The sequence below is a fragment of the Natator depressus genome, chromosome 19, assembly GCF_965152275.1.
Source record: "Natator depressus isolate rNatDep1 chromosome 19, rNatDep2.hap1, whole genome shotgun sequence".
Taxonomy (NCBI): domain Eukaryota; kingdom Metazoa; phylum Chordata; order Testudines; family Cheloniidae; genus Natator; species Natator depressus.
Window position 1 is genome coordinate 5922943 of NC_134252.1, and position 141072 is coordinate 6064014.

At 58.5% G+C, this 141072-nt stretch overlaps 1 protein-coding gene across 9 annotated transcripts; it reads right to left on the reverse strand.

Moving 5' to 3' along the window:
- Nucleotides 1-5471: 5471 nt before the first annotated feature.
- ADGRB2 (adhesion G protein-coupled receptor B2) lies at nucleotides 5472-117785 on the reverse strand. 9 transcript variants are annotated; one of them, XM_074934508.1, is made up of 32 exons: nucleotides 117635-117783; nucleotides 89566-90370; nucleotides 68281-68364; nucleotides 64379-64543; nucleotides 59141-59305; nucleotides 55449-55613; nucleotides 45180-45344; nucleotides 44502-44603; nucleotides 43716-43822; nucleotides 41746-41940; nucleotides 41114-41182; nucleotides 40086-40194; nucleotides 39707-39853; nucleotides 38922-38997; nucleotides 37203-37305; nucleotides 36547-36590; nucleotides 31755-31881; nucleotides 29234-29337; nucleotides 26826-26928; nucleotides 23523-23673; nucleotides 22775-22844; nucleotides 22470-22536; nucleotides 22023-22108; nucleotides 21009-21107; nucleotides 14915-15086; nucleotides 13226-13321; nucleotides 12207-12246; nucleotides 11212-11864; nucleotides 9341-9376; nucleotides 8437-8541; nucleotides 7806-7859; nucleotides 5477-6321 (listed from the first exon to the last, which is right to left on the reverse strand). In XM_074934508.1, the coding sequence occupies exons 2-32, from the start codon at nucleotides 90353-90355 to the stop codon at nucleotides 6151-6153; spliced, it is 4620 nt and encodes a 1539-aa protein (XP_074790609.1). In that variant the 5' UTR covers nucleotides 90356-90370; nucleotides 117635-117783; the 3' UTR covers nucleotides 5477-6150. The 9 variants fall into 9 exon arrangements, with proteins under 9 accessions (XP_074790611.1, XP_074790609.1, XP_074790610.1 ...); XM_074934509.1 differs by lacking the exon at nucleotides 117635-117783 and adding an exon at nucleotides 117077-117180; XM_074934510.1 differs by lacking the exon at nucleotides 9341-9376 and having other exon boundaries at nucleotides 5472-6321; nucleotides 117635-117785.
- Nucleotides 117786-141072: the final 23287 nt, after the last annotated feature.

Sequence of the window (141072 nt, forward strand, 5' to 3'; positions counted from 1 at the left end):
AGCTCCAGCCATGGGGGACCCATGAATGGGGGCACAGCACACAGAACCCCTGGTATCAGAGAGGAAGGGGGGCTATGGTGGTGGGGACACTCTGGTGTGGGGGAGATTTGGGGACATGGGTGTGAGGCTAGCAAGGCATGGGGGTGCACCAAAGCTCCAGCCATTGTGGACCCATGAATGGGGGCACAGCACACAGAACCCCTGGTATCAGAGAGGAAGGGGGGCTATGGTGGTGGGGACACTCTGGTGTGGGGGAGATTTGGGGACATGGGTGTGAGGCTAGCAAGGCATGGGGGTGCACCAAAGCTCCAGCCATGGGGGACCCATGAACAGGGGCACAGCACACAGAACCCCTGAAGAGGGAGAAATGGGGGAAACAGACAACAGGGGGAACTAGGGGAGCTGCAGGGAATAGAGGGAACCAGGAGGGTGAACACAGGGAGCTCATGGGAGGAACAGAGCGGGCAAGGAGCCCAGGCATGTTCAACCAGCTTAGCCAAGAGAAGCTACAAACCCTGCAGCCCTCAAGTGTCACTCCACTCTCCTCCTTGTAATTCATCACACGGGACATTTCACCTGCTTTTCCAGCCCAGCCCCTCGCTTACCTGCAGCTTCCGCCCAGGGCTGTCTGCTCTGCTGGGCCGGCTGCATTTCTCCCACAGTTCAGAGGTCAAGGCTCTTTCAAGAGACAATTCACTCAGCACAGACAGGCAGGACTCTTAGGGACAGGGGGCGCCTTAAACGCTCTCCTTTTATACAGGCTGCCTAGCAAAAGCTCCGCCTATTGGGGGTGGAGCTTGGAGCAGTGCATCCAATAGAAAACGAAAACAGGTGGATTCTTTGATCCTATTGGCTAGAAGAGGCAGGGACGGCTACCCACCATATTTAAAAGACACAGGTTGGGAGAGACTGGGGTATTGACCAGCTGCAATGTCATAGTAAGCCCATGGGAGGCCAGCATGGCTGGAAAAATTAGGCCCAGGATTCCTAGCTGCATAGAGCGCTTGCCCAGCAAGGCCTGCGTCTCCTCTTGTGTGCCCCAGCTGGCTTTGAGGTAGTTCGTTCTGATTTACACCAGTGCCAGTAAGATCAGAATCGGGACCACAGTCTTTAAAGGGACAACAGACTATCAATGCTGCTGGGACCAGGGTGTCTCCCTTGTGGATGTATCATGGGGGGAGGGATTAGTTATTTAGGGGTCTCTGTTCTATTTTGGGGGGGTTCTATATAAAAAGAGATCTCATCTCCGTTTGGGGAGTGGGTTTCCCATTTCCCCCACTGAAACTATTGTTCTGCCCTGTGTCACTGCTAAGCATCTGTCTGTCCAGCCTAGATAGTGGGAGCAGGCCCATCACTATGGTATTAGACCAAGGCCTGTATAGTTTGTCAGGCCAACAGAATATCGTTGACTTGAGCTGATTCCTTAGGCATTTGTCTGTCTGAGATGCTTATACAGCCTTCATGCGCTGAGCCTCTCACATTTACCCTCACTACGCCCCTGGGAGGCAGGGCAGTGCTGTTATTCCCACTGTACAGATGGGGCAACTGAGGCACGGAGAAGGGAAGTGATTTGGCCAAGATCACACAGGACATGTGGGGTAGCATAGGGACTTGAACCAGAGCCTTAACCACTGGGCCAGTCTTCCTCCACTCAACCTCTGCGTTGGGAGCCGGGGTCTGGGATGGCAAACAAGGGATGTGTTTTGTACACTAGCCCCCAGCCCTTGGCCGAGTGCTCTTGCATTTGCATTCCTCTCCCATGTTGAGCAGCCTCCTCCTACCCCGTTTCCCGCCCCCCCCCCCCCCCGCCCCACTGCAGCAAAGCCAGAACCGGAGCCGGAACGCCGGTTACATCGGAAAGGGCACGTGCAGCTTCTCAGCTGACATGGGACGGGGTGGGAGAGGAGCCGGAGTCCTTCTTAACAAGTTAAACGGGAAGCGATAAGTCACAGGGCTGCCTGGCTGGGCCCAATGGGCCCCCATCCCTCAGCCCCACAGGTGGGCCAGGGACCCCAGCCGCCTTGGCCCCGCAGGCTGCAATGCCGAGACAAGCTTGGGGGCAGCACAGGCCCTTGCTGAGCCACTCCCGGCTCCATGACGGTGCGCACCCCCACCCCTGTGTTCAGCAGGGCAGAGCTCCCCCGCACTAGCTAAGGATGGGCTGGGTTTGGCGAGCACGCACGGGACAGTCCCCTTGGGGTCAGAGTGCCCGGTGAGCCGGCAGACCCCCACCCCCCCCCAGCTCTGCTGGGGGCGCTGGCAGGGTGTGGGCCTGGAGCAATCACATGGGGGAACCACAAGGAACATAAATCCCTGGGTCCCAGTGCAAATATCCCACCAGCTGCAGGGAACCACGGAAAGGACCAAGTCGTTTTAAGGGGTCGTCCGGGGCTTGGCTTGCAGATTTGCCCCCGTTCTGACAGCAGTGGTGCTGGAGGCGTGCAGCAAAGTGATCAGCTCACAGCTTGGGGCTTGCTGCTGGCTACAAACGAGCCCTCAGCCCTGCCAGGACCTAGGGACCACCACCCAGCCCCAGCCCTGCCAGCCCACACGTACCCCAGGCCATGACCCAGCCACAACCCTTCCAGGACCAGCCCACATGTACCCCGGGCCATGGCCCTCACCTCTCTCTCAGATTACGCCTTCCTCCGCTTGCACCCCTCACACGTACCTACACTGCAGTGTTGAGCCCCTTGGCCTCAGCCCCAAATCCTGCGCCCTGGCTGAGCCCAGCCTCTTCCATTTCACACCCTGCCCCGCCTGCGGGCCTGTCCCCACCCGCCTGCGCTCGGCGGGGTGAACGTGCCCCCAGCAGGGGCAGCGAGCCGCACGGCCCTGGGGACAGAGGGCTCACCCTGTGCTGGGACGGTGGCTTGAGGCAAGCAAATGAATTGGAAGCAGCCGCAGCCTCCAGCCACGTTCCTCCGGCCGGTGACTGCAGAGGCCTTGCGGCAGAGCTGGGGCCCGGCGAGAAAAGCAACAGCAGGGTTCCAGGGTAGCTGCCCGCTTTCTACCTGCTCTGCCCCTGCTGAGCAAGCACTTTCCTGGGCCTCCAACCACCGAACAAAATGCAAACTGTCCTGGAGACTCCCAGCTGTGGGGAGGGACCAAAAAGAAGGGTCCAGCCAGTCCCGCTGCGAAGGAGCCAGGCAATTCTGTGGGCATGAAATTGCCAGAGGTAGCAGAGCGGGGCTCAGCGAGGCACGTGTGTGTGTCACTGTGAAGCAGGTTGCATCCCCCTGCCGTGGACGGGCGCTGAGCTCCTTGCGCAGGAACCCATGCGCCAGCTCCAGGGAGCAGGAACCCCGTTCAGCTTGTCAGGAGGTTGGCCATGTGGTTAAGGCACAGGTCAGGGCGCAGTGCCCCGCTAGGCCACTGACTCCATGTGACCCCAGGCCAGTCACTGATCGCTGCCTCAGTTTCCCCACCTATAAAATAGCAGCCTGGCTTCCCGCGTGACCATGAGGGCTCGTTAACATGCGCCAAGGCTTTGAAGCTGAAATACGCTAGTGAGGTGCTCCAGCTTGATTCCCCAGCTCCCAGGAGCAGGAAGGATCTGCAGCCCTAGATCTAGGGCAGACCATGGATCCCTGCTTTCAGCCGCCATGTGATGGTCCATCTCTCCCCCACAATGCACAGGGGCACTTCACAGCAGGAGAGAGAGAGAAACAGGCTGCTCAGTGGGGTTTTAGGAACAGTTTTTTGGCTGCCCAGGGGCCTGTGCTGAATCCTGCCTTCCCCAGCCCCATGTATGCCATTGGCACTGGCTTTGGCTCCCTCTGCCAGCAGCCCCGCCCGCTCCAGCTGCTGCGCCCTGCCTGGAAACCAGCAAAGGGGCATATGGATGGTGCATAGCCTCCGGGTACCAGAGGGATGGAGGGAGCAGGGCAGGGAAGGTGCAGCCCCCTGATCCCATCCCTGCACAGCACCAGCGCTGCAGGACGATGGCGATGCTCCTCGCATGATAATCCGGACACGTCAGCCCACCGGCTTTTGAGCATCTTCTCTGGGCTGCACCCACCTGCAGGCCCAGTGAGAGCCGGCGGCGGGAGTGAGCAGATGGGGGGAGCATTCACCGCACAACATGCACGTCTGTACCGTGGGGAAAGCAGGTGGTGAGGACATGGGACAAGGTACCTTTGCCTGGGTTTGAACCCAAGGGCTCGGTGCTACAGGGAGCAGGGCGGGGCTCAGTGCAGGGGGCTCTTCCCCCGCACGGTCAGGACTGACCCCAATTCCCCAGTGCAGTGCTGGAGTGCTGGGGGAGGGGGCTCAGTGGGGGCGGGGCTCTCCCGTCAGTCCATGCTGACCCCAATTCCCCAGTGCAGTGCTAGCCGGCACTGTGGCGATGGCGTGACTGATGATACAGCAGGGGGCGCCCTCCCCCAAGTCAGTACCGGACCCACTGCCCCAGCATGGCACCGGACATGCCAGCCTGCCGGAAGAGCCGCCTGTTCCGGGAGGCCCTGCCCGCTCATGGCTATCCTCGGGGCATAGGGCATTTCTCCAAAGGAAGCAAAGCGCCCACGGGGCGTGTTGGTGGAATGCTTGGCAGCTCACCAGTGGTGCAATGGGCATCCCCACGATCGGGCTCGGGGAGGGGCACTATCAGAGTGGCAGCACCACCAGGCGGGGGGCCGATGACAGCATCTCTCTGACCCCCCACATCCTGTGTCTCCGCTGCAACCTCCCCCGTCTCCCACCCATCACAGCTCCGTGCCCCAAGAAGCTGGGGGTTCCCTCGCTCTCCCCTTGGGCAAGATGCCCTTTGGCTCTGCAGGCAGGCGGGGTGTGTCCAGCGCGAGCCCTGCGCCCACCCTCTCCAGCTGGGTGTGGAGCTGGATGCGCCTGAGCCCGTCTGCTCCTGGGCAGCCTGGAATTGGCCCCAGCAGAGGCAGCTGGAAATGGGCAATGGCTGCAAGGGGACACGTGGCAGGAGCTGTTTCCTGCCAGGCTAGGGCTGTAGAAAGCAGCCCCGCCCTCTCACGCGAGCACCAGGGGGCATCTCCTCCTCCCACCCCAGCCTTGTGCCTTTACAAGGGGAGAGCCGCGGGGTGGGGGGGGATGCAAAGCGGCCCGAGGAAGCAAAGGACGCAGATGGCAGGGGCAGCAGCAGGGCACGTGCCCCATGAAGCGCCCGCAGCTGGAGCGCAGGCCGGGAGCACATGCAGGTCACCCTCCTCCACCCATGCAGCGGGAGCCGGCTGGCAGGGGCTCCCTAAGCAGGCAACCAGGGCTCTGCTTCCCCCGAGGCTGGCGTGTTGCAGGAGGGAAATCAGCCCCGCCACCAGCACCCGCTTCACCCCGGCGCAGTGCCCAAGGCAGCCGTGCTGGCGCCTGCCCCCTCCCCACCCCAGCGCAGCACACGACGCCCCACACCACGCAAAGGAGGCCAGCGCCCCCGGCCGCAGAGATCCACAGAGAGTGAACTTTTATTTTCAACAAAGACAGCGCCTGCCCCATGAGATAGAAAGGGGGGGTGCGGGGAGGGGCCCCTCCCAAGGTGGGCTCTGGGGTCGAGGGGATGGAGAGAGCCCCCTCCTGCCTGGGGGGAGCAGGCAGAGCGGAGGTGGGAAGAGGAAGAACAATGGCGGGAGCAGCGAGCGGCAGGGTGGGCGCCCCCCGCGGCGGGCAGGGGGCAGGGCTGCTTCCATGGGGCGTCGGTCCCAGGTGCACACGGTGCACTGCGTGAAGAGATGCCCAGGTACAAAAGAGTTCGGAGCCGGCTCCCCTGCCAGGACACACCGCACAGAAGTCGGGTCCTGCCAGCGCCCGCAGAGAGCGGGGCTGGCGGCACTGGCGAGGCCGTAGCGGGCGGGAGGCCGGTTGGCGTGCGCGTGTCCGGGTGTGCGTGGCCCTGTGTGCGTGACCCTACAGCCGTGAGCGTGTGTCTCCAGGGTGCGCGGGTCCCGTCGGTGACGACGTCAGAAGGGAAGAGAAGAAAAGAAAGCCCACAACAAAAGGCGAGAGGAGGATGGTGTGCCGGGGGGGAGGGAAGGAGCACGGCCCCCCCCAGGCAGGGGGAGCAGAGTCCAATGGCCGAACGAGGAAAACAAAAACCCCCACAAAAAGGGAAATAAAATCCGATTGTCCTTTTGTTTGCTTTTCCCTTCTGCAGCGCAGCGTGGGGCTGCCCGGGCTCCCCCCGGCTCACACCTCCGTCTGGAAATCCCCTTCTGACACGTCCAGGTTCATGCACGGGGGCTCCCAGCTGGCGCATTGCAGCTCCAGCTTCTCCCGCTGCTTGGGGGGCAGGGAGCTGAGCGTCATGGCCTTGAAGGTGCTCCAGCTCGTCTGCTGCTCCTCCGGACTGGTCACTTCCTGCGCAGGGCGGAGGAAAGAGATGCGTCGGGGATGTAACGGAGCAAGAGCACCGGTCCCGCTGGGGCTCAGCTCCCCCCTGGGCCTGGGGAGAAAGAGAGCTCCGTTCTCCCACCCTTGGCCTGCTCTCCGCAGGCTGTGATCGCTGGGGCTGTCTGTCTCCCTGGGGCTGGGCAGCTGGGTCCCTGCGACTCGCTGTGATACGGTCATTATTAGGAACAGTTTGACTACTCAGCCTGGCAGCGTCTGCAGTGGAGAACTGGGGGGCAGGCCCCCTATGCCAGCCTGGCAGGGTAAAGGGGCCTTAGACTGGGTAGGAACCCAGAAAGCTACCCGGGGCTGGCGTAAGGGCTCTGCAGTGACCCAGGCCCCCGTGCAGGGTTGCCGTGAGAGTGCACCGCACCACGGCCAGAGGGGGCCCCGAGCAGCAGCACGGCCCTGGGCAGAGAGGGAGCAAAATGCGGCCAGCAGGATGTTTTGCACCCATTTTGCGCAGTTTCAAGAGGACACCTGAGGGGCAGGGCAGCGGGGACCCAGGGCCGGGCAAGGGGAGGATGGAAAGTCCCCCGCTCCCCTCTGTGTTCCTTTTCCCTGCGCAGGGACCAGCTAGCAGGCAAAGGGCCAGAGAGCAGATGCTTTGGAAGCCACCTGGAGAGAAGGACAGGCCAGGGTGCACAGCCAGAGGACAGGTGGGTGGAAGGCCTGGGCGTAGCCAGAGGTCAGGAGGGCGGGAAGCCGGGACACACAGAACAGCCAGATACTGGGCAGGATGGATGGGGCGCGTGCCCGAGGGTGGGCGGGCAGGACAGGGTGCACGAGGGCGTGCGGATGGGCAGGACGGATGGGGCGCGTGCCCGAGGGCGGGCGGGCAGGACAGGGCGCACGAGGGCATGCGAATGGGCAGGATGGATGGGGCGCGTGCCCGAGGGCAGGCGGGCAGGACAGGGTGCACCAGGGCGTGCGGATGGGCAGGATGGATGGGGCGCGTGCCCGAGGGCGGGTGGCCAGCATGGGAGCGAAGCCTGGGACAACGTGCATCTGAGCCCCAGGTGCCTTTGCCTGAGATGAAGATGGAGCCTGGGGAGGGGCCCCTGGACGAGAGCCAGGAGGCTGTGGGGACAGTATGCGGGGGGGGGGGGGGGACACACGACACTTATGAGGGGGTGGAGATGGGGTGGGGGGGTGAGGAAGATGGACAGACAAGCTGGGAGGCTTTGTATGAACTACAGGGTCACGCCGGGCAGCACCGCGGGAGGCCTTCGTCCTGCAAGGGACAGAGCGAGGATGAGGATGGGGTGAAAACGCTGACGTGCCAGGATCCCTGCGAGCAGATGTGACGAGGACTCGACGGGGGAGGAGGGGATCTGCGGGGGCACAGGGCTCCCGAGGGGCAGCAGCTCTGCCCTAGGCCCCCGCCCAGGGAGCCCCCCCTCTCCAGGGGCTGGTGCTGCCAGACCCGCGGCTGGGGGTGTCCAGGCACTTACGCTGGATGTGCTCTTCTCCGCCCCGGCCGAAGAGACGCTCCACCGCTTCTCTCTCTGGGGGGAAGCACAGGAAAGGCAGCTGGCGTCAGACACTAAGGCACAGGCCCCCCCTCCCCGCGGCTGAGCCCTATGGCACCGGCTACTGGACGTCACCCACCTCAGGTGCCTTATGGGTGGTGTGGGCGCCCAGGCAGCCCCCCGGCTTTGGGGGGAGGGGTGGGCTGTGACGCGCAACGATATCGACCTCTCGATTCGACCATCTGCCTAAGCAGGTGCCCAGGGGTCCCTCCCAGCAGGGGGAGATGAAGGGAACGGGGTGAGGCCCCCCAGCCTCTGTGGTCCCAGCCTTTCCAGAAGGGAACGGCCTGGCAGTGCTGGCTGCGGCGAAGCGACTCAGGCCAGCAGGAGGCGCTGTGCAGCACAGCTAACCGTGCGCGAGCGAGGTACGGATGGTCACGGTGCCGTCCGTGCGAGACAGCCGACGCCGGCCGGGGAGCGACAGCGAAGGGCTTCCACAAAGGCCAGCGACCGGCAGCTGCCTAGATCAGTAATGCAGCCCTGCGCCCATCCCGCCCGCTGCTGCGCGGGGACGTAGGAACAGACCAGCCCTGCCCCATGCCGACAGCCGTACCTTGGCAGCATTGGTAGCAGGTGCCCGGTACCGATCCATCGTGTGGAATTTCTGGTTCAGCTCACGGTAGAGTTCGGAGTGGCGCTTCCTCGTGTGCATGACTTTCTGCAAAGGGATTGGGAGGGCCGGGAACGTACATACGTCGAGTCAGTGCCTTTTCCACGGACACACAGCATCATCCCCCTCGCCCCCCCACCCCTGCTCCTGGCCTATGGGAATAATGGTTGTTACTTTACTCGCTACAGCAGGGGGAGCTCACACACTGGATTTCTGTAGGACCCACGAGAAACAGTCGCTATCGTTGGTTTGTGTCTGATATTTTTTGGCAACAGAGTGGCAGGAGGGACTCCAGCCCCCCTTCAGGACTCCCCCCGTCACCCGCCCCAGCAGACTGAAACAGTCACACACGTGCAGCAGGTCAAAATTTAGGTGCTTAAATTCCTCGGCGGTTCCTCCTTCCCACCAGCTGAAATGACCCTGCCTGATTGGGAGCATCAGCTCCCTCCATGAACCTAGCGAAAATATTCCCAGCACCCCTCCGGCGTTTTCATCAACTGTGAGCGCTCTTTATTGCCTGGTATAAAACTCCCCGGAGCGCAGCTCCTATTTAACTGGATTCTGCTTCAATTGGGCCAGGGATGCGGTTGCAGGAGGGAAATAAATAAAGGAGATTTTATTTCCCAAACCCAGCCGAGCTCCTTGCAGGGCTCCTCCCCAGCCCCCACCTCTCTGCAGAGACCAAGCACCAGCCACCCTCGATCCCCCTCGGCTTCGGGCAGGACGGCGCTCACCGTGCCGCGGGTCCCCCGAAGCCCAGAAGGGAGCTCCCTCACCACGCCGGTGCCAAGGCACCAGGAACAGCCGCACCAGCAGCAGAAGTGGGGCGGGTCTCAGCGGCGCTTACCTCGAAATCCAGATCTGAGTATCGTAACCGCTTCCTCTGGGGGTGAAATATACGCGCCGGCCAAACCAAACCGAAAAGGGGGAGGGGGAAAAAAGAAAGATCTTTATTGGTCTATCCGGCAAAGGGGGGAAGAGCATGCGCTGGGGCGAGGGGCTGGGAGAAGGACGCCCGTTTACACCTGACTGAAGTGACTGCTATTCTCACTGACTTCAGCAGGAGACACCCCAGTCTGCAAAAACTCGGTCCCAGGACCGGAGGGCAGCAAAGCTCCCCCTTTTGGCTGGATTTCCCATCGCGGCTCCCTCTGCCAGGATGGCCCCTCCCCACTGTGCTGTCTAGGCTCCTCCCCTGCCCTCATCTGCATATGTTAATTAGCCACAGACCCCTGACAGACTAGCAGCTGATACCTGGGCTGCCCAAAGTGTTAGAGGGGTGGGTACCACCGCTATGGCAACCGTTACTATAGCGTCTGCCCATCTTTTCATGCCGTTAGCCTCCCAGCCCCACTCTGATGTGGAATGTGGGTAACAGCTACGACCTCATTTTAGAGCTGGGGACTGAGTGACTCGCCCCACGTCACACACCCGGTCTGCGGCAGAGCCAGGAATTAAACCCAGGTCTCCCACGACCCAGCCTGGCGCCCGAAGCACTGGGCCATAGCAGCAGACGCTTGCCCCGTGCTGGGATGAGGATCACTCCAGCCCTGGGGGCTTTGTGATTTCTTGTTGCTACCTGGGAGGGACGCTAGGTACCTGGGCAGGCCCCAAATCGGACCTGCTTTAAAAGAGCATCCAGCAGGGAAATGTCCTCTAGCCGTGTGGCTTCTGTCTCTCTTTGGCAGCAGTCACTCTGTCACCAAGAAGTTGAAAGCGATACTAACCCGTTACTCACACAGTGCGGGCGCCTTTCATCGGAGGAGGTGAAAGCACCAGCCAGGTATTAATTTAACCTCCCCAGCCAGGCCAGTAGCATTATCCCCACTTGGCAGTTGGGTAAACAGCACGGTGAAGTGGCTCGCACAGGAAAATTAGTGGCAGAGCCAGGACGAGAAGCCAGGAGCCCCGACTCCCGCAGACCCCACTTCCAACCGCAGACAATAGCCACCATTTTGACGTGTCACACAGAAAAGGGATGTGCAAGCGCCCCCTGGTGCTTTGCAGCCAGCAGTTAATTAACACACACTATTCCCAGAGCGGGCCTTTGTTCGAGGGGGGACACTGGCCATGGGGATGGGGCTCAGCCAGGCGAACGCACCGGCTCCTTCTCCTGTTCAGATGGACGTTGGGGAAAAGGGAAGATAAATGCAACAAGAGACAAGTGCTGCCTCCGGGCTCCTCCTCCTAAGGGTGAGACACACCCCAGAGCTGGCAAGGAACTGCTCAAAGCCGGGTCACCGCACAGATGTGCGCTGGGCGGGACAGTCCTGGGTACAAACGAATCCCAGCAAGAGCAGGAACGAGAGCCCCCTGTGTGTCACAGCACTATCAGCCCCCGAGACGCAGCTTCGCACACCCTGCTGTGCACACGCTCGCTCTCGCACACACCTTTGCACGTGGCCTCGCACACGCTCATGCATGCGGTCGGTCACACATGCTCAATAACGTTCACTGTCTCTCTCATATACTTGTTGCTGTTTTGCACATGCAGTTACCACTTGTGCACTCTCGCACACCCACACCTGTGCATTCTCTTGCACAAACACAAGTACTCACACACACACACACACTTTCTCAAACACACACACTTGTGCAGCCCCTTGCATGCACACACCTCACTACAGATGTGCACACTTTCGCCCGGTCCTGAGCCCACCCGCACCCCCTCAGCCACCCGGGGCAGCGGGCTCTGGGCCCGGGAGCGGGCGAGCTCACCTCGAGCGACCCCACTTTCATGGCGGAGCCCGGCACCGTGCGCGGCATGGTGCGGCTGCGCTCCGTGAGCTCCGAGGCCAGGATCTGCCGGACCGTGGGGTGCTGCTTGAACTGAAGGCTGTATGGGTGCTTCACCGTCCCGTAGGGCTGGTTCAAGTTCACATTGATGTGGTCCACCGAGACAAAGCCGGGGTAGACCTCCGACTCGGCGGCACGGTGCCCCTTGCCCACGTGTGGCACCTCATCCACCTTGATGTTGAGCTTGCCCTCCTCCCTGCCGAAGGGCTTGAGGCTCACAGTCCGGCGGGGCAGCACCATGTAGTCGCTCTCTAGCACCGGGTCCGGCGCCCGCATCCAGCCGTAGTCGGCCTGCCGCAGGTTGCTGTCCGCGCACAGGTAGACGGGCCCCCGGCTGTCCAGGTTGACGTCCTTCTTGGCGGGCAGGTCGCTGAGTTCGTTCAGGCCCTTGTGCGTCAGCTTGGGCACCTGCACCAGGATGCCGGTGGGCGGGATGTTCCCCGGGAGGCTGGAGAAGCCCAGGCTTCCCTCGGAGCTGGGGTGGAGCTTGGGATCCTCATCGCCATCCAGGGAGATGCGCGACAAGGTGCCCGTGATGGTGGCGGGGTTACACGCGTTCACCTCCTTGAAGAGGACTGGCCGGGGCAGGGAGAAGAGGAGACATGGGTCAGACGTGGACAGGCAACGTGAGGGTGTCTCCCAACCTCCAGGGACATTGGGATGGGGTCAGACTGGCCCTGACCTAAGTGGTGTTAATACCAGGCTGTTAGCCCCATACGGGGGGGTACCCACCCCCATGGTGCCTGGCTGGCGCTGCTCCTCTTAGCTCCTCCTCCTTGATGCTAAGCCCCTCCCCTTCTCTTTTAAAGGGATGGCATGGATCTGTGGCGATTCACGTCCCTGGCTTGGGGGTGGGGAGGGGACACAGCACTGACCTCCCTCCCAAAACACCCCGCGGGAGCAGGACCAGGCCTCACCTGTCTGACACGCCAGGTTAACGTCCTTTTCAAAGTCTGTCTATAAGAACAGAAAAAGAGGGGGAGAGAGACAGAGCGGGGAGAGAGAGGGAGACCCGGACGGATGAATGCATCACAGGCGGCAAGCAGGGCCAAAGGAGCCTGGCAGCAGGGTCCCCGGGGGTCCGGCTACACTGCAGCCGGGAGGGGTGATGCCCAGCGTGGGCAGCCAGACGCATGCGAGCTCAGTGCGAGTAGTGTGAATGTTACGGCCCTGGCGGTGGCACGGGCTAGCCACCGAGTCCAAGCCCTCCCGACCCGCTGGGTACGAGCTGGGGTGGCTAGTCTGAGCTACCGCCAGGGCCACAGGGTCCATGCTGCTCGCGCATAGCCCAATCTGCACGGGCCCCGTGCTGCCCAGTCACCTCTGACCAGGGCCGCATGCCGTCTGCTCACTCGGTCCTGCCCCAGCCCAGGCCCTGAGCTGTCTGCTTGCCCTGTGCCGCCCCAGCCCGAGCCCCGTGCCGTCTGCTCCCCTGTGCGCCCCAGCCCGGGCCCCCTGCCGTCTGCTTGCCCCGTGCCGTCTGCTCGCCCGGTCCTGCCCCAGCCCAGGCCCTGAGCTGTCTGCTTGCCCTGTGCCGCCCCAGCCCGAGCCCCGTGCCGTCTGCTTGCCCCGTGCCGTCTGCTCCCCTGTGCGCCCCAGTCTGGGCCCCATGCCGTCTGCTCGCCCGGTCCTGCCACAGCCCAGGCCCTGAGCCGTCTGCTCCCCTGTGCCGCCCCAGCCCGGGCCCCGTGCCGTCTGCTTGTCCCCTTTCCGCCCCAGCCTGAGCCCCGTGCCGTCTGCTTGTCCCCTTTCCGCCCCAGCCTGAGCCCCGTGCCGTCTGCTTGTCCCCTTTCCGCCCCAGCCCGAGCCCCGGGCCGTCTGCTTGTCCCCTTTCCGCCCCAGCCCGGGCCCCGTGCCGTCTGCTCGCCCGGTGCCGCTCCAGTCCAGGCCCTGAGCGGCCTGCTCGCCCGGCGCCGCCTGGCTGACGCTCACTCACCATGATCTGCACCTGTCCGTTCTTGCAGGAGTCGGGCGAGTTCTCGTTCTCGTCGCTCTTGCACATGCCGATCTGGCACTTCACTACGTCCTGCACCTGGGCGAAGCAGAGGCCGCGGTTACTGCCCTGGGGGTTGGCAGTGAAAGAGGGCCCCTGCTGCCCTGCCCCACTCACAAATGATTACTAGGGTCTGCAAGCCAACTGGCTCTACCCCAGCCAATCCTCACGCCCCGCCCAGATCTGCCCCTCTGATCCCCAGCCCCCCCCCAGCATCCCCTAGCCTGCTGCTGGGCAGTAACCAGGGGCAAGGGGAGGTCAGTCTCCATCTGCTCTTTGAGGCCTTGGACCATGGACTGGGGCTGACAGCTGGAGATCCAGGGGCATGGATACTTGCCTGCTTAGAGCTGGACTGAGCCCCAACCCCTGCAGAGGAGCCAGCATGAGGGCAGGGCCCCCTTAGCCCCTCCATGCAGGGGGAATTTCACCACAGGCCACCGCGGTGCCCTCGCAGCCACCTCTCGCTCTCCTGCATCTTGTGGGACCTCTGCCCTGGCATTGCCATGAGCATCTTTCCTACGCCCTCCTGGCACCTGGGCAGTGACAGCCGCTGGGCCCCTGCCCTGATGGGAACCTTCCGCCAGCAGCCGGCCACAATCTCTCCCTCCCTGAGCTCCATGCCCATCTGTAATGCTCTGACCAGCTCCTGCTGCCATTTGAGCTGTTACCTTGGAGATATTTATAGTCTCTCCAGAGACTCCTCTTTACTAGACTCTATAAATCCTACGGCCCTCGGCTCGTTCTCCTGACCCTCCGCTCCGGCCGCCCTGCTTGGCATTCCAAGGCGAGGCTGCTGTTGCTAACTTCCCCAGGTGGTTACAGGGACGGGGCCATTAGGCGATCCCTGGTTTGCGACAGGACAGGCCAGACACATGTAACGATAGATCTTGCATGCGCACTCTCTCGCTGGCCACATTTTGTGTTTATAGAGCTGCCTTCACAGTGCATCATGCTAAGATAAATGGGCAACCCAAGGCAGCTCCGGAATGCAGAGGGACGGGCTCGGAAGGACGCGGTTCTCTCCAGGCGGATGATGGACAGAAATCCACCCCCTCCCACCCTCGGGAGCTGGGCGACTCCATTAAGATTTAGTGTTCCATTTGGAGCAGAAAGCCGTATTTTGGTCTGGTCTGGGATAGCTGCCTCCAGCCAGGACCGTGGGCTTCGATTACGCTTTGCCGACTGTCTCCACAACAGCGCGTCGTGCTCTACACGCAAAGGGCCCCCTTTCCACAGTGGGACCCCGCCCCGCCCCTGCATTCCCACACGCTGTTTTGCACAGTCAGCGAAGTGGGCGTGCAAACCCTCAATCATGGGCAACGGGGTGTGCACAGAGCGCAGGGCTACTTGTTCCACCAGGGGTGTGGGGGCAGACTCACTGAGACCCCTTTTTCTGCAGAAGGAGTGGAAACCATTGTGCAGCCACTGGCGTGTGCAAGGCCAGGGGTTTGCACGTGCAAATCTGCGTGTGCAAACCCAGGGGCAGGCCGAGCCACAGACAGCCGGAGGAAGGGAAGGACAGATGGAACCTCAGCCCCCGGATCGGACCAGCAGCGGAGTTAGAATGGCCCCTGCCAGGGCTGTGGGCGTGAGCGCTGATGGCGGGGCCGGGCAGGCAGCGCGGGGCCCCACCTCTCGGCGTAGGAAGCAGTGCACCGTGATGATGACGAAGCCCTGCACCGAGTTGAAGACGGCGAAGAGGACCTGGAAGAGGATGGAGCGCCGGTCGGTCATGGCGAGCACGGCCGACATCCAGGTGAGCGCGAGCAGAGGCAGGACCACGCAGGAGCTCCACAGCGACGCCCTGGGCGGGGAGAGGGAGGGACGAGGGTGAGACAGACAAGCCCCGGCGCCAATCGGGGGGGGGAGGCTGCTGTTTAAGAGGAACGGCGGCCGTTCCCGAGGGAGCTGCGGGAGCCCAGCAGCCAGCGCTGTGGGGGGCTGAGCCAGTGTCCCAAGGGCTAGGAAAACCAGGGAGTGCTTTCCGCCTGCCCTCACTGCAGTCTCGCTGGTGAGAGCTGAGAGATCCCGCCTGTCACCCAGGCTGCAGGTTACAGTGCGGGCACCGTCCGACAAATCTCCCGCTCGCAGCCCCCCTGGCACTGTCCCTCCAGGCACAGCCCAGCCGGTTCGTGGCCTCTCTGCCAAGTCTGCCAGACTGCATGCCAGCTTCTCTGATGGGGGCATGGAAGAGAGACCCAGCAAACGCATTTCAGGTAGGCCAACACCACCGTTCTCAGATTGACCTGGATTTGACCCAGGCTCTGAATCCCATTCCCCTGAGCTGTTCAGCGCTGCCTTCCCAAACTGCATTAAGGCCCAGAGTTTTAAAGGTATTTAGGTCTAAATCCTATTGACCATCAAATGGATTCTGGCTCCTAAGTGCCTAAATCCCTTCTGAAAAGGAGCCGGAGGCTCCTAAATCAATTAGGCATTGCAATGCTGAGTGCAGCAATGCTTGAACACCTTTAAAAATCTGGGCCTAAGAGCCCCATCACCTCCTGGGGTGAGAAAGACCTGCATCTGCTGAGGAAGCTTGTAGCTTTGCCTGCAACGCCAGAGCCCACGCCCCAGCTTGTGTGGATGAAGCATGCAAACTCCTGCAGAAGTGAGCCAGGCTCTGCATGCAGAGGACAGAGCGGCAGGGGGAACGGCTCATGCACTCAGCTCGTTAGATTTAACTATCTTCTCATTCTAACCTCTCCTCTTGCTGCTCTGTTCAGCTGTTGAAAGCTCATTAAGTGACAGGCAGAAGGCAAAGCCTCCCGGAGATTTAAGGGAGGGAAGCTGCAAAGTTGGGAACAGAGAGCCTGGCCTTCCTTGCCATGATACGGGTCTCAGCTAGCCCCGGGGCTGCATACGGCCCAAGGCACTCAGATCCTGGGCTTGGATTACAGCTAAAAGGTCCTTCCCCACCCAGCTTTAGGGGGAAGCTGAGATAGCAGGAGGCAGGGATTTCCCTACACCCCCGCATGGGGTGTTTACCCCCCCGAATTTCCCCAACACTCCCCCCCCCCCCCGAGTTTTGTGAACTAGTTACATGCAGTGTTGCCAATTTAGTGATTGTTTGGAAATCTGATTTGAAATTGAAACGTTAATACACACTTTAAAAGCATATACAGTGTATGATAAAATACATGTATCTGAAAAAGTAAAATAGATTTGAAAAGTATGAACATAGACTAGCTTCCTTGTACAGCTGTTTATGACAATGTCAGTGCATTCATTTCGGTGATGTTGGCCAACCTAATAATTTCAAATTATGATTTGTAAGCAAAGTCTAAATGAGCTCTCCCTGACAGCCAGTGATGAGCTGGGGGGGAAAGGCTTCAGGATCGGATTGTATTTACATTCACACCTAATCTACCTAGGTATCCAGCAAACAGAGTGGTGTTGCCCAAGTGATAGATTTTGGCTGGGGTTGGGTTATAAATCACTTGAATGCGGGGGACGGGGGGTGGAATGAAATGTTGTTATTCTTATTGTAGGAGTAAAGGCCAGTAGAACTGTCCTTAGCCTGTGCTGATTGAGGGCATCAAGAGAGAGGGTGGGGACAGGTGTTTTGCTTGATGGTCTGCCTGAGTCCCAAGTACTGTTTGACCTGCCCCTCTCCACTGGTTAAAGACAGAGCTGATTAGGCTCCCTAGATAGTCTTTGTTTTGTTAAGTGACCACTACAGCTGAAATCACTGAGAATCAGGTCTAAGTGCTTAGGCCAGCTGTGGGACAGTGTTTCTGTGGAAGAGACGGCCCAGTCTGCACTCGCAGCGCTGAGAGCTCAGCTGAGATCACTGAGAGCTGGTGGAACCTCAAGAGACGAACTCGCAGAGGTCACAGCGGCAGGTGGCAGCCGAAGGTGACGGCGCAGGGCCATTGGCAACAGAGCGATGGAGTGAACGGTGGCACAATGAACAACAGTGGCCAGAGCGAACAGTGAGCAGCTGGAGGAACGAGCGAGGTGCCTTCTTGCCCCCCACCTGGGAGGTGAACTCATGTGAAAGCATCTCTGAACGCTGAGTCTCCGCTGACCAAGGACAACACCGGTGAGTGTTAATGAGGCTGTTAAGAATGCTGGAGACACAACACAGTTCATGCAAACAAACATGGCCGTGGCATCCTACTTTCTATTTAAGCAAGAGACACCACACACTGCAAACTGGAGGCCAATGTTAAGTGCATTGTCACGTGTTCATCCTGAAGTTGAACGCTGGTTCCGAACACGACCAGCAAATGCTCACCGTCTTTCTGCAAGAAACTCAACTGACTGGCTAGACGCATGTGGTTCAACAGTGAAAGACTCAACAGTTGAAAAAGTGAAGAACTCTCTCACCACGTTCAAAAAATTTGCATACATGGCTGATGAATGCACCAGTGCAAATGGTCATCAAGTATTAAATCATTGTGTATGTTGATGTCAGGGGTAGGCCAGGAGATGCATTTCTAGATGTTCAAGTGATAGAAGACAGATTGGCTGCATCTGTGACAATCCACATCTTAGAAGAGTTAAATGCTTGTCAACGGGACCCCAAACAGATGGCTGCTTGTGCATTTGATGGAGCTGCAAACTTCTCTGGAAGACAGGGTGGAGCACAAGCTTTGTTCAGAGAAAGGTGTAACCCTGGTCTCTCCTATACACACTGCAGAGGCCATTTACTCCAACTAGCGCTACTATGAGCTGCAGACTCTTCAAAAGACATTAAAAAAGCTATAAATTTAATGTCTTCATTATATTCTTTTTTCAGCAAGAATCCAAAAAGACTGAATATCTTGGAAGATATAGAAGATACACTGGGACTGAAGTTCAAATTAGTCCAACATGGGAAAACCCTCTGGCTTTCTTAAGAGCGATCCTTCGCTGTTGTCTTAAAATTACTCCAGCCATTATTACTGGCTTTGGAAAGTATCTACCAAGATGGAACTAAGTAGTGAGGCCGGTGGATTACTTTTGCTACTACGTTCAGAGAAGACTATTGCCATTCTCTCTCTTGTAAGTCTACTGTTGAAACCACTGGGGTCACTAAACAATGCCATCCAGGCATCTGCTACAACAGTAGGAGATCTTTGTCCAGCAACAGAAGCTACATTTGGATAGAATTTTGTGTTTTGAAAGAAGTCGCCTTCTGCTTGATCATGTGAATGAACTGACGAGCATATCAATGGAAGGAATGGAAGTACCGGACACATGAGAAGCCACCAAAGATGAGAACGCATTCAATTCAAGAAGTTCATTAACAGAGTTGTGCAAAATTATAACAAGAAACCAAGAAGGATGTAGACGGAGTGCTCCACAGAAGGCTTGAGTAGATAACTTTAATTTGTGTGATGATTTTAAAATCTAATAAAATGGTCATGAAACATTTTTTCAGTTTTTACTCTGGTGCCACACAGCCCACCTTCACCCTCACGGTCTCACCCCTCATCGGCCCTGACCCCCCTGCCCTGTAAATTTGACCCCCCCCCCGCCCAATTTCAATTCCTGGGGAAAACACTTCCGGGAGGAGAATGAAACCTGAGGGCAGGGTCTGATCTCGAATGCGCTGGGCTCCAGTTCCAAACTGCTCCACACCTTGGGTCAGATGTGCAAGGAAGCGCTTGGTGCCCTTCAGTGAGCTGAGTCATCATTTATACCAGTGCAAAATGGGCACAAAAAGGCCTGTTGGGCCAATGCAAAAACACGGACAAGGTGCAGGGCAGGGCTGGATGAGACCCACTGCATTTACACTGGTGTGGCTACTGGCTGGAGCCACTCCTGATTTGCACCAGCATGCGAGAGAATCGGGCCTGCTGGGGAAACCAGCAGGAGGGCCTCCCTCCTCATTTCTGGTGGCTATTGGCCTTTCTTCCACTGAGCCCTGTATTCCTGAGACAACATTCCAGGCGGAAAGCTGATGCCAGATGCCATTAGCAGTGATGCAAGATAAGCCAGGGGACGGCACAGAGTGTGCGCGCACGTGCCTCTCTCTCTCGCCATGAATAGCAGCAGAATAATGAGAAAGGATTCGGGGGAGGACGTGGGGGAACGAGATGATAGAGCACAGACAGATTAACCATGAGAGCAGCCTCTGACATGGAGATAGCCGGCTAGCAGCTCCCCTGCACCCCAGCCATGCACACGGACTGACGATGGTGGAGCACGCCCCCACGCGGGGAGTCTCCAGGGGTTCACTCCAGGCCTCTGGGGCTGGGCTGGGACCCCACAAGCATTGTGAGGATTTTGGATCAGGGGGTGCAGAGCAGTGCCTAATGTGGGAGGGAGACGCATGGGTTAGAACAACGTGTGTGCGCGGGAGCGAGATCTGGGGGAGTGTGTGGGGGCTGCAGGGTGCATGATGCATGCGGGAGTGCGAGGGGGCTATGGGAGGTGTATGGGGGCGCATGTGGGTGCAATGTAGGTTTGAGAGCCTGAACTTCCCCATTCCTGCATTCTCTGCCCAAGCACAAGGACTTCCTTTTTTTAAAGACCGATTTTTTAAATTGTGCTTTTGGGGAATTTCCCCAACAACGTAAGGCCCGTTCCGCGTGGCCGTGCCGCTCCCCAGGGTCTCTGGCTGCTGTCAGCAACACCACCACCAGCGTCCCAGTGTAAGGGGTTCTGGCACCGGCAGCCCTGCCCCGGGGCCTGGCTGGGAACATTCTCATCAGCTGCTGGGTTCGGCCTCCGGTCATGGGGAGCGAGGGTCTCCTCCCGCTGGGGTGGCCGGAACCAGCCTGCATCCCAGCACAGCCCAGACAGCGCCGGAGACTGGACTCAGCTTCCCTGGTTTCCCCACATGCTGCCCTCCCTCAGAGGGCAGCCAGGCCCCCACGGGACATGTCCTCAGCCACCTCTCTGCTGTGATTGCCCTGGGGATTCTGGTGGCAGGAACCACTTGGCCTCTGGACTGTGACCCACCAACCCCCAGAAACAGACCGTCTTTTCATCACTGCTGCCATGGGCAGGATTCAAACCAGTGGTGGAGAGGGGAACGGCTCTGTAAGGCACTGCCAGTCCCCCTGAGCCATGGAAAAGGAACTTGACCTAGCCCCCCACTCCTGAGCCCCATGTCTCATCACCACATGGGGTACAGGCTCCCTGCAGCAAGGATGGGGGACGTATCAGTCCCCCTGGAGCTTTTTAGCTCTTTGCTACCTTCCCACACTGGCTCCCCTCTTCCACTCACCCCCAGCTGGTCCCGGCTCCCCTCCCCTGCTCAGCTCCTCATCCCCTCTTCCCCCTCACTGATCCCCTTTCCCCCACAATCCGCGCCCTCCCCTGGGTCTGGGACCCCACCCCCTTAGAAGCCCTGCAAGGTCCCAACATACAGAACACAAAACAACCCAGCCTGGAGATCTGGCTGGTCATGGCTGCAAAGCCCCCGTTCCCCCATTCCCACCCCTGCCCAGGGAGGGGGGGGGGGCGAGCCCTGCCCCACGAGGGACCTGCCCCAGGCGCTGTGTTATTTGATGAGCGGCAGCGAACGTGCAGGAGTGACGGGTCTCACACACACACACACACACACAGGGCCCCAGGCCAGCCGACGCAGGCCCCGGAGCAGCCCCGAGCACACGGCATTCTCCAGCCCTGGGGCGGGAGCGGAACGGCTGAGCGCCCATCAGGCAACGCCCCCTCCCTGCCGTCCCCCCGCGCCCCGGCCGGCGGGAGAATGCTGCGCTCCCAGGTCACGGGCAGCGCGGCCACGCACACGGCAGCGCGAGCGAGCACAGAGAGGAGCCAGCGAGAGACTAACATGGCGCTGCTGGCCGTGGCGGAGGTCAGGGCGGTGCTGGACACCACGCCGCATTTGGTGCATTTCAGCAGCAGGCGGCCGCAGGCGGGCTGCTTCCAGCTGAGCGCCCCACCCCCCATGGGAGCCACGCGCCGGCCAGGGGGCGGGGAGGGGCGGGAAGCGAGGGCACGAGGCAGGTGGGAGGGGACGGACGGACACATACACCAAGCAAATGGGAAAAACAGAGAGAGAAAGAGAGAGAGAGAGAGAGAAATTGTTAGTTGCAGGCCGGCACGCTGGATGGTTAGCGACAAGCACGGGGCTGGCAGCGCTCGCTGGGGGGCTCTGCAGTAGGATCCCCCCTTTCCCTGTACGACGGGCATGCCCCCGCCCAAGCGCTCCCCGCCCCCCGTGGGGGAGAGGTTCGGCAGCCTGGCTACCCGCTGGTAACGGGTGCAGGGCCTGGGCAGGAGCCGTGGGCGCGTCTGGGTAACAGACAACGGGGCAAACACTGCCCACTTGCTGCAGCAGTCAGCTCAGTGCCAGCCCCCCATTCTGTCTCCCCAGGCCTCCAGCTAAGCCTCCTGGGTGGGGCTGGGGGACAGGGTGCTGATGGATGGCTTGCGTGTCTCTCTTAGATCGGAGGAGGGCTCATCTGTAGGGTGGGGATGGCATGTCGCTGGAGCTGGGGGTGAGGGGCAGCTCCTGGAAATCCACACTCCACCCACCCACCCCCGCTTAGCTATGTGAGCTGGGAGCCTGCTGAGGACTGGGCAGACTTCACTTCACTTGTGAATGGCTGGAGTCGAGCCCAGGTGCAGCCAGGGGGTGCACTGACACAGCCAGGGTGAGGAGGGGGGGCTCTTAACACCCTGAGCCTCCAGCCTCCTAGAGCAAACGGGACATGGACTGCCTGCCACTGCCCCCGCTCCTCCTGACTGCACCTGGGCCTCCAAGGGGCAGAGGGTATTACCTGCCTGTGTGTGCCCTCCCGCTCGCCCGCCCCACCCGGGGGCAGCCCTGGGGGGCACTTACCCGGCCCGCTGCTTTTTGGACTTATCTGAAATGCCGTCCCGAGACATGAGCTTGTTGAAGACAATGATCCCAATGAGCATGTTCACCTGGATGCGGAGGGAGAGACAGAGACAGAGCCCAGGTGAGGGGCAGGGTGGTGACCCCACACAAGGGACCCAGCACTGGGCAGCGCCCTCCCCTCCTGCTCTGCCCCCACCCCAGGGGAAGGGAGGGACTGGGCTTTGTGGGGATCATAGGAGAGTTCAGAGAGATTGTGGGGAGAGCTCAGCGGCAGGGTCTGGGCTGGGAACAGGCTGGGGTCAGGGGAGGAGAAACAGGGTTGTGGGGTGCGAAGGGGAGGGGCTCCCTGGGGCTGGGGGGCGCCAGGGCCCGAGGGGGAGACGGCAAGAGACAGGGGTTGGCTCTTTTCTTCAGCCAAAGACGTGCTCCCAAAGGGCAAACACCTACCAGCACGATGACAGCAGCGGGGCCGACGAAGGCATAGAGCAACCCGCCTTCCAGGGAGAGCCAGCAGCTACAGCGGGAACACAGCGCCATTAGGGGAGATGGAATCCCCTCCCTATGCCGCCCCGTCCACTCCCTGCCTCCCCACACTGACCATGGCCCGTCTCCTACCGGGGAGCCTGGCTCCTCGCCCCGCCCCGCAGCCCCCAGCTCCTGCCAAGTCTGGTGTCCCTCGCAGCGCAGAGCCGGGGAGCCCCTGCGGCCCCAGCCCGCCGTGCACCCCCAGCCGGGCTCATTCCAACACTCACTAGCTTGCTGTTCCGTAGCCTTTGGTCCGAGTGAAGCCGACAGAGACTGCAACCACCAGGGCTGGCAAACCTGGGGAGGGAGAGGAGACAATGGCCAAGATCTGCAGAGGGGCTCAGCACCCACCTGCCCCACTGACACCACTCCCTCCATTTCCTCCCCACTGACACCAGTGCAGCATCCCGCCCCCGTGGTGAACAACTGCCCTACTGCCCCCCTGAACAGTAAGAGCTGCTGGGAGCGGAGCCGGGGGAAGATCTGCCCCTGCCCCTGCCTGTGTCTATAGACCCAGGGCAGCAGCTGGAGAGCAGACAGAGCATGCAGTGACTGATGCACCAACAGGGGACCCCAAGCCACCCAGCAGCGATGGGGGGCTGGGATGTCCAGCACCAGCACATCTAGACGTGAAACAGCACAGCGACCCACGGCGCCTCTGGGTTCAGTCTGCCCTGATGAGAGCGGGGCTCGTCGCCCAGCTCAGGGGCTGGGGTGAGGGTCAGAGCAGGGACTCCTGGCTTCTATTCCCAGCTCTGCCACTGGATTTGCTGCGTGACCTTGGGCAAGTCACTGCCCTGCTCCGTGCCTCAGTTTCCCCACCTGTGAAATGGGAGTGATCATCCTTAGCTCACCCCAAGGCGGGGTCTGAGTGTGACCACCATTAACTCATGCGTGCAAGTTCTGACCACTAGACCCCGCCCCTTCCTTAAGCAGGACCCGCTGCTCGTGGGGAAAGCGAGCGAGGCCCCTTACCCCATCCCAGGCATAGGAAGCGCTTCCTGACCAGGCGTGTACGGATCCTGCCGATCACAGCCAGGTAGGACTGCCAGGCCTCGGTCAGCACCCAGCAGAAGGACGAGAGGAAGAAGAAATGCAGAAATGCGGCTGTCATGGTGCAGACACCCTGCAAGGAGAAAGAGATGGCAATCAACACAGGCGCACCGCATGGAGGTGTGGGGTGCTTGGCGCCTCTCAGGATCTGGCCCAAGTAGAGCGCTCGGGCTCCCCACACTCCCTGGCATTGTTAATAATGGGCTGGATTCCCCCTGAATTAGATGGCGTAAATCAGGAACAACTCCACTGAACCCAATGGGTAGGAGCGGTGTAAGCCAGAGGGGAGCCTAGCCCGGTGCTCTCATGGCTTGGATGCATCGCGCACTCAAATCTCTGGTAACAGGTGTGACGCTGGCAGACCAGGTGCCAGCTCCTGGCAAGGTTCCCACGTCGAACACTGACAGCTACAGAGCTGGACTCCGTCTGGCTCACCTGTGTGTTAGCACGGCTCCACCAGGTATGAGATTGTAAGAAAGCTTGTGAGTCGCTGCCTGAATTAACCCCACTTATAACATCCGTATCCCATACTGTACGGTAATATCTCAGTGGTTGTATTCTGAGACTCTGAGACTGTGTAAATCACCAGACAGGAGAGAGACATTAATTAATGTGACATTAATTAGGCCGGTCTTCCCAAAAGGAGAGGTCCATGGATACCAGACGGACCACTGGGGGATGGTGCACCTGGAATTTCCCTGCCTACCCTCCACAAGAGAACAAACGAGATTTCAGAGTAGCAGCTGTGTTAATCTGTATCCACAAAAAGAACAGGAGTACTAGTGGCACCTTAGAGACTAACCAATTTATTTGAGCATAAGCTTTCGTGAGCTACAGCTCACTTCATCGGATGCATAGAATGGAACATATCGTAAGATATATATAGATATACATACAGATAAGTTAGAGGTTACCATACAAACTGTGAGAGGCTAATTAGTTAAGATGAGCTATTATCAGCAGGAGGCAAAAAAAAACCTTTTGTAGTGATAATCAAGATGGCCCATTTAGACAGTTGACAAGAAGGTGTGAGGATACTTAGCTTAAGGAAATAGACTCAATATGTGAAATGACCCATTTCAGAGTAGCAGCCGTGTTAGTCTGTATCCGTAAAAAGAAAAGGAGGACTTGTGGCACCTTAGAGACTAACAAATTTGTTAGTCACCTTATAGACTAACAGACGCATTGGAGCATGAGCTTTCGTGGGTGAATCCCCACTTCAAGTGGGGATTCACCCACGAAAGCTCATGCTCCAGTACGTCTGTTAGTGTGTAAGGTGCCACAGGACTCTTTGCCGCTTTTACAGATCCAGACTAACACGGCTACCCCTCTGAAGCTTGAATAAATACGTGGACATATTGAATCTATTTCCTTAAGTAATGACAGGTTTCAGAATAGCGGCCATGTTAGTCTGTATTCGCAAAAAGGAGGACTTGTGGCACCTTAGAGACTAAGCGAGCTGAGGCTCACGAAAGCTCATGCTCAAATAAATTGGTTAGTCTCTAAGGTGCCACAAGTCCTCCTGTTCTCATTTCCTTAAGCTAAGTATCCTCACACCTTCTTGTCAACTGTCTAAATGGGACATCTTGATTATCACTACAAAAGTTTTTTTTTCCTCCTGCTGATAATAGCTCATCTTAACTAATTAGCCTCTCACAGTTTGTATGGTAACTTCCAACTTATTTATATATCTATATATCTTATTATATGTTCCATTCTATGCATCCGATGCAGTGGGCTGTAGCTCACGAAAGCTTATGCTCTAATAAATTTGTTCGTCTCTAAGGTGCCACAAGTCCTCCTGTTCTTTTCGCAAAAGAGATTTGTTGCCCTGCTCTCCTTCTCCTCCCCAGGAAGATGAGTCACGTGATTCCTCCCATCAGCTGAGTCTGCAGCTCAGGGCACATGGCAGGAGGGGGATAAAAACCCCAGACAAAAGGAACTTGGTCTCTCTGTGCTGCTTGGAATCTGGGGGCCAAATGTTTCTAGGCACACGCAAGAGGTCCCCAGGGACTCAGCCTGGGTTAGCCCTAAGGGACGTGTAGAACATGCTCATGATAGAAGCTTTTATTGCCTTTTGAAACTTAAGATTGTAACTCATTTGTGTGTCTGTTTAACCTTGTCACTGCATCTCTGGTTTCCTTTTCCTAGCTCATAAATCTTTAGCTAGTTTATTACAGAACTGGCTACAAGCGTCTCTTTGGTGTGAGATCTGGGGTGCAACAGGGGTCCTGCTGCAGCTAGATCCCAGTCCTGGATGGGCATTGTGTTTACGGGGGGAGTGGATGGTGCATTCCTAATCCCTGTGGGCCACCTCTTTGGTGATATACCTGTAAACACATACCCGAGCATTCGGCAATAAGGGAGCACTGTGCCCCATCACTGTGGCAGTCCACCCTTTGAGTAGAGACCAGGGGCTGCTCTCTGGTCCCCATCGCTGCAGTGTCTGAGACCCTCATGGATTTATCCTCACACCCCTTGTGCAGGGAAGGATTATCCCCGTTTGGGGAAACTGCGGCACAAAGAAGGGCAGAGATTCAGCCAAGATCCCACAGCAAACCAATGGCAGAACTGGGGACAAAAACCAGTTCCTCTGAGTCCCAAACCAGGGAATCATCCACAAGACCAGAAAATCCAACCCTCTCTGAGAGACAGCACAAGTTCAGCATTTGAGGGGTTAATCCCCTGGCACCTAGGCTGGGTTTGCCCAGTGTGAAATCCACTGGACGTGACAAAGCCACCATGAGATATCAATCCCACACTGACTTAATCCAAATCCCATCTGCCTCTCCAGCCAGCGAGGGAATCCGGGGAGAGAACGCGCGGTCCTGGGGCCCAAGCCACGCCACAGAGATGGTATCTTGCTGTGACCATCAGCACACAAATGTTTCAGCACACAGTCCTTCCTTACTGCAGGCAGGGCCAACACACAGTGCTGGGACACACACTAGGACGCAGGTGCACGCTGCAAAGCAATTCAGAACAGGGGACTGTTCAGCAGGATGCATCGATTTAAAGGCCACATCCTGCCATTCCAGGCTGCTCTGCCCACAGCTCTCTGGCTGCAAGGCCACAGGGAAACGTCCACCAGGTGCCTGTCTCTCTCCCGCTCCCCTTGCCCTCTGCAAGGAACACGGCATGCCCTCACCAGGTGCCCAGCTGGGCAATGCCCCTTGGCAGCTGTAATGGGGCAGAAGCCAAGGAAGCCCTAGGCCAGACTCTCACCTTGCTGAGCATATGGGACTGGCCCACCAGGATCAGCACATTGGAAGCCAGGATGGAGACGCAGAAATTCAGCAGGATGATGGAGCGCTCCGATTTGATGAACCTGCAGGGAGGGCAGAGGGAGGCAGGTTGAAGGGGTCCTGGGGCTGGGCCCCTTGCAAACATTCTGGCCTGGTTTCTCTCTAGACCTAAGGTGGAGAATGCAGGAGATGCTATGACGCAACAGACTAATGGCCTAATCAGTCTGGTAGCCCGTCTCCAACAGTGGCCAATGGGGATACGTTAGAGGGCAGCACAGACCTTCACATAGTGCGTGGAGTGTGTTGGCAGGCAGGGGACTCCGTCCTGACCACCCCACCCCCACTGGGGATCAGTTTATGCCCTGAAGCATGAGGATGGAGAGTTTATTTTATCCTAGGGAGTGTGACTCCAGGGGCTACCCCAATCATATAACAAATACCCACGCTGGGATGAAACACCTGCACTTCCACAGCACCTGGGGAACACACCATGCTACACAAACGTGAACCAATTAGGCTTTCCCACATCCCTGCGAGGTATGTGAGGGTAGGTCTCTGCTGCAAAGCGAAGGTATGACTCCAGCCCAGGTAGGCATACCTGTGCCAGCTTTAATCTAGCTGGTACCTAGGGTCCCTGGCGGGCTTGTGCTCTAGTTTACCAGCCTGTGCCACCACATCTACACTGCTACTGATATCCATGCTAGGTAGATTAAAGCAAACATGGGTATGCCTACCCTCGCTACCATCACAACTTCACTTTGCAGTGTAGACGTACCCTTAGGGACACAGGGACGGCTTCACCTCTGGCGGAACTATAGCCCCTTCTGAAGCGGAGCGTGGCAGCCATGTGAGGGTGCCCACCAACACAGCTCAGAGGCGATTTAGGGAAGCAGCTGATAAAATTTCCCTGAACTGAGATGTAAAAACGTTAAATACTAATTTCAGCTCTTTGACTTAATAGCATCCAACAGCAGAGAGTCCCACAGGTGAACGATCCATCACAAGGGGAAAAAACCAATTCCTCTCCCCATCCCCCCCCCCAATTCAGATGTGTCTGAGCCCTTTTACTTTCAATTCCACGACAGAGCAGCGAGCCCCACAGATCTTCTCTGTGCCGGGCGTCGTTTGTTGATAAACCTCCACCCTAACCGTCTCTTCCTTTCCTCCTTTGCAGACCGAGGTGCTCCTCCTGCAGACACTTCCGTGCATGCTTCCTTGTGCACCCAGGTGGCCCCATCGCATTCTCTAGCAGGGGTGTGTGTGTGTGGAAGGGACTGCAGGATTGGGAGCTAACCTGCCCTAGGTGGAGCTTGCAAAGCTGACAAAGGGATTTGGACTCCTGGTTCCCGTTGCAGTGAACAGCATCAGCACTGAAAGCCTCATGCCTGTACAGCTCCTAGCACAACGGGGCCCCGAACCCTGCCCGAGGTTGTTAGGTGCCACTGTACATTAACAGCCCTCTGACTCTCTCCTCGGGTGGACCCTCCCCCCGCATCTCCGATGCGTCCAGCCTGGGGATCTCAGACCTTTTCATGCCTCGGCAGCAAGGGAGGGCCTGATTCTGCTGTCCCTCTTGCTGGTGTAAATCGGAGTGACTCCGCTGAGCGGCACTGATGCAAGTGAGGCAGGATCAGGCCTTGCAGAGCCCTCCTGTCTGTGCCTCGTGCTTGTGACAGAATAGCAGCTCCAGCAGGGCACTACCATGCCCACCATTGTCTTTCATGTGCTAAGAGCTTTGTTCTTTTCCTGGAACAATACATTCAATCACGCAGTGGCTAAGCTAGTGCTCTTTCCCTCCCCACCCCCTACTCCTGACGTCTCTTCCTCCCTCTGCTCTCTTGGCACACGCTTCCCGGCTGCCCAACCCTCACCTCTTCCCCTCCCGTTGCATCCTTCCTGCCAACGTGGCCTCTCCCCCACTGCGCCCGCTGCACAGGGCCCTGCTCGAGGAGCACTGCCCTGGTCCTTGCTGGCACCCATCTCTGGGCCTTGTTCTGTTTCTGTTCAGTCCCTTGTGAGCCAACAGGGCAAGGACGGGCCCCCCGTTCATAGGGCACCATGACGTTCTCTCTATCATCACCCATCTCCTTTCCACTTGATCTGGCCCCTCGGCCGATTTGACCGTCTCCCCCAGGATGCCCGGGGCGATGCTCGGCTCCACGTCCCGGCAGGTTATAGCTGACTCGGCTACTGTAGAAAACCTTGACGCAAGCTCAGAGACTGACACTGCTTCAGTGCCCCCAGCCCAGCCGGCTTCCACCAAACAAAAAGCTGTCAACCGTTCCCCCCAGCCACCCAGTGGCTGTCCCCTCCTGCTGGCAATGCCCCGGCCTCTGGGCTGGTGCGGAAGAGCAGAGGGAGAAGGGTCCGGGGATGGGGCCGACCTACCTCCAGAAGGTGGCATAGATCACCAGCAGGGTCAGCAGGGCCATACAGGAGACAGCGCAGCCGATCATGAGCGGGACAGAGGGAGTGCCTGAGGGGTCCATGGCCTGCCCGGGAGGAGAGAGGGAGAGAGGTGCTGAAAACGGGGAGGGGGGAGGCGTCCCGCCGGAGCCAGGCTCAGAGGCTGGAAGGAGGGAGCGCCCCTGAGCAACAGGGGGTGGAGCTGCCCAGCGTGGGGGGGAAGGATGGGTTCGTTGCTGCCACACAGTCTCAGCGCTGCCCCAGGGCTGTATCACTCGCACGCAGCCAGTGTCCCTGGGGTCCCGGAGGCTGCTCCCTCCCCACCCCAATCCCGGAAAAGCCCAATGTGCCCATCACACACCTGCAAAGCTCCTCCCCCACTGAGTGGGGCAGAGCCCAAGGCCCACAGCACCAGGCCTCTCTGCCCACCACCCCCCAGCCCCAGGGGCCCACCGGCCTCCCGCACGCTGGGGCTTCGGGGAGGGGGGCTTGACCGCAGCCTGTGGGCTGCCCAGGCGCGTTCCTGGGGGCACCTCTCCATCGCCCTGCCAACCGGGCACGCTCCCAGAATACCAATGGCCCGGCGCGGCCGCAGGGAGCTGGGTGGCGCTCGGCTTCGGGGGGGAGGGAGACTGCCCCGTCTGTGAGCGCTGGAGAGGGGAGCGGGCCTCCCAGACATGAGGCAAGATGGCTCAGTTCACATCCCCTCCCGCCCCTCCCCTCCTCACACGTTACCGCCTGGAAGACCTGCTAATGAGCCTTATAAATCCCACCAGGCAGCCTGCCTGTGACTGCTGCAGAGCTCCGATCTCACCACACGCTGCAGTGCGGGGGGGCTCCGAGGGGAGACCGGGGGGGGGGAGGGAAGAGTGGGGCACTTCCCCACTCGCTGCACAGCTGCCCCTGTGCCAAGGGGGTCTATTCATGGGGGGTGGGGGGAGGCTGGGCTTTGCATGACGGGAAACCTCCACGCAGCTGGGCATGGGACCCCTTCACCATAGCTGGCCCCCTCTCGCTACGGCCCTCACCAGCGCCGGCCTCTCCGCAGCGACAGGGCAATGCCCCTTTGTGTGAATTCCAGTGCCCCGGTGTCCTGTCCCGCCCCTGGGCTCGCACCTCTGTGCCAGGGCTCACGCTCAGCCGGCAAGGCAAAGGAGAGAGTCCAACGTTCGGGGCCTCAGACTGAGAGACAGCACCTGGCTCTAGGGCTAGCAAAGCCATCGGAGCAGAAGCACGGCCCAACAGTGGTGGGCTGATCCAGACCCACCACTGCCACAGGACCGGGACCCATAAAGCATCCCCCACCCTGTACCCACAGCCCCAGGGGAGGACAGGGACACAATGCCCTGTCTCCCCACCCTGTACCCATAACCCCAGAGGAGTTCAGGGCCAAAATGCCCCCCACCTCCCACACTCCCATAATCCTGGGGGAGGACAGAGACACAATGCTCTGCCCCCACCCCCGTACCCATAACCCCAGGGAAGACAGGGACACAATGCCCTTCCCTCTACCCTTTATCCACAACCCTAGGGGAGTTCAAGGCCAAAATGCCCTGCTCTGCCCTCCCGCCCCCCATACCCATAACCCCAGGGGACGACAGGGCCAAAATGCCCTGCCCCCACTACCATTTGCCCATTACCCTAGGAGAAGACAGGGACAGAATGCACCCCTCTCCCAGCCCCTGCACCCACAATCCTGGGGGGAGGCTGAGCCGCAGCAGGTGCCCTTTGTTGGTGCCACCCCCACCCGCCCCCAGTGGGTTCCTGGGTGCCACCCAGCTTGGGCCCATCGCTCTCAGCGCGGGATAAAGCGGCGCAAGCTGGGGACAGGCAGGGGCCTCCGAGGAGCACCGAGCCCGGGCCCAGATTCTCCGCCAGCTCCTGGCGCAGGGAGAGAGCCAGAGCCGGGGAATGTGAGAACAGCAGCGGGAGAGAAGGGAACAGGAAAGCTTCAGCGGAGGAGAGGCAGGGGATGGATGGCACAGGGGGTATCCCGGGGGGCCCAGCACAAGCAGCAGCTGTCCCCTTCCCAAGCTCTTCCCTCACGCACGATTCCAGCCTGTCACGAGCAACGGGGGACCCCCCATCTTATCCCATCTCCAGCGAGAGCATCAGCTCTCCCCAGAGCCTCCTGCAGGCCCTGGCAGACAGCACCGCCCCCTCCTCCCCACTCCAGCATCAAAAAGCCACCACCATCCTCCCACTGGGGTGGGGATGGCTGGTGGAGTTTGTGCACGTCCCAGCCGCACTCTCCAAGCAGGGAGGGGTTATTGTTACAGAGCCCCAGAGATCCGCGCTGGGCCCCACCTCCCAGCATGGCACTGTCCCTGCGACGCTTCGGGACCACCCCCTACGATCAGACCCCCCTCCGCACACAACCCAGCTGGTGTTCCCGACCCTGCAATCCCACCCGGCTCCGGCTGCCGGTTCCCGTTCAGCCCAGGCCCCGCGCCAGCCGAAGACAAGAAGGGAAATTTGAGGGCGCTGGGCTGGCGTCACCTACCAGGTCCTTGGGCAGCTGGGCAAGCACGGCGTAGGTGGACAGGTGGCTACACAGGCATTTGGTGTGAGCCGGGAGAGTCTCCAGCGTTTGGCAGCTCTCAGTGTCCCAGTTTCCAGAGCCAGCATCCCTGATTAATGGAATGGGAGAGCAGGAGAGAGAGTGATTTAAAATGATCAAACACACAGAGCGCCCCCAGTCCCTCGGCTCCTGTGCCGACTTAACCCTTCGCTGGCGCTGCCCACCCGACGGCCGCATTGGGTCCTGCGGGGGGGGGGTGTCTGAGCGGCACCAGGGCACTGTCTGGGCGGCTGCTTTCGCTCGTGACCCAGATGCTGGGGCAAAACCCTGCCCTTCCCCCCTCCTTGCCCTGGGCTGCGCTGACGAAAGCCAGCTCAGCTCCATCCCCCTCCCGTTCTTCCCCGCCCCCCCAGATGCTGATCCCTGGGGGGGGGCTGAACACAGCACACAGGTCTGATTTAATCTGAAAGCTCAGGTTGCTGGCTGGGGTCGGGGGTTAAACTCCAGCGAGGAAGGGAGGGGAGCCCGGTCCCAGGAAGGGTGGATGGAGGCCAGCCAGGTGTCAGAGCCAGCTCTCACCCCTGGGCTCTTCCATACCCCACCTGGCTTTGGGCTTTTTTTTTGTTCAACCCACACGTATTGAAAGTTAACGAGAACAGAGGGGAATTAAATGAGCCAGGCCAGGATCCAGGCAGCTGAGCCCTGAGTGACACCGCCCAGGAGGGGGAGCACCCGTGCAACAAGGCATTACAGCGTGTGTGTGGGCAACTGCACACGGAAGAGCACACTTGCGAGGCTGCGCACGCGTGTGATACAGGGCACGATTCCCTGTACGCTCACGGACACGTGGCTGACTGCATGTAAGGTCAGAGGTGTGCGCACCAAGGTATGCAAAGCTGCCACTCCCAGCCAGCTGGGGACACCCCTCTGCCCCCGATCAGCCTGGAGTTCACCCCTGAAAATCCCAACTGTGGCCTGAGCAACGCTCGCCCGTTCTGGTTACTTTAACCAACGGCAGAGCTGGCCCTGCCCCCCCCCCCCCCCCCGGGCTAGGGGCTCCCAGCATTAACTGAAGCGGGTGGGGCACCCTGTGCTGAGTCAGCCAGCCACCGATGCAGCCAGCTGGGAGATGCCTCTTCACCCCCACTTCGGCTCCCTCTCTCCCCCGCCCCCTGCACTTGCTCTGCTGTTTGGAAAGGAAATGGGAGGGAATGGAGCCAGCTGTACCAGGCCCTTTCCCCGCTGTCTGGGTCTAGGAGCCTGCCCGCCCTACCCACGTTCCTGCCCTGTGTGTGTTGCCGGTGCCAGTCACGGGCTCAGGAGCGCTGGCGCGATTGCGGGGGAGGCTGTTTCTGGCGGATACATTTTGAACGTACCCACCTTCCTGCAAACCCTACTCTGCCGGGAGGGGCCATTCCACAGGGTCTCCTGCTGACCAGGACACGCCTTGGTGCCCTGGCAGAAATGTGCGATAGCATCAACTTTGAAACACAGGACACCAAGGGCCCGCGGGCCCATGTTTCGGGCGGGTGTGCGAAGCCCTGCATCTGGGCGTGCAAAACCAGCAGTGAGGGGCCCCATGAGCCCAACGCTACCGGTGCCCAGGGCTGGAGCCCCCAGGCTCACCCTGTCCCATTGGCTGCACCCCATTCCCTAACAGGGATGAGCATTTACAGCCCAGAAGCCACGGCTGGCGTTTGCGGAGGTGCCAGGTGCCTGCAGTGCCCATTCGCTTCTGCTGGCATGCCAGGTGCCCAGCTCCTCTGGGGACCAGCCTCTGTGGCAGCAGCAGGCACCATGGACAGGCCCTGGGCCCCACTGCCCCTCACGTTGCAGAGTACACAGCACTGCCACGCGGTAACGGGGGGTTCAGGGCTGGGGGAGCTGAATTCAGAGCTACCCAGGGCTGCTGGTTTAAGAGGCACCCGGGTGCCAAGCGCTACCATGGCAATGGCTGGGGAAGATTTTACCCTCCTCCAGGCAGGCATCCCCGCCTGGAAGCCTGCAGCAATGGGCCCCTCATTACTGCTACCGGAAGAGACTGCAGGCAGCCGGAGCTGTGGGATCTCCCTGCAGCTAGGGCAGGTTCTGGACCTTGGTGCCCCTTCTGAGCTGGTGTCAAGGCTCCTGCCCCACTGACTGCCCAGCCCCCCGCTACATCAAGGGGTTGGCAACTACCCACTCCGGGCATTAGAGAGCCCTTCCTGGGTGTTCACTAGCGAAGGTGCCGGCCCATCACTTCAGAGATGCCAGCGATACCTGCTCCTTGCGATGGAGCGCGAGCCGTGGCTGCTGCGACTTGCCAAGGCTGACAGCGTTGCAGCGAGGTCGCTCTGGCAACCCGAAGGGAGGCTGCAGGGCCGGGAGGCTGCGCTTGGCTAGATCCAGAGTTAGCGAGGGCCAGAAGGGACCCCCGGGATCATCCCGCCCGACCCCCTGCCACGCAGGCCACCGAACTCCCCTCAGGCACAGAAAGGGGCAGACAATAACGAGGTGATAAGGCCAGGAGCAACTGCCTCCACCTTGGCACGGCCCCACTGGCCCCCAGCCCAGGCAGCACTGCCATCAGAGTGCACGGCCAGGACCAATGGAGGCCACTGGCTCCCCCACCCCGTCTCCCCCATGCCACGGCGATCTGCCCCACTTTATCGCTCTCCCTCCCGAGCGCCGCCCGGCCCTGGCTCTCTGCTCCAGCCCATCGCTAACAAACTGCGTCTGGCAAGCTGCAGGCACCAATCTCCGGCTGCAAGCGGGCGCTAATCAATACTGGTGTTAGCAAAATTAACCCATGGCCACAGGGGGCTTGGCCTCGTTCCAGTCTCCTCGCCCTTTAAATGTGGACGTGACTGCCCGGCCAGGACAGGGAGAGGAGCCTGTTTGATCTCGCCTTGCTGTATAATAACCCGGGCGCCAAGGATAACAAGATGGGGAGCTTTGCTCGGGGCTCTGCCCGGGATAACAGGGGATGTTTCAGCTCGGGGGAGCGGACAGCACCACACAGGGCCCCCCACATCTGGCTCGCTGGCTCCCTCCTGCCAATGGCCAGTCCCCTCCTGTCATAAACCTACAGCTAAGGGTAGCATAAAATCCCTCCTTTACCTGTAAAGGGTGAAGAAGCTCAGATAACCTGGTTGGCACCTGACCAAAAGGACCAATAAGGGGAGAAGATACTTTCAAATTTGTGGGGGAAGGTTCTTCTTTGAGTTCTCTCCACAGACAAAGAGAAAGACCAAGCAAGTAATCTAACTCCTACTGAATGATACATCTAAACTTATAGAAATAGTAAGTAATAGAAGGAAATGCGTTAGAGTATCTTTTGTTTTAGCTTGTGAATTTTCCCTGTGCTAGAGGGAGGATTATCACTGTTTTTTGTAACTTTAAAGTTTTGCCTAGAGGGGAATCCTCTGTGTTTTGAATCTGATTGCCCTGTAAAGGTACCTTCCATCCTGATTTTACAGAGGTGCTTCTTTTACTTTTTTTCTTTATAATAAAGTTCTCTTTTTAAGAATCTGATTGGGGTTTTTAGTGTCCTAAAAACCCAAGGGTCTGGTCTGTGCTCACCTGGTTTACGTATTTGGTTGGTAGATTATTTTCAAGCTTCCCCAGGAAAGGGGGTGAAGGGGTTTGGGGGGATATTTTAGGGAAACAGGAATTCCAAGTGGTCCTTTTCCTGAATCTTTGTCTAACTTACTTGGTGGTGGTGGCAGTACCCATCCAAGGACAAGACAGGATTTGTGCCTTGGGGAAGTTTTTAACCTAAGCTGGTAGAAATAAGCTTAGAGGGTCTTTCATGCGGGTCCCCATATCTGTACCCCAGAGTTCAGAGTGGGGAGGGAACCCTGACATCCCCAAACGCCAATGAGGTTGGGGTGGGGAAGGCACCAGAGCAGCGGAGGGATTTACACCCCGTTAACCCTCCAAGCGTGGGGGTCCCCTTCTCATCCTCCTCTCCTCCTGCCAAGAAACCACAGGCTCGCCTGGCTCACCCACGACCCCCCTCACACAGTCCCTGGTCCTGTCCAGTCAACCTGCCTCTCTGTACGTGGCTCGGCTGCCAAGGTGGGTGGGCAGTGCCTGTGGGGCGCCTGGGGGCCCTGGCAGCGTGTGGCGCAGGGGGGTCGGGGAAGGTTTGCAGGAGCAGGGGGGCTGGGAGCCTGCCCTCTCCACGTCACCCGCCGTTTCCTGTCGATTGCGCGCGGCCCGGCTGACACTGCAGGGAGTGGAGGCGGCTGGCTCTCACCACTCCGGACATGCGTCCATCTCCCGCGTTCTGCGGCGGGAGGACGGTGTGTAGTGAACCCCCTGCAGAGAGCCCGGCCTCCAGCACCGAGCCCTCAGCTACCCAGGAAAGGCAGGTGGGTGCCAGCTCCTGACCCTGCAGGGGACCAGGCTCAGGTCCTGGTGCAAGGGCCTGCCAGGGGCTGGAGAGCAGAGGGGCTGCACCATGGGCAGCAAGGGGCCAGCAAACCACAGGGGCCACGCTGACACAGCCCAGGGCAGGCTGGCATACAGCCTGTGCCACTGCTCTCCGTCCCCTGCTGGCTGCAAGGGTGGGCAGGCTCCTGTCTCCAGGCAAAGGGTGCTGCCATGGGGCAGCCCAGGGACAGGGAGGGCAGCACACGGGGCCCAGTGCACCTGTTCCATAGGGCCCAGCTCTGGCTCCAGCGAGCAGCAGGCTCTCCTCCACGGCACAGAGCCAGCCCTCCCCCTTTGAGACCCCACCGCCATCCAGGGAGCCCCCCGAGAGACAGGCCAGGCCCAGAGCTGCACTCACGCTTTGGAGTAGTCCCAGGTGACGCACTGTGGGTGCGAGGTGCCCTGCAGACAGACAGAGCTGGGTTAGCGGAGAGCCAGGGCTGGGACAGGGATGCCTCTTCTCTCCCCGCCCCCACTCTCACCTGCCCCTCTCTGGCTCCGGCCATGGCGGGCGGGAGGCGCTCTCCGATCTGAGCAGGGCCTGCTGCCCCCGCTAGCCTCATGACTACCTGCCCGCCACGGCACGGGCCCCTAGAGAGTGGCACAAGGGAGGGCACCAGCAGGGGCCGCGGCGTCTGGTGTCACAGCAGCACTGAAGCCAGGCAGACTGGTAACACGTGGCCATGGAGACGTCCTCCGCAGACCCCGGCTAGGGCAAGCGGCAGCCGCTCCGGCCTGCACCCCACTCGCCCAAGGTCAAGCCAGCCTCTGTGGGTGGGGACTGAGGGGCACTGAGGACTGGAATAGCCGGTGGTACGGGTCTGGATGGCAGAGCTCTTGCACGGCTGTGAGGAGGGGTGGGCACACAGGACTGGGACAGCAGGAAGGCTGTGGGTGGAGCAGGTGCCCACAATAGCAGCGCATGCAGAGGTGGGCGAGGGGTGAACATTTCTCTCCCCTCACGATGGGGCCTGGCGGACGGCTGAGACCCCCCTCGGAATGCACAGCACTTACATTGAGCATGTGGGACAGCTCCACTGAGATCAGGGGCTCCGTGGGCTTGGTCAGCGGGCGGACGGTCACGGTGAGCACTCGGGACGTGACGGCCAAGGGGCTCCTGTGGAGACGAGGGAACAGGCTGGAGCCAGGACACAGTGCAGGGCGGTACAGGTGTCAGGACAGGGCTCGCTGGGGGCTGGCACGTCCTGCTGTTGGTCACATGCGTGTGTGTGTGAGCGTGTGTGCACACAGCGTTACAGGACTGTCTTTGTCCAAACACCACGTTGTATGATCTGAGTGTGCATCTCATAGATTCATAGATATTTAGGTCAGAAGGGACCATTATGATCATCTAGTCTGACCTCCTGCACAACGCAGGCCACAGAATTTCACCCACCACTCCTACAAAAAAACCTCACACCTATATCTGTGCTATTGAAGTCGTCTCCTTACACACGGGATGTATAAATGGTAAGTAGTGAAGGGACCTGACCTCTGGCATAACCCAGGCCATGGGACTACCCTGACTTTAATTGCTGTTTGATCTAGACCGTACGTTTTAGAAAAACTTCCCAGCTTGATTTAAAAATTGCCAAGGATGGAGAATCCACCACCAGCCTGGGTAAGTCGTTAATTACCCTCACAGCTTTCCAGCCGGAATTTGTCTCGCTTCAGCTTCCAGCCATTGGACCTTGTTGGATCTTTGTCTGCTAGACTGAAGGGCCCATTATCAAATTTCGGCTCCCCGTGGAGGTACTTCCAGACTGCGACTGAGTCGCCCATTCCCATTCTCGGGTTAGGCTAAACAGGTCAAGCTCCGGGACCCCAGCCCTCTAAAGCACGTTTCCCAATCCGCTCACCATGCCGCCGCATACACACCACTGGGTTTGGTTTTCCTTGTAGCTGGGCATTGTGTATGAATGTACGACTCCTTGATCGTGCACCTGTGTGTGTGTGTGTGGATACACACACCCCTTCTGTATGTAGGGGTGGAGGGTGTGCACAGGTGCAGTTTTGTTTGTGCACGGGTGAAGTGCGTGTGTATATACACACACGCACGTGCCCATGAGCGCATACAGCCCTCTCGGCTGCCCCACATTTCAGTCCTGAATTTTCCCCTTCCCACACAAACTGCTGCTTCTCTCTCTTTCTCCTTCCTGTTTTCGGCTACTGACAGCAGACGCAGGTTGGAGGAACCCTTGTTTGAGTGGCACTGGCTCCACACCTTGCATCTCTTGTACAGAAGCCGGCTAAGACATGGGCTGCGGGAAGGCACTGCCTGGGGATGCTGAGTTACAGAAACCCAGACAGGTGCCTGCTCTCATCTGCTGCCCCCTCGCACCTCCAGCACCCCCCTCCTCTAGGAACCAAAGCCTCTGCCCACATATGGTGCCATCTGTGCTGTCTTGTACCCTCCCCCAGCCGATTCCCCCAGCCCCAATAGGGTCCACCCTCTCCCTTACCTGCACTTGATCCTGAATCCAGGAACTAGATCTGCCCAGGGCTCGATTCTTCCCCCAGCCCCTCTCCCCACACACTCTCAGGACATGCAGCAATAATTCCACCGGGGTCACAGATCAGGGCCCACAGCTGTGGATCGCCCCCCTGCAGGGCCCAGCCTTATCTCACCCACCATGGCTCCATTTCAAGGTAACGAGTGACTCAGGGCCCCACCATCCCCTGCCCCATTTGGAAGCCCTGGTTACTGTCCCTACGCCCCAGCCACCCACCCACCTGGGAGGAGGTAAGATGAGCCCCAGCGTGCGGTACAGGATGGCCCCGATCACGAAGTACGACGACTCGTCCATTTCTGCAGAGAGACGGGAAGGGGACAGAGCCACGGTGAACAGGGGTCAGCACCCATCCCTGGGGTCCGGCTCCTCCCATGCCCCCAGCCTGGGGATGGGGACCCAGCTGGCCCTCCTGGAAAGGGCTGCAAGTCGTTACGTGCTCCCCTCTTCCAATGCGCACCCTTCCTCATAGCCTGGGAATGCAGACAGGCCCCTTCCCCTGCCCTCCGGCAGTTGGAGGTGGCTCCATCCAGAGGAAGAAGTTACAGTGGGGGAATGGAAGCCAGGACTCCTGGGTTCTACTCCCTCCCTGCTGTGACTTGCTAGGGTACGTTGCTGAACGGCTCCATGCCTCTCTTTCTTCACCTGTAAAAGGGGGTTAACGGTGCCGACCTGCAGCAGTGAAGTGCTGGTAAGGGGAAGGACTTTTAGCAGCTGTCCCCAGCTCCCGCCCCAGCACATGCCAGTCCAGCCATGTCTGTGTCCCAGGGTGCACTTGGCTACCCAGCCTGCCTCTCTTCCAGGGCCCAGACATGAACAAGGACACCTGCATCATGGACATGGGGCTGCAGACAAACATATGCATTTGCAAACCTGCATGCAAACACAGACCTCACCCCTGTGCACACACAAACCTACACCCACGTAATCACATGGGAACAAACACACAGACACGCACACACAGCAGCCCCTGCTGCTCTCCTCCCGGGGGCCCCAGCCCCGCCTTACCAGAGGAGGAGAGGCTCAGCACCGACTTGGGGATGAAGAGCTTGTCCTCCGAGTGGCGGGCCCAGTCCTTCATGCCCCGGCGCCCCTTCATGGGGAAGTTGATGTCGCTGGAGACGGCCGAGACGGGCTCTCTCTGGATGCTGATCACTGCCAGGGTGGGGACAGGGAGAAAGGGTCACCTCCAGCTCACGCCTGCCTGGGCACATTGGCCAAGCTCAGGATGCCCCAGCGCCCCTGCCCACGGGCCTCCTGACACCTCCACGCCCCCAGGCTCCCAGCCTCTCTGCTGCTGCACTGCCCAGCGCTGCACTGGCCTGGACCCCTCATGCCCCCCTCAGAATAAAGTAGCCCCAGGCCCCGCCCCAGCCTGGCCACTCACCCAGGTTGTCAGTAACCACGAGGGAGCTCTGGAAGGCCTTCAGCGCGTCCCCCACCAGGTGGATGAAATCTTCCACCACCTTCATGAGGTGCACGGAGCCGGGGGACACCTGCGGGCACAGAGAGGGGGAGAGGCTACCGCAGGGGCCCGGGTATGGCAGGGAGGGAGGGTAGCTCCTTGCCACTTGCCCACTGACAGGGAATGGGACCTGGACGGTTCCAAAGGGTCCCCCCAAATCATCCCCCCCAAATCATCCAAAGGGTCCCCCCAAATCATCTGCAGGGGACACCCCAACTTCCCAGAGCATGGGGTAGGGGGGAGAACAGGAGCCAGCGCTGATCCAGGCCATGCTTAGCTTTAGAGGAAGGGGGGGTGCTGTGGGGAGGGGGTTCCCTGCCCAGGCAACGGCCCCAGCGCTTTCATCCAGAGCCACCTCCCCCTCAGCCGTGCCAGAAACTGCCCCCCACAGCTCCAGCGCGCCCCGGTCACTCCGACCGCCCAGGAGGCTCCAGCCACCCACAGGCAGGGAGCTGGGCTCCCCCAATTCCACGGGGCCACCAAGTTGATACTGGCAGAGCCAACCTACTCCCCCACCCCGTACAGCTATTCAGAGACCCCGGCCCATGGGCTTCCCCTCCCCACCAAAGCCTGGACCCCCTGCATAGATATGCCCACAGCTCCCCCTCAGCCTGCCCCACCTCCCCAGGGCACCTCAAGCCAGAGACCCCTCCCCACAGGCAGCCGCCAGCCCAATGCCTCCCACAGCCGTAGACGAGGCCCCAGAAAAGCTCCCAGACCAGGTGCCCCGTAGACGGGGCTGAAGCCATCTGCTGACGGGGGCTCCTCCTCGCCCCTCTAGCCTGGGCAGGGCACTGGAAGGGCAGCCCCACAAGCTAGGCTGGCAGCATTGGCACCATGCCGCCCCCCGCTCTGTCGAGAGCCTGTCACAGCCACAGTCGCGCTGCGCCGGCCAAGCGCCTGCCTCCCTGGCCGGCTGGCGCCCGTCCCTGAGCACCTGCTGGGCTCACCTGCTGGGCGTCCTCCCACTTGTCTCTGTTCTCCGAGTCCACCATGTAGCTGACCACCTGGAAGAAGCGCTGCAGGGAGTGGAGGAGAGGAGAGGGGGCGTGAGGGGGTGGCTCTGCGAAGCACGGGGGCATGGGACAGGGGGCTTCCCCTGGGCATGTCCGGGAGCCTCGAAATTCCACTGCCCTGAGAGTACCCGCACCTGCACGTCCAGGCAGCCCTGTCACCCACACCCCCAGACAGGACCCCCCAGCTCCAGCTGGGATTCTTCCTGGCCCACCTTGGTTGCTCCCAGCCGAGGGTCACCAACTCCCCCCACCCTCCCGGTGGATGCCGAGCATCTACACCAGCTCCCCCCTCACCAGCTCGGATCCAGGCCACCTTTGGCTGCTGCTTGTCAGCCAGGCAGCGCCAGCCTGGGAACGGGGGACCCCAATGCACAGAAACCACAGAGCCAGACACAAAAGGGGTCATGCCAAGACACTAGGGGTGAGCCCCCCACAACAATGCCAGACAGAGGGCAGGGAAAGGCAGCCAGCAAAGAGCCCACGTTGGCCTTTCCACGGTGGCCCGGCCTCCCGCATGGGACCTGGGCCGGGCCCCCGGCTCTTCGCAGGGGCTGGCCGGGCGGTACCTGCACGTCGTCGGAGGAGGGGATGTAGGTGGCCCTCTTGAAGGTGTCGGTGACGTTGCGCAGGATCTCCACCGAGAAGAGCAGGTCCCCGCTGTAGTACGTCCTGCGGGCCATCAGCTCAAGCAGGCTGCGCACCACCTGCGACATGCCCTCGCCCGCCAGCATGCGCTGCCCCTTGGCCAGGTGCTCCCGCAGCTTTCCATGCAGAGGGACAGAGATGGGGGAGGGGGAGATTACCCAGCAGCAGGGGGTTCCCCAGGTCCCTCTCCCAACCCACGCTGAGGCAGCAGCCGGACAGGATTTCTGTCTGGGAATAGCACAGACATCCACAGGAGCCACCAGGGTGGTTACCCATGCCCCACCCCCTCACACACATGGCCCCTCCCGGGGAAGTTCCCCGTGTCCCACCCCATCCCAGGAGCCACCATTGCAGGGCCCGGGAAGGAAGGTGCCATACCCAAGCCAACCCCTCTCCAGGCCCCACACCGCAGCCCCTGAGCCCCTGTGGCCCCCCAAAGGTGGGCATGGGGCCAGTGGATTAGAGTAGGGGTCAAGGAAATCAGGAACACTGGGTCCTAGTCCAGCTTCTCCATTGAGTCACTGTTCAGGGTGAGTCACACCCCTAACCTGTGCCTCAGTTTCCCCATATGTCAAATGGGGATAACGCTAATCAAGGCAGCTCCTTGATCTACCTCATCAGAGCGCTTGGCCTTGCCAGGGAACGGGACAGACAGCGAGAAAGGAGAAGATGGCAACACAGAGGGATAATTAGCATCAGCCCCCTCCTCCAACCTGGGGTGGGCGGGGGAGGGAGCCAGGGGCAAGGACATTAATTAGGTTCCATTGCAATGAAATATTCATGCAAAGCAGCAATTTGGCTTGCGGGAGTCAGGGGCTGCTTGGCTGCTCTGTACTGGGGGAGCTTTTGTCTGCCAATCCCGAGGGCTAGCCGGTTTCTGAGCGCACCCTCTTTGGGAAAGGGGAGCGGGAGGGATTGGACGTGGGGGCAGGCTGGCTTTGCAGGGGCTCCCTCTCTCCCTTTAACAAGGCATACGGTGAGGGCGAAACGGGCATGGGTGGGTCCAATGTGCGTGGCAAAGCCACGCAAGGCCAGGAGATCAGAGCCCACTGCGACGGGCATGCCTGCGAGGTCTGCCTGGCGAGCCCGGTGTCCTGCCCAACCAGCCGGATCGCGGCCAGACTGGAGTCGTGGGTCAGTCCCCGTGGCCTTGAGCTGCAATGGCTCCTTGGGCAGCTTGTGGGGCTGGGGAGGGAAGGGGGCAGACAGCAGCAATCCGGGGGCTGCAGGGACTGATGAGGAGGGTCGGGTCACAGGGGATGGAGACGGCTGGGGCACGGGGCTCCCAAGGATGGAGTGGGGCTCAAGGGCTGGGAGAACTGGAAGCCAAGGGAGAAAGGACAGATCCGACGGCGCATCAGCGGCCCCAGCCCAGGGACCTATCGGCCCAGCGGGAGCCCCGTGGCCAAGGACGCTGGCCCGGGGGGATCGACCGAGGGGACGGGGCTGACCCCGGGGAGGAGGAATGAGGCACCTTCTCCTGCAGCAACGACTGCAGCAATCCCCACCTTTGGAGAACGCCAGATCAAAGCGGCCCCCCAACCAGCCACTTCAAACCACGGCCCAGGCACCCAAACCCACTGCAAGCTCTGGGAGCCCCCAACCGGCCAAGAAACAAGAGCCCCCGCAAGGAAATGGCCCCTGCAGTCAGGTGGCTGCCGGCACAGGGCACACAGGGCAACGCGGGGGGCGCTCAGCAGAGGTGCCGGGGCCGGCACTGGGCCCAGAGCGGGCAGGGCGGGGGGGAGGGGGCTGGCTGGGCGGCTCGCTCTGTCCCTGTGCAAGGGAGGCTCAAAGCAACGCCGCCGGCAGTGCCAAGGCCGTCCCGGCATGGCGCCGGCGAGAGAAGAGCGGGGAGAGAGCGCATGGGCCCACCGGAGCGTGCACCTACTGAGAGATGGAGGTATCTGTACTCGTGGGAGATGCAGCGGGCAAAGCTGGGCACGCCCCAGTACGCCACCCCATGGGCATTCAGCAGGCACCGGCGGCTGGCGGATCCTAGATAAGAGGGGAAAAGAAGCATGGAGCACCCAGCCTGTGCAGCCCGAGCGCCCCCAGCCCCTGCCCCCACGCCGCCCCCCAGCCCCAGTGCCCATAGCCCCTGCCCCCCAGCTCCAGAGCCCACAGCCCCAGGCTCAGCTCCAGCCCTCAGCCCCTGCCCCTCAACCCCAGTGCCCACAGCCTTCCAGGCCGAGCTGCAGCCCCAGCAACCACCTGCAGCCCCTGCCCCCCAGTGCCCACAGCTCCCCAGTGCGCCAGCAGCCCCTGCCTTCCAGCCTCAGTGTCCACAGCCCCCAGGCCCAGATCCAGCCCCAGTGCCCACAGCGCCCCCCCCAGAGCCAATGCCCACAGATTCCCCCAAGTCCCAGCACCTGCCCCCAGGCTCCCAGCCCTAGCAGCAGCCTGCAGCCACCCAAACCCCACCCAACAAGGTGCCATGGGGAAGCCAGGCCGGGGAATCAGCTCTTCTAGGAAGGCAGCAGAATTACTCGGGGGCCAGCAGCCTTAGCTCAGCTTGTTCTGGGGAGTGCAAGGGGGTCCCGGGGAGCAGGCAGGGTCATGAGAGAAAAGAGCCTGCTGGCAAGTGAATCCCGTAGCCCACATGCCTGGCCCCCCTCCCCATTCGGCTCTCAGCCCAGGTGGGAGCTGGGGCAGAGACGGTGCCGCAGCCGCTCACCGGTGGCGTTGGGTGGGCATTTGTTGTAGATGATCTCGCCAGCGGCCGTCTTCTTCCAGGTCATCAGCATGACGTACTCGTCCTTGCACATTTCATGGTAGGCTGCCAAGGGAATGCGAGGGTGAGATGGGCCCCCGGACGGCTGCTCTGCATGGATGGGCCACTAGACTGGTGCGGGGGGGGAGGGGGGGCTGCTGGGCGGGACTAGCAGGTATGTGGCTGGTCAGCTGGTGGGGTGGAGGGAGGACAGGCTTGAGAGAGAGAGCTGGACGGACAGCGGGCGGCTGGAAGGACGGATGCAGAGACAGCGGGTGGGTGGAAGGACAGACGGACAGATGGAGAGATAGCGGGTGGGTGGAAGGACGGACAGACGGATGGAGGGACAGCGTGCGAGTGGAAGGACAGACAGACAGATGGAGGGACAGAGGGCGGGTGCAAGGATGGACAGAAGGTGGGTAGGTAGAAGGACAGATGGCTACAGGGAGAGCAGGCAGGTGGAAGGACAGACGGATGGGCTGGCTGGGTGTCAGGGCAGGACAGGAGGAGGATGAGCTGGCTGGACGGAAGGCATCACACCAGCTGGCCAGAGAGAGGCAGAGTCCTTGGGTCCCGAGGCAGGGGGAGCCCGCGTGCTGGGCTGGAGGCTGAGCAGGGGTCGGCAGACTCTCCACCACGTACCTGGGCACTTCTTCTCGTTGCACGTCTTGACCTCCTCTCCAGAGCCCTCGCACGGGTAACCTTGCATGCCCGTGCCCTGGCACATCCGGAAACGTCTCTGCCAGCCCGTGTCGCACGTCTTGGAGCACAAGCTCCAGTGGTTCCATGGGCCCCACTTGCCGTCGGCTGCGAGGGGAGCAAGAGACGCATGTTAGGGCCCTGATGCAGGCAGGGCAGGGACCAGATAGACAGACAAGCGAGAGGGACTGCCAGAGACTGGGACACGGCCGCGCCAGCCCATAATGACTTTAATCAAATATTCTACAGATTATTAAACCCATTAATCTATCGTTTCAGCTTCATTTCAACCAAACGAGACAAATGTCCCCTCGTGTCCCAGGGTGTCCTCGGCTAATTAGCACCACCCCCACCCCCGGCATTCCTGTCCTTTCAGTCCCAACACCCCCGCCCCCCAAGACCCACGCTCCCACCCTCTGCCTGCCAATCCAGGGGAGCCCAGACAGAGCCCGCCTGCTCTCCCCAGGACCCCCTCTGCCCTCTGAGGGCCCGGCTCCAGCCACCTATGCAGCTCCCCATTCCCCCTGCCTCCCCTCCTGATGCTCCCTTGTTCAGTCCATTGGTTGTTCCCCCGCAGGGCTGGGGGGACCTCCACCCCCAATGGGTCAGGGTCCGGTGCCACAGCAGAGTCCAAGGAGACACCGCTGAGGTTCGAGGCATCGGCCTCCTGGCACTGCACAATGGTGGGTCAGTATCGCTGCCAACCTTGCATAGATGGGGAAACCAAGGCGCGGAGCAGGGAAGCAATGCACCCTGGGACTCTCAGCGAGGGGGGGTGGGTTTTGAAGCCAGGCTTCCTGCCTCCTAGCCCAGCGCCCCAGCCTTTGGGTCACGCCGCCCGGCCTCACCACTCGCACCCAGATCCAGGGGGCGGAGCGTGCGCCCTTCGAGCGGCCCAGAGAGCGGCAGGTTTGCAGCGCCGCCCGCCGATCTCGGAGCCTTGTGGGGCTCAGCAGCCTGGCTCTGGTCTCCCTCCCCGGATTTTCTCTCCCCCCTCCGAGGAGGTGGCACAGCAGCCTGGATGTGCCACGTGACCTGCCAGGAGCCAGCGCCCCCGACCTTTCCATGCAGCTCCCGGCAGCCAAGTGACATTTAAAGGTCAGCAGGCACGTGACAGCGGCTGCCCTTGCTTTGCACTGGGCCGAACACCTGCCCTCCCTCCAGGGCTGGGTGCACAAGGCCTGTCTGGACCCACCCAAGGGCCGGGACTGACTGGGAATAGGGGGAAGGATCAAGGCCAAGCCAAGAGCATCATCAGGAGACCTGCCGGCCCCCGTCCCGGGGCCGACTCTCGCAGACCGGCTCACCCCGCGCTGGCTGTCGGGTGCAGGCCGGCAGGAAAGGACCATCCTCCGCACTGAAGGGCCACCAAGGTCCGGGAAAGGTCCTTGGCTCCGCTCGGGGTGCACGTGAGCCTATGAGACAGCTCCACCCTGCGCTAGTGCCCGCTTGTGCACACTTGCCCAGGCTGCATTTGCACGTACCGACTGCACTGAAGCACACGCAGGCAGACCGCGAGCGTGGCAGCAGGAGAGAACCCTGGGTCTTTAGGGCCGCCTGCTGGACTGACAGCAAACCTCCCCTGGCTAGCGGCACGGCTAAGGGTTAAACCTCTCAGCGTGGGAGCCTGGAGGCTCCCGCTGAGCCAGGCCAGCATCTCCTTGGATGTGTCCTTGGTCCTGGCAGCAACTGACCAGCCACGGGGCCCTTCGTCAGGGCATCTGCTGCTGCGTGTGACGAAGTGGGATTGTTCTTAATGTTTCCTCTGAATAGTGTGGGGGTGCCTCAGTTTCCCCTATTCAGTTCTTAAGTATCTAGGTGGTGGGGTAAGGGTGTATGATCATTGCAGAGCCCTAGAGGGCAGGTGTGTGCAGGGGTCTGGACACAGAGAATGGCCGACACCCTGTTTCCTGGCAACTGATGGCCTGGGCCTTCCCCCCTGCAAGGTGAGAGCTAAAGGGTTGGAGAACAAAGGAATCAGGTGACCTCCTGGCCCAGGAAAGGAACAAAGCTTAGAGGAGGAGGGGCTGGAGGGAGTTTCAGTTTGCGGCTGGCTGGAGACATGGAGTGAAGGGCAGACGTGGTTGTCTGGCTCACCGCCCCCCAAAATGGACCCAGCTGAGGGGTCTGGTTCTCTGCACCTACAAGCTCTGTGTTAGACCATGTTCCTGTTGTCTAATATATCTTCTGTTTTACTGGCTGGCTGAGAGTCACGTCTGACTGCGGAGTTGGGGGGCAGGACCCTCTGGCTTCCCCAGGACCCCGCCTGGGCGGACTCGATGTGGGAAGCGCACGGAGGGGCAGAGGATGCTGAGTGCTCCGAGGTCAGGCCCAGGAAGGTGGAAGCTGTGTGAGCTGTGTGTCCTGCAGACAGGCTGCTCACAGAAAGGCGACTGCCCCAGATCCTGCCTGGATTCATGGGGAGCAGTTCCAGAGCATCGCCCGGGGACGCCGGGACACTGCACGCGCGCACGAGTGGCTCTGGGCGGTTGTGAAGGTTCACACCTGCATGCTCAGCTCCCCGACGCTACCGGGCGTGCTCGTGCATGGGCGCATTCCCAGAGTGATGTGCCGAGTCTGTGCACCTGGGCCAGTGGGCTCCTAGTGCCATCGCGAGCGCTCGCACAGACGCTTGTCGTCCCCCCCCCCCCCCGTGGGAGCCATGGACCCCTGGCAGGCCCACGATGCTGCCAGGCCACGGGGCTAGCACTCGAGCCCAGTGGGGAGCCACAACTATCTCCAAGCGAGCAGGAGCCCCCAGGAGACAGAGCCGGTGCCCCCCGGCTCTGGACGTACCCTGTCCCCCAGCTCCTCTGCTTGAGCTCTCATAAAAGCTGACAGACTAGCTCTGTGGCGGGGAGAGGCAGCCAGGGCCCATCTGTCACCGTCGCTTGCTGACGGGCAGCTCCATCCCCGCTACTTGGGGATTAGCGTTCCTATGGAGCGCAGCTGGCGCCGCAGACGGGTCCACAGGCCCTGTCTGTGGCTCAGTTTAAATGTGTTTCCGCCGAGTCTGGGACCCAGCCCAGGGCCTGCCATGGGGCAGAGATGCCAGCTGCTGCGGTGGCCACAGGCTCGGAGGGACAGCCGGAGCTCCTGGATGCAGAGATCCCGAAAGAACAGCTGAGACCGGGATCAGAGATCCAGGACAGCAACGGGCTCGGGGAGCAGGACAGAGCCCACTCTACAGCGAGCACCGCACAAACCTGGATCTGGGAGACAAGGCACCCTGCACAGAGGGTCAGGCAGCTCCTCCCACTGCACATCAGCAGTGGGGCGGCTCAGCTGTGAACAAACCCCCACTCACTGGGCAAACCATGCCAAGCGTGAGGACACATGGACCACCCCACCCCTGCATAGCACCGCCGCTCACACACATTGCGATGCCCGGGGATCCTCCAACATGGCTGTGACGATGTGACGCAGCAGGGAGGGGGGAGTGTTGACCTGGGAATGTGCCCTGGGGACGGGAGACCTGAGAGCCTGTCACCTGAGCCAGGAGGGGGAGGGGGAGGTAACACCTCTGCCCAGGAATGTGGATGGAGGCTGCAGCAGGGAACCTGCTCGGTGGGTTTAGTTTCAGTTTGGGGCTGGGTGGAGGAACACAGGGAACCCCAGGGCTGGGGTCTAAGCTCCCTGCTCCCCCAGAAGGACTTCACTGAGGGGTCCTGGGTGTACCCACAAGCTCTGTTTTGGACTGTGTTCCTGTTGTCCAATAAACCTTCGGTTTTACTGGCTGGCTGAGAGTCTCAGTGAATCCCAGGAAGAGGGGTGCAGGGCCTGGACTCCCCCACACTCCGTGACAACTGGTGGCAGCGGTGGGATCTACTGCACCCCGTGAACGGCGCTTCCTGCAGTAAGTGACTGGGGAACAGTAAAACGAAGGGGGATTGACGGGGACCAGGCGTGCTGAAGATTCAGAGAGAGAGACGGTTTCAGGGGGCGGTTAACCCCTGGGAGTGTGTGACCAGAGAGAAGGACTTTTGCAGTAACAGGGTCCCCCGGGGGATTGCAGCGAGCGGTCCCAGGGGCGGAGGAGTCTGCAACTCGACCCTGGCAAAGAGGTGGTGACCTCAAGAAGGACTGGCACACTAGGGGCTTTTCCTGGAAACCGTGGACAGCTGCCCGGCCTGCGAGTGGCCAGCCGGGAGATGTACGCTAAACGCCTTAAGAGCGACCTGGTGGAGCTGTGCAGGCAGAGGGGGCTGCGCGTCGGGAGGTCCACCAAGGAACAGCTGATTGCCCAGCTGGAGGAGAGGGATCGCTTGGATGACCCGATCCCTGTCCCTGAGGGAAGCCGCCCGGCGGACGCAGCGTGGGCCCTGGGGCCTGACCAGGCTGGGAGGGGTCAGACTGCTGCCCAGGACACCCCGAGACCCTTCCTACCTATGCCTGGGGGAGGGGTTGTGGGAAGCCCAGCGAATACCGAGGGCCCCCTGACCCCAGCAGCCAGCAGGGGATCCTCCCAGCGGAGCTCCCCATCCCTGGAGCGGATGCGGCTGGAATGGGAGAGGGAGAGGAAAATGAGGGAGCTGGAGGATCATGAAAAACAACGTCAACATGAGGAGAAACAACGTCAACATGAGCAGGAGGAGAAGGAGAAACAACGTCAACATGAGCAGGAGGAGAAGGAGAAACAACGTCAACATGAGCAGGAGGAGAAGGAGAGGGAGCGTCAGGAGAAGGAGAGGGAGCGTCAGGAGAAGGAGAGGGAACGTCAGGAGAAGGAGAGGGAGCGTCAGGAGAAGGAGAGGGAACGTCAACATGAGCAGCAGGAGAAGGAGAAACAAAGACAGCATGAACTGGAGCTGGCCAGGCTGAGGAGCAGTGGGGCCCCGGCTGCGGTGAGTAAGGGGGGACCCAAGACTGCAAGGAGCTTTGATAAGTGCTTCCTGGCCCAGCGGAAGGAGGGGGAGGACATAGATAGCTTCCTGACGGCCTTTGAGAATGCCTGCGAGCTGCACAGGGTTGACCCTGCAGACAGGCTCCAGTTCCTCACCCCCTTACTGGACCCCAAAGCCGTGGAGGTCTACAGCCGGATGACAGGGGCAGAGGCAGGGGACTATGAACTGTTCAAACAGGCTCTGCTCCGTGAGTTTGGGCTGACCCCCGAGATGTACCGGAGAAGGTTCCGGAGTCAGCGTAAAACGCCTGAGGTCACCTACCTACAACTGGTCAACAGGATGCAGGGATATGCCCGCAAGTGGACAGCGGGGGCCCAAACTAAAGAGGACCTGCTTGACCTGTTTGTACTGGAGCACCTGTATGAACAGTGCCCTTCCGACCTGAGGCTGTGGCTGGTGGACAAAAAGCTCGCGAACCCCCAGCATGCAGGGCAGCTGGCCGACGAGTTTGTGAACAGTCGGTCAGGGGGTAGCCGGGAGGAGTCCCAAAAGAACAGGCCCCCCCCGATGCAGAGAGAGAGCCACCATGGGGCCTCCCAGCGGGGAAATAGGGAGAACCCCCTCCAAAGGGGAACGCCTGGTGTCGGGCCCCTCCGACCCGTTCGAGGGGACCAACGTGACCTGAGCTGCTATCACTGTGGCCAGAGAGGCCACGTACGGGCCCAGTGCCCCGGGCTCAGGGACAAACTGAGCAGACCCAACCTACCCAGGGTTAACTGGGTAGGGACTCAGCTGGACGAGGGGCAGGCGACCCAGGAAAGGGGGGCTACCAGTTTGCCACCTGCTCAGGAGGGAAGAGTACCCCCAGCCAGCCCCGCCAGAGGGCTGGAGGCTCTGGACTCAGGGTGCTCGGTTTACAGGGTGGGTGCGGGGCTGTCCCTCCGGAGAGAGTGCCTTGTTCCCCTGGAGGTGGATGGGAGGAAGGTCAATGGATACTGGGATACGGGCGCGGAGGTGACGCTGGCCCGGCCCGAGGTGGTGGCCCCAGATCGGGTGGTGCCCAACACCTACCTGACCCTGACGGGGGTGGGCGGGACCCCATTTAAGGTGCCCGTGGCAAGGGTACACCTGAAATGGGGGGCCAAGGAGGGCCCCAAGGATGTGGGGGTACACCACCATTTGCCCACTGAAGTTTTGATGGGGGGAGACCTAGAGGACTGGCCAAGCGACCCCCAGACCGCCCTGGTTGTGACCCGTAGCCAGAGCCGGCGAGGGGCACTGCGACCTGACCCTGGGGAGGGTACCACACTGGAGGCGCGAGACCCTACTCGGGTGGGGAGGGAGCGCCGAGGGGCACGGCTCAGAGAGGCTGCGGCCTCAGACCTGGCCACGGAGGGGGAACCGGGCCCCATCCCTTCCCCAGCCGCTGAGTTCCAGGCCGAGTTGAGGAAAGATCCCTCCTTGCAGAAGCTCAGGGACCTGGCCGACCTCAGTGAGGGACGGACCATGAGGAGAGGCTGCCAGGAGAGGTTCCTGTGGGAGAAGGGGTTCCTGTACCGAGAATGGGCTCCCCCAGGGGAAGGGGAGTCCTGTGGGATCAGGAGGCAGCTGGTGGTCCCCCAGAAGTACCGCCGCAAGCTCCTGTCCCTGGCCCATGACATCCCCCTCGCAGGGCACCAGGGAATCCGGCGCACCCGGCAGAGGTTGCTACAGAACTTTTACTGGCCCGGGGTCTTTACCACCGTCCGGCAGTATTGCCGATCCTGTGACCCCTGTCAGAGGGTGGGGAAGGCCCGGGACAAGGGGAAAGCGGCGTTGAGACCTTTGCCCATCATAGAGGAGCCTTTCCAGAAGGTGGCCATGGACATCGTGGGGCCTCTCAGCAAGACGACCCGGTCGGGGAAGAAATACATTCTGGTGGTGGTAGATTTCGCCACCCGCTACCCCGAGGCAGTGCCCTTAGCTTCCATTGAAGCAGACACCGTGGCAGATGCGCTCCTGACCATTTTCAGCCGAGTGGGGTTCCCCAGGGAAGTCTTGACAGACCAAGGCTCCAACTTCATGTCGGCCCTGCTCCGGTGCTTGTGGGAGAAATGTGGGGTCCGGCATGACTGGGCCTCAGCGTATCACCCCCAGTCCAATGGGCTGGTGGAGAGGTTTAACGGGACGCTAAAGATGATGCTGAAAACCTTTATGAACCAGCACCCGCAGGATTGGGACAAGTACTTACCTCACCTGCTGTTCGCGTACAGGGAGGTGCCCCAGGAGTCTACCGGATTTTCGCCTTTCGAACTGTTATATGGAAGGAGGGTGAGGGGCCCCCTGGACCTGATGAGAGACGAGTGGGAGGGGAAGGCCACTCCCGATGGAGAGTCAGTGGTGGAGTATGTCCTGACCTTCCGAGAGAGACTGGCTGAACTCATGGGCCTGGCCAGGGAGAATCTGGCCAGAGCCCAGAGGAAGCAGAAGGTCTGGTATGACCGCACGGCGCGGGCCCGTGCCTACGCCACCGGGGATCAGGTGATGGTTCTCATCCCCGTGAGAAAGAACAAACTACAGGCCGCCTGGGAGGGCCCGTTCAAGGTCGTCAAGCAGCTCAATGAGGTAAACTATGTGGTGGAGCTGTCGAACCGGGCCCACCACCGCCGGGTGTACCATGTGAATATGATGAAGCCATATTATGCCAGGGGGAATGTGGTGTTAGCTGTGTGTGGTCAGTGGGAGGAGCAGGGAGATGACCCTTTAGTAGATCTATTCCCTGGGACCAGAGCTGGTTCCCCCCTGGAAACAATCCCCCTCTCGGATCAGCTCACCCCTGCCCAGCAAGCTGAGGTCAGGGGGGTGCTGCATCCGTACCGACAGCTGTTTTCCAACCAGCCTGGACGCACTAATCTGACTGTCCACCGGGTGCAGACAGGGTCGCACCCGCCGATAAGATGCTCCCCCTTCCGAGTCACAGGGAAAACTGCTCAGGACCTGGAAAGAGAGGTCCGGGACATGCTGGCTTTGGGGGTGATCCAGCCATCGGCCAGCCCTTGGGCCTCGCCGGTGGTGCTGGTCCCCAAAAAGGATGGGTCAGTCCGGTTCTGTGTGGACTATCGGAAGCTCAATGCCATCACTGTATCGGATGCCTACCCCATGCCCAGGCCGGACGAGCTCCTAGACAAGCTGGGAGGAGCTCGGTACCTTACCACCATGGACCTTACAAAGGGCTACTGGCAAGTGCCGCTGGATGCAGATGCCCGGCTGAAATCGGCCTTTATCACCCCTCTGGGGCTCTATGAGTTTCTGACCCTGCCTTTCGGCCTCAAGGGAGCGCCGGCCACCTTCCAGCGCCTGGTGGACCAGCTCCTGAGGGGGATGGAGAGTTTTGCCGTGGCGTATATTGACGACATCTGTGTCTTTAGCCAGACCTGGGAGGACCACGTGTCCCAGGTTAGACAAGTGCTGGACCGACTCCAGGGGGCTGGGCTGACTGTCAAAGCGGAGAAGTGCAAGGTGGGGATGGCTGAAGTATCTTACCTGGGCCATCGGGTGGGGAGCGGCCGCCTAAAGCCGGAACCGGCCAAGGTGGAGGTGATCAGAGACTGGCCCGCTCCCCACACCAAAAAGCAGGTCCAAGCCTTTATTGGGATGGCAGGATACTACCGAAGATTTGTGCCCCACTTTAGCGCCATAGCCACCCCCATCACTGAGCTATGCAAGAAGGGGAAGCCAGACAAGGTGGTCTGGACCGAGCAGTGCCAGGAGGCTTTCCGGGCGCTGAAGGAGGCTCTGGTCAGTGGCCCAGTTCTAGCAAACCCAGACTTTGACAAGCCCTTTGTGGTGTTCACCGACGCCTCCGACACGGGACTGGGGGCGGTGCTAATGCAGGAGGATGAAAAGGGGGAGAGACACCCCATCGTGTACCTGAGCAAGAAGTTGCTACCCCGGGAGCAACACTACGCGGCCATCGAGAAGGAGTGCCTGGCCATGGTGTGGGCCCTCAAGAAACTAGAGCCCTATCTCTTCGGGCGACACTTCACCGTCTACACCGACCACTCTCCCCTGACCTGGCTGCACCAGATGAAAGGAGCCAACGCCAAGCTCCTGAGGTGGAGCCTGCTCCTGCAGGATTACGACATGGACGTGGTCCACGTGAAGGGAAGTGCCAACCTGATAGCGGATGCGCTGTCCCGGAGAGGGGGCCCCGAACTTCCCCAGGTCACTGGTCACAGTGACCCCGCTCAGTTCAGTCTCGAAGGGGGGAGAGATGTGACGATGTGACGCAGCAGGGAGGGGGGAGTGTTGACCTGGGAATGTGCCCTGGGGACGGGAGACCTGAGAGCCTGTCACCTGAGCCAGGAGGGGGAGGGGGAGGTAACACCTCTGCCCAGGAATGTGGATGGAGGCTGCAGCAGGGAACCTGCTCGGTGGGTTTAGTTTCAGTTTGGGGCTGGGTGGAGGAACACAGGGAACCCCAGGGCTGGGGTCTAAGCTCCCTGCTCCCCCAGAAGGACTTCACTGAGGGGTCCTGGGTGTACCCACAAGCTCTGTTTTGGACTGTGTTCCTGTTGTCCAATAAACCTTCGGTTTTACTGGCTGGCTGAGAGTCTCAGTGAATCCCAGGAAGAGGGGTGCAGGGCCTGGACTCCCCCACACTCCGTGACAATGGCACCACCGCTCACACCCACAGCGACGCCTGGGGATCCCTGCACCCTGGCATGGCACCCCCGCTCACACCCACAGCGACACACAGGGATACCCCCACCCCAGCAACGCCGCTCACACTCACCGCAATGCATGGGGATCTCCTGACGCGGCACCGCTGTTCACACTCACAGGGACACATGGAGATCTCCCCACCCCAGCATGGCACCGCTGCTCACACTCACAGTGACACCGGGGGACCCCCCAACACGGCACCGCCACTCACACCCATAGTGACACACAGGGACCCCACCCCCAATGTGTCACTGCCACTCACGCACCCCACGATGCACGGGAACCCTCCCCCGACAGGGCACTGACACTCACACCCACCAGGATGCACGGGATCCCCCGACACAGCACCACCACTCACACCCAGGGCAATGCAGGCGGCCCCCCTGACACAGCCCTGCTGCTCACACCCAGTTACTGAAAGGGGGCATTTACCTGCCCAGAGGTGCTCCTACTCTCCCCCCAGAGTCCCTGTGCAGGGGTTGGGCCCCAACATGCCAGCACCTACCACATGTGGACTAGTCTGCATCAAAGCAACGCCCAGCACGGTGTCCCCAGCCTCTCCGAGCTCTGACGCCCTCCCCGTGGCCTGTCCCAGCCACGCCGCGCCCTGCTCCGCCCAAGCCCCCTGCCCCCACACAGCGTAAGGAGCGAGCGTGAGCCTTACTTGGGCAGTTGGGGCTGGTGCACTCCCTGGCGTCGGCGTGGGCTCCTTTGCACTCCGCCCAGCCGTGGCCCGAGACGCTGCATTTGCGCGTGCGCTGCTGGGTCCCATTGGAACACGACACCGAGCACCGGCTCCACGAGCCCCACTCCAGCCACTGACCTTCCACTGCCGGGGAAAGCACAGGAGAGAAGGTGGTTAGTGCAAACAGGAGCTGGGGGGACGGGAAGCAGGGGCAATTCCTCTTGGCCCCGGTGTCCAGATCCAGGCACGAACCTCGTCCTCCCCTATCCGGTTATGAGCTTCGGCCACACATTGGCAAAGTGTGCATCACATCCCCCCCAGTGGCTGGCCGGTTAGAGGGTAATGGCCTACTACTGCTGCCAGCTAACAGCTGCTCCTAGAGCTGAAACTCTAGCTGCTTGTGTTGTGGTGTTCGAGGTTCTGGGTTCACCTCCTGCCTCCCCGCGGTGGTTACGGCACTGCCACCCAGGCAGGGGTCACCAGGACTTGGCCCACTCCGGTGGCTCCTGTTCCCCTGCACGCCAATGGTGTTACAGTTCTGCAGAGCGCTGCCGGGTAACAGTCTGCTGCTCCCGCCGTGGGGTGCCGGTGCTTCAGGCGAGAGAGCCCCAGGCTCCAGCCACGGAGGGTGGGGGGCGCGTTGCAGGGGGACTCTCTGCCTTAGCCCCAGGAGTGCCCCGCTGCAGCGGCTCAGCGGACAGCAGGCCAAGACACAGTTCGGCCTGCTCCCACCAGCTTCTTTACAGGAAACATTGGGGGTGGAGGGTCTGTGGGCATCAGCCCAGCTGTGCCTGGGGACCCCGGGCTGAGACGTGTGAGCAGCATCTCCGCTGCATGGCAGAGCTGAGATGCATCCGGAGAGCGGAAGGATCCTGCCCTGACTATGCCCCCCCCTTCCCCCACACCAGCAGAGCAGGATGAGCCATGAATCCTCCCGCTAGCCCTTAGCAGGGCCCTTACTGGGGTGCAGAGCAGACGCGACTCCTCCCCTCTGCAGCTCCCAGCGGCGCTCCGACCCGGCATGGATCTTTCCGGGGGCGGGAGGGGGGGAAGGGGTTTCCTGCCAGGCCCAGGTGGGAGGGAGCGTTAACGAGCCGCCAGGCAGCACCCAGGAGAGCTCCGAGCCCTGGCAGCCCAGAGCAGCAGGCTGGCTCTGCAGGAGCACCCGCAGGTCATCTAGGCCCCCGTCCGCCTCCTGAGCACCCAACTCCCACCCCTGGCCTGACCCGTGTCCTAAAACCACCGCCATGGAAATGCAGCGGATCCACTCACTGAAACCAGAAAGCAGAGAGAAACTAACCGACGCGGGGCTCGGGGATGGCCCCGCGCGCCAGGGGATGGATCTGGGAGACAGGCCCAGGCGGGGCAGCGTGGAGGCTCAGAAACAAGCGAATACGTTTCCTCCCCATCGCTCTCGATGCACTCCTGGCCCCAGGCCCCTGTTGGGATCACACAGCTATTCGCCCTCCCCACAGGCTGGTACCAGCCTGTCTGGCCCGTCAGCTGCCCAACAGGGCAGCAAAGAGTCAGCTGGCAATCTGTTGCCACAAAATCAATCACTGGAAAAGAGAGAGAGAGGGAGAGAAAGGGCTTCGGGCCAGATCCGCAGCTGGTGTGGCCACCACCGCTCGACGGCAAGGGGACCCGGCCCACTCGCTCCAGTGGAGCAGGGCCCATCGACCCCAGCTGGGGCAGTTGTTCTTTGCCTCCCCTCATTCCCGTTTCCTCCTGCTGGCTCCTGGTGGGCACCGTGGGGCTCTGGGAGGGTTCCCACCCCGGCATGCCATGCCATCCCCCACCCTGGGCCACTGCCCAGCTCTGCCCTGGAGGGAATTTTGCTCGTTAGCCCTGGACACAAAGCTACTTACAAACGACCCGCCTGCAGCCTGCTGGGTGCTACTCGTCAGCTTCCCCCCGACAGAGATGAGCAACACCCGCCCACCAGGCTGGGTCAAAGGCAGAGCCCGGAGTGACCCACTGCAGCCCAGGTACGGTGGGGCAGCAACCCTCCACCCCTGGGCCTCTGAGCTAGGGAGATACCCTGGAGACATGAACAGCGTGCAGGGGAAGAGCCCCCATGTCCCCGATCTCTCGGGGAGTATCCCAAGGGGCCGTGTCAGGACTCAGCACGGAGGCGGGGGTTCCACAGAAAGGGGGAGCCCCTCGTCCTCTGCTCTCCCCCAGCCAGTGACGGGGCGGGCAGAAGTCGCCGCGGACGGAGCTACACGCTGCCCCGCTTTAAAGCGGCAGGCACAGATGGGGCGGCCGCCCGCAGCCTCGCTGGCGATTTCACACCTCGGCTACGTCCGCCGGCAGCCCCCGCCCGCTGGGGAGCTCTGGCTGCCGAAAGGGAACTGGCAGCAAAGCTCCCTGACGGGACAGGCCCAGAGCCCCCCCATGCCTGGCACCGCTCCCAGAGGGGGTCTACTTACAATCTCAGCTGGCCCATTGTATGCTCCTGCCCCTATAGGGCCCCTTCTCCAATACCCCACAGCTCCTCCCCCTTACTCTGCCCTATATGCCCCCTCACCCCATCCCACAACTTCATTCTTGCCCATAGAGCTCTGCGTACCCACATCTCATGCCTCGCTACAGCCCCATCACATCACCCTCCTTTGCCCCCGCACGTCCCTCCTCCAGCGCCCCAGGGAACAGCTGTGGCCTCCCGGCGTGCACAGGGCCCTGTGAGTTAACAAGCCAGGCTGGGGCACAGCACGATATGCCACCCAGACGTCTCACAGTCCTGTCTCAGGAAGACTCTGCTCCCGTTCCTCCTCCCCAGCTCCCAGGGCTCTCCCCCTCCCCACAAGGGGCTGGAATCAAGGCTACCCTCTGGGGACGCTCAGTGTATTTCACGTGCATCCCGCACGCCCACAGAAATGTCACTTGCTGAGCCCGCCGGGGCCTCGGCCGAGCTGCCACATGTAGTGAGATGGCAGCGTTTGCGGCTAGCCCCCGGATCACAGGCACTGGCCCCATCGGGAGCTGGACGCAGGCCATTCAGCCCCAGGGCTGGGGAACCTGGGCTTTAATGTGGGGGGGTGTCTGTCTAAGCTGTCAGTCACCCCAGCCGCCCCCTTCGCTCGCACTCACACCTCGCTCCCCTGGGTCACCCCCCGCCGGCCTCATTCCGACCAAACTCCCGTCCGAGTCCCCTTCCAACCCGCTGTCCTAGCTGAGGGAAAGGAACAAACGGGCATGCCTCGTCTGCTCCCCAAATCATCCCTCTCCAGCACGACATCTGCATCCCGTGCCACAGCCCTATCAGTCCCCCCCCCCCCACACACACACGTTGCTCCCTGCGCTCCGAGCCTGCGTGCCGGCTGGCGGATAGCCGAGGGGCAGCCGGGGGACGGAAGATGACCTCGGTACCGGTCTCTCTAGGCTGTTCCCAGGGCTCCCAGCCCCGGGGGGACCCTAACGCACAGGACCTCAGAAGGTCTTTGCCTTTGATTTCAGTCCAAGTTGGGAGCCTAAATACCTTTGAGGATCAGAGCCTAAGCGCCCTGAGACCGCCCAGGGACGGGAGCTGCCTTTTCTGAGCGTGGCGTGGGGCTGTCTCCGGGGGCAAGACCACCTGAGGGCTTCGAGGGATGGCCAGGGAAGGCAGGCGAGCGGGAAAGCCGAGCGGGAAAGCGCGGAGGAGAAGAGCCAAGGAGCGAGTTACTAACCAGGGCAGATTGCGATATTGCAGGGCTTAGTCTGCACCTCGGGGCCCTCGCAGGCCTTCCCGCCGTGCTGCGGAGCTACGCACTGCCGGGTTCTCGTCCTGGCCCCTCGCCCGCAGGTCACGGAGCACAGACTCCACGGGGACCACTCCTCCCACAGGCCGTGCACTGCAATACAGCACACAGCAATCACGCCTCCGGCCCAGCCCGCGCGCGGCAGACGGCATGGCGGGGGGCGGGGATTGGGGACGCTCCGTCCCAGGAGTGCAGGCCCGCACCCAAAGCGGCGCCCCCACGGCAGAGGGAAGGCCTGAGCTGCTGCACTGAAGACCTGGAAGCACTTGTGAAACGGGGCTCAAATCCCACCGTGGCCAGGGAGGCATCACAACCCTCATTCTACGGGGGGGGGTGGGGGGGGGAAACTGAGGCACGGAGCAGCGATGTGACTCCTCCAAGGCTACACAGTGAGTCAGCGGCAGCGCTGGGAACAGAACCCAGGAGTCCTGACTCCCACTCCCCTGCTCTGACCACTGGAGCTCTCCTCCCTCCCCGGGACTCAACGATCACAAGAAATGTTCAGCTGGCAAGGGGGCCACAGAGATAGCGGAGGAGCGAGGGTCTGTCTCCCACACAGCCAGGTCAGACTCTCCTCCAGTCCCTAGTCTCAGCCGCACCCCCTAGTATAACCTCCTAGCTAGAGCACGTTAACCCGAGGCAGCCTTTTCCTTCGGGCTGATTCCAAAGGATGTTTTGTCTGCGGTGGCAGTGAGGTGGGGCCAAGAGTGATTAAAAGATCCCAACAAACACTCGACATGGTGGGAGATCAGCAGACCCCAAGCCCAGGGGATCTTTGGGTGATGGCCACCACACCAGGGCTTGAACCGGGGACCTCCTGAGCTAACCGCATGAGCTGCCACAGCAGAAGTCAGGACTCCTGGGTTCTATTCCCAGTGCTGCCACTGACTCGCCATACGTCCTGGGAGGAGTCACTTCACCTCTCCGAGCCTGTTTCTCTCGCTGAGCCGATAACAGACCCACATTCTCTGTGGACATTGCACAGGGGTGGAGCTGTAAAACGCCCCCCACTGGGTTACAGCGGGCACCTAACGCCCTTCGGGCCTGTCTACACAAGAAAGAGCACTTATCTAACCTCAGGTGTGAACTGAAACCGATTTAGTGCAAGCTCCTGTGCAGACACCCTTAGTCCAGTTTCGCTTAAGTCGATTAGGAACAGGTTTATTTACGCCAAAATAACCCGAAACCAGACCAGCCACATGTGGCTTTGCTCCAGTTTAACTAAAGTGGTTTCAAAGCCTATTTAGATTAATAAAGCCTAAGGCTACAGGGGACCTCTGTGATCCTCTGGTCGGCCCTCCTGTGTAGCACCAGCCAGAGAAGGTCCCTGAAATAAGTTGAGCTAGTGGCACCTTCCCCTGCAGACAAGGCCTTGAAAACCTGAATGTCCGGCTGCAATCTGATGCGTGTGGATGGATCCACGTGGGACCCCACTGGCGACCCCAGGACCCTGCCTAGCTGTGAGAATCCGGTCACGGACTCCGATGGCAGGACCACACTCTAATCGGGTCACAGGGTCATGGCCCGCTTGGGACTTATAAAAAAAAATGGTTATTTTTCAAAATTCCAGTTTCTGATTTTTAAAAATAATTCAGGTTTGTTAAAAATAAAAGAGTCAATAAAGGAACTGAAGGACTTGTGGCACCTTAGAGACGAACCAATTTATTTGAGCATCAGCTTTCGTGAGCTACAGCTCACTTCACCGGATGCATTCAGTGGAAAATCAGCATCCGATGAAGTGAGCTGTAGCTCACGAAAGCTGATGCTCAAATAAATTGGTTCGTCTCTAAGGTGCCACAAGTCCTCCTTTTCTTTTTGCGAATACAGACTAACACAGCTGCTACTCTGAAATAAAGGAACTATTGCACGGGGGGCGAGGGGGGGCAGGGGATGCTCCTGCTCCTCCGCTGATGTTTATAGGGGTCTTGCCAACCACAGTGAAACCGATGAACCAAGGAGGGGAAAGCAGTGAAACCGACTAGATGCAAAGGGCCAAGTTTCCACTAGCTCAGCACCGGCAGTCAGAGCCCTCGTGCTTTACATTTCCATGGCTCTGCCGGCAGTTTCAACACCTCGCCCATCTTCAAAGCCTTTGCATAGCATCTTTAGTCCTCAGGGAAGCCCTGAGCTTTCTGAGAATCAAACAGCAGTTGGGAGGGATAACCTGAAAGCTCCGGGAAGAGGAGGAAAAGACCGAGCCATCACTGAGCTAAAAGCCTTCAGCCTGGAGAAAAATCTCCTCCTGGACTGGAGGAGGAGACACAGCCCGCGTCAGCCCGTGGCTGGGGAACGCAGAGGGGAGCTATGACATGACAAGCAGACTCTTTCTGCCCACGCTGTCATTTTGCGACAGCCAGTAAGCCCCCAAAGGGGGCCAGACAGGACCATCAGATTAGACTGAGAGAGAGAATCCAGCTGCAGGGAAGCAAAGGCCTTGATCCTGTAATGACCCTGGCTCCTTGAGCCCACCCGCAGCTCATCTGAGGCCATGGCAATAGGAAGAGGTCAACTCTCAGAGCAGCTCCTACCCCCGCCCCCACACAGCCCCCCTCTTGCTTGTGGGGATTGAGCCCATAACAAGTCTGTTGGGTTTTTTATTCCACTAGCACAGAAAACCTTGCAATGAAATGAAGCCAGGCTTGGCAATCAGACTGGGAAGATCAGGAAGGGCCAGAAGGGTAGAAGATGGGGAGGCCCTGTCTGGACTAGGATTCAAGGCGTGGTCTTAGCACACACCTGCTAACACATATGGCAATCTAGGGCGGACAATAAAAATAACACCGAGCCCTTTTCGGCCCTAGCTCCCATCATTATCCCCACTGTGTCGAGGGGGAAATTGAGGCAGAGAGCTGGGAAGTGACTTGCCCAGGTCACCCAGCAGCGGAGCTGGGAATAAAATGAAGGTCTCCTACATCTCAGCCCAGGGTTCTACCCACTAGGCCACACATGCCAGGCCGACTGAATTAAAGGCCAGGCTCCCCAGTCCCCAGGCTGTAAGTCAGCCAGTTTAGCACGTGTGAAAGGCCCTCGCCTGTAAGGTCACACCTCAGCCCCTGGCCTGGGCAAGGCCCCTGGGCAGGTGGCTGAACGAGGGAAAGCACCGATACCAGTCACAGGTCTGCAGCGGAACCAATGTTGCAGCTGGGCCCAGTCCTCTCAGCTGACGTCCGTGGGAGCGGAAGATGCTCAGGGCCTGGTCTGGCAGTTCAAGGGGCTGCCCGCGCTGCTGGCCGCTGAGCCTAGGGTGACCAGATGTCCCGATTTTACAGGGACAGTCCCGATTTTGGGGGCTTTTTCTTATATAGGCACCTATTACCCCCCCCACCCCCGTCCCGATTTTTTACACTTGCTATCTGAGCCTGAGCCGAGATGGATCACTGAGCTGGCTGGGTGCGTGTCAGGTAGGGAGACTTGACCCCACTCGGGAGAAGTTGCCCACCTCTCTCTGAGCTCCCAAAGACAACGACACCCCGGGGGGCGGCTAGGCTAGCCCAGTACGGAGCCAGGGGGTCAGGTGGGTCTGTAGTCGGACAGCCAGCCCGAGCCGCCACGGACACAGGGCTGTTTTTGGCACCTTCGCTCGAGCAGAGCATGCCTGGGTACATCTACCCGAGCAGGGAGTCACCCTCCTGGCTGCTGTGTAGACATGCCCTGAGTGTAACAGCACAAGGCACAGGACCAAGATGTCCCCGGCAGCCAGGGAACCTGCTCCCAACGGGCTGGCCACGCACAGCCCGCACTCCAAGCTTCACGTGCCGGCTACCTGCGCTCTAACCCTGCAAGCCGGTGCCGGGGATACGGGAGCTGCAGGCACCGTCCTTCTATGCCACCGCATGCACCATCTCTATGGGATCCAGGCAGGCGCCGTCCTCCCCCGATTGAATCCCTCCTCCTACCCAGGCAAAGACTCGTTCCCTACCCTAAAATATCTTCCTCCCTGCTGGGGGCCTGTGTGGGGCATTTCCCACAGCAGAGAGACACCACCTGGCGGGGGATTGCTGAGCGCTTTGGCCGGGTCGCCAGCCCTGGGAGTTTCAGTTCGTGCCCAGGTTCAGCAGGGGAGAATCAGGGCACGCCTGGCCCCTGCCTCACTCCCCACTCGGGGGCTTTGGTTCGGTCCTGTGCGTGAAGGGAGCTCGGCCCCATGGCACTGCTTGAGCCTGCAAGCAAGTGTCGCGATGGTTTTTGTGGGTGCCTGTCTCCACTTGGAGCTGGGCTGAGAACCCACCTAACTCACCGCACCAATGTCATCATGAGGATTATCTGCTTAGAATATCAAGATCCCGGCTGGTCAGCGTAACGTTAGAGATAGATACACCACGCTCACACATGTCAGCGCCTCGTGCGTGAAGCCAAGGTTCAGTCCTACAGAGGTGTCCCCTGGGGGACAGGATATGGGCTACACCTTGCGTCCTGCACGTCCCTCGCTCAGGCCAATGGATTAACTACACTGGTGTAAATGAGAAATCACTTCTCCTGACCACGACAGAGTCACTCGGGATTCACAGCAGCATGAGCCAGCTCAAAGCCCGGTTCCGCATCCCCTTGGAGAGCTGGATCGGGATCTAACCCCGCCCACGCTGCACTGCCCCAGGACAGAATCCCCGCCCCGTGCCAGCACCTTGTGCGGGGCGGGCCGGGGTCTGGTCTCACACGCCCCAGGTCAAGTGGCTGTCCTGGAGCCAGTGGCGTTTCACCCCCTCCCCGACACAGCTGAGACCAGGATCCAGTGGGCGGATTCCTGAGCAGGAAACCAGGCGTAGAAAGGACAGGAGTTTCTCAGTTGGCCCTTAGGACGTCCTACCGCTGCTCCCCCAGGCAGGATGGGAATGGCTCACGGGGAGGCTGGGTCCCCCACGGGAGGGTGGTGTGGGGGCTGGGAGAGAGACCATCACTCCAGCTCAGGAAGGGGGAAAGAGAAGCCTAGGGTCACCCCGTCCCTGCCATCCTGATCCCCACAGCTCACCTACCTGGCAAGCTGACGCTCACTGCAGCCTGGGACGGGTGGCTTTGCACATCCTAGCGATACAGCATCTCTACACCACCATGGGGCCAGTTTGTGCCCGTGGCACAGCCAGTGGGTGAGAGGTGGGGGCAGGGGACCCTAGTTATGAAATGGAACGAAGTGCCACAACTCCCCCCTCCACACTGCCAGCCCCCCTGTACCTGGGCAGGTGGCCGTGTTATTGCATATCCGCGTCTCCCGCAGCAGCCCGCTGCACAGCGTCCCGTAGGGAGACGAGACGCAGGAGCGTGTGCGCACCTGAGAGCCCTGCCCACACGTCAGGGAGCAGACGCTCCACTGGGACCACTCCTCCGCGGCGGGGTCTCCTGTGGGGACAGAGGGAGAGACACGCGTTGGCCAACCGGCCTCTTTCAAAACGCAGTGTGCCCCCCAGCCAGACACAGACACGCACACAAAGCCCAATTGGCCTGCGGAACTCACTGCGACATGATGTCATTGAGCTTAGCAGGGTTAAAAATAAAGGGACTGGACATTTATCTGGAGAGCGAGAGGAGCCAGGTTTACACTGGGGAGGCTTAATAAAACACAGGAGCTTTGGGAAGGAATCAAAGCCCTCCTGCCCCAGGGCTAACCTCTAATGGTTCTAACTAATAGGGGTCAGGAGGGAATTTCCCAGGGGGGCAGGTTATCCCGGAGCTGCAGGGTTTATTGCACTTTCCTCTGAAGCAGCTGCTGCGGGCCAGTTGGAAGCAGGACACTGGGCCCTGATCGGATCCAGTCTGGCTCTGTTTCTAGGAAAGCTCCATGGCCAGTGGTGGTTGGGCTGGCAGGCCCAGCAGCTGTTTGGCTGCATGGGCCCAGGGCTCCATCTCTCTTTCTCCCGTGAGCAGGTGTGATATTGACATTTACAACAATCCGACTCTTATTAAGTTTGATGATCCGTTTGAAATTATTGGACAGGCCAGCGGTAGGGATATCAGTTCAAATTAAGAGGGAACATACGCAGGAGGCCTGGGAAGGGGATTATTATTTGCTGGAGACAGAGAGAGCGGAGATTAGCTGGAACGGGGCTCCCAGCAAGCCGCTCACACACTCAGTCAGAAATTAAAGGGTGGGATAGAATTTTGAGCTGTTATTACTCATTACAGGCTGGGTCCTGCTCTCAGCTCCGCCGGTGTAAATCAGAAGTAACGTCACCGAAGCCAGTGGACTCAGCTAGTGAAAATCAGCATAAATACTGACCTCAAAGGAGCTGCGCTGATTTACACCAAGTGAGGATCTGGCCCGCTGACCTCAATGGAGCTAGGCCAACTTACTGGGGATCTGGCCCACTAGATCCAGGGTATCCGGCACACCACCTGATTCGTTCCATGGCACTTGCACGCCAGTGTATTATCTGGCACGGTTTATTATCGTAGGGTTGCTGGTGAACAGTGGGGCTGTGCCCTCAATTTACTACAACTGTAACTATCCATGGCACCTTGGCAGCATTTTTAATCCATGTATCTCAGTGCCCATCGGCTTGATTATCAGTCGTTTGTTATTGTAGGGTTGCGCGTACGCACCACTTTGTTGTTATGAAGCTCCTAGGCAGGAGCGCTGGGGCCGGCCACACCACTGCAGGGCTGGACGCTGGTTTGTTATTGTCGGGTTGCCAGGGCCGCACACACTCTTGTAGTACTGTAGAGGTTCCCGGCCCAAACCGGGAGCTTTAAGTTACCCACAGTTCAGTGCGTGTTCGCGCAGCACCAGGTTCTGTTCAGGTCTCACAGCCAGCGAGACACCCAGACAGTAGGATAAGGCCCCAATCCTGCTCCCGAGAAAGTCAATGAGTTTGGCTGCTGACTTCCACAGAGACAGGATCGAAAGGGGCAGGGAGGTGTCTGCCATAGGACAGCAGGGCTCTTCTGCGGGCCCAGCGTGTTGGCAGGCATTGATCTCACTGGCAGGGTGGGGGGCTCGTTAATGCCAACCTGAGTACAAGGAGGACGAGCAGGAGCCAAGACAGAGGAAGTCCTGCGAGGGAAAGCTGATCCTGCCCCTACCAAAGCCAGCTGCAAACCCCCTCTTGGATTTCAACAGGGACAGGATCAGGCCCCTACATGGGAGCGATCTCCAAGCCGTGGGCATGGCAGTATCTGAGATCCGCAAGCCAGACTCACTGCACCCTGATCACTCCTGCCGATTCAGGCTCCATCCAACTAGCCAAGCACGGAGCAGCCCACAGCCCATAAATCAGGGAGTGGGCAACAAGAGGCACTCAAATGACCCCGTTGAATTCGCTAAATAAATACCTTTGAACTAAACAATTAACAGATTTTTTTTTCACTCCTCTAAGGAAGGTGCAAAGAAAATATAGACATGGAGCAATTTAAGTGGGCGCACGGGCTGGGAACAAAGGAACTCGCTCCATCTCCAGAGACCGCGCAGGGCACATGTAAATGGAAGCCAGACAGTTGTTTTTAAACTGTCAGGGTTTTCTCCTTAATTAAAACGCACAGAACTATCATCATCCCCGGGCTGATTTATGGGACAGCCCGGTGGAGAACTGGCTTCCCCTCACACACAGCCTGCTGCAGACTGCCACTGAGGCTGGTCAGTTTGGCCCCTGCTCCACCCCAGAGGTGGCTGCCTTACAACACAGCATTAATGTTCAATGAGCTGTGCAGACATGAGCTAATTATACCTCACTGCAGCCCTGGGAGGGAGGGAAACAGTATCGCCCCTGGGTATTTTTTTGGTTTTACACATGGGGAACTGAGGCAGAGGGGCAGCGGCCCAGATCTTCAAAGGTACTGAGGTGCCTAATTCCCAGAGTGATGTGACAAGGCCGCACAGTAAGTCAGTGGCAGAACTGGGATTAGAACTCAGGGCCTCCTGCTTTTTTAGAACCACCAATGGGCCCCAATCAACAACAAGGCCCCATTGTGCTCTACATATTATTATTCATTGTGTTTATTATGGTACTGCCTTGGGACTGTCCAAACTCATTGCGCTAGGCGCTGTACATACGCACAGCGAGACAGTCCCTGCCTGAAAGAGCTTACAATTTAAACAGCCAAAGGGTGGGAGAAAGGGATAGAACTGTGACGATGTGACGCAGCAGGGAGGGGGGAGTGTTGACCTGGGAATGTGCCCTGGGGACGGGAGACCTGAGAGCCTGTCACCTGAGCCAGGAGGGGGAGGGGGAGGTAACACCTCTGCCCAGGAATGTGGACGGAGGCTGCAGCAGGGAACCTGCTCGGTGGGTTTAGTTTCAGTTTGGGGCTGGGTGGAGGAACACAGGGAACCCCAGGGCTGGGGTCTAAGCTCCCTGCTCCCCCAGAAGGACTTCACTGAGGGGTCCTGGGTGTACCCACAAGCTCTGTTTTGGACTGTGTTCCTGTTGTCCAATAAACCTTCTGTTTTACTGGCTGGCTGAGAGTCTCAGTGAATCCCAGGAAGAGGGGTGCAGGGCCTGGACTCCCCCACACTCCGTGACAAGAACATACAAGAAGCCAATGGGAAACCGAGTGCAGAGAGATGAGGTGACTTGGCCAGGTCACTCAGGGAGCCAGTGGCAGAAAAGGGAACTGAAGCCAGGCCTGCTAGAGCCCAGTCCAGTGCCCAGCACAATGGGGCCCTGGTCTCTGCCTGGGACTCCTAGTAATACAAATAAATCATCATCACCATTAACCCCAAACCCCGCCCTGCTATCCTTCAGGGCAGGTTGGGCGGGGCCCTGGCCCTACCGTCTGGCTAGAGAAGTCCCACAGAGCTTGGCTCTGGGCCAAGCCTCGTCCACGCCCAGCAAGCGCCACCGGCAGCTGCTGCGTTTGCTTGGGGGCTGGCGGCACTTAGGGAAGGGCCGATGATGCTGGAACGTCTTCCCCAGCCTGCGGGTAGATTTGTTGCCTCCAGGGGAGGCTGCAAGTCTGTCCATTTCCTGCAGATTTCCTGCAGGAAGCACACACCTGTGTGTGTCCGGACAAGATGGCCCACAGGGACCAGCCAGCATTGTGCAGGGCGTGGTACTTCCCCAAGGAACTCGCGCCCTGGCTACCCGTCTCCTGGTTTAAACGCACCGCCTCACCCACAGAACCTGCCCTCCCAGCACCGTTACCTGTCTGGGCCATATGAACCCCGGGTTCGTCCGCCGACCGCGGCCACTGTGTTTTCACCTTCTGATTCTCTTCCACGTCATCGCCTGAGAGGAGGAGAGGGAGACACTGGTGAGAAAGTGGTGGTGGGGGGGTGTCTGTGTCCTGGCCTACAGGAGTCTGGGGCTGCTACAGGGGTCTGTGCGGGCTGCTCACGGCAGACCTACACTGGGGGAATCCTCCCCACCTCAGTCACTTGTGGGTCCTTTACGCCATGGGTCTGGGGGCCAGAATCATATTAGTATCCCCATTTTACAGACAGGGACACAGGGACAGAGAGATTTCCATGATTCGTCCGCGGTCACCCAGTGAACAGGGGGCAGTGCTGGGAAAAGAACCCAGGCATCCTGACTGCCAGGCCTGTGCTCTCGCCACTAGATCAAAGGCCTATGTGCTTCCCTTAATGGTTCCTGATTCTCTCGCCCTCTTCCCCTGTCGCCAGCTCCTCCCTCCCCCAGCACACAGGCCTCGCTCTCTCAAACAACTCAGGGTGCAGGTGCTGGGCTGGGCAAGGGCAGACAGGCGGGGAGCAGGCGAAGCCACCTCCAGATCTCCGAGGAACCGTTCCTGTCCCCACCCGCAGACCTCGCAGCTTTTGCCCTGGCCAAGGAACTGCAGTGACGTGTGAGCCTCTAATACACAGCAGCACGCTGCCCTCTGCCTCTGACCGCACTGCCTCACTGCCGGGCACTGCCCCCTGCTGCAGCATCACTGCGCTCAGCCTTGGACTCACTGCCGGGCACTGCCGAGCACTGCCCCCTGCTGCAGCATCACTGCGCTCAGCCTCAGACTCACTGCCAGGCACTGCCCCCTGCTGCAGCATCACTGCGCTAGGCCTCGGACTCACTGCCGGGCACTGCCCCCTGCTGCAGCATCACTGCCCTCTGCCTCTGACCGCACTGCCTCACTGCCGGGCACTGCCCCCTGCTGCAGCATCACTGCGCTCGGCCTCGGACTCACTGCCGGGCACTGCCCCCCGCTGCAGCATCACTGCCCTCTGCCTCTGACCGCACTGCCTTACTGCCGGGCACTGCCCCCTGCTGCGGCATCATTGCGCTCGGCCTCGGACTCACTGCCGGGCACTGCCCCCTGTGGCATTGTCACTTCGCTCAGCCTCTGACTGCACTGCCCACTGCAGGGTGCTGCTCCCCCACTGCAGCGTCATTGCTTTCTGCCTCTGACTGCACTGCCAAACCCTGCCCCCTGCTACTGCATCACTGCGCTCTGCCTCTGACCGCCCCGCCCCACTGCAGGGTGTTGCTCCCACACTGCAGCATCACTGCACTCTACCTCCAACCACACTGCTTCAGTGCAGGGCCCTGCCCCCACTACCCAAGGCATGCAGCCTGCATTGCAGTACGCCACCCACTGCCTCGTGTTGCCGTTGAGCAGCATTCACAGCATCCCAGTCCATCACCTCACTGCAGATTCTGCCTGGCACACTCTCGCTCCATCCAGCTCTGAGCTGGCACCAGGGCAGGCCCAAGCAGCGGGGGTTCCGGCCGGACTGGACTGGGTTAGCTGGGTGCCATGGGTGGAGCCATGGAACAGCAGGGGGGGTGGGCACGGATACAGCTGCAGAGCTAGAGGCGTGGGGGAGGACGAGGCCTGGAATAGCAGGGGAAGCTGCGGGGCCAGACTGCGATGCATTGGCAAGGTGCTGCTACAGGGCAGGGCAGGTCTGAGATGCACCCACCAAGCCTGACTCCGGGCAACAGAGTTAGTCCCCTGACACTTAGGAGAGCCCATGTTAAAATAAACCTTCCAAGAGAAGGCTGATCTTGCCTCTGCCGAGCTGGGCTCCCTTCCCCCTCGGGGTGATTCGACCCTTTGCACCTTCTAGTTCTTTGCTAAATCCCTTTGTGGATCCCTGCGATTTCATCTGGTTTGCACGCTTCCCTCTGGAGGCCAGGCAGCCGGCAACGCTCATTTCTGGAACGGGCAGCGCCCCCGTGAACTAGAGCCACCGTGCAATGGATTTGAGGAGCTCCCACAAGCACATCCACTCTGGAAAGCAGGCACACCACTACCCACTTGGCCGGCCTGCTGCATGCTCGTGGAGTACTTCGCTGCGGTAGCACCGGGAGGCCCAACGGAGAACAGAACCCCTCTGTGCGAGCCGCGGTACACACACACCCAGCCAGAGACAGGTCCAGCCCTGAAGAGCTGAACAATACACAAAGGGTGGGAGGAGAAGGGGAACCATAGAGAGCGAGACTTGCCCAGGTCAGAGACAGGAAGAGAACCCAGGAGTCCTGAGGCCCAAGCCCTGCCCACTGGGCCATGCCGGGCACATGTGGCAGCCAGACCCTGGGCAGCATCGTCGCAGCCTTTGCAAGGGGCAGGACGGGGTTGCCAGCAGCACACAGGGTCTAGTGACAAGAGCTATAGGTGTCGTTCCACACACCGGCGAGCTCACACAGCCCCTGCAATGGGGAGCTGAGCTGATCGCTGACTGGCTCACAGGATTTAGTATGCACCAGGGCAAAGCAGATAGCAAATGCTACGGAGGCAGGATGCCCGGGTCCCCTGCTTGGATGCTGGGGGCCTGGGCAGGGCCAGGCAGAACCTGGCCCCAGCTCTGTGGTGTTCCTCCCCCGGCCCCTGTCAGCGAGTTTTGCAGTACCAGGCGCGATGCGGATAGAGGCAGGTGCACGGTCCAAGCACCTTCCTCCTGCCACGTCCTTGGGCGCACAGAGCACATGCCAGGAGAGCGCCCACCTGCTGGAGAGAGCCGAGCGCACGGCGTTTCACAGCCTAGCTAGCACCCTCCTGCAGGACCCACGTCCAGCAGCCGGAGCACGAGAGAGACGGACGGGGGGCTGTGGGGGAGCCTTCCACCACTTCCCTGAGAGAACCACGTCCCGTGGGCCCTGCATCTCCCCAGCAGCTAATGTCACCTGGGGCCTATATTCAGCTAACATTTTCCTTTGCTCAATTTCACCCAGGCCCCCTGTTGCATTCCTCCCCTCCCCCCCCCCCCCCGGGTGTGCACCCTTTCCCCAAGCCCCCTAACAGCTGGGCCTCCCTCCTCCGATCTCAGATCACTGTGAGACTTTGGGCAGCTTCAGGCCTTTAGCTGCGACCAGCCGGGGAGGCTGCCCTCAGAGTGTCAGCTCAGGCAGTCTCGGGGAGCCAGGGGTTCCTCTCACCCAGCAGGGCCGGAGGAGATGGGCCTACTCACGAGGGCTGTGCAGCCGATCCCTGCAGCCAAGCTCCCAGAGAGGCGCCTGTGACGTTACTGACTTGAACTGGGACCGTATAGAACACTGTTGCAACCAAGATCCTGTAGTGGCGCCAAATCGTGTATAAAGGGGGTCAAACAAGGCGTCTAAGACGAGGTGATGGTTGGCTGGTTCGGATTATGCTGTCTGTTTGTGTGTATCATTTTTGTATTTAAAGATATAAGTATTGGCTCTCTACTGTCTGTATTCCAAACTTATGCTATGCTTCTGGGGGACACCCCAGACAAGTTGGTGTCAGCTCTGCCTAGCCTGCTGGGTGGCCCATTAAGGACCATCAGCTACACAACTGACCCACTGAGAGAAGGCAGACACGCCTGGGGACTCAGCCAGGTGTGCAGGGACCTGCCTATGGACAGAACTCTGAGGTGGTTCCAGGCCATGTGAGGGGCAGCTTGTCTTTGGGACAAAGAAAGAGACCACATGGCAAGAGACTATACAAAGCTGCGGCAGCTCCTCCATCTTGTCTTCAGTCCTGCTTCATGCCTCTGGAGGGACTTTGCTACAAAGGGAAGCTCTGAACCAAGGACTGAAAGACCCATCCCAGCTGTGGGTGTTCTCCAGAGACTGGATTTGAACCTGCCGTTTATTCCATCACTGCTACAAGCCTGAACCAAGAACTTTGCCATGACTGTCTGTCATTGATCCCACTTAACCAATTCTAGCTCTCATCTGTATCTTTTCCCTTTTATGAACGAACCTTTAGATTTTAGATTCTAAAGGATTGGCAACAGCGTGATTTGTGGGTAAGATCTGATTTGTATATTGACCTGGGTCTGGGGCTTGGTCTTTTGGGATTGAGAGAACCCTTTTTCTTTTACTGGGGTATTGGTTTTCATAACCATCTGTCCCCATAACAAGGGGCACTGCTGGAGATACTGGGAAACTGGAGTGCCTACGGGAATTGCTTGTGTGACTTGTGGTTAGCCAGTGGGGTGAGACCAAAGTCTGCTCTGTCTGGCTGGTTTGGTTTGCCTTAGAGGTGGAAAAACCCCAGCCTTGCGCTGTGACTGCCCTGCTTCAAGGAATTTGTCCTGAATTGGCACTCTCCGTTGGGTCCCGCCAGAACCAGCCTCGTTACAGCGTCGCAGCAGAATTCAGCTCAGACTGAGCAGAAGGGATGTGGGTTGGGCTGGGGTGCGCATCTAAAGGGCTCCCATGTTCATCCTCTGTAGATCCCGGCCCCCCGGCTCTTCCCCGCACCGGTCCCCTGCGAGCGAAGGTCAGCGGGCAAGGCGCCAAGCGCTGGGATCCCAGCCTCGCAAATGCCCACCTGCCCCCTCTGCGAGCCCGGCCCCTCACCACCCACCCCGTGTACCCCGCTGACGCGGTAGCCGAGAAGGGGGCCACGCCCGCCCCGGTTTGATTTGATGGCGGTGTTCTTCGCTCGCCACCTGACAGATTGCTGCAGCGAGGTGCCACAAATTGATGGCTTGGCTCACCAAAAATAACAAGAGATCCATCAAGGGTGCTTAGCGTGAAATTAACAGGCATGTGGATGTGCTCATCAAAGACGCATGCCAGCTACAGGAGCGGGGGCACCTTTGACTCCTAGCCCCCCCCCCAAGCTCTCCCACCCCCCCAGCTCTCCCACCCCCCCCCAACTCCTCATCCTTCCCTCACACCCTCCCTCCCCCACCCATAGGACGACAGCGGACATCTTGGGGAAAGAATCTCCTCTCTGTGCCATGGCTGGTGGATCCCTGCGCCAGCCTAGAGAGGGGGGAGCCCGCAGACAGGACCGCATTCCCAGTGCAGGGCTCCCTAGCACAACTGCTCCCTCGACTGCAGGCCTCAGTGCCGGGAGCTCTGCTGAGCAGACCCCCTGAGCTACACGTGCGATGCCACAAGCTGGCAGCAGTAGTAGGCTGTTATACTCCTTTGTGGAGCAGCCGACGAAGAGTGACGTGGCACTCAGCCAGCGTGCAGCATGGTTCTTTCCCAGCAGAGGCCTGGCAGTGTAGCTAATGCCAGGTGTATGGGGGCACACAGAGCCCCTCGGCTTCTCCCCTGGCTGTTCTCTGAGCAGGGTGCTTCCCTCTGTGCAGCCGCAGGGGGCAGGGGGATACTAAAAAGGAGCCCTCCGTGAACACACACGTACACAAAGCACACACGCAGATGCACAAACACACACGCTCCAGGACATGCACTGATGCATGCACGGACCCACACACACCAACACATACAAACATGCTCAGACACATGTGCAGACCACCGTACTGGCTCTAACAACCTCCTCCCCTCCCACCCCGAATGGATGCTCTGGGAGGGTTTGCAAGGCCATTCCCTGCACTGCCCAGCCAGCTAATAGGAACCAGGCAGCGCCTGGTGGTTTCACTCGGTGCAGAAAGCTTTGCTGAGCCCCGTCTGTCAAGGGGAGCGTGCGGGGGTGCTCCCCTCCTGTTATCCCATCTGGCCCAGCGCAGGGAGGTTGGGGGAGGCTCTCCGGCAGTGGCTATTGCTTTCAGCGGTGTGCACCTGCCCATCTGCGGTGCTCCCAGAGCGTGGCTCTGTCACTGGCCTGCAGATGCTTCACGCCACCGGAAACAAACAGCAGCGAGCTCCGGCGAGGATATTGACCGGCATGAATATCACAGATAACGGTCCTGTGCAGAGACGATTGGAAAGAGGAGGAAAACCCACCCCTCCAGAACTCCTGTTAGGCTCCCAGCAGCTGCCAGTGACGGCCCTAGGGCCACCACCCTGGAGAAGCGGGCTTCCAGCAGCGAGAGCTTCCCCACAGCACCGCCCTGGCAAGGCCGGCTGGGCGTGGAGTGGTGCCCACTTCCTAGCAGCAGTGCCCCAGCAATGGCAGCTGAGATTAGTGTAATGTGAACTTCCTCCCAGCAGTGCCCTGTGAGAACAGGGCAGCAACAGAGGGCAGAATTGGGAGTGAATCCGTTCCAAAGCCCTCCTCCCCAACCCATCCACCCCCACCAAAACTGGACTTGCCAGATGCCCATTGCGGTGCCTGTCCTATACCCACAGGAGAGGGACCCTTGGCCTCCCCCACCCTGCCTCCCCACGGGGCGGTTGCTGCTGCTAGGTGGATTAGGCACCCGCCTTGTCAGTATCTCTGCTGTGCACGAAATACACTCAGGCCGCTGACTGTGCTGACACTTATTGGTGCCATAAAGGGACCCAAATTTACTGACTGTTGCTTCCGACTCAATCTACTCCGTGCCCCGGCGCGTCCCCTTTAGAAGGGCTCAGGACGCACGAGCAGGGGGCGTCCGAAGATCTCCCCAGCTCTGGGGAGTTGGGAGCAGCAGACGGGGGGACTGGAAGGTGGATAAAGCCACCAGCTGAGGGAGAGTCCGACGGGGGGAGTGCCGCTATGCAGAGCCAGCCGCCCGCTTCCCCACTCGAAATGATCAGGAGTTATGAACGGCGCAGCGAGTGCCCAGAACAAATAATAAATTCACAGGATATATGAGGGCACTTTCCCCACTTACGCTGAACAAAGAAACCAAATTCAATTTCCTTTGGAAAGTACTAAATCCCGGGCTGTCGCCCTGCAGAGCCTCCCGCGCCAGGGAACCAGCCCCACCTGTCCCCTCCTTCTCGGGTCCCTCCCCTGCCACATCCGACTCTCATTCCCCTTGCTTGGGCTTTTGCCAGCACAGCTCTGTACTTCGGGTCTCTGGCTAATGGTTCTTGGTGGAGCCACCTGTCTCCTCTGCTGTTCTGCCCTCAGAGCCACGGGGTTGGGTCCTGGGAGTGAGGGAGGGGGCTGTGCCAAGGACAGCACTGGCAAGAAAGAAAGAAAGAAAGAAAGAAAGATGAGGGAGGAAGGCCAACTGAGAGGACCATTCCTCAAGTCATCTGCTGGAGCCCTAATTTCTCCACGGGGTGTGAGTAACAAGCAGAGACTCCCGTGCACACAGGAAGCTGGAAAGCTGGCCCAGGGGAGCTGGCAGGAGGCCCTGGTGCAGGAGCACATGGTGACCCCACGGCAGAGCCTTGCTCCGTGGGCAGCACAAGGCGAGGAGCAGAAGGGACAAGGCCCCACGGGAGACGATTGGGTCCCAAGTTAGGAAACGGCAGCAGATCCTTCCCCAAATCATGAGCGAAATAACCCAGCTGCCTCTGCCAGGGCTGGCACCCCAGCCTGGGAGCAACAATGCAGGCACCTTGTATCGGGGCCGCCAGCACAGAACTGGTCGGCCACAGGCACCGCTGTGCTCACGAGCCGGAGGAACTACCAGGGATACCATGGCAGTGAGTCTCTGTCATTTTGATCTAAATAGTTTAACATGCAGGAAAATCACATCCCCAGCGACCTCGGCTAAGTTCATCCAGCCTCACAAATCCCTTAGGCAGGTCCCACTGGAAACTTGGACTCTTCACATCCTATCTAAAGCAATGGGACTGTTAAACAGCTACTGCGCTCCGCCCCAGAGGTGGCTGCATTTCAGTGGCAGGAGAAGCCACAAGATTTCTCTACAGATTAGAATGGATAGACAGAGGGGAGTTTGAGTCTGCTACCCTGAATTGATGGGGGAAGCGGCGTATTGCAGGGCGGAAGTTGGCCATCGCGTATAAGGAGCTAGAAAACGCCAGGCAGAAGCAAAGGAAGGTAAAAGGGTGCAAAGGGGGAGCGATCCCCAGGGACTCTCCAGCTGCTTTGCCCCGATACATGGAGCAGAACAAACACAACATGACCGCGATCGTCCACATTTGCTTAACGGAAACCCCGGCTGGGCAAGGGCTGCAAATACCCTCACGCCATGAACAGCCAGGGCTGCGATTGGAACAGACATGACAATGCACCCGCAGAGGGCCTCCCCACTGACCTCCGTGCACCCCACAAGCCTCCCAAAAACTGCCCCCCCAGAACTCCCCCAGACACAGGCCCCACAGCCCCCCCGATGAAGTCCCCCAATGCACACCCATAGAGCTCTTCCCGACTCCAACTGCCCTGCACACTCACCCCCACATGTAGGACCCACATTGAGTGCCAAGCAGCCCGCTCCAGCTTGGCTCGCTCTGCTCCCCGCAGGCAGGCCCAGTCCGACGGCAACAAGCCCCTTCGTGAAGTGCTGGAGCCAAGAGGTCGCTGCCTGTCCCCCACATTTATCTCCATCTGCCCCCTCCTGGCTTGCTCTGCCTGGGGCTTTCTTTAGTCATCAGCTTCCAGGAAAATCCGTTCTTTTCACCTCACAGGGGTGTGTGTGATCACTGGACAATCTGCTCCAGCGTGCATTTAGCTGTGTGCTGGGAGTACCTCTCCCAGCCCTTCAGACCAGCTCTGTGCAGCTCAAAATCTGGGCTCTCCCACCAGCAGAAGTGGGTCCAATAAAAGGTCTTACCTCCCCCACTCATCTCTGCTCAGAGGAAGGCAGAGAAACACTTCATGCTGACACCAGAGTGATCCCCATAAGAAAGAGGGGAGAGGGCAAGTCAAACACACACCCTGGGCTCCCCTCACCCTCCCCACGGGCTAACGCTCCCCCAGGAAGGAGGGGGACTGAAGACAGAGAAGAGCTGGCAAGCTGCCCAGCCGCGAATGGCCTGTTCTCTTGGGCACCCGGAGATACTAAGACCCAGGGCCCCACCGCTCTGATCATCTAGCCTGGCTACCCAGGTGACACAGGCCAGAGCAATTCACCCGGCGACTCCTGCCGCCCCAGTAATGACCCTCCGCAGTGATGTACGCGATGGACTAAGCCGAGCGTGGCTGGCCAGCCTAGCGGGAGATCTGTCTGTCACCTTATCCAGCCTGTCGTCGGGGTATCTGAGCCTCTCCTGCCCAGCACTGCAGGTATCCTCACATCCCCTCTGAGACAAGCCAGTATCATCACCTCCTCTTTTACTGATGGGGAAACTGAGGCAGGCATCAAGCCAGGAATTGAACCCGGTCACACGGGTCCCAGCCCACGGCCTTGCCCGCACGGCCATTCTTCCACCACCAGTACCGTGGCTTTGGCACCTTCCCGGGGATGGGACCGAGCCCACCCCATCAGGATACGTCTCCCTTTGGTCCGTTCCATCCGATCATCCACCCCCCAGGCCCGGCTGCCACCTGCCCAAATCTCACACGCTTCCCTTCTTGTTCATCGCCCTTCCGAAGCCAGTTCCTGGCAGCGTGGCGGTTGCCATGGCTACCCGACAGCTTTTAGCAACCTCGTGGCAGCGCTGTGGTCTCCCACGTGGGTGGTGAGATGGGGGGGCGGGGCGGGAGGACAACTGCAACCAGCTTCTTCCAGCGGGCTCGGCGGGATAGCGCCCCGCAGGATTCACACTCAGCGCTCTGCCCCCCGCAGCATGCGGGCCCTGCAGGCGCGGGGGGAAGTTTGGTCTCCCCCACCGAGACGAAGGGCTTCGCGTCCCAGGCTGCTGGGAGTGCATGGCCCACCTGTGAGCCTGGACCAACAGAGGAGGCGGCTGCGGGGGGGACCAGTCCGGCATCCTCTCCATCACACCTCGCCGCCTGCCCCTTCTACGCCTCTGGATCGGCACCTCCCCATTTCAGCAGAAAGTGAACCTGACAATTCAGAGCAAAGCCGAAGCAGAATGCGCCCGCTGGCTCCGAGACGGAGCCGCCGGAAACACCCCGGTCCGTGTGGCTGGGTGGCTAAACTAGACGCTGGCCCAGGCTCGCTCCAGGGAGCCCTGGCCCGGGAGCCCTCCAGGGTTAGCAAACCCAGCTCCGTTCTGCCTGGCTCAGCTTCCACCCAGGGCACTGCTGGGCTTCAGTTCCCATGGGGACTTTCCAGCGGCCCCAACCCCTGTGCAGATCTTTGCCAATCGGGGCTGCTCTACAGGGCAGGGCTGGGGTCCCTTGGCAGCCCCTTCCCCCCACCACCCGCTAGTGATGCTTCTTTTGCAAGCACCAGTGTTTTCTCACCGTGGCACAGATCCTGACTCTGCTCTGGAGGGAGGCAGCTGTGAACAGCTCCAGGCGTGGTCACGGCTAAAATGCCCCCCTCCCCCAATCTCACACTCACACTCGCCCACAGCCTCTGGGCTGGAACGGAATTTGCCAGGCTCCTAGGGATGATAAAGCTCCATGCAAACGTGGGCAGCACACGGATGCCGGAAGGAAGCGTGTGTATATGCATGTGCATTCACAGCAGAGTAAGCGAGCGGGGGGTGGGGGTGGGGGTGCACACCCACGTGCAGGGAAGGCTGGCAGAGAGCACATGCAAGCGTGTCTTTGTGCTTGCCCAGGAAATGAAGGCCTGCAGCAGATCCTCCACCGAGGGCCTTCTGCCCTGACACAACAGCCCAGACCCGTCCGGGGACGGGGCATAACCAAGGAACGACTCCGCTCACCACCGAGCACCACCCCACAGCTCTCTGAGCCAGTTTCAACCCCCTGCACTGAGCTCCGGAGGAGCCAGGCCTGGTCCCATCAGGAGCAAGCAGGCCTGGGGAAATGTGTGGCTCTAGCTCCTTGGGGGAGGCCTGATGAGATCACGGCTGGGCCTCTGCCAATGCTGAATAAAAGGCCCAGCATTCAGCCCCACAGCCCAGCATGCCATGGAGAACCTGAAAGGCAAACAGGGGGCTATTCTTAGCAGTGTCTCCATGAAGCCAGGACTTGGGGGGATGCCAGGTGTGAGTCCCGGCTGGGGCAGGCTAGGGCCCCCCCCCGCAACCCGCCACCTTCAGCGACAGCCGCGCTCGGGAACATCAACAACTCTGTCCTTTCGTCTGCCGCGATGCTCCCTGCTTCTCCAGCCAGGAACAGGCAGGCTTCCCGCTGCAGGGCACTGGAGTGAGGCCGGCATCTCTGTCGCCAGCTGTAGCCTCACATGCATGCACACAAACTCATCACAACCACACACACACACACACACACACACACTTTTCACATGCTTGCTGACACTCTAACAACGAGCTGGAGGTTTATCATACCTAGCACATCAGTAGCTGTTCTCTCCCCAGATTAACCCGAGTTTCTTGTCAGTTCCTGGATGCGCTGCCCCCTGCTCTCTGATTGTGCATAAAGAGGATCCTGTGCATTTGTGTTTGTGTCCAGGTGTGTGCCTAGTGCACAAAAACACACCCAGCCGTGAGTGTCTGAGTGTGCATGAGACCGTGCACGAGCACACAGCCATGAAAGGAGAGTGCAGAAGGCAGAGGAGAATATGCACAAGCACATGGGAATACAAATACCTGCAGCAGCAGGCCAAAGAACACCCGTGGGAAAGCTGGAATGTGTGCGACAACGCGCACAAGCAAGCGGCTATGCAAGGTTGAAGAATGTGCACAAGAGTGAGGGAGCCACAGCATGCACAAGTGTGCAAATGTGAAAAATGATGCATTGCGTTCCAGTGCGCAACAGTGAAGGATGTGTCTGGGTCAGCGTGCCATGCCACGCACAGGTGTGCTAATGTGAAAGACGGTATGCAAGTGTGTGAGAATGAAGTGTGTGTGAGTGTGCAAGAGTGTGAGGGCGAGATCAAGCACACATGCGTACACGAGCATGCGGGAATGCGCGGCGCTCCTAGAAAGGTGGGAGCCCTGATCCATCCATAAGCTCTGTATGGCAGAGGGGCTGCTGAGCTGCGTGAGAAGGGAGGACAGGGTCACAAACCGGGGATTCTGGACAGGCGTGCGAGGGAGGCAGTGGCACTAAATGCCAATGCCCAGCGATATGCCAGTCCAGTAGTGGCCCAAATCCGGCAGCCGATCCCGCGAGCAAAGCCGATGGGGCCGGGCGCCACATGCCGGCACCCCAGCCCGGCCCAGGCCATCGTACGCTCTGTGGCGCGAGCCGTCGATGCGCTCCCAAGGCCCAGGCTGTCTCCAGCAAGCCCTGCCAACCCTGCCCATGATGATCCTGCCAATAAAATGAATTACCCCTGCGACTTCATCTCTACAATAACATTTTACATCCAGGTGCCTTGTGGGTTTAATTGAATGTCAAACATAATCTGGCGAAGTTCAGGCAACTGCCCTTCCAGAACAATCACCGCTCGGGCACGCACAGAGACACAGGAGCCTGCTCAGAGCAGCAGCCTCGGAGATCCCCAGGGGGCACGAGGGGGCCTGGCTCACGACACGGGCGATCGCGCCAGGCAGCTCTGCTGGGCACCCGTCCCCTCGAGGTCGCCCACTTGCATCTGGCCCAGGACAGCACTGGCTGCTGGGGAGCTGGCCTGCAGTGAGTTTGGAGGGGGTCTCTGCCCATATGGCCATACCGCGAAAGCCGTCACCCCGACAGGCCCGAGCTGGCAGCGAGAGACCAAGGACAGACTGCACCCTGGAGATGCCCACTGCATCCGGAGAGCTCCAGCCTGCTAATCATGGCCCATGCTGCATATTGCTTGTATTACAGCAGCAGTTACAGCCTCAGCACAGAGCAGGGCCCCACTGTGCCCGGCTCTGCACAAACACACAGCGAGAGACGGCCCCTGTCCCACTCCTGTGATCTACAATGACAAGACAAGCAAGGGATGGCAGAAAGGGCATAGCCTCCCTTCCCAGACGCAGAAACTGAACCCCGAGAGATTCAGCAAACCTTTCTGTGACGAAGTGGGACTGTTCTTAATGTTTCCTCTGAATAGTGTGGGGGTGCCTCAGTTTCCCCTATGAAGTTCTTAAGTATCTAGGTGGTGCGATAAGGGTGTATGATCATTGCAGAGCCCTAGAGGGCAGGTGTGTGCAGGAGTCTGGACACAGAGAATGGCCGACACCCTGTTTCCTGGCAACTGATGGCCTGGGCCCTTCCCCCCTGCAAGGTGAGAGCTAAAGGGTTGGAGAACAAAGGAATCAGGTGACCTCCTGGCCCGGGAAAGGAACAAAGCCCAGAGGAGGAGGGGCTGGAGGGAGTTTCAGTTTGGGGCTGGCTAGGACATGGAGTGAAGTGCAGACGTGGTTGTCTGGCTCACTGCCCTCCAAAATGGACCCAGCTGAGGGGTCCTGTTCTCTGCACCTACAAGCTCTGTGTCAGACCATGTTCCTGTCGTCTAATAAACCTTCTGTGTCACTGGCTGGCTGAGAGTCACGTCTGACTGCGAAGTTGGGGGGCAGGACCCTCTGGCTTCCCCAGGAGCCCCGCCTGAGCGGACTCGCTGTGGGAAGCGCACGGAGGGGCAGAGGATGCTGAATGCTCCGAGGTCAGACCCAGGAAGGTGGAAGCCGGGTGAGCTGTTTGCCCTGCGGACAGGCTGCTCACCGGAAGGCGACTGCCCCAGAGTCCTGACTGGCTTCATAGGGAGCAGTTCCAGAGCATCGCCCGGGCACTCCGTGACAACTGGTGGCAGCGGTGGGATCTACTGCACCCCGTGGATGGCGCTTCCTGCAGTAAGTGACTGGGGAGCAGTAAAACAAAGGGGGATTGATGGGGACTAGGCGTGCTGAAGATTCAGAGAGAGACGGTTTCAGGGGGCGGTTAACCCCTAGGATCGTGTGACCAGAGAAAAGGACTTTTGCAGTAACAGGGTCCCCCGGGGGACTGCAGCGAGCGGTCCCAGGGGCGGAGGAGTCTGCAGCTCGACCCTGGCAAAGAGGTGGTGACCTCGAGAAGGGCTGGCACACTAGGGGTTCTCCCTGGAAACCGTGGGGAGCTGCGAGCACACAGGCCTGTGAGTCCACAACAACTTGGGAAGAGTGGAGTGATGGTCTGTCACCGTCTTCTTAAGAAGGACATTGTAACCCTGTGCAAAAAGAGAGGGTTGAGCATTGGAAAGTTCACCAAAGCACAGTTAATCGTGCAGCTGGAGGAGGATGACCGCTCTAAGGGACAGATTCCTGACCCCAAATGGGGCTATAGCAGGATCTGGGAGCAGCTGGAGTAGTAGCCAGGCATCCCCAAGACTCCTGTCCCTGACCAGACGAGGGTCTTCACGATCGGGTTCCCCATCCGGGGATCGGAGATGGACGGGATTGGAGCTGAGTCCGAGAGAGCAAGAGGACTGTGAGAGACAGCGAGAGCCCGAGAAAGAGCTGCAGAAGCAGCAGCAGCATGAACTGGCGGTGGGGGAGCGGAGAGGCCTAGGGAACCTCCCCGGGGTGAGTGGGGATAGACCCCGGGGGGCCAGTTCCGCAGGGAACCTCGAGACTAAATTGCTGCCCCTGGTTAAGGGGGGGGGGATGTGGATGCCCACCTCACTGCCTTTGAGCAGGCTGGAGATCTGAACCAGGGGGACCCTGCGGAAAAGCCCCGGTGTCTAGCTCCCTTGCTGGGTCCCAAGGCCATAGACTCTGTCGGCCAGATGGGTGGGGAGGTGGACAGGCTCCCACTCCTGACCCCAACCTATATGTCTGTGTGGAGTTTCCTGGGGCCAGGCCCCTCGGACCCCCAGTGGGAGCGGAAGGTGATGGTCAATGGGGAGACATTCCTGGGGTGGCGAGATCCTGGGACAGAGAGAACTGTTGTCAGGCCCTGGGTGGTGCAGCCTCAGAGGTTGAGGGGCTGTGTGAGCTGGGTGAGGGTCCCAGGGACGAAGCCCCTCGCCCTGCCTATGGCCCAGATCCCTGTGCAGACCCAGGAGGGGTCAGGCTGGCTGGTTGTTGGGGTTCTCCGGGATATCAGCTGCGAGACCCTGTTGTGGGGTGACTGTGTCTCTTTGGGACAGGTTCCAGGCCCTGCTCCTGTAACGGCCAAGGGTTTGAATTTGAATCCAGGGAACCAATCGGTGGAGAGGGAAATGGTCAGTGAAAATGCAGATGACCTGGCTGGCAGGGGGAGGAGCTGCTAGGCTCAGGCTACCTGCCTGCCTGTAACCAGACCCCTGGGGCTGGGTGGGACAGAGAGATGCTCCCCGCCCCCTTGCACACTGGAGAAGGGGGCTCATGCTGGCTCTGATGCTGTGAGGAAAGCAGCGAGCTCGCTGCCTACCCCACTGGGACAGCAAGGGCAGCGCTGAGCAAGGGGGAAGATAAGACCCCAGCTGAGTGGGGGGATGAGCCTAGGCAGCCTTGTGAGCTGATGGCTGTGTCTAGTCAGCAGGGTGGGAAGGCAAGGAGAGTGGAAGATGAGTGTCTCTGGACCTTACCTGTTAGCTGGGTGGAGAATTGTGACAGGGAAGGAAATGTGCCTGTGTCTGTCAGGGGTATTGACTTGCCTGTGGAGGGAGCTACCCTGATCTCCAAGCAGTTGTCTGTGACCAGCCCTGTGTGCTGGGACAAGGGGAAAGAGATCCCAAGCTGTGTGTCTGGGAAAGGAGAAAGTGTGTCCGGCTCTTCTTTGTCTGTGCAGCAGACAGAAGGGGCCTTTCCGCCTGTGATGGTTGAGGGTAGTGCAGTTGTCTCAGAGCTGGTTCTGGATTCAGCTAAAGCCCAGGAAGGGAAGGGTCCTAAGTTTGTGTCTGCTCGGGAGAATGGCCCTGTAAGTAGGTCACATCCAGTTAGTGTCTATGTAAAATCCCAGAGCCCAGACAATTCTGGTGCTTGTATTTTGCCTGTTGCTAGTGTGTTGTTGGGAAAGGGTGTCGCAACTCTGTCTAATCAGGGTGAGATCCTAGCCAGGGCACAAGGAGAGCATGAAGGTGATGTGATTGTGTTACCTACTGAGGGTGTGGAAACCTGTAGCAAGAAGGAAAAGATTCCTGAACTTGTGTGTGGCAAAGGGAAGGAGAATGCTTCTGACCTTTTCTCTAGGAAGTCTGTCAGTTTGCCTGAAAGGGGATTGTGTAGGAATCCGCCGGATGGGCTAGAGGTAATTCTGGATGTAAGGGAGACCCAGAAAGAGTCTGTTGTTGCTCAGGAAAGTGTTCCTCTAGAGCAAGCCCTAGGTGAAGAGGGTAAGGGCAGAATTTCTGTGAGGGGTGAATTGTTGCATAGAAAAGCCCCTAGGGAAGGAATCCTCATGGAGTCTTTGCAAGCAGTTTACTGCAACTGAAGGGTGTGAAAGTGATTTAATCAAGAAAGTTTCAGTTCCTAACAGCCAGAAATTTTCTGTTGTGAATGGATCCACTGACTGTCCTGTTGAGAGACCCAGTGTGGAGAGCTTTGAGAAGGTCTCAGATGAAGTGAAAGCTGTTAAGAAAGTTAAACCGTCCTATAACCAAGTGGCTGTGTTTGGCCAGCTTGATGGGGAGAAGACCCAATCCCAGTTTGACCCACTGGGGTTTTGGGGTGGCCAAAGGGCACGGGCCGCATAAACCTTCCCACATGCGGCCTGCGAGTGCTATCGACCACCCCCGACCTAAGGGAGGGCGTGAAACTGGAAGGTCCTGGTGTAACTCCTACCAAGGAATGGGAGAGATGCTGGGGCATCCATGGGAACGTTGGTGGCTTCGAACTTCCCCAGGTCACCAGCTAAAGTGACCCTGCTCAGTTCGATCTCGAAGGGGGGAGAGATGTGACGAAGTGGGACTGTTCTTAATGTTTCCTCTGAATAGTGTGGGGGTGCCTCAGTTTCCCCTATGAAGTTCTTAAGTATCTAGGTGGTGCGATAAGGGTGTATGATCATTGCAGAGCCCTAGAGGGCAGGTGTGTGCAGGAGTCTGGACACAGAGAATGGCCGACACCCTGTTTCCTGGCAACTGATGGCCTGGGCCCTTCCCCCCTGCAAGGTGAGAGCTAAAGGGTTGGAGAACAAAGGAATCAGGTGACCTCCTGGCCCGGGAAAGGAACAAAGCCCAGAGGAGGAGGGGCTGGAGGGAGTTTCAGTTTGGGGCTGGCTAGGACATGGAGTGAAGTGCAGACGTGGTTGTCTGGCTCACTGCCCTCCAAAATGGACCCAGCTGAGGGGTCCTGTTCTCTGCACCTACAAGCTCTGTGTCAGACCATGTTCCTGTCGTCTAATAAACCTTCTGTGTCACTGGCTGGCTGAGAGTCACGTCTGACTGCGAAGTTGGGGGGCAGGACCCTCTGGCTTCCCCAGGAGCCCCGCCTGAGCGGACTCGCTGTGGGAAGCGCACGGAGGGGCAGAGGATGCTGAATGCTCCGAGGTCAGACCCAGGAAGGTGGAAGCCGGGTGAGCTGTTTGCCCTGCGGACAGGCTGCTCACCGGAAGGCGACTGCCCCAGAGTCCTGACTGGCTTCATAGGGAGCAGTTCCAGAGCATCGCCCGGGCACTCCGTGACACTTTCTATCCATGCATGTGTAAAAAACCCTGCTTACAAATAAACATGGATATTCTCCATCAAAATTATCAACACACGCAGGCAGAATCCTGCCCAAGCCAGCTACCCAAACAGGCCGGCCGAGAGCACACCAGCCTCTTCCAGCAGGGAACCACAGGGCACCTCTAAGCTGCAAAAAAGTCAAACAAACCCGGGGCAGCAAGTCTCAGAGCCTGGGGCAATTGACTCAGGCTTCTGCTACAGAGCCAAATCTAGTAGCGTAGACGTTCCTGCTTGGTCTGGAGCCTGGACACTGAGACACCCCCACCTTGCCGGCTTTCGGAGCCCAGCAGGAACGTCTCCACCGATGTTTAGCTCCGTAGCGCAAGCCCGAGTCAGGTGATCCGGGCTCGGAGACCCACAGGGGTTGTTTTTGGTTGGGGTTTTGTTTTGTTTTTTGGCACTGTAGACGTACCCCTAGACAACAGGGCATCAGCGCCCACTCTTGGAAACCCACACTGTCCCAGGGCTGCCCGAAGCCAACCGTGGCATTATTCCGCAGACAGCCTACGGCCCCCAGTACTCACACACAGAGGGCAAGGCAGCCTGCTCCCAGGACTCACAGGGGGCACCGGCTCTCCCAAGCCCTGCGGGGACCTGTCCCCATCCCGTGGGCTCTGCAGGGCTCCAAGCACGAATCCCCCCAGGGAAAGCATCTGCACCAGGCAGCAGGCTCCTAGCTTTCCGTCTAAATCTGCATTTGAAAAAAGCACACCAAGATCTCCCGTGGAAGGAAGCGGTTTATAACCACGTGGCTGGAGGAGAGCAGGGATTATTCGGAGGGATTTGCCCAGGAAGACGTTTAGCTCCCAGTGGAAACACTGAAGCCCAGTAAAGAGTAGCCAGTAACGCCACAGGCCTGAGCCGATGAGGATAGCAGGAAGCAGCGCCCCAGATAAGGATATGTCACTGCCAAACTGCTCCGACGCCCGTCCCGCCAGCCCTGGCACCTGGGGGAACATCTGGCCGGCTGCGATGGCCCACCGCGGGGCTACTCCTGGCCACAGCTCCCAATTCCGATACCAAGGCAATTCGGATCTCGCACTGTTTGATTTACACAATGCTGCCGCTGCCCTCCAAATACACAGAGCCCTCAGCGGCCCAATGGTCCCCATTTGGAGGAAGTGACCCAGAAATATGGACTAGCGCCTACCCTTTAAAGCAAGGGGCACGAGTAAGCTGAGTGCATAAGCCAGCAGGGATGCCTCTCTGGTTACTGGCCACTGGTCAGAGGGCTCCAGGGCCCAAAGGGCCGATGCACCAGCCAGCTGTCGCTGAAGAGCCTGGCAGGGGAAACAAAGAGCCAAGAGTCTGAAGAGCAAGGTCGCAAGGCAAACAAAACTCCAGCAGCATCTTAAACGGACATTTGTTCATGTCAAGAAACCACAGCATAGTTAGTCATTAATGTCAGTCAAGGGAGGCCCAGGGCCAGAAGAGCAGGGGGCGCTGTGGGTCTGTACCGAGATGCCGTGGCGGAGCTGGGGGAGGTGGTCCCAGGCCAGAAGAGCACAGGGCGCTGTGGGTCCGGACCCAGATGCCCTGGCGGAGCTGGTCCAGGGCCAGAAGAGCAGAGGCGCTGTGGGTCCAGACAGAGATGCACTGGCAGAGCTATGGGAGGTGGTCCCAGGCCAGAAGAGCAGGGGGTGCTGTGGGTCCAGACCGAGATGCCGTGGCGGAGCTGGGGGAGATGGTCCCAGGCCAGAAGAGCAGGGGGCACTGTGGGTCTGGACTGAAATGCCCTGGCGGAGCTGCCCCAGACTGGTTCGAAGGGTGGGGGCCGTGGCAGATGCTGACTGGCCGTGGGAGAGGCGACCGTAAGCCCCCCCTCACACTTCTCTAGGAATGGCTCAAAGCAGCAGCAGCCCACAGCACGGGCCACCCAGCCCCACTCTGCCGAGGCCGCGAGAACCAGCCCAGCCATCGGGCAGGGAGGCTCTGACGCTTTAATTTCACTTTAGGTTCATGAGATTCTACAACAAGCAAATGGCCTCATTCCTCCCGGTTAATAGCCCGCAGAGCTCTGCCGTGTGCTGTCTATCCGGCCTGGAATAACAGGCACCTGGCCTGCTGCAGTCAGGCATAATTGGTCACAGGAACGGGTCGTTTTACCTGTCAATTGTTCGCTGCGTCTCTGCCAGTGCGGGATGACAGGGCCTCCTGCCCCAGGCGCTCCAGTCATCGCGGCAGCCACAGGGAGCTGGGGAGAAGCCCCCAGCCTCAGGAGGGAGCACAGGGGCTGCGCTAACTGGCCGGGGACGTGGGGCAAGATCAGCAGGGAAAGGCACCCCAAGTACCTACTTTCCCATTGCTGGGGGGAGAGGGGGAGGAGGAGAAATCGCCATGGCCTGAATTCACCCATCCCAGGGGTACGTTGAGGTGGGGGGGGGCAGAATCCTGGGGCCTGACCAAAGCCCTTGGATTCCCGTCTTTCCATCGACTCCAGTGAATGGTGCAGCCACCGGCTGGGTGCAGGGCTGGATCCCCCCGCCCACAGCTCTCCAGTGCGCACCCCCTCTTCCCCCCCGCCCACCCCCACCCCAGTTGCTTTTCCATGCCTTCTCTCAGATGATGCCCCGGATCCACCCCCGTGAGGGGAGTGCAGGAGAGACAGGCAAAACTCCAGCCCTGTCTATGGGCGCAGCTGCCCCCTTGTGCCTTTCACTCTCTCCTCCTCGCAGCGCCAGCCTCAAGCCTCCCGCAAAAGGCAGCTGGGAGGGACCGTTGTGATGGGGATGGGAGATCCAAGGCCTGGGATTTAGGAGAGGCTGCTGGGAGCCCCTTGGAGGCTGATGGGTCTGGGCTGGGAGCTCACAGCAGCCAGCTGGTGGGACGCAGGGTTCAGCACAGCAGAGACGGATGGGAAATCAGCTGCAGATCATTCCCACTGACACCCAGCCAACAGGAAAGATGATGCCAGCACTGTCCCCACAGTGAGATCCCCTGCCCAGCGCCCCCCATGGCATGGATTTGGGGGGGGGAGGGGCGGTGTACAATACAGCATGCGAACTGCAAACTCCTCCCCTGCTCTAACCTTGTGCAAAAGCCCCAGGGTAACCTGCTCAGGGAGCTCCCCAGCCCTGAAGTCCATTCTGCCCCCTGATGGCCTTAGCACCCCACTGCACTTGGCCTTTCCCCTTCCACGGCGCCCTGGGGGAAGCGCACGGAGCCATCTGCACCCAAGAGAAACGCCTCGGAGCCGGGAAACTGCAGCGGGCCAAGAAAGCTGGCAGGACGCTGCAAGCCGACGTGCTCAATTCTTCCCAGCCATCAAACCTTTCCCCTTCACCAGCCTGAAACCAGGCAGCTCGGCACAGCCAGAGCGCATGGTTGCCGCCGGGGGCCCTCTGGGCAGGCTCACGATGCCCCAGTGCACCCCAAAGCTGCCAGGTCCCATCACGCAACAACCTCACAACCCAGCAGAGCATCGGGAAGCAACACATTGCGCCTGGCTTGCGCTGCAGCGGCTCCCCTGCACACACACCCTGCACACACCTGCTCCGGGAGCCGGCGGCGGAGACTGGAACCGGAGTCGAGCTGGATTCCTTCCAGGCCAACCGGCAACATGAACTCCCAGCAAACACAAGGGCAGGATGCTAACAGACAAAGTCCATTGTGGGCATCGCTAGGACGGACTGGAGCTGAGTACTCTGGTTATAAACCAACTCCGCTAGCTCCTCGTCTCCGCTCAGCACAGACTGGAGCCAGACGGGTCGCTAGCCGGATGCACTAGCCCACGGCTGTAATCACTACAGATGACCACTAACGTGCACGAGCGCCACTGCCCTCTACTGGATGGCATTAGAACTGCCCACGCTGGGCAACCTGCCCCCCAGAGTGCTAACAGGGAAAGTAGATTGTCGGCGGCAGAAGGGGCCAAATTCCATCCCCCTCTCAGCACCCAATGATCAAATGGAGCCCGAGCCGGCTGAGGCACCGTTCCTCTGAACCCCCCGCCCCCCTCCAGGCCCCAGCGCCCCCTTACCGTATTTAATCTCCGGCGCGTATAAATCGTTCGCATTCCCAGAATGCAGCTCGGTCATGCAGCACTGGCTGCTGCTCGTGGCGGCCGGGGTGCCGGCTGGTGGCAGGGCATTGGAGAGGGTCTCGTTTGGCCGGGGCGCCGGCGGGGCCTCGGCCTGGCAGCTGCAGCCCGCCTGGGTGAGGCCGCAGCGCTGCCCGCCCTGCTCCCGCAGCCGCAGGCACTCCTCGAACCAGCGGCACAGCACCCCGCAGGTGAACTGGCTGGAGTTGTTGTTGTTGATGAGCAGAACCTCCACGAAGCGGAACTGCAGGGCGTCGGGGGCCAGCAGCCGCGGCGCTGCCTCTGGCTCGGCAGCCAGGCACAGCTGCACGAAGTTCTTATCGAAGTGCAGGAAGGTGATGGGGCTGGCGCCCTGGCACAGCTCCAGCCGGGCCTCCCCTTCCTCCGCCCCGTCCTCTTGGCCCCGCAGAGGCAGCCCCGTGTCGCCCTGCGGGCCGCAGGTGTAGTTGGCGAGGTAATGGTCGAGTGGCAGCACCATGGGGGAGAAGTGGGTACACACCTGCTCCTCCCGGTTGAACTTGAGGTACAGGGAGTACTTGGTGGGGTCGGGGTTCTCCAGGGTCCACGAGCAGCCGGTGGTGATGGTGGGGAAGAGGTCCTTGAGCGAGAACGAGCCGTAGAGAACCCCGGAGGCCAGAGCTGAGCAGGCGCTGGGCGCTGGGTCGAAGCCCCGCGTTAGCCACAAGAGAGACGATATCACAGACAGTAAGAGGGGACCAGCAGGGGTCATCCTATGTCATTTGCCCTGCAGGAGAGACAGACAGACAGACAGACAGAGCCTTACTGAGAGGCAGCAGAGCGAGGGGCTGTTATTACAGCGGAGTGCCAGGGCGCCGGAGTTAGGGCAGTCTCTTCCAAGTGCCGTAAAATCCACATCCTTACCCGTATCGCCTTGAAACTTGGCATGCCTCATGGGCACAAGCAGTAGGGCTAGTGATCTAAATTTGGGGTCATTTGAGCAAGGGATTCCTGAGATAACCCCCCCCCCAAATATATACATTACGGTAGCCTGAGCCTACAGCTATGCTAGATGTTGTAGAGGCCGGTAACAAAGGGGATTGGCCCTGCCCAGGGCACGGAGCATCTGCCCCGCTGGCGGGTAGAGCAGACAGACAGGTGGGGGGAGGACAAGGGAGAACTGGGCAGGGGAGCGGCAGAGCATCCATTCCTGAGCAATGCCAGGCAGCAGCATCTTGCGGGCGTCGCTGCAACGGTGGGATTTAAGGAGTTTAAGGGGGCGGAGCTTTATGACTCTTGAGGGGGTGATTCCCATCCAAGGCTCCCCAAGTCCCTCCATCCCAGTCTCCGTCTCCCACCCAAGTCACACAGCCTGCCATCCCCCACCCATGAATGCTGCAGCTTACGCCGTAGCGGGGGGGTGCGAGAGAGCTGGGGAACAAGGGGGTGCCCCACAGCTGACCCTTCGCCCACAGGCTGGCCAGGGAGCACGGAGCTAACGAGAGCACCTGGCACTGACAACAGGTGCGAACTGGGGGCTTCCTAGGGGCTGAGGATAATAAAGACTGCTCCAGGGACACAGGGTCCTAGCCATGACTCGGCAGGGAGCGGGCGGCGAGGTTAGAACAGGACACCTGGGTTCCAGTTCCAGCTCCAGCCTGACTCGCTGGGTGGACTCTGGAAGTCGGTTCCCGTCTTAGAGCCGGCCTCACCGTTTCCCCACCTGCAAAGGGGCGGATGCCACAGGGCGCCTGGGAGGCTCCGCTCGTGTTTGCCAAGCCCCCGGTTAACCCTTCGCTGGAGGAGGGTGGAGAACAGCCGTGCTTTCCTCTGAGAGCGGGAGAGCGCCGGCCGTATTTTCTCAGCGCTAATCCCAAACCACAAACCAACCCCCCGTGGCTTGGCCAGGCGCCTGCTGCCGAAGGGCCGGCGTCTCCCTGCAGCACCCAGCCAGGCACAACTGACACAGACCCCTTTCTCCAGCGGGCTCAGCCTCTGCTCACTTGGCCACCAGCCTCCACAGGTCCTGCTTTACCAGCTCATAGATCATCCCATCTGAGCCCCTGACAAGCACAGGCTAGAGACCCCCGCCCGCTTTCCACTCCTCGGTGCCGGCCCCAGCGGCTCTTTCAGCTCCTCCCGGGGCAGGGACACAGGGATAATTCGCAATTTATGCCCGCATGCCGGCATGATTTGTAACGTGGTCGCGCCAGGCCCTCGGGCTGCGGGGGGGCTAGGAAGCAGAGATTCTCCATGCCGGGAGAGACTCTGAGACTGAGATGGAGGGACCTGGGGGGGCCTTGGATGGGAATCACCCCCCTCAAGAATCCCAGCAGAAATCCCAGTGACGCTGCTTTCTGGAGATACGCCGCGGGCAGCGCCGGGGCCTCCTGGCGCCCTGCCCACCCACAGTACCCGCAGCTCGTGCTCTAGGCAGCCCGGAGCCAGCAGAACGAGGCGAGGGAGCTTCCTTCACACAGATTCACCCAGGGGTGTTCCGGCTTTCCCCGCTCTCCACACCAGCCTCCTGGCGCTGCCAGTGCCCTTCCGGGGCTGTGAGCACCACCTGCTGCCCCACAGGCCAAGAGGCAGCTAATGGGAGTGACCAGCACCTCAGGGGCTGGGGAAGGTCCCAGCTTGACAGCCCAGCAAGCAAAGTGCTCCTGCCCAGAGTGGGTGCTGGTAGCTCAGCCTCCCGCTGGGTCCCCAGGGCCGTTGTGCCCCTGGCATGGAGGCAGGCAGTGCCAGATGCCCAGCGGGCTGCGTTACAGCGGCACTGGGCCCCAGCACCTCGTTGCCCTCAGCTCCCCATCCATCCCCCATAGTGAGGGGCACACTCGTTACCATCTGTGCCAGGCGGGTTCTTGTGAGCTCAGCCAAGGAGATGGACCCAGCAATGGAGCCAGACTCACCCCTGCCCAGGGCTGCCTGCGTGAGCCCGGGGCCATTCCCCGAGGCGTAAGCTAGGCCCGAGAGCTGAGCCCACGCACCGGAGGGCAACGCTGATCCCTTTGGAGCCAGGAGGGTTGTGGGAGGTGTGACAAAGCGGCACTTGTTCTTAACGTTTCCTCTGAATACTGTAGGGGTGTCTCAGTTTCCCCTCGGCATTTCTTAAGTCTCTAGGGGGTGGGATAAGGGGGTGTAATTGTTGCAGAGCAAACATAAGTGGCCATAAGTGTACATAAGTGGCCAACACTCTGTCCCCTGGCCACTGATGGCCTGGCCCTTCCCCCCTGCAAGGTGAGAGCTAAAGGGTTGGAGAACAAAGGAATCCGGTGACCTCCTGGCCCGGGAAAGGGGCAAAGCCCAGAGGAGGAGGGGCTGGAGGGTGAGTCAGTTTGGGGCTGGCTGGGGACGAGGAGTGAAGTGCAGACGTGGTTGTCTGGCTCACTGCCCCCGCCCCCCCCCCCCCCGAAAATGGACCCGGCTGAGGGGTCCTGTTCTCTGCACCTACAAGCTCTGTTTTAGACCATGTTCCTGTCATCTAATAAACCCCTGTTTTACTGGCTGGCTGAGAGTCCCGTCTGACTGCGGAGTTGGGGGACAGGACCCTCTGGCTTCCCCAGGACCCCGCCTGGGCGGACTCGCTGTGGGAAGCGCACGGAGGGGCAGAGGAGGCTGAATGCTCCGAGGTCAGACCCAGGAAGGTGGCAGCCATGTGAGCTGTTTGCCCTGCAGACAGGCTGCTCCCAGAGAGGAGGAGACCTCACCAGGGTCCTGCCTGGCTTCGTAGGGAGCAGCTCCAGAGCATCGCCCGGGGACCCCGTGACAGGAGGGCAGGCCCCTGCTGGCAGGGAAGCCACAGCCCAGCTCAGGGTCACAGACAGGCCCGCAGCTGTGTGAGCGTCTGAGTGAGTGACGGGGCGGGGGGAATCCAGGGGACGTGCCTGCAGGGCCAGTCCCCCCAGCAGAGCAGGGGCAGCTGGCATCAGCACAGACACTGAGCCTTGCCAGAGACGTGCGCAGGCCGGGTGGGCAGGGAAAGCCCCTCGGCGCCCCCCAGGCCTAGAAACAATGGCCAGGGGCTCCCCGAGGCTCAGAGCACAAGGCCGCAGGGCTCTCCTCCCAGGCCAGGGGAAATCTGCAATCACGGCCCAGCGGCCACTCCAGATAGGCTGTGGAGCGACAGGATCCCTGCGGCGGGGGTGCCGTGCGCCGTGCTCTGCACATGGGCACCGCCGAGCAGGGGCGCTGCGTGAGGGGGCTGGGCAGGGACACGGGGCTGGTGCTTCGGCTGGCTCTCTGGAGGTGCAGGGATCGTCTGTCTAGGGGGGCGAACAGGGGGGTGACGGTCGCCAGCTTGGCCAGCCCCGGGGATCAGCCTGGCCACCCATCCCCAGCACCTACCACACACACGCGTGTTCCACCACTGCAAAGCCTCTCGCCCAGGCACAAGGACAGCATGTGGACGCGTGCGCACACCGAGGGAATCTACTGTACGCGGGGACAGCGCGCCCAGCCCCTGCCACCCCGCACACGCCGCAGTACGCGCACACACAACCCTATGTACCCCCAATCAGACACACAGCACTGCAGAGTTCATCCCACCACCCACGGCATTTCAAAGCGGGGATGCACCGGGGCGATAGTGGGGGCAGAGCGGGTTTAGCTGGGTGGCTGACGGTGGCAGGGCACTGGGGGGGGTTCGGGGAGGGGGGGGTTTGGCCCGCAGAGCTGAGGCTTTGTTGCGCTGGAGAGTTTTTTCTTGCTCTGTGTTTGGATCGAGGGCCCTGCCGGGCGTGTCAGCCCAGGTGAGCACTCACAGAGGCCCACGCGATCAGACGATGACGTGGTCACCTGCCACCTGGCCCCGGCTCCGTGCGGGGACTCGGGGAGCCCAGTGCAGATCCCCACCACGCAGGGCGAGGCACGGGTAAGGATGGGTCTCCCCAGCTGAGAGACGAGGCGCCCCATAGGCTACCAGACGCTGGAGAGAGGAGACGGCAACGAAAAGACTGAAAAGGGCTAACGGACATGCATGCCCCACTGCCAGGCCTGCACCAGCCTCTCCCCCCCAGGGCCCCGCACACAGCCCCTCCCCCTCAGCACCCTTCTCCCCCCAGGGCCCGTCACTCGCTACAGCCCCACAACGGAACCAAGCACATCTGGCTCTTCATTCTGTTTGCCCCTCTTCCCATTGCTGTGAATTCCATGCTGCCTGGGCCCCAGGCCACTGTTTACTTCCCCTCCCACCCAGATACCCCCCCGCCCCATGCCTGCCCCACTCGCCCCCACACGCACAAGCATTCCACGTCTCCCAGCACAATCGCGACAGCTGCTTCCTTCCCCAGGCCTTGGTGTTTGCGCCTGCTTCCTCCCCCCGACCCCGCCACCAGCCCAGGCAGGATCCGTCCCTGATCCGGATAAGCAGCGCCATGGCTGGTGGGAAAGGAGGGGAGTCAGGCCAGCTGACTGAAACGGGAGGAAAACAAGCCTCTCGGAGCACCCAAAAGGTTTACCGAGCTGGCATCTCCAATCTGTCCTGCTGCCACTCCCGCTGTCCAAAAGCAAGGCTCCTCTCGCCGTCACCCCACTGAGGAGATGGACAGCGTGCCCACCTCTAAACGGCGCACAGATACCACGCGACGCTGCCCACGGCAACAGCCGGGCATAGCGCCAGGCCGCAGCAACGGAGCCTCCTTCCCGTCGATTTGTTACAGGCTTTGAACGCAGCAGAGGGCTCTCTCAGCGCTTTGCAAATGCATGTGAGCCAAGTGCCCACAGCCCTGCGTGGGAGGGGTCCCGAGCGCCCTTTCACAGGTGGGGAAACTGAGGCACAGAGCTGGGCGTGACTCGCCCGAAGTCGCACAGGGAATTAGCATAGATCTGGGAATAGAATGCAGGACTCCTGGCTCCCAGATCCCTGCTATAACCACTTAACCATACTAGCCACTAGACTGCGCTCCCTCACCGAGCCAGGAAGAGAACCCAGGAGTCCTGCCTCCCTGCCCCCCCGCTGGAGCAGAGCGCCTGCCTTGAAAAGCACATGTCTGCACTGCCTTGGGCCGCCCACCTCCCCTGGGGCCACGGATTTCCCTTCCTTAATGTGAGCACAGGAACCAGAACCTGAAACCAGCCCTGGTCGTTAGCAGCCCAATGTCATTACCATCTGGCATCTCCAGTGCCCTTCTGTCTGGGTCTTGGTGCCATTTGGAACATCATCGGAGGGCACCTAGAGCTGGCCAGCCCCCCTGCTGGCAGCCAACGCTCAAGCGGGTTGCAAAGAACTCCCCCAGGCACGGGGAAGGGATGAGTCATCGCCACAGCCCCCCGCTGTCTGCAGGAATTCACAGGGGCTTCGTGAATGACTGGAGCTTCCCCACTCATCTCCCAGAGGGGAAACTTACCCTGGGATCTCCGCTCTGCATCTCCTGGAGGGCCCCAAAAGAGGTTGGGACATTCACAGCCCTTCCCCCCAAACTCAGCTTCCCCAGCCCAGAGGCAGGACCGAATCAGAGGCTGCCCGATGCTCGCCTGACGCAGAACCACCCCAGCCCATGCCATGGCAGAGCCCGATGCTGTTTTCCCCTTCCCCGTGAATTGTTTAGATAATGGCATACAGAGAACACTTATTAAGTCTGTGGATGATACCAAGCCGGGAGGGGTTGCAAGTCCTTTGGAGGATAGGATTAAAATTCAAAATGGTCTGAAGTAAATAGGATGAAATTCAATAAGGACAAAGCAAAGTACTCCACTCAGGAAGGAACAATCCGTTGCACACAAACAAAATGGGAAATGATGGCCTAGGAAGGAGTCCTGCGGAAAGGGATCTGGGGGGCCATTGTGGACCACAAGCTAAATATGAATCAACAGTGTAATACTGTTGCAAAAAAAGAGAACATCATTCTGGGATGTATTAGCAGGAGTGTTGTAAGACATGAGAAGTAATTCTTTTGCTCTACTCCACGCTGATTAGCCCTCAACTGGAGTATTGTGTCCAGTTCTGGGCGCCACATTTCAGGAAAGATGTGGACAAATGGGAGAAAGTCCAGAGAAGAGCAACACAAATGATTAAAGGTCTAGAAAACAGGACCTAGATTGAAGAAGATTGAAAAAATTGGGTTTGTTGAGTCTGGAGCAGAGAAGACCGAGGGGGGACATGAGAACAGTTTTCAAGTGCATAAAAGGTTGTTACAGGGAGGGAGGAGGGAGAAGAATTGTTCTCGTTAACCTCTGAGGATAGGACAAGAAGCAATGGGCTTAAATTGCAGCAAGGGTGGTTTAGGTTGGACATTAGGAAAAACTTCCCAACTGTCAGGGTGGTTAAGCACTGGAATAAATTGCCTAGGGAGGTTGTGGAATTTCCATCATTGGAGATTTTCAAGAGCAGGTTAGACAAACACCTGTCAGGGATGGTCTAGATAATTAGTCCTGCCGTGAGTGCAGGGGACTGGACTAGAGACCTCTCGAGGTCCCTTCCAGTCCTATGATTCTATGATCCAAGGGCACCGTACAGGATCCAGGGATCGCAGGGATGGTATAAATGGCCATGGGGAGAGGATCCTGATTGGCTGATTTAAGATCTAGTATAAGAGGCAGTGCCCTGGAGAATTGGGCACATAGTGCCAGCGCCAGGCTATCCCACTGCCCACACAACAGGCATCAACTCAGCGCTGGAGGGCCCAGCCGTCTCCTCTGCTGAGCTTGGTTAGCACCAGCCAGGCTGCTGGCATCTCTCACCAACCGGGGTCAGCTCTGAACTGGGAGGTTAACAGGCTTCATAGCCCCTAAACCACCCGGCATCTTCACCAGAGCCGCCTAGCCTAGGCTACAGCAGCAAGGCCCTGGGGGAAGGGAGGGAGCGAGCTGGGCGAGCGCTGAGAATCAGAGACCAAAGGCATGTCCCCCTGCTAAATACAGAACACAGGAGGCAGCATCTGCTTGGCAAAGGAACAAGCCAGGACCCGGGATGCAGTCACGTGGCACCCCTCCCTCCCCCCGGACCCAACAGGTACTGGGTCAGCAAGACAGTTCTGGGTCAGAACGTCCTCAGTGTCTGGGGCCACGGCGACGCAAGTCGCGCATGTGCACACCCCCACCCTGCACACACACACACACACACACACACACACACACTGCCCCTGCCTGCGAACGTGCTGCGTGCACACCCACGCCACCCACTCCCGTGCACACACCTGCATTCACACACACAGCCACGGAAGGACAGCAAAAAGCCCCCTCCCCACAGCCCTGGCTTTGCTCCAAATTGCTGCACACGACATAATCGCCGCAGCCTTTTAAACGTTCACAGGGCGCTATAAGGATGGTCGGCTTCAGCCAGGGTTTCACCGGCTCCATCAGACGCTCCCCGGGAGAATGCTCAGGAATTAATGCAACCCGCTGGCTGCGTCTCTCCAGCCCCCCTCGATCCCTTCCCCTGCCCTTCTGCAAAGATCACAGGCAACAGGTAATTTGGGGCGAGAAGCAAGTGAGCGAGTGCCCCCACCCCATTCAGCAACGTAACGAACCAGGGCAAGAGCCCTTTTAATTAACAGCTGACTCTGGCGCACGGATCAGGGAGGCCGTGACGAGCTTGTTATCCTGAGCTGCGCTTCACGAGCCGCCACAGCCGTGCAGGAGGAAACGGATACACACATCCCCCTCGCCATCCCAGCAACCTTGCTACTGCTAGGTCGTTGGTTCAAATCCGGCCCAGGGCAGCCGGGTTACTGGTGAGCGGCCCACGTGCAATGAATCTGCTAGGTCTCAGTCCCGTTCACACCACGGTTGGTGCGAATTCCCCGCCTTGATGGCCAAGGACTGGGTGAGCTAGAGAGACCTGAACTCCCAGCAGCGAGGCGCTCAGATACTGCAGTGACAGGCTCCCGGGGGAGTCGCAGGGAGCCAACAGGCTGTTCCCAGTGCCTGAGCCCTCTCCCCATGGGAGAGCAGGTAGGGGATTCCAACTCCTCTCGCTGGAGTGGAGGCAGGGGGGGAAACGTAGCCAGTATCCCTACCGGTCTCGGGGAGATAGCCACCGGTCTCGGGGAGATAGCCACACCGGGCTTTTGATAAGCTAGGGGGAGAACAGACCGAATGCTACGGACTCTCCTACTTCCCACCTCCTATCCCGAGTGAGCACAGCAGGGACTGACGCATCGGTGGCTTAACGCAGGAAACCTTCTACCAAAGGCATTGGGGCCAAGACAGCGTGGGGGGCTCTCCGGAGGCAGGAGGACACCTCATCAGAGCGGGAGTCTGCGAGTACACCGAGGCTCCTGCGGGCACCTGTTGTACATTAACGAGGAACCAACGGATCATTAAAAACATATTTCTTGGGAATGATCCTAGAGCTGCAGCTGCTTCGCCTCAAACGGGATTTTAATAACTCATTAATAAAATAACGGATGGCAGCTGCCTTATTAAATCAGGGCGGAAGCCTCGCTTTTAAGAGGGGCTTTGCATCTGCGACGTGAGCTGGGCTGACCTCAGAGCCGAAGGAGGCTGCAGCAGGAGCCCATGCGTGACCTGAGACACAGCCAGAGTAGTGGGGAGAACGCGAAAGGTGGGAGATTTGGGAGGGAGAGGATCTGTGTGGGGAGGTCGGGGCAAGGCTGGGTTGAAAGTCACACCGGTGAGAGGATGAAGGTTTGCTTTATTCATGCAAGCGCACCCAGAGCAGAGAACAGGGACCTTTTCCAGGGTCCGATCTCACAAGAACCACCAGCGTGAGCCCAACGTTGCGAAAGAGATGCCAGCTCTCTGGCGGCACGACACACCTGCCGGTAACGTGCAGCTGGAGACACTCGGGCTGCTGCAAGGGCGTCAGGGCAGGAACAGGGAAGCTAGCATGCTTGCTGAGGCATTGTGGTTGGCAGCGCCAAGGCCTCAAAGCTAGCCAGGGTCAAAGGAACTCTGGTGAGGCTGGAAACCGCTGCCAAGCACGGGGCCTGGAGCAGGGGATGCTGGAGTCCCCAGCTCGCGGGTAGATGGGAAGGGGCTGGATCTGACTGGAGGTGGGAGGAATATGCCCCGGAAGGTTGACTGGTTTAGCGAAGCTTTGCAGAAGGATGCGAGACTCGTGGCTTCACGGCAGAACTGGTGGGCAGGATGGGGAGCAAAAACAACACATGGTTTTGCAGAATCTGGGTAGCTGGGGACTCTTCCTGCAAGGTGCTGACCCCATCAGCGCCTGGTGATTTCAAAAGGAGAGGGGCCACACAGCACCACACAGGATAGGGCTGGGGAGCTGCAAAAACACTAGCAGGGAAGTCCAGATCTGGGTCCCAAGAGATCCAAGCCCCCCTAGAAGACAGGAAACAGACTTACTCGTTACGTGACCCTAGGGAACGCATCTATCAAGGTCCCGCCAGCAGCAGCCGCATGAATCCCAGAGGAGTTCTGCTTTGGAGGCCTGGACTGCGCCTTTCCCCGCCCATCCTTTGAATTCGGGAAAGGGGATCCTGGTCTCCATGGTACAATGCTTGGGGTCAGAGTGCTACCAAAGCTCTGGTAACTCACTCATGTCCGCAGACCTTCCTGCTGGGCAACAGCGTTACCACAGCTGGACACATGGGGAAACTGAAGCATGGACGGGCAACGTGACTCCCTCAAGGTCACAGCCAAGCTCAGTGGCAAGAGAACTCAAGAACCCCTTTGATACATATTGTCCGTGCACCCATCCAAACTCAACCCCAGCCCCCACCGTTTGAGACCTAAGCCCCAGCCAGCGACTGGAGGCTCACAGGTCTAAGTGAAATGAGCTAACGAGTGCGTGGCACAGAAATACTATTATGAATTATTTGCACTGCCGGAGCACGTCGCAGCGCTAGTCCCTGGCCAGGAGCATGGCAGTGCTAAGCTTTGTACAAACACAGCACACAGATGGTCCCTGCCTCAAAGAGACCAGACCCCCGGAGTCCTGACACACGGCACACGGCTCTAATGACCCCATAGTAACTTCTAGGGAGAGTCACAGAAACCACAGGTCCTGACCCGCAGCCCGAGATGCCAGCCACGAGATTGCACCGTCTTCCAGAGAGCAACAGAACCCAGCCGGCCTGACACCCAGCCTCCTACCCACACTCCTGCGGAGCCAGGGGTTCAGCCGGGCAAGACAGAGCCCCCATCCGCCCCGGCGCACATTCTCGTCTGCCTCCACGCAGCTCCGACTCCAACTTCGCCGCTGCGTTTTCCACAGGAACAAAACCCTTTTGTTTGCTGGCATCGTCCTCGCGCCAGCCAGGAGTGGGGGGGAAATCGGCGCCACCTCCAGGGACCAAATCAACTCCGTTCCCTCGCGTGCTCTCCGGAACCATTGCTGGGTGGGCAGATGCGAACCGGCCCTCGTCACCTCCTCCTCCCCACCCACCCGCCAGGCCTATTTCTTGGCCTCGCAGCCCGTTTGCCCAGGCCAGGCGTCCGCTAGCTCCTCCCTCCCAGCTGGACCCCGGGGGCAGTGCCCCTGGGGGGCAGGGACACAGTTGCAGTCAGTAACCCTTGCCTGGCCATTGGGATGGGAAAGACACCTCCCGCAGGGAGGAAACACTGGAATAAAAATTCCACGAGCTGCGTTGTAAGGGTCGGTCGCTGGTGCCAGCCATCCCAACGGAGGAGCGAACCCGTCCTGGGCTCCCCACCCTCGCCCAAGGGACCCCACTGAAGTGACCTCTGGTTCAGCCAGTGACTGGACCCCGCGCGCTGTCAGGGCGGTGGCGGTACCGGCTGCTGCAGGACGGGGCTTGTTCCTTGGCGCCGGGATTGTAACCGATCACTGGTGGCTGCGGGTCCCGGCGAGCGCACGGCTGAAGCCAGGACGTTCCACCGTGTCTTGGGGCGCGTGCTGCAGCGTGACGAGGGCCCCGTGACCCCTGCCTTGTAACAAGAGGACGCTGCATCACGCTACCCCTGCATGGCATCGTCCCCCCGGCTTCGCAAGGCCCTGCCGTGTAAGCGGCCGTGCCACGAGGCTGCTCCCCCACGCCGCGCTGCCAGAGGAGACTCACCATGGCGTGATGCTGGCGCCCCGGGAGAGGAGAAGGCCACGCCACACGATGCCACGCCCATCACAGATCATGCCTTTGCCCCACCAGGCAATGGCTGGGCAGGCCCCTGGTGGCTGGGGTTTTGGGCGAGAGCAGCTCAGGGATAGGCAGATCCCAGGCTGAGCCTTGGAGCCTCCTGTCCCCGGTCGTGCCGTAGGCAGAGGGAACCTCAATGAGAGAGCTGACGAGGCAGTGATGTAGCCAGCTCCTCGTCCGACAGGCAGGCCGGTGCTCGGCCCCGCGAGCGTGGGGAAAAGTGCTCCCTCGGGAGCATGATTCTCCAGCTTCCCAGCTCTTTGTTTTCATTAGTTCCAGCAGAGCGAGCCCTGGACGTTTATTCTTCCTGACAGCGCCGTATTGGCACTGCCAGCACCAATTCCCCAGGCCCCGCGCGAGGCCCAGGACTGGGGGGGGGGTCCCGGTGCAGGAGGCATTCACCAGGAGGGTCAGCAGCAGCTGGAGATCTACCAAGCGCCCCTCCCCAGGGGACCATGTGCACAAGTCCTGGCACTGTGCACACGCAGCTGCCTGGAGTGGGTAGGGGGGTCAGCAGGGGGCGCTCTCCTCTTCAAGTTAGTGCTGATCCAATACTCCAGAAGAGCAGTAGGGGGTGCTGTGCAGATGGAGGCATCATCCATCCGGGAAGCACGCCGAAGCTCTGGGCTCTGGTGTGGTTGTTGGAGGCCCTGTGGCTCCTCACGGAGCAGCACAAACGACTGCCCCCAGGCTGCATGCAAGAGGGGGTGGCTGCAGGCAGAACCCACAGGAAGGGAGACAGGCTGGGAGGACACACAGAAGGAGGCAGGAGCAGATATTAACTGAGCCACTAACCCAAACCTGGCCCATGCCCGACCTCTGCAAGGAGAAGACTGCAGCCTGGCTCCTCCTCCATGCCGCGTGGCCTGGCGTACCCCGGCCAAGGGCACGGCACAGAACAAACCAGCCGGGAACAAATTCCTCTCCCACATCTGGTGTCTCAGCTGGGAAAGCGGCACGAGACGCCCGCAGTGAGCCGGTGCCCCTCCTGCGCCAGCTGTGAGCCACTCTCCCGGCCCTCGCTGCCATCTGGCAGGACTAGAGACCGGCAGCAGGGCCGGGCTGACCGTGCCTTGGCCGCTGGGGCTGAGATGGGGACCTGGGGGAGATCACGCTGTCTGAGGCTCAGCCCAGACAAGGCAGAGATGGTCCAGGGAGGGAGGGGGCAGGTTGGTGGGGGGGGAGGGAAGAAGTGAGGCATTCAGGCAGGAGGGCTCCACGCTGGATTTTATTTCTCTGGAGACCCACGGTGGGCACCTTATAAATGGAAAAATAACCCAGCTCTTGAGCAAGGGCTTCTCGCTGGCTAGCGTCTCTCCTCGTTCAGCGGTTGTCAGCCCAAGCCCACACGTGACACTTGGCAAAGCAGACCAGCTTCGACTGCAGGGATTGAGAGACTGAGCCCAGTACAAACAACAGCCTGGGGTCAAGTCCCCGCCTCCAGAGCCGGGATTCGAACCCAGGTCTCCCAAATCCCAGGGGAGAGGCCCAGGCATTGGGCGAAAGGTTTTCAGGCAGAGCCTCCTCCTTAGCTTTGCGAATCAAGCCTGGAAAGTTTTTGTGTGGCAGACTCAAAAGGGTTCATTTCCATGGTCCTGAAACGTCTGCTTTTTTGTTTCAGCCACACCAGCTGGGTGACGGTGACACGAGTCGGTGAAAGGGTTCAGCCAAAACCAACGTGCATTTTGCAGTGCAAAAATAAAGAAATAAATAAAAGGTTTTGGCCCAAAAACCCTGTGCCCAGCTCTAGCGACGAGCACAGTGTAAGAGCCCACGCAGAACACACCACACCACACACAAAGCCGACCACCCTCACCCAACCACACATCCCCCCACACACTAGCCTAAGTACCCTTCTACAACCCCCCCCCGCACACCCATGGGCCCACACTCCTGTGTGTACTCCAACACATTCACCCAGTGCAACACAACGTGGACAGCCCGCTCTCTGTCTGCGGCCAACACGAGCCTGCAGGAAGCACTCTACCATTACTTTTGGAACATCAGTTCACAGCTGAGTTGGCCACAGTACTTTATTTAAAAGGCAGAATTTACTTTGACACCTTTTACGACTGGCAGCTCCCCCTGTTTTAGGAGGAGAAAGCTAATCCTTCCCAGCCCAGGCCGAATCAAAGCTCACAGAGTTCTCACTTGGAAGTACCAGTGAAGGAGAAGCCCATGGAGAGGCGCCAGCCTCATCTGCCAAATGCACAGCATCTACCCTCTGCACAAGGCATCCTGGGAACTTGAACCCACAGTCACTAGTATGAGGGGCAGGAAGGGCCATGCCCCCAGGCCACCCATGACTAAGGGCTTGATCACATGGGGAATCTTACTAGCATAGCTCTAGTGCAATGAACTATTCTGGAATATCTCCCCATGCGGACGCTCTACGCCAAAATTATTACAGTACAGCATAATTATTATACAGTAGTTACTTGTAACCCACTGATGGTGATCTCCAAGGAGAGGGGAGGAAAAATCCTTTTGCATTTGATCTCGCTCTGCAGTTGCCAACTCCTGCGATATCTGGCATGTTTCTTCAAGCCCCAGCTCCTGGAGCCCCGGGATCGCATCAGAATCTCAATTTGCATTTACAAAACAAAAGCAAACAAAAGTTTGAAATGTGTGTATTTCAAACTGAGTAACTCTTTGGGTACCTCCAGCCGACTGCACAGGCTGATGGGGAGACAGGTGGTCAGGAAGCTGGATTTAGATTGTCGACTCTTTGGGGCATTGTCCGTACCCATTTACCATATGTCCGTATAGTGGAGCTTTGAGGGACTGGCACGTTGCAGGGTCCTAGAGCCCGGGCAATGACACGCAATGACACAGCCCTGCAGCCTGAGCCCCGCAAGCCCAAGCCGGCTGGCATGGGCCAGCTGCGGGTGTCTAGTTGCTGTGTAGCCATACCCCGAGCCAGCTGCGGCCTCTAGGCAATACTCCAATGTCAATAACAACAGCAGGTAGGAGGGGCCTCAGCAGGATTTGCACATTTTTGCCCACACATGCACACCCACCCCTGCATGCCTCCCCCCCGCCCCCCAACGTACTAAGGAGAGTACAATTGCGGAAGGGGAGACCTCACTTTTGTGGGTGAAAGCTGCCCCTACAATTTAATTGGGTTGCAAAGTCCTGCGCTCGCATCTTCTGTCACCAAACAGAGGGTGCCAGTCGGGTGGCTGGAGATGCGATCCCTTGCATCTGCAATTCAACCCTCAAGATTCAACAGCCACCCCTCCTTCTCAAGCCCCCCCCCCGCACTTTCCCTTAAGCCGCTACCTCTCCGGACCAGCCATGAGCAGCAGGCAAGGGAGTGGGAGCCCAGCCCGGCCTGGCTGTGAAAGCGTCTGCTTTGCAGCGATAATGGGAAGCTCACTCACAGGGCGGAATGTGGGGCACCGGAGACTCATTTTCTGTTTACAGGTGTAAAGAATCCATTGAGGACCTGGGGCCCCCGGCAGGATGGCTGCCCATCCCCACTCCGTGGAGCGGCAGAGAGAAGCAAGTCAGACAGGGACACGCTATGCACTTTGCCGAGGCCTCCCCGGGCCTCAATACTGCATAGAAGCATTTCCACACCCTGGCGGGGCACAAGATGCAGCCTCCTCCCCTGGCCCCAAACGCCCCTTCCCACAATAATACAGCGTGAAGCAGCACAGAGCCACCCTCCGAAAGTACCCAGCAGCCACACTCCTGACCCTGCCTTGATACAGCCGCTGTCAGCCACTAAGTGCCTTGCACACTGTACCGGCTGCTGTACGCTTCACCCATCACGGAAATGCAGCGACCTCTGGGGTGGGACGTGGCAGCTCTAACAGCACACAGCAACGCTACCCAACCGTTCAGGACAGGAAGGGAGAGGAAAATGGTATCTCTTTGAAACCACGCTGGCCATTTTGACAACCAGGGTGTAGTTATCCAAACGGGCCATCGTGGTTAACGCCCCCTGCTCCTGCCAAATGCATCCCGGGCTCTTTAAATCATCTCATCATAACCTTGGTTTTCGGTCTCTCCCAAAACGACAGCGTGGTATCGCCGAACAATGGGCTGGGTCACCGGGGACAGCGATAACTCAGAGGAGAGCGCCCCCTGCTGACTCACCCACTCCCCTCCCCTGCAGCACAGCGCCCCCTAGCACCACACTGGGGCATGGTGCTTAAGAACTGACTCAGAGGAGAGGGCAAACCCTTGCCAAGCCACTCACGCCATCTTCGCTGCAGCTGGTTCTCCCTGATCTAAATCCTCCGAGACTGCTCAGCTTGTAACATCGGAGGAAACTGCAGCTGGGAGGTGGAACAGCAGCAGGTAAAGCACAGAGAAAGGTCAAAGATCAGAGAGCCCCGGCAGGGCAGCTGGACATCACCCCACCCAGGGAGACGATGCCCGATCCACACCCAGGGCCCTGGTAAGGAGCCTACAAGGCAGCAGGAGAAGCAGAGGATATCTGAAGCCCCAGGCTGCCCATTATTTCTGGGGTTTCCTTGGCAGCCCCGCAGCATGTACACAGTGACACTGGAGGGGTCACCAGCAGGTGCCCGAGCCATGGAGGGCACAACTGGAAGGGGGAGGGGAGCAGCAGCCAGGGCTGGATAATACGTGGCTGGAAGGGGGAGGGCTTTAGCAACCGATGCCGTGAACTGTAACGAGAGACTGTCCCATTAGTGGGGACGACAGGCCGCTGGGGAAATCAGCTCCACAGCGGCCTGGAGATCTGGCCAAGAGCCTTGGTAGGAGGGACCCGTGCACTGTAGGGAGGGAGGCCTGTCCCTTTAAGGCGTCCAAAATGAAGGGACAGCTAAAAGGCCACCCAAACCCCTTCCCCAGAGGAAACCGACCGGCAATCAACTTAGATGCTGCATGAACATTCCCAGTCACTTCCAAACGCTCTACATGGGCCAGAATCAGGCCAGGCGTAAGTGGACACAAGTCTGCTGACCTCCAGGAGCCAGACCCCCCTTGCTGGTGTAAATCAGGGGTAGCGCCAATCATTTCACTGCCGTTACACTGATTGACCCTAGCTGAGGATCCCCATCAGGCCATATGGGTAAAGAGCGCCTGCCCATTTGAGACTCTCTCTCCAGGCTGTGCGGCGTGCCATCTATTAACCCGGCCCAGCCTGCAGACTGACCAGAGCAGCAACGATCTGAAACTGCTGCCAACCTTCCTGACCTTCGACATCCCCGTAGCATGAAAATTGATGCTCTCTCTGTCCCCCCGATGGTGTGAGGCTGAGTGGCTCAGACGGCCACCAAACCTGGCTCCTTCCTGGAATCGGGAGGAATTCCCAAACACTGGTGGCTCCTCGCAGAAGTGCCGGCAAACTTGCTGGCTGCCTCGTGATCGCAATTCATGTCAGATCTTTCATTCTGCTTCTGTCCCTCTCGTTTCCCATTGCGCTACAGAGCCAGTTTAGGGTTTGGGGGGGGTGGGGTTAATTAAAAACCACATTTAAAAAGCCAAGAAAGCGATTGTGTAAAACTGGCTTCCTGGGGTTCCTGCTTTTATCCTTGTGCTCTGGCAATTTCAGAGCAAATCCGTGGCACACGGCTTGCAGATCAAAAAGGTGATTTTTTTTTTTGTTCATGTCGCAAACTCAGCCGGACGCCTGGATTCTTTCTACCGCCTAGGACGCCGCCACTGACAAAGCCTCGGCCATCAGAAGTCGGCTGCTCCTCCCTCGATGATGCGCAAAGCGAATGCCCAAAAACTGGGCTGGGAGCATTGCAGCACACACAGGAAGACCAGGTTGCCGGACCAGGGTTTATTAATTATTTGTATTCGCAAAAGATCTAGACATTCCAGCTGAGATCAAGGCCCCACGGTGCTGAATACAGAATATCCAACCCAGATAAGAGGTGTGGGCTCCTCACTGCTACCCCAGCCGCCTCTTTCAATCCTGGGTGCCAACAGTCGGTACTGAGGCACTGGGCCGGATTTACCAGCCGCACATTGCACTGAAGGTGCCGTGCAGGTCCAGCACTTCTGAAAGCCTGGCCATCGGCTTCAGGGCCTCCAGACAGCACCCGACTGCCACATGTCTGAAGCTCATGGGCCAGTGCAACCGGCAGCTAGCGCAGGACTTGACGGCACAGGGGAACATGTACGCTGGGGGGAAGGTTCTTGTTTGACATCGATGGGGCTGCCTGGGTGAAACGGATGGGCTGGATGTGGCCCCTTCAACGTCCCTTCGCCATGGGCGGTGTCCCTCCCGCGCCCAGCCTGCAGCCTCCGTTCTAGGGGGGCTACGTGGTTGAGGTTTGACCCAATACAACCTATCAGCAGCCTCATCTTCCGTTTGCGGATCTATCCCATGGAGATGGCAGGTCCCAGCAGGCAGTGCGCTGCTAGCCCGGCTGGCCAGAATCATGATCAACCATTAAAAGCCTCGCTTCTAATCCCCACCCTCCAGCTCTGCTACACGACCCCCGGCCTGTGTATCGTAAAGGACGGTGGTAAAGTGCCCGTTAAAACATTGTGCCCTTGTGCAGCACCCAGGATCTCGGCGGCTGCCCCTCTTTAAACCCATTTCATAGAAACCAAGGCACCCGGGACAGTGATTTGCCCAAGATCATGCCGCAGCTCAGTGGCAGAGCTGAGCGCAGGCCCCAGGAGCCCTGACGTGCCGTCCCCTCCACTAGACCATGAAAAGTTACTCGCCCAGACACAGGACATCCCACACAAAACGCAAGAGTCACCTCCACGCACACAAAGTCTCCCTTCGCCAGGGCAGTGCACTCGGCGGCTGGGCAGGCTGCACACAGGGTGGGTGCAGAGAAGGGGCTGCCCGCCACGTTGCGACAGGAGAGGCAGCTGTCGCAGGGCTTGGCAAAGGGACCTACCCGTCAGCTGGTGCAGAATTTGAACCTCCCGGCCGTGGCCCAATGCAGCGTCCGCCTCTGGAGTCTGCAGGCACCACCGAGCGACCGGCTGCGTTCGTCTCAATGAGGCGTTCGTGCCGGCCCGCCCCAGGCTCACCCCTGCAGGTCTAGGGCTCCACAAATCACAGCCCGGCAGGAGCTAAATACCCTCCCCCACTTCCAACCCCCTGCAAGCGCCAAGCACTGAGGGAGGAGCAGGAGGTTTGTCGGGGCATGGCTGGGCATGTCTCTCTCTCCCCTCAGCCCTGGGCGCTAGGGATGAAATTCAGCCCCACGCAGGGGGCAGCACCAGGGCTAGGCCCAAGGGACCTCGCCCTAGCAGGGCTTACGTGGGCAGTAAGAGGTGCATAGGCCTCATGCTGGCCCTGTGCCCGGGGTGAATCCTTTCCTCAGAGTCTGCGGCAAAGCCGCCAAGGCCCCTGCATGCTAAGGCCTCGGTGAGATGAGAAGCCGTCTGGGCCCTCTCCAGAAACACAGCAAGGATCACGGCACATATGGCCCGCAGCGGCCACCGCCATCCACCTCGTCAGCACTCAGCTCTGAGGAGAACTGGGTGGGTCGCCTCGGGGCCAGCAATTCAGGAGGGGGCTCTCTGCCCCGGAGAGTCCCTGCTGCTGACCCCAGTGCCCCACTACATTGCCAAGGGGCACTCGATGGCATGGAGCGGGACTTGTCATTGCCTTACGTCGGTACTACCAATGCCTCAGAGCAGTGCTGGAAAGACGCCGTACAGCTGGAGGCATTGTCTTCTGGATGAGACACAAACCAGGAGTCCTGACTACTCCGGGACGTTAAAGCTACCACTGCATTCCCCCCAAGCATCAGGGTGCCCCGGCCAAACTCCTAATTCTAGCTGTCTACGTTGTCCTTGCCGAAGCTCTGCATCATGCATGCCCCCTTCCCTAAAATCCTGGAGGGAAACGCAACCTTCCAAGGGATGAATTAGGAGGCAAGATGCCAAACTGGAATCTCAGCAGCAGGGTAAAAAGATCAGGGCATGCTTCTGTTACACACAAGTCTCTTGACTATCACACTCATATTGCACTTACATTGGTGTAAATCCAGAGTAACGCTACTAACATTGGCAGAGGTTCAGCAGCATAAACATAATCAGAATCTGGCCCATGATCTTTTAATTACATAGTATAATGATCTTCAGTGACATAGTATCTTACCTGCCAATGGAAGCCAAAGCTCTTTTCAGACTAAGGAATTTCATCACCTGCTCCTGAAATGCAGCCATCTCTGGGGTGGAACGCAACAGCTGTTTTATAGCCACACACATGGATGCTAACTGGGGTTTTAGGGATAGAAAGAGTCTATCCACCTGAAACTGCCTGGTGGTTTTAGGGAGGCACAATGTAATTACCTAGGAGGGTGAAAACCCCAACAGTGGCAAAAAGTGCCAGGGGATCTTTAACGACCACAAGTGGTCAGGCTGACCCTATAAATCTCATCTTTAAATAAAAATAAACCACAATTCTAGCAGCGTCACGCAGGGCTGACTCAGACAGAAGAATGCATCATCAAAATATCTGTCATGCAGGTGCATTAACTCTCCAGAGATCTCCTTCCAGGAGGAGAGAAACCCAGCCCTTCTGAAACCAGTTAAAGTCTCTGGGGTTCATCTCTCTTGAGGGAAGGTGTTAAATACCTGCCTCACACATGATTATTCCCAGCTGCAGCACGGGAAACACAGAAGACGGCTTCTTCCGGCTCAGCCTGCACAGAGGTTCCCTAACGCTTCCCAACAAGAGATGACGCCTTCGTTCCATGTAGGGGCAGTTGTGACTACAGAGGCCTCAGTCAGGATTCGTTATTCACAAAGTTTTTGGGGAAAAAAAATATAAAACATCCATAGGAAACCCGAAGTTAACCCAGCAGCAATTAACCTTCAGCTTGCTGGGATTCCCCCAACCCTAGGAACTCGGATCAGGCTGCGCATGGAGCCTCTGTGTTCATTTCGATTTTTCTGGACTAAGGCCGCATTCAGCACTCTGGGTGCTTCTGACAGTCTTTGAAAAAACACAGGTACAAACAAACAGACCCATCAAAATCAAATCACATCGATACAGAAAAGTTAATTAGCCTCCCACACCTCTAGGCTGCCCCACTGTCATTCCCCAGCACTCCTTATGGCACAAAGAGTTTGTCAAGGAGGAAGGTTCTGCAGTGTTTCCTGAAGACAGACAAATTTCCAATTCCCCCCGTCTCCTCCGGAGGTTCATTCCACGGCCGGATGCCCTGGAACGAGGACATTTTGTGCCCAGCTTTCATGCCCTTCATCCCGTGCTATAAACGTTTGCCCAAAGTGAAGACTAACAGAAATGCATCCAGGATGTTTTCCTTTAAAAAGGCCGGGGGAACAATTTAAGGAGACCCCACCAATGTGAAAGTCTGGAAACTGTGTGTGTCTCCTCTTGTTACCAGTGACTCCAGAGAGAGGGGAGAAACTGGGTAGAGCAAATCTCTCTCCAGGTTGTTTACTTGTGCACCGGACAAGTCAGATTCACTGCACAGGCCCCACGTCTGCAAACACATACGTAACTTTACATGAGCGAGTTGCCCCAATGAGCTCAAGGACACAACTAGTGCTACAGGCCCGCATATTGACACCCTTTGTCCGACCAAAGTCAACGGGACCATTTGAGTAAAACGCTACTTATGGTATCAGAAACTCCCCTATTTGCAGGATCAGGGTCAGAGTCAGCTAGAAAGGGAGACCTGGATAACTAAAAAGGCCCATATAAACATCTCCACAGGGAGCAGAAAAACCCTTATAATAAAAATTAAGGATTTAAAAAAAAAAAAAATCGGGACAGACTGTACCCAACAGGTTGAGTCAGACACTGGGGTTTTTTTCTCTCCCAAACTGACTCATCTAAAAAAAATCCCAACACTTATTTCGACAGTGACCCTTGAAAGCAGACATTGTCTTGCAGCGACTGCAATCCAAACACCGTATAATTATTAATAATAATGATTTTATACTGCGGGAGTGCCTAGGACCGAGTCACGGACCAGGTCCCCTTTGTACTAGGTGCAGAGCAAACACAGAACGCAAAGATGGCCTCTGCCCCAAAGACTGACAGCCCCAAGGACTCAGCCGAGGCCTTTCCAAAGAGTTCGGTGGGAGATGTATTGGATCCTATAGGGAGCAGAGGGGACCCTGAAAGTGAAAGGGACCTGCAACAAGAAGTGCGACTCCCTGGGTGCTTGGAAAGCACCTGGCACCCTCGTCCTGGCTGTCCAAAGGTAACAGGAGGAGAACAAAGCTGTTCCCTCTGGCCCATACATACCGGCCTTCCCTACAGGGCTGCGTTTCCAAACCCCTGATTTCCCCTCCCTCCAGCACAATTTTAAAAAACCCCTTGTCACGGAGTGTGGGGGAGTCCAGGCCCTGCACCCCTCTTCCTGGGATTCACTGAGACTCTCAGCCAGCCAGTAAAACAGAAGGTTTATTGGACAACAGGAACACAGTCCAAAACAGAGCTTGTGGGGACACCCAGGACCCCTCAGTCAAGTCCTTCTGGGGGAGCAGGGAGCTTAGACCCCAGCCCTGGGGTTCCCTGCATTCCTCCACCCAGCCCCCAACTGAAAACTAACCCCCCCCCCCCCCCAGCAGGTTCCCTTCTGCAGCATCTGTCCACATTCCTGGGCAGAGGTGTTACCTCCCCCTCCCTCTCCTGGTTCAGGTTACAGGCTCTCAGGTCTCCCATCCCCAGGGCACATTCCCAGCTCAACACTCCCCCCTCCCTGCTGCGTCACATCGTCACACCCCTGCCCGAGTGTGTGACTACCACAGACGGACCTAACAACTCTCTGCTGCTGGCATCAGACCAACAATCGGAAAGAGCCTCTGTATGACGTAATTACTGCTCCTGGCCCTGGTGAACCAAATCCATCTCTGGTGTGACTCCATTGAAACCACCGGCAAACCTGGCCTGGTGTCTCCAATTCTCATAGCCTGAAGCCATCCCCTGATCTGCAACATCCCTCCTGGGGAGAGTGTGTGTGAGTGCACATGGTAGGGAACAACACCTGCTGTGGGGGTTCCAGCAGGAACCGTAGGCTCTCCATGGTGCCTGGAGACAAGCGCATGCTTCCCCTCTCTCTCTCTTTTTCATCCCTTCCTCTCTCACTCCCCCACTCCCTCTGGCTTCCCAGGCACGCTGCCACCACCCTTCCTGAGCAATGCATCCCGGCAGCGAAGCCAAGCGGTAATTAATGGCGCTGTTTTGCCAATCACTGGATCAGACTCGCTACCACTGGCAAGCACAGGGCCTTTTTATTTATTTTACTTAACGGCTGTTGGTAAAACTCCACTCCGAGCGCGAGGCCGGGAGCCGGAGCGACAAAATCCCCTCCAGGCTTAAGGACTACTCTCTGCCAGAGAACACTCCGTTCATCCCTGCCTCCCGCCCGGTGCAATTTACAGGTGGGGGGCAGGGGGTCCATCTAACCAAGAGTCCGTAGCAGGGATACAGGCTAGCAGGAACTGTATAAAGTGGCTATTCTCTTTGCTATGCAGGAGCCTGATAACCTCTCTCTTTCTGTGTCTCCAAAACACCCCTCCCTTGGTTATCTTCCCAGCCTTCTTCGTCACTACAGGAGCTCAGGCCAAGGCACTGAGGAATTGATCCAAAGCCCACAGAAGCTGATGGAAAGATTCCCGTTGACTGTAGGCCCTGGAACAGCGGAACCTGCTCGCTGCATCAGTCATTCCCAAGCTACTTTGCTAACCCTAACCCCAACCATGCCTGGAGCTGACCAACACCCAAGCTGAGCTGCAGAAGAGAAAAGAGCCCACAGCACCCCTCGGATTGGATATTTTGTAGACGGCTCCGTGTTCCACATCCCAGTTTGGTCACAGCACTGGCCAAAAGCCCCTCTGATGAACTATTCGGTGGCCTGCACGAAACAAGCTACACCCAGCTGCTCGGTCAAGTTCTGACAGGACATCAAGAAAGCAGAAGGGGACAAAGGGACAAGATGGTAAGGCTCTGGCTCTGCCCATAGGCTGCTGAGTAACCGTGGGCAAGCCACTTTGTCGCTCTGTGCCTCAGTTTCCCCACCTGTAAAATGGGCGTAATGATGGGACTGACATCCTTTGTAAAGTGCTACTGATCCTAATCACTCTGTAAGAGGTAGGTGTTATTACTATTAATAAGCTGACAGCTCAGATGCAGTCCTGTTCCCATTAGATGTCTGTCTGGCGGCTGATATGAAATGGGTTTGCTAGGCCTCAGTCCACATTCCCCATGACGAGGTGTCTGCATCAGAAAAAACACCACCACAGAAGGCCAAGGGCCAAACGGGATCCGAAGGCTGCACCATCCTCCCACCCTGAATGGGGTCCCCCGCAGGGAGGAGTTGGGGAGGAGGGCCAGGGTTGCAGAAGCTCCTCACTACTTTTAGGAATTAACCCCTAAAACCATCAGTTGGGCAGAGGGGGAGAGACACCATCCAGGACTAACACCCCCCCCCAGGTCCTCTGTGATCATTCTCATCACCCCAAAATCGCACCATCAAGGTCATGCCTCACCAGGGGCTCGAAACCCTCATTTTCTTTGCAGGATTCTCCTGGGGCCAGATGCCAAGGCAATGGGCACGTGCCCACTGCATACACAGGTGGATGCTGAGAAGAAGCCACACGAAACCCACCCATCTTGTCAGCCCCCGGCTCATGCCCAGCTCAGGGAAACGAGCACACGCACACATCTTAGGACAACACCCCACTGGGCCGTGAGGGGAGACAAATCACAGAGCCAGAGGTCTGCCGCCGCCAGCCTCCAGTCAAACCCGCCCAAGCCACTCACAGCTGCCCTTCTGGGACAAGGGCAGGAAAGCCAGCCAGCTAAGTCCCTGGTGGCTCAGGTATCCCCACACAGCAGGGTTACGAACCACATTCATAATCCGGGCCGCACGCTCCGTCGCATCGCACGGGCTTCTGTGAGCGTCACAGCGCTGGGCGCGGAAGCCACGCTCCATGCGACCACATCGGGGGATGCTGCCTGCCAGGCTGGATTCTGGCTGCGCTTCATGTCCACCCCACTCCTCCGGATCTCCGCACCCCCCATCCCCATCAATTCCGGATGCACAGATGGCGCATTTCTGCCAAGATGTTGCTACAGTCAAGGGGGGGGAGGGTTGGTTTAAAATATTCACACTTCCACCCCGAACCTTTCACCGATGGGGTTTCAGCCTCCCATGCCCTGCCACTGCTTAGCCGGGCTGCACGATCCACAGGGCAGAGCATAATTAATTCCACATCCCCTTATCGGTGCAGAGTGAAATGATCTACTAAGAAGCACCAGACAGGAGTCCGAAGATGTGAGTAACGATCTGCCTTTGCCTATGGCAGCGCCCCCCTTCGGGCAGAATTCCCCCTCCCCACCCCACGTGGAGGGGACGTCCTCTCCAAGAGCAACAGCGAGGTGCACAAGTGTCCTTTCCCTGACTGCACAATTACACTGCACGTCCCAAGACACGTCAGTGACTCCAGTGAGCTCGCAGAGGGCTGGGAAGCGCTGGCGCAGAGAGCATTCAAATCTGACCTAGAAAACCAAAGGGTCACTCAGGCAAGACGTTAGTAAGCGTCCCTGCCGCAAAGCGAGCGGGAGCAGCGAGCTGTCACGGTCCTTGCCCTCTGACCACAGGCATGGTTCGGGCTGGAAGGAATACAACCATCTGACGCTGCAACAAGTTACTGTCTTTAAACCAAACCGTGATCGATCTGCGCACAGGTCCAACTGCTCTCTGCTCCCAGCCGCTCCTGGAAAGAGAACTCCCTCTCCGCTACCCATCCCTGCCCCCTCTTTACACTGCTCACACAAATCCAACACACACGTATGCACGGACACACACACCATGCATGCACGCGTGGCAATATGCCTGCATACACACCTGACAACATGCCCACACACCTGACAACATGCCCACAGACCCACTATCACACATGCCCATGGTGCCCAGAGAAACGGATCCAGCCTTACACACCCAGTGCTCACAAACCCAGGAATGCACCCCCACAACACATGTACCAGCCAGATCTAGCCAGGCACTCGCACCCTGATGTTAGTGCAAAGGGACCCAAGCACACCTGCCACATCCAATAGAAAGGCTGTATGCCCATTCTACAATACACACACTCAGATACACCTACACGCTGGTGCTAGGACAGACCCTGCAAAGCACACTTACACACTACAGCAGTGCAAACAGCCCCAGCAACGCACCTACCTGCCAATGCCTACGCACCCAGTACCATAAGTGCACGAGAGCAGAATCCACAAATCCAACCTACCGGCTTCAAAAGACACAGACCCCGCATGGCAAAGCCATTACCTGCCAACAGAGAAGGAGTTGCACGCGCTAATTCAGCCCTGGCTGGAATCGAGTGCATCTCAAGGAGCGTTTCAACCCCTACATCAGGGCTGACCTTGTCCCATCTTGTGCCAGCACATTGAGAGCAATTCCAGCACACTTTCAGCCTCACTCCAACTCACGTCTACACACATTCAGTGGGACATGGGTGCCACACACCAAAGCACGCCGCACCAACGCACACCTTTCCCCCACCGCCCCCGCCGTACAAGCACGAGCATCCAGGGCACTCCCGATCCAAGCTGTGTCAAAACCCCGACCTCTCTTATTCTGGCTGACGTGCCACGGATTGTTCATCTGGATCGGGAGCCTTTACACCCACACACACACACCCCACACCCACACTCCCATGTGTCTTGCTTTCAAAACAGAAATGCATCCTATTGATACATGTAACGAGAGCCCTTCCAGATGGGCAAGTCTGGGCAGCAAGAAAAATAATAAATACCCACGCAGAGCTGAGGGTGCCATCTCTCGGGGCGCCCCTAGCAGGAGCCAGAGAACCCTTTTCGCAAGAAAATTCGCCCAACGCCTTTCCACGGTAGTTTTTTTTTTTTTTAGCTGTAGAGAATTGAGAGTCGATTTAACCGACAGAGCCTGGGAAGCTCAGGAGTCCCTCTCTCCGCCTCTCTATTTCCCATCTTCTTGAAAGTCGGCCCCCGATCGGAAACCTAAAACCCCCCACGTGCAAAGAGATGGTCAAGCATCTCCCCAGCTTCCTCGGAGGAGGAGGAGGAGGCCGGTGTGTCGCTTCCAGCCCCCACGGGGGAGCCAACTCCACTCCTGTGGCCGCTCAATCCAATTCAAACTTCCCCACCTCACTAGGCAGCCATCGGCCCTCCGTGGAAAGGGGGTGGGCGGGGGGGGAGGATACTGTCGCTGAGCCCCATAAGCAAGAATCCTGCCTGGTCTCCCGGCCCCACCGGCGTTTCCAACCTTCGCTGAAGGAAATCACAGCCCGGCCGAACACGCAGACTATGAAGATGCGTCCTCAAAATGCCACCCCGGGGCAGGTCTCCGCGTGCTTCGCCACGCCGATTCCCCTCCCGCTGCGTTTGCACGAAGAGATCGATCCCCCCCCCGCCCCCCACAAGTCATTACAAATAAAAAGCAGTCTTGTGTTTTCGCACTGCATGAAACCCGGGGCGGGGGGCAGGGGAAGGGGAAGGTGGCTTGCTGCTGCAAAGCGGACGGGGAAGCAAAGACCTGAGCACGGATGCATCCCTCCGGTCCACGGGAAACGCAGCAGAGACAGCGAGGAAGACGAGCCGAGCCCGTTGCAAGCTTCGCCTTCCCAGACAAGCGGGGGGGGGGCACACCAGGGGAGCATGTAGTACCCGCAGCCCCCTCCTCTAAACCGATCGGCCCGCCCTGCCACGAAGCAGAGCTGCCCACGGGCCACGCTGCAGTTTGGTGTTTGTAACCGGCACAGGACCCATCAACCCAACTCGGGCCAGGGCGCGGGGGGCTTTTGGAAGTAAACTTGGGGGCGCCCGCTCTCTGCATCCCAGCGAGTCCTTCCCCCCGCCCCCCCGCGCCCGGGGAAGGGCCGGAGGGGAGGGGGGGGTTAATTCCGCAATAAATTACAGCAGCCTCTAATTGCCATCATTTTCCCAGTTGAGTAGTAGGCGTGATGGCGGACGCCTGCTGTCTGGGGGGGTGGGGTTTTTTTTTGGGGGGGGGGGAGGCGCACAGTTTGGTGGCATGCCACCGAGCATTAACCCTTCGCCGCCCGCTGCCCCGCTTTCTGGGGGCCCCGCTCACCTGGTCTCTGCTAGCAGTAGTTTAAGCCCTTGCAAGACGAGGGGCCCGAGCCGCTGAAGTTTGCCATCCCTGAGAGCCAGCCCGTGCCTGCAAAACGGGGGCGGGGGGAGGGAAGGGGGGGAAGGTCCCTGTTTAGGAGGGCTCCGTGCGCTGCAGCTGCTCGCTCCGATCTTCGCCCCCCCCCGCAGTGTGAAATGAGGGGGGGCCCCCGCAATTAGCAAAAACAAAACAGCAAACCCCTTCTCCGGACAGGGGTCCCCCTTCTTCTCCGGACAGGGGGGTGTCCCCCCCCCCCACTCCTCGCCGCAACTACTGCCCGCGCCTCCCCGCCACCCCGAAGGCTCCCCGCGGCAGGAGGCGGCGCCCGCAGCCGGCGCCCAGAGCCCGCCCGCGGCGGGGTCGCATCCTCAGGGGCGGGCAGGCTCCGGGTCCCGGCCCGGCTGCGCCCCTGGCCCCGGCTCCCTGCGGCAGGGCTGGGTCGGCGCGCGGGCACGGGCGGCCTCGGCAGCTCGCGCCGGGCCAGGGGCTGGGGAGCTTGCGCGGAACAGAAAAAAAAACCCGGGCGGGGGGGGGGGGGCGAGTCCCAGGCTTTAAGGAGGCCCCGGGCAGCTCACGGCAGAGCCGGGGGGGGGGGGGGGGGGGCGAAGCTGGGCGCAGCGGGGAGATGCCTGCGCCTGGCTGGGGCCGCTTGGCTCGCTCTGCTCCGCCCCTTCCCCTGCTCCCGGGCTGCTCCCTGCCCGGCCGAGGGAGCAGCGGGATTTAAGGTGACCCTGGCATGTTGGCTGCAGGGGGGCGAGGGAGGAGGAGGAGGAGGAGGAGGAGGAGGAGGAGGAGGGGGGGGGTCCTTTCCCCGTCCCTCCCCAGCCTGGTCCCTGACAGGTTCTGCCCCTAGATAGGCCTAGCTGTGGGGGGGGGGGGTGCACGGGCGCCCCCCGTGTTGCGGGAGCCGCGGGGGTGCGCCCAGGGGTGGGGGCTTAGCCAGAGGTGCGCAGCGCACAGGTGGGCGGCGGTACCTGCGCAAAAGTGGGCACGCAGCTGCGCCTGAGGGGGGAGAGGTTTGTGGGGCACGGGTGTGTTGTGGAGGGGGGTGGTAGCGTGTGCACCGCTCGGTGTGTCTAGGCATGAGCCTTTGCGTGGCCAGGTGTGTTGGTGAAGACGTGCTGGGGGCGGGGGGGGGAGTGTAAGTGTGTTGACTGCCCAGATCAACACAGGCAGGTTGTGTATGGGCACAGGAGGGCTGGAGCCTGTGTCGATTCGCAAGTAGAGAGCACACAGGACACACGTGCCCCTAGTGTGTTGTGTTTTTTTGGGGGGGGAGCTGTGGGGCACAGATGTGTTGACGTTAGCTGCGTACCCTTGAGCAGATGTGAAATGTGCAGCGTGGGTGTCCTGAGAGCTCAGACGGGCACACCGGTGTTGTATCACGGGTGCAGGCGTGCACAGGTGACATGTGTGCCCAGATGGGGCGTGTACATGCCTGGAGACGTGTGCCCGTGTGCTGAACATCTCCACGTGCATCCGGGTGAGGTCTAGGTGCACATTTGTGATCTGCGATCACTCCAAACGCGATCGCCCGACAAAGACGCGGCCCGGCAGCGCGGATGCTGACCAGGGTCACTGAGCTCTGGCTGCCTGGAACGAGCCTGGACTCGGGCGGCCTGTTTCTGTGAGGGTGCCAGGAAGTGTTCCTGGGCCAGTCAGCACAGAGCGACAGAGATCACATTGCCACCGGGCCCAAGAGCCTCCCCGCATCTCCCATAAGCATCAACAGTGTCACAGGGGAGCAGCCTGGCTTTAAACTAGACTGATTCCCATTCCTTAGCCCCAGCCAGATCCCCATCATCTCCAGGGACTTCTTCAGCTGGCAGCTTCCCAGCCCTCCCTCTCCTCTGCCGGGGTTGCTACCCAGCCGATGCTCTTCAAACCCCGTTGATTGTTCGCGGCACAGAAGCCGGGAGGTTTTGCGGTGTGGGCAATTCTCCACCAGGGGATTGGAACAGCTTTCATTTGTGACGTCGGCCCAACAGCAAGGGGTCACTCAGACGGCCGGGGCAGGGGAAACGCTCAATAATTTCACAGGCAGGGGGAGGATGCACAATAAAACCGCATTTCCTTTGTAGTACATCACACCCCCTGCACCTATATTAAGGCATGGTGTACAGAAACAGCTGGGATTTCTGGGCACTGCTGCCCTCTACTGGAGAATATCCAAACTGATCAATAGTATCATGGTCCCTGTACTGTTTACGGTTAATGGAAAGTCAACTGACAAGAGACAGGCTGGGTCAGTGGTTAGAGTGCTAGCCGGGGACTACGATTCTTTTCTTCTTCCACCAGCTTCCTGTGTGATCTTGAGCTAGTCAGGCCCTGTGCCCCGGCTCCCCTTGGGGATAACTCTACTTCTCCACTTCACAAGGTGCAATCAACCTGCATTAAAGATTTGAATCCACATTGGTGGGTTTTTCTAACTTAACATTTTGACAGGGAGAGGTTCTTGGCCTATTGTCCAAACTCCCACCCAGAGCCCCAGAGGACAGGCTGTATCTGGTTTCCCCCACACACCCCCGGACCTGTCCAGCTTGGGTAGCCCTACCCAGAGTTCAGTCTTTCTCAACATCTGCACAATGTGCCCAGTCGTTCGATGGCGTCTGCATCAGCCAGGAGAAGAGCCTGGAGCCCGCCGTAGAAATGGCAGCGGGCACTCAGCAGGGATATGTGACAGTCTGGCATTGACCGCAGCTGCATTGTGGGTTGTTCGAAAAACCCCATTTAAAGAGATTGGCTGCACAGCTGTCCTGCCCTGTTCAGAGATGACGCCAGGTGCCTTGGCAGATCAGAAGCTGGTGGACGGATGGTTGGGTCAGTGACGAGAGTGTGATTAACGACTGTCGTCGCTGGCCAGTCATTGCGCTAAGCACATTCCCCCGTCGTGCCCTGTGATGGCAAAAAGGGCGTCTAGAAGACAGGCGAGCCAGCGGCTGGTTGAAGAGGTCTGCGTACAAAGGCCAGGTCACTATTTGCGCGGATCCTGGCCAGCAGCATGACAGAGGCCCACGTAGCTCAGGATCGTGAGGGGACACAAGCCTGACAAAGGTGCAGGCCGCAGGGAAGGAACAGTTGTGAGGGTTTCAAGCCCTGGGAGGCAGTTAACTATGATGAACAGAATGGGGGGAGGAGGGTTATCCTTCCCTTTGTATTGATGAGAAAGTCATTAGGATGGGAAATACCCCCTAACAAATAGTCCCAAATACAGCTAATTGCAATTAATATAATTGTAAGAGGGAATATCCCAGAAGAAATACGCTCTCACTCAGATAATTGCAGCTTGCCTTCACCATTAATAATCCCTCAGTCAAGGTACAAGGGTCTTTGTTCATTTGATGCACTCTCTGTACTGAAAAAACACCAGCCATCCAAAAGCAAGTGTCGTGAAACCACAGCAGACAATGCCTGTGATTGAACAGCGTCGTCTGTGTGTGCTGGGAGCTGACGGCCCGGCCTGGTGGATTGGCATTTGTGTCCCTGTTCCACGCTCACGTTCACCCCCTTAGCACCCTGCGTGATCTCATGGCCTGGTCCTAGGAAGGGCAGAGCACCCTCACCTCTTACTGACTGTGGTGCAAGGCCAGGGTGCTCAGCTCCATTCAGGATCAGGCCCTCACACCATGTATTCCTGGAGGGAAGTCCTGAGCCTTTGGGCAGCAGGATAGCACAAAGCCTTCGCTTTTGCCTCTGGCACAATGCCCCGCGTGTACATAGAAATACAGCACAAGAAGAGACCAGGGACCAAATTCCCTGTTGGTGCAAACTGGCACATGGAAGTCAATGGACCTGGTCCAGCTTGCACCAGCAAAGAATTGGGTTCCAGATCTCAGGCTCCTCCCTTCAGTTCTGAAACACAGAGGCTAATTCCTGCCTCCTGGCACTACCCCGCCCCATCCCCCCCAGCCAGGCAGAGGAAGGGATCTGTGGCTTTTGGAGCAGGTGGGGCCCAGCAGTATCCTCACTTTTGCCAGGACAACGGGATGCTTGCTCCAGAGCCACAGCTTAGTTCCAGAACCATTGCAAACCCCTTTCCCAGGACCAGCCCTGGAGGGAATTCCACACTGCTGGCAGGTCAGGGGCAGAGCCCAATATCCTCTCTTCCTCCAGAGCAAGGGAAGCACAGGCCCCAGGGAAATCACCCCCACCACCTCCTCCTGGCCTCTCTGCCTATTGCCTGACTGGAGTGACTGCTTGATGGGGACACTGCGGAGTGCGGCCTGAGACCCCACAAACTCATTTCCCTAGGAGCCACTGGTCATGCAGCCCGTTAGACGGCAACGGCTTTCAACGGCTAGGACCTGCCAGGCTGCATCAGATGCGTGGGCCCACCTAGCTCAGTGTCTTGCCTTCGACTTTGAGCAGCACCAGGAAATTCCCCGGGAAGGAATATCCCCTGCCTGGAGGGAGAGCTTCTCTAACCCTCTGGGCTCCGTCCTGACAAAGCCGCGGCTTGGATTCCCACCAGTGACCTCGAGAGGAAAGGCTCAGTGACCTCCTCCCAGACCCCGTCAACTCATCCATTCCCCTCCCCTCCGAAAATTAAAGTTCTCAGCAGCCTATGATGAACAAATTAATGCAAATTGTAAGGTACCATACAGCCAGTGTAACCAGTGTGGCACAAAGGGCATAATTAAAGCAGCTGCAGAGATTATGAAAGTTGTAACAACGGTGCTTTGTGGGACTAATGGAAATTAGACCTGTCCATTAAGGCAGTAATAACTAGCCAGGTTTACATGGGTCTCCTCGGTGCCTGGGCATTTATTATTTATTTTATTGTTTATTCATTGCACTCGTTCCTAAAGCACCCATCACCGTCTGACGCGAGCTCTCCGAGCTGAAACAGACGGACGCAGACTTGAGATGTAGCAGCTTCCCCTTGATGCTGCTGATTTGAGGGGCTTTTTGCTCCCAGCCCGCTTTGTTCCCCCATTACCACCCAAATTCCATGCAATACTCTGCTATTAACACATGCTGCTTACTTGCCATCCAGGCTCACTCAGACAGAAGGAGAGGGCCAGGATTTTCAGCACCAGAGCTGGTCGGGATTTTTTGAACATCAGAAAATGCTGATTTGTTGAAACCCAGCCTGGTCACGGGAACGTCCTAGATTCAACCCCACTTCTGTGGAGAAGGCTTCGCAGGTCCAGGATGGAATTTCTGGTTAAAACCAGAGAGAGTCCAATCAACAGCCCAGCGGTCACTACACTCGCCTGGCACGTTGGATAGCCAGGTTCAAGTTGCTGTTCCGAATCATACAAAGCAGGGACTTGGACCTGGGTTTCTAACTTAGCAGGTGAGTGTCTGGCCCGCTGGGCTATTGGTTATTCTGGGGCTGGAATCTCTCTGGTTTTTCCTGACAGCTTTCAGAATATATTGGTTTCCTCCCTGTGCAAACCAGATTTTTTCAAAATCTGAGAAATTTCCAAGGGATTGGAACCCCATCTCTCCCCCTCTTCCCCCCACAACTCTGTTCAGCACCCAGGAAAGGGCCAGGGTTTCCAAAGAGCTCGGCACACTGGATACCAAGTTCTTTTTGAAAATCCAACCCTTGTTTAGCTGCCTGCCTCCGTGGAAGCTGAGCTGATGGAAATCGGGGCTTGTTGGCCTAGATCCACAAAGGTAGGTAGGCTCCTAACTTCCACTGATGACCTACCTTTGCGGATCTGGGACTCAGCCCCCTTTTAGACACTGCAATAAGTAGCCAGATTTTCAGAAGAGCTTAGCACCTAACAAAATGGGGTCTCGATCTCCGATAGGACCTCTCTGGGCTCTACTGCATTTCACGTAACGATAAAGGAGCAGGCCCCAAGAATCTCTCCACCTGCTAATAATTGCAACCTCCCCTTCGAATCTCTATTCATAAACTTTGCTCCGAAGAGCAGGGGCAAAGAAACAAAAGCAGCAATAAAAGGGAGATTTGGTTTGCCAGATTATCTGTTTTAATGGAAAAAGGTAATAAGGACCCAATGAAGGTGTCCTGTGAAGCACCTTAAAGAAATTTACGATGCCTGGTCACTACCACTGCCCGGCCTGTTGGTGCATAAAAATTGGTGCATCTCCTCCATGCAGCGCTCTACACTATGGGCCACCAGTCAGCTGAAAGGCGATTTAAGGCTTTGTTTTTCCAGTGGGGGGGGAACTATGAAGGGAAACAAAGGAGTTTAAGTGCAGCGTGCACATTAAACAGAGGAGCAGTAATATGAAAATGCCCTAGAATAAATTTCAATTTATGGGTTTGTCAAGGATCAAGGAACACTGCTGCGGTTCTCAATCCAACAGCAGTATCCCCAGTGGTTCCAGAATAACATAAATACCATCATTTAAGCCAGGAAAGTACATTTCAGCAGGGGGGGGTTTATTTCCTTTCCAAGTGCCGCACGATCTGAAGAACTGGCCGCCAGTGACGTTGCCGCCCTCTGTGCTGAAGGGGAAAGAAACAAACAGCGCAAGAACAGGGCTGAAGGGAATTATTCATGCCTCCAGGCCAGATCCTCTGCTGGTGGAAATCAGCAACGCTCTGCTGAAGCCAGCGCTTCTCCCTGGCATTAAAGTCAGAGCTCTGCCGATTTACATCAGCGGGGAGACTGGACCTCTCCATTTAAGTTGTAGGCCTGCTTAGCTAGGATAAAATATCAACCATGACATACATTTCTACAGCACCTTTCACCCCAGCACTTCCCAAGTGGTTTGCCTCACTCAAGGGGTCAGCTTGCTGAGCGCATGGCTGGCTATGATAAGAATAATAACGCACGTAGCAATAACAGCATGTGTGTTGCAGGCCCTACAGCACAGAGAATCTAAAGTGTTTGGAAAATTTTTGAACAAATAGACACACAAATGTACAGAGGAGTCCTGTAACCCACTACTGGAGTGCATCCTCCTCTGGCATGAAGGCGGGCAGCTGATTTGTTTTTTCCAGTTCCAGTGCCAATTCAGTAAAGCACATGCTTAAGGTCCATTGATGTCAATGGGACTTAAACACATACTTAAAATGAAGCATGCGGTTTAGTTCTTCCCTGAAGTGTGGCCTAAGAGCACATGGCAATGCTACAAGAGAATACGGTATGCAAATGAATCTGCATATGGAGACACGGTGCAATTATTCCAATTGCAAGAAGTCCTGGACCCCAGGCTTGCACTCCTGCTCTTGCAAACAGGGCCTCCAGTCTCCTGAATTATTTCCCGTGGACAGGACTTGTTTTACGTCTCATCGGAAAGGCTGCCCCTCCCACATTACAGCCTCCCACCTTGCGTCTTCCCTCCTCCCCCTCCCCGGATCGTTTGTTCCACCCCGACTCGGAGGGGAGGGTGCCTTCTCCTGAATCACCACAGCTGCTCGCCTCTCCTGACCAATTTCACACGGTCTCAGCAGGGCAGTGCTGGGAAACTGGCACTTCAGATCTTAAATGAAGATCTGGGACCGTGAAACGAGCTAATGCAGATGGACACGGGGGCAGTTACGCTACGGTCTGTGTCGTGCCTTACTGGGCTGGAACGGGCTCAAGTGACAGAGCTATCGGTAGCAAATTCCCTCTATATACAGCATTGCCGAGGCTTCCTCGGTGCCAGAGAGATTGCAGCTAACTGGGGCGACGCAGCGACCGGCCACAGAGATGACTAACATGCTGGCAATACTTAGCAAGCAGGGGAGATTAAAAGAATGAGATATCTATAGCGTGGCCAAAGGATGGCTTGGCAGGGGAAGAGCATTTGACGGGTGCAAACAGGATGGAGGGGATTTTTTTTCCCCAGGTGTTGCCAGCGAGGATGAGCCATGCAGGAGGGGCGAAATTAGGCTAGAAGTTCAGGATCAGGCCCTTAGTAAGACCCAGCAGCATCCCCTTCTTGCTCTGTTTGTTACTTTATGGGCCCGATGCTGGTGCCACTGAAGGCCTCGGAAAAGGCACAGGGCGGCAACCCTGGGCATGTCTGTTACTCATCCTCACTCTCGCAGTGGGTCCGGCCTTTTCCATACCAGGACCCCTCTCCCACCAGCCAGGACACCCGCCAAAATCCCATTTAGCAATACAGGCAGGGCAGGGGGGGTCCCAACTCCCCCAGTCCTTGTTTGCAACCCCAGGGTTCATGACTCCTGGATTAAGAATCCCTGCAGACTTCAGTGGAAGCTGGATTTCACCCCTAGTGCCTTGGTGTCTGGCAATGGATCGTTTTGCCGCCACAACAATTCCTCCCCCGAGCAACGCCAAGCCCGCTCCCCAGTATACAGGGCCCCGTCTTTCAAAACCAAAGTGGCTTGTCTATCAAAGCAAGAACATTTCTTCAAGCTCGAGGGAAAAGGAGCTATTTCGCCTAACGGACTGTGGGGGGTGGGACACAGCAGAGACACCAGGTGTGAACGCGGAGGGAGTTTATCAAAAGTGACAGAAGTCCTTATTCAAGCACGGGGCAGAGCTGCTGCTATTAGAGGCAATCGGGGGGCAGTGCAGGCTAACAAATACCTACTGTGCTGTCCAGGAAGGTGCAGATAATAGCTAGAGGGGGAGGACGGTCTACTGGTTCGGGCACTGGCCAGAGACCTGGGTTCAATTCCCTGCTGTGCAACAGGTGCCCTGTCTGGCCTTGAGTAGATCATGTCATCCCGCTGTGCCTCAGTTTCCCCATTTGGAAAGTGGAGATAATGGCACTGTTCTCCCTCCCAAGAGCCTGCAGTGCTAAGGTCCCAGGGCCATGTAAATAGCTATGATTGCTGGCAGCGAGAAGGGGGGGGATTTATGAAGCCATCGGTGCTGGCGCCGTGCTCTCGGCTGGGTGTGGGTAGATTGTTATCCCAAGGGGCGCCCAGCTTTACCCATCACCTTTGCTCCCGCTTGTCACGGTTCATTTGCCTCAATTCCCTGGAGCCGTCAGGTTGCAGCTCTGGCGGGGCGTGCATGGAAATCCGCTGCCGCTGGATTATCCGGCCCCCCGTTAGGGCAGCGGGGACAGCACTCCATCCCTGGCACGCTCTCTGCAGATGCTGACTCACTGGAAGTGGCTAATGGGAGCAAACAGAAACGGATCCCCCCTCTTCACTGCAACGCTCCTGGCATCTGCGTGAGTTCAGCACAGGCGCCTGGCAGCAGTCTACCTTAGAGCTTCTCCCTGGGACGAAGGACTTAATTAAAGAGGAAGCTACAACAGAGGGCTTTATAACACCCAAGAGCCAGGCGCTGTATTCCATGGGTCCCAATACGCTCACTGCACAGTGCATAGGCTGCTACAACCTAGTTAGACCCCAGACAGCACGCGCCGTTCAAGGGTTTAAGAACATCTCCCTGTCTTGGGTTGCCGTGCTGTGGTAGCCGTCTTTTAATCGTGTGATTAGCTGTGCCGCTCTGGTTCCCTCTGCGAAGCTCGGGGGCTTGTCTCTTTTCCACCCGCTGAAGTTGGTCCAATACAACACGTTACCTCACTTGCCTTCTCTCTCTCATATCGCCATCTCTCATCTGAGGATCATGGACTATTTTACCAACCTCAGCTTCGCCACAGCACCCCCAGGGAGCAGGATGGTGTTATCACCCCATTTTACAGGCAGGAAAACCGAAGCACGGAGAGAGGAGTGACTCCCCAAAGCCCCGCACAACAAGTCAGTGGCAGAGGGAACCCAGGAGTCCTGATAACCATTTCTCTGCTCTAACACCCTACCAACCACCTCCCTTTTTATTCTCCCCCAGAGCCTTTTCTCATTCCCCTGCTTCTCTCTCTTCATCTTGTCCCCAAGCCCACAACGCACCTATTTCCAGCGGTCCAAAATGCAACAACAGGCCAAGAGCTCCTAGCCTCTAAGGGAAGAAATCCAACCTCGCATCTGGACATCTGAGCCTTCCTCTCGCCCGTGCTATGAACGAATCGTTCAAATAAAGAACACGCCTGCAATACAAGCCACTGCTCCAAAGCCGGAAACGTTGCATAAATATTCATCTCAATTAATATACATGAAGGCTGGAGCAAGCGCCACTTAAGCCTTCGGTGGGAAGTGTTATCTTTTCAGCTCTGAAGCTGTACATTTAAGGCAGAAATCCAACAGATTTTCAAAGCAATAAACCAAAGCTTTAGCTGCTCTAATGTTTGGGGGGAGCAGCCTTTCCCATCCCCCACCACCCCAGAGCTCACCACTGAGGGAAGGTGCACTTTCAAGCCTCCAACTAAAGGGATTTCTTTCAGAGAAACCTTCCTGTGACCATTTTCCAGGGACACCAAAGCCCAGATTCAGGCAGTGTCGAACCGGGACGGGCCCGCTTTGGCTGCCAGCTGGGACAGAGAGTCGCAATACAATCCACAGCGCCGGTTTGCTCAATCGCAAGGTTGCCCAGTGATTTCCTTAGGAAACCCCCCTTGTTGTCAGCGTGGGGGTGTATCTCCAGCTAGTGGCTGGATCACAGGATGCGTCTATGGGCCTGATTCTCTGTAGCCCAGTGCCTCATCGTCATTCCCACCTGGGCAAAGCGGGCATAAAACACTACCTGCTCACCAAGCAGGGGTGTAAATCTAGACTGCCTACGCGTGCCGTGTACTAACTGGCCACCTGGGCCCTGCTACCACGCACTAAAACCTCCTTCGCATACCTTGACCTACTCCCGTCAAATCAGGCAAGAGTCAATTCTTTCTTTCCAAGGCAGACAACGTCAGTGTGAGTCTCCGAGGTGAGCCCTGTGACCCTGTGTATCTAGGCGTCCTTGGGGCCCTCGCTGATTTAGTATCCAAACATCTCATTGCTCATCGGCCCTGCTGTAGCTATGCCATAACCTTGCAGTGTAGACGCAGTTGAAAGGGGGTTTTCCATCGATGCAGGAACCCCACCTCCCAAGCAACGGTAACTACATTGACACAAGCATTCTTCTGCGGACATAATTGTGTCTACACTGGGGTTTAAGTTGGCATAGCTCCAGCGGTCAGGGGTGTGGGTTTTTCATACCCCTGACGGACGCAGCTTTGTCAACCTACTTTTTAAGTATAGACCAGGCCCAAGGGAAATTAATCCAAATTAAATACAGGTATGAATTCAAAGTGGATTAGTGAAACTGCATTAAACCCCTGTGTGGAGTATCTCATGCAGATTGAAGTGACCTTAATTTAGTTTATCGTCTTACTTTATTTCCAAATTCTGAATAAGTGTCCACACAGGGGTTTAATGTGGTTTCACTAATCCATTTAAGTTCATTTGAATTAATTTTCCTGAGTGCCCCCATGTAAACAAGCCCAGAGGGACTTACCCAATGAGATAGGTGGCAGAGCTCAGAACTGAAATCAGGTCTCTGACATTAACACCCTTGCTGGGTACTTCCTTTGCAGTGCGGTGGTAGCCCAGAGGTGGCACATCTGGCTCTGGGATCCCCTGCCTGGAGTGGGCCCCGAGCCGCGTCTCTGCTCGCATGGAAATGCCAAGTCTGTTAGGGTTTAGAATTCAGGAGTCAGTGGGATCATGCAGGATGTGAGTCAAAGCACAGTCTCACCCATGGGCTTTAACATGGTAGCTAGTTGAGGGGAGGGAGGTGTGAAAAGCCCAGGCCTGACGCAGAAATGCACCCCTGCAGCAGTGTCACTCACCCAGCAACCAAAATCCCAAACAAAAACGCTTGACATTTCAACATCCCTCGCAGCCCCCTTTGATAAACGGAGAACCGAACTAGCAACTTAACCGGGGGACCATCGCTGGGGACTCTAACAGCTCGGAGGTGCCATTAGCTCTGCGCGGGGCTGCCTGTGCCCTGCGATGCAGCGCCCGGGAAAAGGAAGGAGTCCCTGTTCGTAGAACCCTCCCCGGTCTCACTCCAGCCAACCGCCCAGCCCCGGGCCTGAGCACTCCCTGCCTCTTGCCTGGCTGCGTCATTCACGCCTGTGCAAAGTGGCTGTAAACGGCGTGCGTGCAGAGCTGTGACGGGGGAGCGTTTCATACCCACGCTGCACAGGCTTGACCACCGCACATGCACATCCCCAGTGCCCGGCGGGGAGAGCCGCCGGCTCCTTGGCCCCAGAAAACCTGCCTGGAGGCACTTTCGCCTTCAGCGTAGACTGCGTGGCTGGCCTTTCGCCTCTCCCCTGCCACCTCATCTGGCACAGGCCTCCTTGCTGCCCCTTCCCTGGAACTGCCAGCCAGAATGGCTTCCTCCACTCCCTGCAAGCTCCCCTCCCCCTCCTCTTATTTAACTCTAATTGCATTACAGGATCAAAGAGCCTGGAGTGGAGGAGACAGAGGCGTATAGAGAGAGCTGGTCCCCCAGGAGGAGCAGAGTGGGGACAGCAGATATAAAAGCGGCACTCCACTCGATTGCGATTGTCGTCAAAGGCTGTTTCAGCTCCAGAGAGCACTTCTTGGAAAGACACTACAAGAACCAAAGTCCTTTTAGGCTGTAACAGCCCCCGGAGAGGGAGGCGTGTGGAAGCTTGGATTTGGTTTTCATCTAGCACTCTCTGCAGCTCAGGCCTAATGTGTTTGCAAAAGCACTTACGGCCCCCTGAAATGCCCTTGACTCCCGCAGACACAGGAACCATAGACACCTGAGCAAGGAGAGGCTGGCTCGGTCGGTGTTATTCCCATTGCCAGGCCTTGGCTTTTCTGAATTTCCTGTAGGTGACTTGGGAAGGTGGCCTCGGGCCGACATTTAAGGCTTGTAATTAAACAGCGTAGAATTTGTAGTAGAAACATTCCCACGAGCCTCCTTCAATCCGACAATTGGGCTCAGTAAAGGGGTAACTGAGGAAAGTTTCCTGGCCTGTGTTATACAGGGGTCAGACTCGATGGTCAGAATGGTCTTTTGCAGCCTTAGACTGCAGGAACAAAGACCACTGTGTTTCCATTAAAGGCCCCTCACTCCCGAAAAGTTTCCAACCCAAATGTTGCAAAAGTTACTCCAAGCAGAAGCGGGGAAGGCTGGTCTTGTGGTTAAGGCACCGGGCTCAGAGTCAGGGGTCTGGGCTCAATTCCTGCTTCTTCCACGTGCTTGGGGTGAGTCACTTCACGGCTCTGTGCCTCCGTTTCCCCATCTGTAAAACAGGCGTAATGCTCTCACAGCTGGCCAAGAGAAATGCGCCCATTTGCTGATATTCTGGTAGCACGTAGGCCCAGATCCTCAAAGGTATTTAGGCACTTAATTCCCCTTGATTTCAGTGGGCATTAGGCAGCTAACCTTTGTGGATCTGGGCCCTAGAAACCCCCTAGCTGAGTTCAGGCCCCATTGTGCCAGGCGCTGTACAGACATATAGTAAGAGATGGTCCCTGCCCCAGCTTGCAATCTAAATAGACCAGACAGCTAAAGGATGGGAGAAATGGCTGAAATACACCTGCAGAAGACTGAGGACAGTGACTTGCCCAGGGTCACACAGGGAAGCAGTGGCAGAGCCAGGAACCGAATGCAGATTTCCTGGATCCCAGTGCTCTAGCTACAGGGAGCTTTCAGGGTGTGTACAGCTACGAATGCACCAGCACTCTCCCTCGAGGCCCAACCCATTTGGCTGGCTGGACTTGCCGGGCATTGGGAGATGTTGAGGCAAGAGGCTAAGCCACGCAGACTGCGCCTCTCTTGCTGGCTGATGCGCTTCTGGCCATGCACAGCCTCCCTCGAGGCCTTCAGCTGCCTCCCTGGAGCTCCCTTCCTCTGACCTTGTTAATTACTCAGTGATCCGAGCCGGGGCGGGGATGATCCGACTTGCAAATGGCCATAAATAAAGAGGTAGTCGGAGCATCTCGCAGGTGTGAGAACAGAGCCTCTGGAGACGGGCACAAGGAGGCAGCCAGCGAGGGGAGAGGGAAAGGACACAGTGCACACCTGGAAGGATGGGGGAGCCTAGGTCAATGCAGTCAGGTGCTGAGGGGGACCGAGGCAAGTGTGATTGGGCAGCAGACTGCTGCCGGAGGGGGATGGGGGACGGGACGGGGGACACGATGGGCACGGTGGATGGGGTCACAGCAGATGGGCACTGAGGGGAAGCGGGTTGAATGTGCGAGCAGGAGGGGGACTGGGTGAGGGAAATGAGACAATGGACGGACAATGGGGCACAGTGGACAGGCACTAGGGGGTAATGGGGAACAGTACATAGATGCTAGGGGGGCCATGATGGGGCACAGAGGATGGGCACTGAAGGGGGGGGTTACAGGGGGGCAATTCTCTGGGGGACCAGGGGAGGCTGACGGAGCACAGCGGATAGGTGTTGATGGGCATCCAGGAACCTCAGATGATTATCTTGGGAAGATCCCCCAATCCCCCCATCTCACCCCTGCTCTGCCATGGCCCTCCCTCGGCCTCCCAGCCCACTGGCCCGTGTGGAGCTGAAATCCATAACCCCAGGAGGGTTTGTGGGCAGCCTTGGCACCCTGCACATCACCATGGAGACATCCCCACCCTTCGCACAGTGCTTCATCACCGTGACGACCGCCTGCAGGGCGTAGAGAGGTGCTGGGAGCAGGAGTCGGGGGTTCGGGGAGCCCCACCAGCACGGCCAGAGAGTCCGGCAGCTCTCCATTCCAGCCATGGCCTGGTGGATCAAATCAATGAGAGCAGCTAAGGGCAAGGGGCCCTGGGCAGGCATCCTGGCTTGGCTAAAGAGCACGGCCGGCCTTCGTTAGGCCAGGCCAATGGCAGGACAATAGAGACCCTCAGCACAAGGAGGAGGGAAGGGCGGGAGAGACAGGAGCATTTCCTGGGGTCAGTGCACACTTCAGCACTCCCTGTTCCCCCGCCCCCCAAGAGAGACTGATCCCAGAATGAAGCTAAACAGACGTGACAGGGGATCCCTCTCCCCTCCTCGAAGCAGGCCCCACCCAAGCACTGCCCTAGGGAGATGCACACAGCCCCTCCCTCCCCCTGGCTCCCCCCGGTCATGTCCTCCATGGGCTAGCACCCTGCACCCAAGAGACATGGATGGGGAAAGAGACAACTGGCTCTGATGCACATTTTAAGGCAGAGGGGGCTCTGGGGACGGGCGGCGCAGAGACAGCCTCTTCCTGGGTACCAGCCCGTCCCAGAAGTGCAGAGACAGGTGCCTCCCAGGGTGGGGCGGGGGGGGCTCATTGTGGGCAAGAGGCACAGAAACGTCCCCCTACACGTCCCCCTAAACGTCAGACAGGGTGGGGGCCTCCTAAGAACAGCCATACTGGGTCAGACTCTTCTAACAGTGTCCAATGCCAGGTGCTTTAGAGGAAACAAACAGAACAGGTCATCAAGTGATCCATCCCCTATGGTCCACTCCCAGCTTCTGGCGGTTGGAGGTTTAGGGACACCCAGAGCCTGGCACTGCATCCCTGACCATCTTGGTTAATAGCCATTGATGGACCTATCCTCCATCCACTTCTCTAATTCTTTTTTGACCCCAGCTCTATGTTTGGCCTTCACAACATCCCTTGGCAAGGAGTTCCATGGGTTGACCGTGCATGGTGCGAGAACTTCCTTCTGCTTGTTTTAAACCTGCCACCTACTCATGGTGCCCAGCTGGCAGCGTTCCCCATTTCCATCCCGTGGGATTGTGGTGGGGAGGCGCGAGGAGACAGCACCCGCCAGTGCGGGACAGAGCAAACAAAGCACCGACCATGGAAAATTCCACTCTGGAAAGGGTCCCCCGCCCTCTCGGCGCCAGGCATGGAGAAGGAGGGATGCCCTAGCTCAGAAAGAAGGAATGACTGGCGGTATTTCACACTCCATCAGAAGCCCAGACATTAAATAGCTCCACCCCCTCAAAGGGCAATGCCTTCCTACAGTAACGAGATCATTGCAAACCACGCATTGGAGCAAATGTGCATGCAGCTTATTAGGTTCCCTGCAAATACAGGCAAACCTAATTCAAACACATTTTAGTGATAAAATGATATTGACTCCGAGTAATTAAAAATCATTTCCATATTCAAAGAGGCTGATTGAGGAGAAATGGCTTCGTCTTAATTGCTTGACGGGGAAATTATCAACTCACCACTTTAGCAGCCTAGCAAACAGCTCTTCGCTCACTGGTGTACGCGGCGCTGAATTCGAGGAGGAGGAGGGGAAGGTCGGGGCTGGGGAATGAGAGAGGATGGAGGGGGAATCGGGGAAGATGGAGAGGTGGGGAGCTGCAGGGGCGGAGGTGTAAATGGAAAGCAGCAATGGGTCTGAAAATGAAACTTACCTTCCCACTCAGGCGGACTGAATTAGAGCAGGAATCCCTCCTGAGTGGGAAGGGATCAGAGCTACCAGAGCCTACAGAAAAACTGAACCAACGGCATGAGCCCCGGCTAATCTCGCGCACAGCCAATGCCATGTGCAGACCTGATCCACAGCCCTGGCTAGCCACGGCCACAGCTAACACCAGCGTGGGCCTGATCCAAGGCTCAGCAAGTCTTCCCACTGACTGTCTATGGAATTTATCTGCCCCCCCATTATTGCAGGAGATGAGCATCTTTAAGATAGTTACCCTGCCAACGCCCTGTGAGGCAGGGCAGTACTACTATCCCGGTTTTACACGTGGGGAACTGAGGCACAGGGAGGCTAAATGACTTGCCCATGGTCACCAGGAAGTCTGTGGCAGAGCAGAGAATCGAACCCATGTCTGCCTAGTGCCCTAACCACTGGACCATCCTTCCTCTTCAGATCTCATCTGGCTTTGGAGCAGGGAATTATGCCTTTCTAACAGTGCCCAGTTTAACCAGCAATATTAAATCAATACTCAGGTGTCACACAGGGCTTTTCCGCTATGGATCCAAGAGCATTCTGTAGGGAGTTCTGAGTGGTACCCTCAGACGGAGGCACACAAAAGGGGCAAGTGGCCAAATTACAACCCCACTGACTTGTCAGTTGTCCAGCCGAAAGTCAGCCCTGAACACAACCCTGGGCTGCACACAACACTCCCAACAGAGATCAGATGGTTTGTACCCAAAATGTTAGTTTTACATAAAGGAAAAAAAAAAAACAGCCATCACAGAATCGAAGACCAACAGCATCACTTGTGCCATTTTAATGCTGGCAGTCTCCAGCCAACGGTTTCCCCAAACCACATTTCAAGAAGAGCAGACAGTTTCTGCAAACATTTCATTATGTCCAAAACTTCCGTTTCTCATCAAAAAGAAGATCTGCTGAAAGATGTTTGACCGGCCGGGGTTATCGCACGACCCTGGGCTGATCTGAACAGAAGGGAATGGTTACCCACCAGCTCCAGCTGCTGCAACAAAGCCCACGAGTTCTGCACAGCTCTGCCGTCTTTGTCCTTTGCACGTAGAACAGCACTGATGGAGCACTCCACAGCCCTGTCCAGGGAGCAGTAATGTCTTCACGCCCATAGGGCTGCTTTGCAGTGTGAATAATTCCATGCCGGGGTGGAATTATGGCTTTTTCTTTGTCTTTTTTTAAATGTGGCAGATAAAAGGATTCTGGAGCCTCCGGCTGACATAGTTCTATTCTCTCTCCTCTCTTTAATTATACCGATGCCTCTTAACAAACCACTCTGAAGCACCAGGACAGGCCTCAAGAATCAGCCAGCTTCCCGCAAGCAACAATGGGTGCAAGTGGATTCCAAACGGTTGGGGCAAAGGCATGAGAGGGAAGGGAAAGAGGGAACACAATGGATTCACTCACGAGTGGAGTCCCGGGTCCAGGGTTGGAAGCAGGACGTTCTCTTCACTCACATGGTAACATCTGGCCATTTCCCAGAGGACAGAACCCTTCCTGCAGGAGCAGGGGGTGTGCCAGAGTGAGGTACATTGGCAGAGCTGTGGGGAAGTCCAGGTCTGGGATACCAGAGAGGGCTGTAATTAGGATTGGGGGGTCTATTGGCAGAGCGGTGCGGGGAGTCCCAGGACTGGAACAGCAGGAGAGGGTCACAGTGCCTGCCAGCCACTGCAGGAGATCAGACTCAGACTAAGACCAGAAGGGACCATCATGATCTAGTCTGATCTCCTTCAGGCCACAGAATCTCACACACCCGCCCATTCCTGCAATCGGCCCAGAACCTCCAGCTGAGTTACTGACGTCTTCAAATCTCAATTTAAAGACTTCAAAGTTACCGTGAATCCACCAGTGACTCTAGTTCAAACCAGCAAGTGACCCATGGCCCACACTGCAGAGCAAGGCGAAACCCCCCCCAGGCTCTCTGCCAATCTGACCTGGGGGGAAATTCCTCCCCGACCCCAAATACAGCGATCAGTTAGACCCTAAGCACATGGGTGAGACCCAGCAGCCAGACACTTGGGAAAGAATTCGCTGTAGTAACTCAGAGCCCTCCCCAATAGCATCCCAATCCTGGCCAGTGGAGGTATTTGCTAAAAGCAGTCACAGACAGGCCATATGCAGTTGTAGGCAGTCTCATCATCCAATTCCCTCCATAAACAATTGCCGCCAAGAATAGAAGCATACAGACTAGCCTAGGAGCCCACGCACAGACTCAGGCTAGCCAAGGTGTGCAAAGGAGGATAAACGCAGCCTTTATTATCCAGCACTGCCAGCCCCAAATATTCAAAACCATGGCCTGGTTGGCTTAAAAATTATGAGTAGTGGGTTGTGGCTATCGGTCATTGGATTTTGGAGCCTTTAAGGGTCACATTTGCAAGCTTTTCTCTGCACCCGCGAGGGCTAGAAACTTATTCTATCTTTTTTTAAAACAAAAGCTGAGATTCTCCCCCCTAAATCCCGTGACTCCAGCAGCTGGGGCTTTCAGAAAAACACCAACTATCACGAGACTGGTTTGACTCAGCAATGCTGATTCTAGAGTATCCTTTCTACTCTTACCTCCAGCCCGTTTTTGCCTTCAGGTCCCTATCCTGCTCCTGGGGAAGTCCCTGGCCAGACTCCTGGTTACTGAAATGAAAGTGGGACCCTGTCCTTAAAACAGCAGCTGTCCACTCTGTTCTGCACCCGCCCAGTGGCTGAGAGACTAGAGTCTCTTTGCCCAGCTGCAGAGCTATTGCCTGGCTCCTCGTTAGCTGTGCACCTTGCGGGGAGAGTCCTGAGCTAACCCCTAAAGCTTGATTTCCCCATTGGAATACCCTAAGGAGCTGATCAAGTAAGGGGCTCCCGCTGATGAACTCAGGGTGCTCAGCACCTTGCAGGATCAAGCCCTGCCCATGACCTGGCTGAGATTTTGGTGCAAAGATTCAGACAACCGCGGAGCCCTGATCCTTATTCCCAAACCTTCCCCCCAACCCGATGTCTCTCTCCTTCCTCCCCTGGGACGGCAGGCCGCCCACGCGCCCTGCACCTCACGCCATGGAGATGGCAATCGTCAAGACTCCTCTTCCTGGGGGCGCCTGGCGCTCGCTTCCAGCAGCAGGAGCCGAGGGAGCTCATTTCCGTGCTCCACTGCCCTTGAAACAGATTAGGGAAATGGCGTCGCTTTGATTTCATTGATTTATTTTTTGCACATAACAGGATCAAGTTTTATTTCTGAGTTTCCCATGGGTGTGGGGTGGGGGGGCCATAACATGGGGCTCCTCCCCCACACACATGCACCATGCACCAGGAGGATAGGGACGCGCACGCAGCGGGGAGGATAAAACCAGCAAAGCCCCACTTAGCTCACAGCCTAGGTGTGTCCCACTGGCCACGGGTGCATCCACAATCTGCCAGGCCCTCCCCCATTCCCCACACACACACACACACACACACACACACACGACAACAGGTTGCTGTGGCCCTGCCCACAAAGAGCTGAGACAAACCACAGGAACAAGGAGAGCGACCGGCCTGCAATCAGACAGCAACGGACAACAAACGCGGCCATCTGCGTGGGTGCCAGGCGAGGCCCGGGGGCTGACGTCGCTCTCCAGTGCCTGTCTGGTTTGATGTCCAGTCATCAAAGAGGCGAAGGGGGGGAATAAAGAACAAGACAACACAACGTCCGTGGTCTCCAGCTGGCTCCTGAAGCCACCATCCCAACCCATTGCAAATCAGTTATGTCAGCTCTAACAAGGGTTTCCTGATTTCCATTTGGTTCCACTCCAGCCCCACCCAGCCCTGCTTGTAAAGGGTGACCGCAGCAGTGCAGGGAAAGCAAAACTTCAGGAACAGAGATTAAACCCAGCAGCATCTTCCTCAACGCATCATTGGGCCGAGACCTCAAAGACTTCTGCTACCAGAGACAGCCCGGATCACACCCACGGATCCAAACACTCCCATCCCAAAGGCATTGGGCAGCTGAGGTTCCAAGCTGGCTCCTGCCATTAAGATGGGCCAAACCTCCCTTCCCACCAAGCTAAACTTCTCTTCTTCAAAAACCTTCACTAATTTCAGACCCGGCTCCAAGCCCAAGGCCCAGAGAAAGGAGATTCCATGGGGATGGGGGGACTCCAGACCCCGAATCTTGTCATGCTTGCGCCTTCCTATGTGGATGCTGGGTGGGTGGATACTTCACAGCCGTTCAAGGCAAGCGCCAGAAGTAGCCAGCTGACAAGTGCTCTGGAGTCGCTTCCTTTTAAGATCCTGGGAATTGCCCAGTGACTCAGCCCATCAGCCCAGCAAAGTCTGACTGTGGCTGGCTGCTTGCGCTGTAGAAGGCAGAGCCCCGCAGCACTGCCCCGGCCCCGTTCTGCAACGGGCGAGGAATCCTTCTGCTTTTCCATACATATGAGTACAGTGCAATTGCAGAGTCCACGCAGTCTCATTCCTGCCCCTCTGAAAGCCTAGACATGCCCCCACAACAGCAAAATCTCCCCGGGACAAATCCGAATCCAAGTCGGTCCAACAGCTCACCTGGGAAGTGGTTCTTCACCTCGAATGGGTGAGCTGTGCAGTGCGTCCCCACGCCCAGCCTCGGCTATGGCCCAGCTCTGAGCAGGGTAGTGCATTTCCCAGCCGCCTTGCCGGGAAGGTTGAGCCAGTGTCATTGCTCAGGGTGCCGTGCTCACTTCCCGGGCATTGCTAACGAGGAAGCATGTGCCGGAACCCCAGAAGCCCTCCAGAGGCCGGCGTGCAGGTGGGGGATGCACGTGGGTCTGTGCCCAATTGTACAGGACTGGCTGCAGGTGCAGGAGGAGCAAGAGGGCAGCAATTGAAGCCAAGGAGAAGCCCAGCAGTGAGGCGAGGGGGGGAGAAGAGAGGTGCGAGGCTGGGAGTCCTATTCACGCACAGCGTGGACAACAGCTGCCCGCACCTTCTGCAGCTCTGTCCAAGCTGGCCCCACTCCTGACTTGTAGTAACTCTCACCTAGAACTGACCCATCCAGCTGGGCCTGCTGCCTGGTGGGCTTAGCAGGGCCCTGGCGGGGGATGAGTGGAGAGACTTCCCGGGCCTCGCAGGGCTAGTAAACTCACATTGGAGCTGCACCCTTGATGTCAATGGCTCCAGGATCCCGCCCCCGTCAATGATTGGAGATGACCAATGGAACGCCAGAGCACGAGTGATAAGTGGTGGCCTGCAGGTAATGTAGCCATGTAGAGCCACCACCCAGCTTAGATTAGACAACCTGCTTTACAGTGAGAGAGTCAAGGAGCTCAGTCTATTTAGCTTCACAAAGAGAAGTTTACGGGGTGACTTGGTTACAGGCTCTAATGACCTTCCAGGGGAACAGAGGAAGGTCTAACACAATCCAATGGCTGGGAGTTAAAGCTAGACACATTCGGAGGGGAAATAAGGCATACAGAGTAATTCACCATTGCAACAATTGACAAATTATCCTGCCCAGGCATTACGAACCTGAGCACCATTCCACTCCCAGCAAAACCCCACACTCCCCTCTCCTCGCAGAGCGGACGTGGCTGAGAACTTTTAGCACCCAGCTCTGAAAAACAGACACGCAACCGCTATTAATATTGAACAGAGCCAACACATCCGATTCCCCATGCAGCGTACCGAAAAAGTGCGCCTACACAGGCCACTGCCTGGGCACGAGGAGGCCTGACGTCAGTGGGCTCAATGCTTCAAAAGTTTCTGAGGACAAACAAATATGCGAAAGGAAAAATCTCCAGTGAAAACCGCTCTGATATTTTTCCTGGGTAGAAATTAAGCATTTGAAAAAAATCAAAGAGGTCCGGTAGCGTGGAAAGCCAGAAAGAGCCTGGATCAGTCCTGTTACCCTGGGACTGAATTGGTAAGATGGGCTAGAAAGAGAATTCTCTTGGGTATGGACCACAGATGACATTTGCCAGTTCTACCTTCAAGGCCAGTGGGCAGCCATTGAGTTTCTGCTCGCGGGTTTTGTAGCTATGGTTAGTTTTGTAACTACAGGTACAATAATTAACACAATGGGGCCCCTACTAAAGAATACCCCACCGTTGTCTAGAGTAGGTAGTCTATGGTGATAAAATGGTCAGCTCGTAGCCTGGCAGTGTGGGTTTGATTCCTAGCTTTGCCCTAGACTCCTTCTGTGAGCTCGGGTGAAGAACAGCCTCTCTGTCCCTCCCTTCTCTATCAGCTCCTTTCTCCCACCCTGTGTCTGTCTGATCTAGCTAGACTGTGAGCTCTCTGGAACAGGGACTGTGTCTTGCGTGCATGTACGGTGCCTAGCCCAATACAGCCCCCATCTCGGCTGGGGCCTGCTGGCACTCCTCTAGGAGAAATAACGTACAGCAGCTACCATTGAAAAATAAAAGCATATATCGGGGGGGTTTCAAAAGGACTAAGCGGCTGCGGAGCAGAAGTCAATGGGATTTGTGCTCATTACACTGACCTCCTTTGTGATACCTCCCTCTCCTTTAACACTTAGTAGATCTCAAAGCACTTTACAAAGAGGCCAGTATGAAGCACACAAAGCCCACCGGACTCATGCTCCTAAATCACTTTGGGGCTTTTTGACAATTCCATCCATTCGTAGCTAACCGAAATATCCACCACCAGCTTTGAGACCCAGATCGCTCCTTGCTTGGAGCTAGAGTTTCCTATTCTGTGTGTGTGAGATCGCTTTCGATCCGTGCCTTGGTGGAGCAGAGGACACTGTGCCAGTCCCAGTTATTGCCATTACACAGCTCCTGATCCAGTGTATTACTTCTAGGTCAGATCATTTGAATGTAACCCTTGTAGCTGGTCTCGTCAGGTTCCCATTTATGTGTAACTCAGATCTGAGCAACATGCTGCTGAGCAGGGAATGCAAAAATAAAAAATCTGACCTACCTTACAACTGTTATCAGCCAACCTTGCGAAATCTAACTCAGCTGCACTGGGATGAGGATCAGAAGTGGGAAGGTGCAGGGGGCTACACAAGACGGCCCACCCCCAGGGCTACAGAAATCATGTCCCAGGCACCGCAAAAATCATACAATTTTTTTTTAATGTCGCTGGGGTTGTTTTTCTTTCTCTTCTGATTTTTGAGCCTTTAGGGTTCATGTTTTCAAGCTTTTCTCTGCAGCCATGAGCACTAATAATCTTTGTTTTGAATGGAACCGAGATGCTGACCTAATGGCATCATTCCGGGATCTGGGGCTTTATGACACCAAACATCACAGAACACCCAATAAAACCATGAGAGTTGGTGTCACAGGGTGTGGCCCCTTAAGAGGAAAGAGGCCA

Excerpts from the sequence above, each read along its gene's own strand:
- ADGRB2 (XM_074934508.1), bottom strand. The coding sequence starts at position 90,355 with ATGACCCCTGCTGGTCCCCTCTTACTGTCTGTGATATCGTCTCTCTTG. Across the intron at positions 26,929-29,233 it reads ATCTATGCCACCTTCTGGAG|GTTCATCAAATCGGAGCGCT; the intron begins GTAGGTCGGCCC and ends CCCTCCCTGCAG. Across the intron at positions 22,537-22,774 it reads GGCTACGGAACAGCAAGCTA|CTGCTGGCTCTCCCTGGAAG; the intron begins GTGAGTGTTGGA and ends TTCCCGCTGTAG.